The following is a 144,179-nucleotide window of genomic DNA, read 5'->3' as shown; positions in this document are numbered from 1 at the left end:
CTGGCCCCCAATTCACAGGGATTCCTGCACTACCACTCCTGGCTTTGTCATTTACTCTTTGGTATTCTTGGACCTCTTTTGATAGACTGTTGTAGTACTGCCTATTTATTCCCTGTGACTTCTTAGCTACATTTATCCTTCTGCTCAGAGCCCTGTATTTCTTCCAGGGTCCACTGTAAACCTGAATTAGCAGTCATAAATTCCCTAGATCTGTTTTTATCATGGAAGTTTTTTATTTCTATATCAATTGTAATAGATAGCTTTGCTGGATATAGTAGTCTGGGTCAACAGTTATGATCTTTCAGAACTTGGAATACATCTTTCTGGCTCTTCTAGCTTTAAACGTTTCCTTGTATGCATGCCTTTAATATCAGTACTTGGGAGGCAGAGTTGTGTGGATCTCTGTGAACTGAAAGCCAGCCTAGTCTACATACTGAGTTCCAGAATAGCGAGGTCTATGTAGAGAGACCCTGGCTTAAAACAAAACAAAATTTCCATTGTTTCTATTCTACCACAGTTTGTTTGTTTAAATAAACTGACCAGTGTAGAAATTGGAGACCCAATAAGAGTAAGCTGTCATACATAGGCAGGAAGAATTCTAACTCACCGATGACTTGTATCCTAAGGCATAACAGTGTATTGTCTGAACACAGATTTTGGCAGCATAAGAATAGTGTAGCTCTATGCCTTTAAGAGTCCATGGCTTAAATCCTTTCTTGGACCAAAGAGTGTCTCCTCCCTTCACTTGTTCATCACACATATGCAAATACATGTCAGTGCCTTTGTATAAAGACCTGGATCTATATGTATTGTGTGTTTTCTTGTGTATTATATATGTGTGTGTATGTACTCATATGTATAGCCTTTATGGACAAGTATGTTTACTTGAATGTATTATACGTGTAAGTATGAGTTTACTGACATCACACATTGAAGGATGTGTTGTATACTTGCATGTGTCACATATAGAAGTGTGTGCATGTGTATTCATGTGTATCACACATGGAATGAGGTATTGTGCTATGATAACATATATGTGCTCATGCATATATGTTTTGTGGAGAACAGATTTTACTCTGATTATTAATGAGCTGAGGAGGATCATTGTAGCCCACTGTAGATCTATCCTAGCTGGCTCCCCTGTATCATTGTACAAAACCATCTCTGAGTACTCCATGAGTACCAGTCTCAAGGTACCCATTCACTGAAAGTACCCAGACTGGCCCAGGCCTCCCCACAGCAGGCTGCAGACTTGTGTTCTGGCTCAGTCTAATGGGATCCTCTCTCTTGTTCCCCCAGTGTTCTTCTGGAGAATGGGAAGGCCACAGTGCCCCTTCTGGCAGAGAGACTGACCTCAGAGCTCATCTCACACATCTGTGTAAGACTGGTTGGCTGTGTCTTCATAAAGCTGAACCTGGACTCGGAGGGTCCTGGGCACATGAACTGGTCAAGATCTCTTTGCACAGATATGTGGTATTTGGGAATGTGTAACTCCAGCATGAGAAGGAATTTGCTGGTTCTTGCTGCTGTCAACCCTTAGGTTCTAGGTGGCATAGCTGTGAGCTCCTCATTCTGGAGCTGATTTCAAAACCTTGAGTTCAAACAGGTTCTTCAGATAGAAGCCATGTTCACTTTTCTCTGACCTGGTGTCTCAAATCACCTTAGTGATCTGGGGTGTTGATTATACTCAGCAAGGTGGATTTAGTGTGTAGAATTGCTTGAGAACTGGCTATGGAAAGATACTCAGCAGTGATCTTCCCCTGAGCTGTTCCTGTTTTCAAGGTATTCCTGCAGCTCCAGGATATAGGTGGAGATCAGGGCATTGGCAGGACACCATGATCTTGTGTGACCCTCTATGGGCCTCCTTGATGCTGACAGATCAGGCCTATTCTTGCTGAGTTCAGTGCCTTGAGATGCCTGAGGACAGCAAAGTTATAGGAACCTTCCTTTGAAACAGCAGTACCTGGCAGCTTTTAATCTGTTGAAAACAACACAAAAGTTTATGAGTCTTGTATTGTTATAATTTCCTCTATTTCAGAAGCTACTAGAAGGTGCTTTGTGACATTTCCCTGAAGAGAGTCCATGTCCCTGATACAGAGGGATGTATCTCTGGGTGGCTCTTTTAGGACACATCCATGATCAGTGGACAGGGTTGCATAACAGAGGCAGGCATGGGCAAACGTGTTTATAAAGGGATGTTTCTCAAGTGCTGCTCTGCACCAGGGAAATAATATCAGGACTTCAGAATGCTTCCCATGTGTCATGGTGACTCTGTAGAGCAGGCTTGGGGCCTGGTTTGCATTCCCAGTCTATATTTCTATGTCCCATTCACCTCTTTCCATTGCAGAAAACTCTGCCTTTGTTAGAAAATCAAATAAAGAAGTGTCACCAGACAGCAAGTGAGGAGCTGCAGAAGTATGGTGCAGACATACCAGAGGATGACAATGAGAAAACTTTCTTTCTGATTGAAGTGAGCATTGTCCATAGTTCTGGGCATGATGACTGCATCACCATCTACACAGGAATCTCTTTCTGGTGCTCTTCAGATCTCATGACTCCAAGGCTGATAGAGATGCTTCCTGTCCATTTAGTGTTAAGAAGGGAGTCAGGATAAAGAGTATGGTTGAGTGTAAGGTGGAGCTTGTAGGGGGCATTTTCTTTTCATCCACACTGACAGAGAGTTCTCCCTAAGGATCCCAAAGGAAGAGGAAGAAGGGAGGTATTTCCTGCTCCCAAAGTCCCTCCCTTAATACTGTTCTGCTGGGCCCATGAGGAGGAGGTGGCTCACCCACCTTCAGGGCACACATGTCCTTTTACTACCTTGACCCCATGCTTGAAAGATCTCTGCTGATCCTGATATTTTTCTTCTTGACAGAAAATCAACACTTTTAACCAGGACATCACTGCCATAGTACAAGGGGAGGAAAATGTGGAGGAGGGAGAATGTCGCCTGTTCAACAGGATCCGAAACGAGTTCTTATTGTGGAGTAAGGACATTGAAAAAAATTTCCAAAATGGTAAGCATCTTGTCCAATCTGGGTTGCCATTCTTAACAATCATACACTCCATTGTTATAGACAATAGGAGACCATCACTCACACTTTGTGGTGCTAAGAAGTCTCAGGACAAGGCACCAGAAAATGAGGTAACTAGTGAGGTTTCCATCTCTGCTCCCAAGATGACACCATCTATCCTGGTTCTCATGTGTAGTGGATGAGAGACAGTTTTCTCTGGCATCTGTTATGAGGACACACACACCCTCTGTGAGGATGGAGCTATCATGTCCTACTAACTTCTTAAATGCCAACCTTTCAGTGCCAGTACACTAGGAATGAAGTTCAACTTACAAACTTCAGTAAGACACCAGATAGGGAACTGTCAACAAACCAAAGTGCAGGTGCCAGCAAAGATCAACTTGGTGAACCAATGAGTTTTCTTGGGTTGATTTCCAGGAATATGGGTGAGGAGTTACTTACAGGCATAAAAATGACTCAAAGACAGCTGTAATCTCAGAGCCCACTCCAGCATGAAATCTAGAGCACAGGGCACAGACTGCAAGCAGCCTAACTGGTTGGAGAGGTAGTTCTGGGTAGTTCAATTGATCTGAGCCTCTGCCAAACAGCTTGATTGTTCTCTGCTTCTTCCTGGGATCTCGGCTTATCTAAGAGTGAGTCTCAGCAGTCCCTATTGTTTATACACACTTGGGGAGAAGGCTTGGTGAATCTAGTCAGTTTCAGGGACTTTCTGGAGTCACTGAGTTGTTGACTTCCTGAGTTTAAGGAGCTTCCCAGGAGGATATATTTGTTTTCATCTCCTTTCTAACTTCCTGTGCCTTCAGGAGCATCCCTCCAAAATGGAAAGTTTTAATCTTGAAGGAAACTGCTACCTGTCCAGGGACATAATCCTGGGGCATCATAATATGTTTCATTATGCCAATGAGAAAATAATACAAGTGCAGGCAGCACCCCACCTCATCTTCATAGCTTCAAAACCTGAAACAGGGAGAAAGTACAAGAAATCAGTTCCTTGATTATGTTTGTGCTGAGAAAGCTGCCATAGTGGAGGGGACTTTGTCTTCCCTAAAGGGGCTTCATGAAAACACTGAATTGACTTAAACCAATCAGAAGTTTTAACAAACAGCTTCCCTTGGCTGTGCATGACAGCCTTGATGACAGGATACTGAGTGAAAGCCAGCAGAACAGTCACAGTGGCCTGTAGTATGTGATTACCCAGAATACATACATGGTGTAGACAGAAGCAGAGCAGAGGCTGCAGGGTTGGAGAGAGTGCAGAAAGGGAGGCACTGACTGCTGGTGAGTGCAGCAGATCCTTGAGGTAACAGAAACTTCACAGAATCAAGGGTTAAACTGTGGAGCTTAGCACAAAACTCAGAATATATTTATAATCTTGTTTAATGAGCTAAATTTTCTTTTAATAAAAATGTTCTTTGGAGCACTGGAGTGATGGCTTAGCGGTTAGGAGTACTGTCTGTTCTCCCAGAGGATCTAGGTTTGATCCACAGCACCCACATGGTGACTCATAACCATCTGTAACTCCAATCCCATGGGATCTGATTCTTTCTCTGGGACCTGGAGGCATGGTATGCACATTGTTCACAGACAAAAATGCAGCAAAACACACATACACACAAAATGATAAAATAAAAAAGTATAAATGGCCCATTTATCACAGGGGAAGCTGGGGCATCTGAGTCTGCTGCCCACTTCCAGTAGTGGGGAGAGGGACTAAGTGTTTTGTGTCATGAACAGAGAGATCAAGTCATACTGGGGCCATCCAGGTGCCCACTAGCCCTGTCATCTCTTACTGAGGGACACCCTCCTCCCATTCAGCTCTTGATGCCATCTAGAGGCCACAGGGCCTGTGAGCCATGTGCTCTGTCTCTTCTTTGGTCAAATCCAGCTGGATTCACTAACCCACATACTCAAAGTCTTTTTGAGGCCATGTCTTCTCCTGGTTTCCACCTGTTGGATTCTGCTGTGGTCTGTGGCTCTGAGCTTGCCTTTTGCCTCATCTGAGGGAAGTGGCCTTGAGATTTCATTCTTCTCTGTAACCCCAAATATTTTCCAATTTGCAGATATTTGTTTGCCTTGTTTTACCTCAGTAAATTCAGTATGATCAGAATGGATTTGTTTAGGAAAATTTGCAAGATGGTATTTTAAAAAAAACAACAATCACCTCTTATTGTAGGTTATGATATATTATATAATGAAGTCTGGAAATTTGAAAAGCAATATCGAGGCCGAGAGCTGCCAGGGTTTGTGAACTACAAAACATTTGAGACCATCATAAGAAACCAAATCAAAGTCCTGGAAGAGCCAGCTGTAGACATGCTGCACAGGGTCACTGGTGAGTGCTGTGCAGGGTCACCAAGAAATGCTTCTGTTGCTCTCAGCCATTTTATTTCTGGGACAAGGGACAAAGATAATGCTGAACCCAGAACTGTCCTCTAGGGCTGGTTCTAGGTAGGCATTCTGTGCTCTAGATGCCACTGTGGTGTTCAAGAATTCAGTCCATTTTCACCCCATGGGCACAGGGATTTGCTGTCAGAGGGCAGAGTCACCTAACCTTTTTGGCCCTTATCAAATCTTGTAAGGAGCACAATCAGAGTCCTTCATATAAAGTGATGACCATGCTTAGCCTACAGCTATATTTATATTAAAGAAAGTTCTCTAGAAGCCTGGTATTCATCCCTCTTCATTGGGGAGACAGGAAGAAAATAAGGGAGGGAGGAGGAGAGCACCCAACTCCCTCATCCCTGCCCTGGTTTGCATCTACACAGAGTGAACACATCTTAACCACTTACTGTGTTAAACTTTTTTCTCTCTTCAATCAGAAATAGTACGAGTTGCCTTTTCCAGTGTTTCTGAAAAAAATTTTGCTGAGTATTTTAACCTCCACAGAACTACCAAGGTAAAACCAAGTGTGTATAATTTTTAAAGCATAATGACAGGAGTTCATTATGGTAGAGAACAAGTGTTTTGGTTTGAGACTATTTCTCCTTTCCTGTGCTTGTTTGGAAGAGGCTTAGGCTCATGCTTGAATCTTGTTGATGAGGGCACTGGTGCTGTCTTGCTAAAGCAGGAGCAGGGAGAAGGGGGGAGGAACAGAGATGAATGCTGAAATCCACAGTACTCTGTCAGGGAGGCTCACAGGCCCATGTATAGTACGACACTCCTGACATTGAGTGAAAGTTGTCAGATGTGAGGCTCAGTGGTGACATTGAGATGGATTGCGGGAAGTAAGACATTTATTAGAATAGTTGTTAGTGTCACAGGCAGACAGACAGACAAACAGTCTACCAGTGACTCTGAAGAAAGTCAAGCCCCAGAACCAGAGACAATCTGGCATGGGTCTGAAGAGAAATCAGGCCTACAGAACAGACACAAGCTCCCTTCTTATAAGTCTCTGAGGAAAGGGGAAGGTTTTACAACACTACAGTCAGGCTCTCTGATATCCCAACAGGCAGAAGGGAAAGGAGGGGGGGATGTGGCCACTGGTAATCACCAGATGATATCCAAAAGGAGCCTTTTGATGTCCTCTGATGTGTGTGATGTGTCTCAGAAAATTTATTTCCCAAGACAAGAAATGTATCCAGGTATCTGGGTTCCTGTTTGCTTAGTAGGATAGCTGACACTCTGTGAGGCTGACAAAAGGTAGGGCTGCTGGAGTCTCAGGGCCAGGGTAGCAGTCTGGGCCGGTTTCTAACAGTTAGGATGCTGAGTATGAAATTGTCTGTTTAGAGGGACACAGCAGAAAAGAGGAAATGCCTCTACCTCCATAGGGTCTGACATGGCCAAGAAACTCAGCCCCTGTCCAAGCAGACAGGACCTGTGCAGGTGGCCACTGGCTCTGACATTCTTCAGCCTGGGACACAGTTGGGATGTATCATGGGCCTGTGATCCCAAAGTGGAAGCAGTGAGGCCTCCCTGGAAGGTATGGGAAATGGGAGTAGCAGCTGCAGACACACTCAGCACCAAGCTTTGCATGTCTTATCCCTGCAACGGTCAGGTCAGGATCCTCTCTAGGCAAAGCCTGTCCTCCATGGCTGACCTGAAATCCCAGGACACGAGACACATAGGAGGTGACTGACCTAGACTGAGCCTTCTTATCTTTGCACACTCTCTGGTGGAAGCCATCTCCTTAATGTACATGTTAAAGTGCCTAAAAGAGCAGGGAGAGTGGTTGTGTCATGGCTGATAATCCATACAGGTCCCTCGCCTAGGTTTTTCCTTATGTCTCCTCTTATTGTGACCAAATATCTGGTAAGAACAACTAATGAGTGTTACTTGGGCTCTTGGTTTGAGGGGAAACAGTCCATTGTTGCTGGGAAGGAGTAGGAACATGAGGCAGCTAGTCACATTGCCCTGTTCAGAAAACCGATGAGTGCAGTGTTCAGAAGCCCAAACTATATAGGATAGCATTGCCCACATTAGCTTGAGTCTGCCCTTCACTTAAACATCTCTGGAAATACCCTTACAGACATGCTCAGAGACAAGTCTCCTGAGGGATTCTAACCCTAGTCAAGGAGCTGGAGCAAAGGCTCAGTGGTTAAGAATGCTTACAGCTCTAAGAGGACATCAGTTCAATTCCCAACACCCACATCAGGTGGCTCCAATCATTTGTAACCCCAGGTCCAGGGGATCCAGTACTTTCTTCTGGCCTCTGTAGGCACTTGCAGGAATATGGTACACACAAATGCACGCAACACACACATACACATACATACATAAAATGAATAAAGAAATCTTTAAAAATAAATCCACTCAAGTTGACACTGAAGGTTGACCTCTAAATAAGGAGCTACTCACACCTGGCTTAGGCTTCCTCTGGTGTCCACCCTCAGTTCTGGGTATAACATAGATGAACTGAGCAAGAGGGTACAGGGAATACTCCTGGGTAATGACTACATTTTTCTGCTGGTTGACCAGATGCTTGTCGACCTGGTGAGTGTCCCGTGTTCTTACTCCATGGCGAGCATTTCTTGATGACTGGTGGCTTACATTTCTCTTTCCTTGCAGTCCAAACTTGAAGACATCAGATTAGAACAAGAAAAGGAAGCAGAGAAGATGATCCGACTTCACTTTCAGATAGAGCAGATCATCTATTGCCAGGACAAAGTTTACAGAGGAGCCTTGCAAAAGGTCAGGGAGAAGGAAACTGAGGAGGAGAAGAATAAGACAAAGTCGAGTGCCTTCACTTCCTCTCAGTCTCAAGCTTCACAGAACTCATCCATGGCTGAGATCTTTCAGCATCTAGACGCATACCGCCAGGTAAATGTGTGAACCCCTTGGAACTGGGTTTTAGGCCATTTCTTTCCTTTGTTTCTGTGTCTCTCTGTGTGTAGGATATGGATCTGCAAGGAGGATTCAGGACAGCTCAGTCCTGCAGTTCTGGGAAGGGATTATATTTCATTCAGATAAACAGGTAGCCTAGAACCACATACATCTGCCTTTTATGGTCCTTGTTACCCTGACAGTGTGAATTAGACTCTCAGAACATCAGCTTTCTTCTCTGTAAGATGTTGTTTCAGCATCCCAAGCACCTGTGATGGAGTGTTTGGCCTTAGGCACAGTGTTGGGATGCTATGCACTCATCAAGTGGAAGCCAGGTCCTGCCATCTGTTTGGAGGGACACACATCATGTAATCCAGGTACAGCAGGTCCTACTCAGCCAAAGCCACAGGGACCTGGAAGCTACCACACAGGGAAAGTCGTGGTGACCTTCTAATGTACAGACTTCTGTCACAGGCTCCTAGAATGCCAGGCTTGTCATGTGGCTAAACATAGGACTCCTGGGTGTTATGACCAAGCACGTGTAGATATTAGATTTGCTCTCTGATTCTAGGACTCTGACAACCCCGGGAACCTCAGCAAGTGAGACATTACAGATTTTTGTTCTTCCTCCCTGGCTTGTTATTCTGACCATAATGCCCTCAATTTCCCTACATGTCGTAGTATGAATCAGGGCTTTTTTTATATCTGTAGACATCATCCTTTCCTTTTAGTCAAGGCCCTATTCCCATCCTAGGCACAAACATCTGGATATCTGGGGTCTCTATGCCTTCTTTTACCCACAGCTCTGAATCTCACTCCTTCCCATTGGCATTTGGAGACAGGCCTCACCCAGGTCGTCTGTGGTTAGAGAACACATAGCCTATTTCCTGCCATGACTCAGGGTTGTGCCTAAGCTGTGACTAGCTGCTCATCACTTGCCAGGCATCTTCTAACTCTGATGTCTTGTGACGCATCTGCTTAATCATCCCCAGAGGGCTGTAGTTGTGGTAATCCTGTATCCTAAAGAAGGAAAATGAGAACCAGAGAGGCTCCAACCTTGGGAAACCACCAGCACGTGTCATCTAACTGAGAGAGCAACCTGTCTGAGGGGAATGGGGCTGACAGCTGAGAGAGAGGAGGGAGCAGGTGAAGTCTGACTTCCTTCAGGCAGCTCATTTAGGACTCTGACTGCTCTGCTTCCCTGCTGCCAAGAAGCCTGGGTCTTAAGGACAGGCAAGCAATGTTCTCAGCCAAGAGATCAGCCATTTGGAAATGGAGGTGGGGTGTCTCTGTGGACCACATTCCAGTACATATTACTCTTTTCCATTGAAACTCATTTGATTGATGGTCAGGGAAACTGGTGGGATCCAGAGTCTAGCAGACACCTTGGACCTGCTCTGCCAGGACACTGAGGGGGATGAGGCCTGTACCTGCCAGGATCTCACTACTCAGAGATGACCTGGTATCAGGTTCCCTGTGCCTCTCCCTCAAGCCTTCTGTTTCTCCCTCTTCCAGAAAGCTCACAACCGCATCTCCAGCCACATTCCTTTGATCATCCAGTATTTCATTCTGAAAATGTTTGCTGAGCAGCTGCAGAAGGGCATGCTCCAGCTCCTGCAGGACAAGGACTCTTGTGGCTGGCTCCTGAAGGAACACAATGACACCAGCGAGAAGAGGAAGTTCCTGAAGGAGAGGCTGTCAAGGCTGGCCCAGGCTCGCCGCCAGCTAGCCAAATTCCCTGGTTAAGCTGGCCCTGCCCTTCTCTGTGTATCTTGGATAGTGCGTCAGAGAAAGAAGGGCTCCTGCCTTTTCTGGTAGCTATTCCACCACCCTTTAGCCTCTGACCTGGTATTGTTGTTAGCAATCAGAAGCAAAGGGAAACTCTCTGCTCACTCTGAGATCAGGAAGGAAAAAAGGCTCTAAAACACAGGATATAGATGGATAGAGGATGCTACTTTTCTGATATGACAATGGCTTCACCCTAAGAACCTTTCCCACCTTGGCCTCTACCTTCTCAGCACCCTGTTTTAGTGCATCCTTCCAGGAGGGAGCTACCTATTACATTCATTCCTAATAAACCACTTTTGACACTTCTCTGACTCACTTTGGATTGGTGGAAGGGGTTTTACAGGACTTCAGAAGGTAGAAGGCAAGTGGTAAATATGTGGGCCACTAAAGCCAACTCCCCTCAGGAATTGGGTACCAAAGAGACTGTACTTCCTAGGAACTACAGCAAATGGAGACAAGCTGAAAAGACAAATAGTTGAACATATGCATTCTTTTTGCACAGGCACTGGCTGCAGGGAATATAAAGCAGTCTCAATGTGAGCAGAGGCTGTAGGAAGCTCTGCACACCCACCCAGGGTAGGACTGCAGAGTTCCTCCATGACTGGAAAATGAGTAGACACAAGCCTCACCCTCAAACCTCCTCTCCTAGAACTCAGCTCCAAATCCACACTGTACTTCCTGCCTTCAAGGTTAGGAAGCCTTGGATGGAGTCCCAATACTTGCCAGGGACAGATGCCCAGTTGAGGCCCTGACACTAGGTCCATCAGGAATGCCAGAACTAGAAAGGAGAAGACAAGCATGGCAGGTAGGGGGAGGAGCAAGGAGCTGAGGGTCATTCTCCAGTAAACAGGATAAAGGACATGGGGAGCAGAGTCCTTTTCATAGACTTCCAGAAATACTACTTTAAGAACTGCCTGCTCCCTGGGAGTGCTTCAGAGCAGCTGCATAGTCACCCTATACCCTCCCAATACACCCCACCCTACATGTCTTCTGACCCTTGAACCTCTATCATCTCTGACTTGGGAGGTTCTAGAATATGCTTACAAGAGGGATGCTAGGAAGACAACGGCCACTTCCCAGTTCCAAGGTCTGGGATGAATGACATCAAATGGCCTCACCAGGGCTGACTGACTACTTACCATTGCCATGGTCACTGGAGTTTCCAGAGGCTGCCCATTAACCTGAGCATGAAGTACTTGAGCCTCCCATCACAGAGGATTCTGGGAAAGTAAGGCAGGCAGGCAGTTTAAACATCTCTGGCTCAAGTGTGGTTTCCTCGATATATAGAGAGAATGAGGGGCAGGCAAGAGTCTAGAGTTTATGAGGAGGTAGCCTGCTGGGTGTGATTCTCCCAAAGCATCAGGAGGATGTTCCTTTTGGCCCATAAAGAACAAGTGTCTGGGCTCTATCCCTGTGATCAGAACCCAGAATATGAACTCTAGGACACCTCTATGAGATTCTAGCACTGGGAGAGGCCAGGCTCAGGCCACAGTTCATCAGTGACCCCAGGATGACAGCTATGTCCCAACTATTGTCTCCTGCTATGTGACACTTGTCTGGCATACTCCTCTCAATAATGCTAGAACTTGCAGTTTATCTTCTCCAGGACCCTCACTCTAGGAAGGGTGAATATTATAGACTGGGCCTTGGTGACTATTATAAAGTGGGGATGTTTAATGAAGTATGGGGAGGCCTAGACAGATGAGAACAGGCTACAGTAGAATGCCTCAGTTTTTCAGAAAGCTAGGGATGATATGCTGCAGCATCTGAATCCATGTTGTGTGATGGGAAATCATATGAACCTTATTTGGAGGGCCTTGTGGACATGATGTTGTCAATGACGAGAGCCTTCTGCTTTCTATAAATCCTCTTTAAGTGGAACAGATACTTGGCACCAGCCAGGCTGCAGACCCCCACAGCAAGCATGGTCTCAAGGAGAAAAGCTGATGTGAGTGTAACCCAATAACAGTGACAATGAGCCTGGGAAGAACACAGCTGTGGCACTTATCAGATCCTTTATTCTTCTCCCAGGGAACCTGCCCTGGTATCCAGGTCAGGCTGTGTTCCAGCTTGTGCCTCAAGGACCACCACTGCAAGCTAATGCACTTGGTATGAACCAGTAGCTCCCTGGGGGACTTCTAAGTCTTCTTTCCAAGTACAAAAATTAAAGCCCTTGTCAAACACTGTACCCACACAAGTGAACCTGGTCTACATCACACCATATAGCCAATCCTCTGCATGGTGATTGGACAGAGTTACACCAGGCAGGTATGCCTCTGGAACCACAGCCTTGGCCTGAATGGAATATAGCTTGGAAATCAGGGACCCATATCTGGGGAGAACCCCAGGAACATGATTTCAAATCAGGACTGTCACCCCCAAACTCAGTCAACCAGTGATCATTTCAAGGCTGGTTCAGCTAGTTGCCCAGCCATGAGAAGCTGCCAATGTTGATTTTTTCACTCTAATGAAATGCTGGGTTAAGTTATGCTCAGAAAGTCAATAGTGTTTAACTACACCAACATCAATGTTTCCCTCATCTGGTTGCTTTTAACTTTATCTTTCAAGTGAAGTCAGCATCGTTCACAAATGTAACCAGCCTAAGATGAAATTTTCTAACATAGAAGAGGAAATATCCCAGCTCTGAATGGACATCCCCAATGAAGGCCAGCAGCTGGTGCTTTGCTGTCCCAGCACACACTGAGGCCCTAAATTGGCTTTTAGTGTGTTTGCACTTTCATAATTTTGCTGTCTTACAGCCCTAAACAGTGTTGCGTATCTGTGGTGCATCCTCAGCCCAAGAAGGCAGAAGCATCTAATGGGAACATGTTTGGGAAGGTTTGTTCAGGCTGAGCAATGAGGCTGGTGCTAGAGGAGTTGGTCACAGTTCAGATTGCAAGCCTCTTCCCACTCTACACTCAGGCAATTGCATGACATATACAGCAACAAAGTTGGATTAGCTGAAGTTACCTCTGCCCCAAACAGAGACTTATATTGATGAGCAAAGTATGGAGTAGGAAGATGAAAAAAGAATGAGATGTCAGGACCTCCCTCTCTTAGAAAAGTTAGCGCATACAAAGTCACTGTGATGTCTCATGACCAAAGAACAACAGAATGACAGGATTAGACTTATAAACAAATTCTACAAACATATAAAACATAAATATTGTATTATGACAGAATTTAAATGATAATGGTAGCAGCTTTGGCCTAAGGATTTTTCTTGGGCACTCTGACCATTAAGAGTTAATGGTTGCCAGGAGGTGGTGGCACACGCCTTTAATCCCAGCACTCAGGAGGCAGAGGCAGGCGGATCTCTGTGAGTTTAAGGCCAGCCTGGTCTCCAAAGCGAGTTCCAGGAAAGGCGCAAAGCTACACAGAGAAACCCTGTCTCAAAAAAGCAAAAAATAAATAAAATAAATAAAAAAAAATAAGAGTTAATGGTTTACTGCCTAGTATATGACAATATGCTAGGGCTGCTTTTAAGATTTTGTTTTGGTCTAGTACACTTGAAGCAAACAAAGCTACCAGCCTGAGAACAAGCTGACAGATGCCTCTAGATTCTTAAAAATTGTGTTATGGGTTAATGAATAAAAATGATTTCTCTGTTCATCAATGATGTCAAAACTTGAGGGAAAATTATTAGAAATTATAACTCTCTTCTGACATAGTTCTTTAATGATGACTAAAAGATGAGCAAGAAAAAATGAAACACATGTCCAGAAACAAAAATGATATGATCTGTATTTTGAAACATCATGAATCTATCCCTGCTTACCAAATTTTGTATAAATAAAAAAGCACTCTGCCTGCTAGTGAGCCAGGGTTGCAAGGTTCTCCTGATAATCATGTATGGCTGGTTCCTTCCCCTGACAACTCCTTACATCATCTGGTGTGAACTGTCTACCACCAGTGATAGTTCCTGGCAATCACAGTCTTGCCAAAATATCCAGGCAAGTCCTGGAATTGTGGGGTAGTCAATTATCATTCTGTGTCTCGGATTCACTCTCTAAAATATATTATTCATCAAGGCTTCAGAATGGTGTCTTGCACCTAGCATCATATGAGCCTTAGTTATGAGAGATAAGGCACAGCCCTGTACCATTTAATATGTTTAAGGAATGTGACATTCTGCTTAGATGGCTGGCTAGGGATTTTTAAATTCTGACAGAAATAACAGATAGATAGGAGCCATTTCCATAAACACTGACACCCTGGGTTCCAGCAGCTCACTAGCTGAGCATCTAAACCTAAAGGCCTCAGATTCTCAGCCTGGAGACTAGTAGTCTATGGCTTTCAGACATGGAGGCCTATTGCTTCAGGAAATAATGTCAGGGGTTCACTATCTTGGGATCTCATGGCAGATATTTATTGTTGTGTGTGCAAAACAGGGCTTAATCTGTGGGCCTAGAGGCACACAGGGGCCAGTACTGCAGCTCCTGAGCCCCAGTGTGGGAACTTTCAGCTCATTAATCCTTGGTGGCTCTTGAGATCTTCTAGTGCAGGCACCTGCAATCCTTTTAGCCTAGTCTTGTGCTTTATCTCTCTAAAGCCACTTGTCCTCCATAGTCAACAACTGTCATAGTCTGAGTAGCTCAACCTGGAGAGTGTGCTTCCAGGACTCTGAAGTTTTCAACTGCTCCTTAGATTTGCCACTCAGAGCTTCAGTTTTGGGGCCCTCAGCTCAAGATGACTCTAGAACACTTAGCTACCTCTTCATCTTAGGACTTAGGGTAGCAGACCCTTGGGCTCTGGTGACTTTGGGACTCTTTGGGCATTGCCTTGCTGTAAAGGCCTCTGCTGGGCTGGCAACCCCAGTGTCTTGCTAACTGTTCATGCAAGCAGCCTAGGTATCTTTATAAAGACCAAATGTTGGTAAAGAGAGCATCTCAAAGAAGGCTTTCGTTGGTTCTAATGTTTCTGGTGTGCAGTACACAAGAAAGTTTTCCTGGCTAACAAAAATGAGTGCCAGTCTGTTGAGCCCTGGCCCTCATTCCTTGGGTAACTGCTGCCTTGCTTGCTGACCTTAATCAGATATCCTCCCTATGTTAATTTCCTGTCGACTTCCTTCCTCAAACACAGCTAACGGAAAACAACTACCCGCAGGTTCCTTGTTTTGTGTACCCTGTATAGTGGTGTAAATAGCTAGGGTGTGAGATAGTGAAACTTTTATAGCAAACTTCTGCCCTCCCAGGGTTCTCCCACTGTGCTGTTAGTCTGTATTTAAGTCCCCTTTTTCCCTTCAATAAACGGCATTCTCCTGAGACAAATAACCCGCTGTCCTTCTCTATTTAATCCTCAGCCCCTTGCTCAGACATGGTGAATGGGCTGTAGTGCGGGCCCTACAAGTGGAGGTCCCACCGAGATCTGAGAAAGAAGGGACATGCTAAAGGAACACGCAAAGAAAGGCTGGCCAGCATTTTAAAAGAAGGTAAGAGCCATTGAATTGTTATGGGTTTAGCTAGTTCGCAGTCACTCCTGTAGGAACAGTTAATTGGGCTGCTGAAACAACAGGGCACTGCCATTAAGAGCAGGACAGCTAAAGATTTCATTCAGATCCTCCAGAATGTTAGTCCTTGGTTTCTGGTCTCCAGGGGACTTAATATACCAGATTGGGAACAGGTTACGATTGACTTACAAAAATGCTTGCATAAAGAAGGGCCTGATTCCATACCCATAGCTACTTTTTCTTTGTAGCGCTTGGTTAAAGATGCATTGCTTAGTAATAATGTCAAAGTTCAAGAACAATTAACTGAAGCTAAAACTATGTTTAAAGAGGCTCAAGGAGAGGAGGCTTTCAGATCCCTTCAAACTTCTGATGTTTCTGACTCTGCAGAATCGTCTTAGGAGGGTATGATAAAAATGTCAGATTAAAAAAGAATATTGAATGCTTAAAATGTGGATAACAAAAGATTTCTTACAAAGAATCCATCACCCTGACTTTTGCAGTACGGAGGTCCTCCCTTCTGCACCCTTAGAGGGGCTAGCGGAGAGGGGGTTGATCAAGGACAGAGGCAAGGGGAATGCAATCTCCTAGATTTTAAAAGCATCAAACAGCTTAAGGAAGCTGTAATGTCATATGGGCCCCATGCATGCTCCTTTTACCACAACTATACTTGAATCCTTTTCTGCCTTGAATTGTACCCCTAGTGATTGGATGCAGTTATGTCATGCTGCTCTTTGGGGGGGGGGGATTATTTAATTTGGAGGAGTGAGTTTCAAGAACATTGTCAAACTACAGCTAATAGAAATGCAGCTTCAGGCTTTCTGGCTCGCAATCTTGAGATGCTCACGGGTACAGGGCAGTATGCCACTTTACAAACAGATTTTGTATGATCCCATAGTTTATGCACAGATTAGCATAGCCACTACCAGAGCATGGAAAGGGCTGCCTGTGATGGTATTGTGTTCTCCAAAATATTGTGCACCCTAATAAACTTATCTGAGGTCAGAGAATGGAACAGCCACTAGATACAGAGGCTAGAAAATGGTGGCACTCACACCTTTAATCCTAGCCTTCTGGAGGCATGGATCTCTGTGAGTTCAAGGCCACATTGGAAACAGCCAGGCATAGTGACTCACGCCTTTAATCCCAGAAAGTGAGCCTTTAATCCCAGGGAGTGATGGCAGAAAGCAAAAAGATATATAAGGCGTGAAGATCAGAAACTAGCAGCATTTGGCTGGTTAAGCTTTTGACTGGTTAAGCTTTTAGGCTTCTAGCAGCACAGTTCAGCTGAGAGGCATCCAGTCTGAGGAAACAGGATCAGCTGAGGAACTGGCAAGGTGAGGTAGATGTGGCTTATTCTGCTTCTCTGATCTTCCAGCATTCACCCCAATAACTGGCCTCAGGTTTGATTTTATTAATAAGACTCTTTAAGATTCGTGCTACAGCTGCCTAATAAAGCTGCTGGTGAACAACTATCTAAAGTCACTCAGGGGCCATCAGAATCATTTGGAGAATTTGTAGATTAACAGGTTTTTGCTTCAATTAACAGGTAGAATATTTGGAGATGCTGATCAGGCCATGCCTATAGTAAAGCAACTGGCCTTTAAAAATGCCAATAAGCATTACAAGGAGGCCATTAGACCCTATAAAAATAAGACTTCAAATGATTATCTTAAGGTATGTAGAGATATAGATGGACATCACATCATGGGACAGGTAATAGCTTCAGCCATGAAGGGGAATAATTCTGGAGGAGCCTGCCCAAAAACATGTTTTGGATGTAGCCAGCAAGGTCATTTTAAGAAAAATTGTTCTTGAGCCAAGCAGTGGCAAGGACACCGGGACTTTGCCTCCTATGTCAAAAGGGCCATCACTGGAGCAATGAGTGCCAATCTAAGGTTGATGCTCAGAGAAATCTGTTACCACCTTCAGAAAATGGGCAGCGGGGGGTCTGCTCTGGACCCCCCACAGCCAGTTGTATGGAGCCCTGGATACACCTGTCCCAGCCCACTTCCCACTATCCTTTCCAGTTCGTTCCTCACAGAAATCCCTTTGTGTCCAAGACCTTAACAGAGGCATCCCTGGAAGCACAGGATTGGACCTCTGCACCTCTGCCAGTGCAGTATTAATGCCTCAGATGGACCCTCAGGCTCTCAGTACTGGAGTCATGGGTCCACTACCTGCAGGATCTTTAGGACTGATTCTGGGCAGGAGCAGTACTCTTATGCATGGTATTAGAGTAATTCCAGGGGTGATAGATGAAGACTTTAAAGGGGAAATAAGAATTATGGTTGAGGCTGGTAAAGGCATGACAGTTGTCTCCGAGTGTGCTTCCATAGCACAATTGCTTTTGATGCCCCACTTGCAAACTAATAATCCTTTTCTTAAATCACATAGAGATGAGGGTGGGTTTGGCTCTATGAGCCCGCTGGCCTGCTGGGTTTCTACCTTAGAACAAAGACCCACGCGAATTTAAAAGTTAATGATAGCAAGTTTCAAGATCTTTTAGATACTGGTGCTGATACTTCAGTTATTTCTATAAAACATTGGCCCAAAGCATGGCCCCTTAAAGATTCCACCTCTAACCTACAGGGTATCGGCATAGCTCAGATGCCATTATAGAGCAGGCTACCCCTACAACAGAAGGACAAGAAAGGCCATGCAGGAACTTTTCAACCCTTTGTGCTACCTAACATTCCAGTGAACTTATGGGGCCGGGATATGTTAGAAGGTATAGGAGCAGTGCTTACTACACAGCCTGTACAACAGATGCCAAAGAGCCAGGGCTACTGCCCGGACAGAAGCTTAGAGAAAATGCTACAAGGAGACCCACTCCCTGTGGCAGACAAAAGCTGTGTTACTAGATGTTCTGGGGATACTAGAGGATTAGGGTTTTTTCCATAGGGGTCACTGCACAGCAGCCTCTGATAATACAACCGATAAAAATTACTTGAAAAAGTGATGACCCTGTATGGGTGGAGCAATGGCCCCTTACTAAAGAAAAGTTGGAGGCTGCAAATGCATCAGTTAAGGAATAGTTAGATGCTGGACATATCATTCCTTCCTGTTCACCCTGGAACTCACATATATTTGTTATTAAAAAGAAGTCAGGAAAATGGAGGCTATTACAGGATCTTAGAGCTGTAAATAAAACCATGCTTCTCATGGTAGCAACACAGCCTGGCTTGTCTGCCCCTGTGGCAATTCTTAAACATTGGCATTTAATTGTGATTGACTTGAGGGATTGTTTCTTTACTATTCCTTTACATCCCAAGGACAGTTCTCACTTTGCTTTTTGTGTTCCATCGGAAAATCTCAAAACAAAAAAAAACAACAAAAAAAAAAACCTCATCAGAGATATCAATGGGCGGTTTTGCCCCAAGGAATGGCCAATAGCCCTACTATGTGTCAAGTTTATGTGTCCTTGGCCATAGCTCCAGTTCAAAAAGCCTTTCCAACATGAATTGTGAACCAGTTCGTGGTACAATTAGTGCAGCACTTTGATTTTCTACCTCTAGACCATTGTTAAAGGAGTGTAGACACTCATACAATTCCCTTTGGAAGGAACTCAGAGACAAATAAAGAAGCTGTGGGCTTCCCCTGACTTCTCACTGGGAAAGCAGACAGCTCCTTGTTCTCTGAACTGAAGCTGCATATAAACCCCAGGAAAATCACCAAAGAACATTTTGCCTGCATGCAAGAGGACTTCAGTGTCAGAGGACAACTTGCAGAAGTCAATTCTCTTCTACTGTATGGGTTTCAGGTATCAAAACCTGAAGCCCCCTTCTGGAGCACAGGTTCCCTTCTAACCCCAACGGGAAGGATCCCTTTCTCCAAGACCCCTGGCAGACCCTGCAATCTCCACGCTCTGCCCCCACACCCATCCGCCAGAGCCCCTAGCCTCTTTCTGAGACTTAGAGTCCGGCCCCCAGCTCCCATCTTGCCCTGGACTTCCTTTCTGGAGCACAGGTTCACTTCTAGCCCCACCGGGAAGGATCTTCTTCTCCAAGACCCCTGGCAGACCCTGCAATCTCCACGCCCTGCCCCCACGCCCATCCGCCAGAGCCCCCAGCCTCTTCCTGAGACTTAGAGGCCGGCCCCCAGCTCCCATCCTGCCCTGAACTTCCCTTCTGGAGCACAGGTGAGTGCCCTAGCTGGGCCCTGACCCCATCCCTGGGCACCAGCCACTCTGGGGAAGACCTGCCCAACTTAGCCCCAGGTTCTGGCCACCAGGCAGGTTCCCTTCTAGCCCCACTGGGAAGGATCCCCTTCTCCAAGACCCCTGGCAGACCCTGCAATCTCCACGCCCTGCCCCCACGCCCATCCGCCTGAGACCCCAGGCTCTTCCTGAGACTTAGAGGCCGGCCCCCAGCTCCCATCCTGCCCTGGACTTCCCTTCTGGAGCACACACACACACACACACACAGAGAGAGAGAGAGAGACAGAGACAGAGACAGAGACAGAGACAGAGAGAGAGAGAGAAGAGCTCCCATCCTGCCCCGGACATCCAATTTGGACAAGAGAACTCCCATCTAGACAAGAGAGAGAGACTTCCTGAATCTGTCAACTCTGTCTGAACTGAGTGTGTGGATAAGACCAAGAACGAACCACAAGGAGATGGGCAGACGTCAAGGCAGAAACACATACAACAAAATGAATAGCAATACAGCATCACCAGGACCTAGCCCTCCTCCAACACCTAGACCTGAACATCAGAAACTGGAAGAAGCAGAAGAAAACAGCCTTATGAATGACATCATGAAGAAGCTAGAGGCTTGTATAGAGGAAAAGACAAAAAAATGGGAAGAATGCTGTAAACAACTAGAGGAAAAGGCAAACAAATTAGAAGAAATCAATAAAGTCCTGGAAGAAAACAATAAAGTACTGAAAGAAAATCAAGAAAAATCAATGAAACAAATGAAGGAAACAGTCCAAGACCTGAAAAGGGAAATAGGAAAAATGAAAAAGACACAAACAGAGGGAATGCTGGAAATAGAAAATCTGAGTAAATGATTGGGAACTTCAGATGCAAGTAATCAACAGACTGCAAGAGATGGAAGAGAGGATCTCTGGCGTTGAAGATACAGTAGAAGAAATAGATTCATTAGTCAAAGAAAACACTAAAGCCAACAAAGTCATGAACCAAAATGTCCAAGAAATTTGGAACACCACGAAAAGACCAAACCTACAAATAATAGGGGTAGAAGAGGAGAAGAATACCAACTCAAGGGCACAAAATATATTCAACAAGATCATAGAAGAAAACTTTCCCAACTTAAAGAAGGAAATGCCTATGAAGATACAAGAAGCCTATAGAACACCAAACAGACTAGACCCCCAAAAAAGTCCCCTCGCCACATAATAATTAAACAACTAAATGTACAGAATAAAGAAAGAATATTAAGAGCAGCAAAGGAAAAAGGCCAAGTGACGTATAAAGGCAAACCCATCAGAATAACACCTGATTTCTCAATGGAGACTTTGAAAGTCAGAAGGACCTGGACAGATGTAATGCAGACACTAAGAGACCATGGATGCCAGCCTAGACTAATATACCCAGCAAAACTTTCAATCATCATAGATGGAGTGAACAAGACATTCCATGACAAAGCCAGATTTAAACAATACTTATCCACAAACCCAGCCCTACAGAAAGCACTAGAAGAAAAATTCCAACCTAAGGAAGTCAGATACAACCTCGAAAACACAGGCAATAGATAAAGCCACAGCAGTAAACCCCAACGAAGAGAAGTACACACACATCACCACCAAAAAATAAAAGGAATGAACAATCACTGGTCATTAATATCCCTCAATATCAATGGACTTAATTCACCTATGAAAAGACATAGGCTTACAGAATGGATACGAAAGCAGGACCCATCTTTCTGCTGCATACAAGAAACACATCTCAAATTCAAAGATAGACACTACCTAAAAATAAAAGGCTGGGAAAAGACTTTCCAATCAAACAGTCTTAAACAAGCGGGTGTAGCCATCCTGATATCCAGCAAAATAAACTTCAAACTAAAATCAATCAAAAGATATCAAGAAGGGCATTACATACTCATCACAGGAAAGATCCACCAAGATGAAGTCTCAATTCTGAACATTTATGCCCCAAACACAAGGGCACCCACATATGTAAAAGAAACATTACTAAAGCTTAAATCACAAAAAAACCCCACATATTAATAGTGGGAGACCTCAACACCCCACTTTCACCACTGGACAGATCTCCCAAATCAAAACTTAACAGAGAAATAAAGGACTTAACTGATGTCATGACTCAAATGGACTTAATCGATATCTACAGAACATTCCATCCTAACAAAAAAGAATATACTTTCTTCTCAGCACCCCATGGAACCTTCTCTAAAATAGACCATATACTTGGCCACAAAACAAATCTAAACAGATACAAAACAATTGGAATAACCTCCTGTGTTCTATCAGACCACCATGGTCTAAAGTTGGATTTCAACAACAACAAAAACAACAGAAAACCTACAGTCTCATGGAAACTGAATAATACCCAACTGAATCACCAATGGGTTAAGAAAGAAATAAAGAAAGAAATTAAAGACTTCCTAAAGATCAACGGAAATGAAGACACCACATATTCAAACCTATGGGACACTATGAAAGCAGTGCTAAGAGGGAAATTCATAGCACTAAATGCCCACATAAAGAAGTTGGAGAAATCTCACACTAGTGACTTAACAGCACACCTGAAAGCTCTAGAACAAGAAGAAGCAAAGTCTCCCAGGAAAAATAGATGCCAGAAAATTATCAAAGTGAGAGCTGAAATCAATAAAATAGAAACAAAGAGAACAATACAAAAAATTAATGAAACAAAGAGTTGATTCTTTGAGAAAATCAACAAGATAGACAAGCCCTTATCCAAACTAACCAAAAGACAGAGAGCATCCAAATCAACAAAATCAGAAATGAAAAGGGGAACATAACAACAGACATTGAGGAAATCCAGAGAATCATCAGGTCATACTTCAAAAACCTCTATTCCACAAAACTGGAAAACCTAAAAGAAATGGATAACTTTCTGTATAGGTACCACATACCTAAGTTAAATCAAGACCAGATAAACTATTTAAATAGTCCAATAACCCCTAACGAAATAGAAACAGTCATTAAAATTCTCCCGACCAAAAAAAGCCCAGGACCAGATGGTTTCAGTGCAGAATTCTACCAGATATTCAAAGAAGAGTTAATACCAATACTCTCTAAATTTTTCCACACAATAGAAACAGAAGGAACATTACCAAACTCCTTCTATGAGGCTACAATTACCCTGATTCCTAAACTAAACAAGGATACAACAAAGAAAGAGAACTACAGACCGATCTCTCACATGAACATTGATGCAAAAATACTCAATAAAATACTGGCAAACAAGCCGGGCGGTGGTGGCGCACGCCTTTAATCCCAGCACTCGGGAGGCAGAGCCAGGCGGATCTCTGTGAGTTCGAGGCCAGCCTGGGCTACCAAGTGAGTTCCAGGAAAGGCGCAAAGCTACACAGAGAAACCCTGTCTCGAAAAACCAAAAAAAAAAAAAAAAAAAAAAAAAAATACTGGCAAACAGACTCCAAGAACACATCAAAACAATTATCCACCATGATCAAGTAGGCTTCATTCCAGGGATGCAAGGGTGGTTCAACATACGAAAGCCCGTCAATGTAATACACCATATAAACAAACTCAAAGAAAAAAAACACATGATCATCTCACTAGATGCAGTAAAGGCATTTGACAAAATCCAACACCCCTTCATGATAAAGGTCTTGGAGCAATCAGGAATACAGGGAACATACCTAAACATAATAAAGGCAATTTACAGCAAGCCAACAGCCAACATCAAATTAAATGGAGAGAAACTCAAAGCAATTCCACTAAAATCAGGAATGAGGCAAGGCTGTCTGCTCTCCCCATACTTATTCAATATAGTACTTGAAGGTCTAGCCAGAGCAATAAGACAACATAAGGAGATTAAGGGGATACAAATTGGAAAGGAATAAGTCAAGCTTTCCCTATTTGCAGATGACATGATAGTATACTTGAGTGACCCCAAAGATTCCACCAAGGAACTGATACAGCTTATAAACACCTTCAGCAACATAGCAGGATACAAGATCAACTCAAAAAAATCAGTAGCCCTCCTATATACAATAGACAAAGAAGCGGATAAGGAAATCAGAGATACATCACCCTTTACTATAGCCACAAATGACATAAAATACCTTGGGGTAACACTAACCAAGCAAGTGAAGGACCTATATGACAAGAACTTTAAGTCCCTGAAAAAAGAAATTGAAGAAGATGTCAGAATGGAAAGATCTCCCATGCTCATGGATAGGCAGGACTAACATAGTAAAAATGACAATCTTACCAAAAGCAATCTACAGAGTCAATGCAATCCCCATCAAAATACTAACACAATTCTTCACAGACCTGGAAAGAATAATACTCAACTTCATATGGAAAAACAAAAAACCTAGGATAGCCAAAAGAATCCTGTACAATAACACAACCTCTGGAGGCATCACGATCCCTGACTTCAAGCTCTACTATAGAGCTACAGTAATAAAAACAGCTTGGTACTGGCATAAAAACTGACATGTGGACCAATGGAATCGAATTGAAGACCCTGACATTAATCCACACACCTATGAACATATAATTTTTGACAAAGAAGCCAAAAGTGCACAATGGAAAAAAGAAAGCATCTTCAACAAATGGTGCTGGCATAACTGGATATCAACATGTAGAAGGCTGCAAATAGATCCATATCTATCACCGTGCACAAAACTTAAGTCCAAGTGGATCAAGGACCTCAACATAAATCCAGCTACTCTGAACCTGCTAGAAAAGAAAGTAGGAAGTAGTCTTGAACGCATTGGCATAGGAGACCACTTCCTAAATAGAACACCAGTAGAACAGACACTGAAAGAAACAATCAATCAATGGGACCTCTTGAAACTGAGAAGCTTTTGTAGAGCAAAGGATACGGTCAACAAGGCAAAGCGACAGCCTACAGAATGGGAAAAGATCTTCACCAACCCCACATCTGACAGAGGACTGATATCCAGAATATATAAGGAACTCAAGAAATTAGACATCAAAATGCCTAACAGTCCAATTAAGAAATGGGCTATAGAACTAAACAAAGAATTCTCAACAGAGGAAACTCAAATGGCTGAAAGACATTTAAGGAATTGCTCAACATCCCTAATCATCAGGGAAATGCAAATCAAAACAACTCTGAGATACCACCTTATGCCTGTCAGAATGGCTAAGATCAAAAACACTGAAGACACCTTATGCTGGAGAGGATGTGGAGCTAGGGGAACTCTCCTCCACTGCTGGTGGGAATGCAAGCTTGTACAACCACTTTGGAAATCAATATGGTGCTTTCTTAGAAAATTGGGAATCCATCTCCCCCAAGATCCAGCTATACCACTCTTGGGCATATACCCAAGGAATGCTCAACCACACCACAAGAGCACTTGTTCAGCTATGTTCATATCAGCATTGTTTGTAATAGCCAGAACATGGAAACAACCTAGATGCCCTTCAACTGAAGAATGGATAAACAAAATGTGGTACATATACACAATGGAATACTACTGAGCAGAGAAAAACAATGACATCCTGAGGTTTGCAGACAAATGGATGGATCTAGAAAAAAATCATCCTGAGTGAGGTAACCCAGACTCAGAAAGACAAACATGGTATGTACTCACTCATAGCAGGATACTAGATGTGGAACAATGATGACTGGACTGCTACTCACATCACCAGGGAGGCTACCTGGAAAACAGGACCCCAAGAAAGACACGGGGATCACCCAATGACAGAGAAATGGAATGAGATCTACATGAACAGCCTGGACATGAGTGGGGGTAGTGAAGGGCGAGGGTTGAGGGAAAGAGAGCTTGGGGGAGTGGGAGATCCCAGCTGGATCAACAACAGAGAGGGAGAACAAGGAATAGGAGACCATGGTAAATGAAGACCACATGAGAATAGGAAGAAGCAAAGTGCTAGAGAGGTCCACAGAAATCCACAAAGATACCCCCACAACAGACTGCTGGCAATGGTCGAGATACAGCCTGAACTGACCTACTCTGGTGATGGGATGGCCAAACACCCTAATTGTCGTGCTAGAAACCCCATCCAATGACTGAGGGATCTGGATGCAGAGATCCATGGCTAGGCCCCGGGTAGATCTCTGGGAGTCCAGTTAGTGAGAATGAGGAGGGTTTATATGAGCGAGAATTGTTGAGACCAAGGTTGGATAAAGCACAGGGACAAATAGTCAAACGAATGGAAACACATGAACTATGAACCAATGGCTGAGGGGTCACCAACTGGATCAGGCCCTCTGAATGGGTGAGACAGTTGATTGGCTTGATCTGTTTGGGAGGCATCCAGGCAGTGGGACCGGGTCCTGTGCTCATTGCATGAGTTGGCTGTTTGAAACCTGGGGCCTATGCAGGATCGCTTGGCTCGGCCTGGGAGAGGGGACTGGACCTACCTGGACTGAGTCTACCAGGTTGATCTCAGTCCGCGGGGAAGGCTTTGCCCTGGAGGAGGTGGGAATAGGAGGTGGGCTGGGGGGAAGGTGAGGGGGGCGGGAGGGGGGAGAACAAGGGAATCCGTGGCTGATATGTAGAACTGAATTGTATTGCAAAATAAAAATTAAAAAAAATAAAAAAAAACAAAAAGCCTTTCCAGATGTTTACATAATTCATTATATGGATGATATTTTATTGGCAGCTAAAGGTAAAAAACTTGTTTTTGATGCCTTTTCTAAATTATAAGAAGTTCTTAGCCTGGCTAATTTATAAATAGCCCCAGAAAAGGTACCGGTATCCTTTCCCTATCATTATTTAGGTCATAAATTGTTACGCACAGGCATACATCCACAAAAGATTACTCTGTGTAAGGACACATCCTTAATGATTTCCAAGCCTTTCTGGGAGATATTCAATGGCTTTGGCCCACTTTAAAGATTCCAACAGGTCAACTTCGTCCTTTGTATGATGTCTTAAAGGGCGGCCCTGATCCCTTATCCCCCATAAATTAACAGCAGAAGGGCATACAGCCCTAAAACATGTACAAGAGGCCCCAGAACAGGCTCACGTGCAATATATAGATCTTTCCTCTCCCTTATTGTATTTGATATTTTGTTTTTCTCATTCACCTACTGGAGCGTTTTGGCAAACAGATCCTATTCTATGGGTACATTCCTCCAGCTTCCCCAGCAAAAAACATTGCTCCTTATCCTCAGGCTGTTGCTCAGATTATATTTAAGGGGATCAAGATTAGTGTTCAAATTTTTGGTAAGGAGCCTGATGTTGTGGTGACCCCATACACCCAGTCTCGAATAGCATGGTTACAAGCTAATGATAATGATTGGACCATATTGACATGCTCTATGCAGGGTCAGTTTGATACTCACTACCCCTCCAATGATGTATGTCAATTTTTTAAATTGCATCCTGTTATATTTCCCAAGATAGTGCAGATGGCTCCTATTCCTCAGGCCCATGTGGTATTTACTGATGGCACTTTGTGTGGCTTTGATGCAGTAGTTTCTGAAAACATAATTTAAAAAATGAAAGTCCAGGGCACTTCTGCCCAGATGGCAGAGGTGCAGGCACTGTTGCTTGCTTTGCAAATGTTTTCTTTCTTTCTTTTTTTTTTTTTCCGAGACAGGGTTTCTCTGTGTAGCTTTGCGCCTTTCCTAGAACTCACTTGGTAGCCCAAGCTGGCCTCAAACTCACAGAGATTCGCCTGGCTCTGCCTCCCAAGTGCTAGGATTAAAGGCGTGTGCCACCACCGCCAGGCATGCAGATGTTTTCTGATGAGCTTGTAAATATTTATACTGATAGCCAATATGTGGCACATACCATTGTGCCTTTGGAGACAACAGCCTATATACCATCCATCTCTCCTGTTCATGAATATTTATTGCAAGTGCAAGGACTTATTTGGTCCTGCTCATATAGCCTTTATATGGACCATCTAAGAGCTTATACTCAATTACCTGGACCTCTGAGCAAATGTAATCAGAGGGCTAATGCCGTTACTTGTATGGCTGTCACATTAATTTGTTCTGCCTTTTAAAAGGCTACTCAGTTACACCAACGTCATCTCAATGCTGGATCTCTCTGTATTCATGTGGGCATAACCCAAGAACAAGCCATCCAGATAATTAAATCATGTCCTATTTATATTAAATTTTTACCTGTTCCTCATTTGGGAGTTAATCCCCCGAAGACTTTTACCTAATCATGTATGGCAAATGGATTTGGGAAATTACAATATGTCCATGTATTGATACATATTCCTCTCTAATTTTTGCCTCTGCCCATTCAGGTGAGAAGGTAAAGGATGTGAAGAATCATTGTCTTCATGCTTTTGCTTATATGGGAGTGCCAAAATGCATAAAGACTGATAATGGTCCTGCCTACAGCAGTACAGGGTTTTTAAAATTCTGTCAAGATTTTTCTATAGTTAATAAGATTGGTATTCCCTATAATCCTCAAGGACAGGCTATAGTAGAACGCTGCCATCATACTTTAAAAAATGTATTTTACTAAAGTGAAAAGGGGGAAGCTAGGGGCTCATCTTTCCTCTCCACATTCTATTCTTTCCCTTGTTTTATATATTTTAAATTTTTTAACGGTGGATTCTACTGGAACATCCACTGCAGATAAGCACTGGAGGGCTCCTGTTGCAAGTCATCCTCTGGTGTGATGAGAGGATCTTTCTACAGGCACTTGGAAGGGACCTGATCTGGTGCTGGTGTGGGCCTGGGGGTCTATTTGTGTCTTTCCACAGGACAATGAGGTTCCTCTTTGGGTTCCTGAGTACTGTGTGTGCCCTGTGGCTGCTGCCGAATCCCAACATGGCAGAGACTTATTGGGCCTTCATGAAAAACCCTCCCCTTATGATGCCAGTGGGAATTGACAGCCCGATATGGCAGGCTTTGGCCAGCACTAATGTAAGCCCAGGAGCCATAGCCATGCGGTTGAATTCTTCAGAAGGTAATATTACATCAACCTTTGTCTTGAATGGGACCCTATGTTTCACCTATGTTGGTAATCAATCTATGATAAATGGTAGCAGCTTTTTTCAAGAATGTTTGAGAATGTGTCAACAAGGCACCTTGGAGATTAGAGGGCAACCCTGACATTTGGTGGTATGCTCACCAACCTCCATTTGTTAACAGTACCATGCCAGCAAAGCCTTTTCATTTTCGCAGTCCTCTTCAAGCTGGTGTAGCACCTACCTTTTCAGGGATGGCTCTGTGCAACATTTATGGCCTCCTGGAATATATCCAGCCCCTTTGAAGATACCTTAAAATTTGTGAGCCTGAATTATAGCTGTAATGAGACCATTAGTTCTGCTCCTGTGTGCTGTCTCCACTTTTCTTTGTGGTTCTTAGTTATTCTTTGCAGAGCCACAAGCTTAAGTTGTGCTGGGATCAAGAGAAATAGGCCTTGGTGGTTCATATTCCTGGAGTTGTACCCATGCCAGTGGACCATAGTGGGAGGACACAGATGGTGCTCACATGCTCCAAAAGAGATTTTGACATCACTGCAGCTGTTGTTGCTACTATAGCAGTGGCAGCCATCGCTGCCACTGTTTCTGGAACTGCTATTTCACAGTCAGTTGCTACAGCTAGTACAGTGGATAGATACCCTAGTAGTGAAAGTAGCTACTGCCCTTAATATTCAAAGTCAACTTAACTCCCTCATTCCATTGGGTATGTTAAATTTAAGTCAACAAAATTATACATTTCAATTGGCTATGAAAGTTATAAAAAATTAATAAAACTCAAATTCCACTTACTTTTGGGGATACCATCTTACAAGGACTCGAACTTGCAAGAAGGCTTGTTAAGGAATGAAATGGTTCAATTGTCCTTAGCCTACTGGCTATAGGTGGGTTAGGACTTCTGTTGGTCTTGTCTGTGTCGAATGCACAGATTGCAAGCCCAGTGCCATTTTAAGATCTATGGCAACAGATAATCCTACAGCTGACACATGGTTGAGCCTGTATGGTAAATGAGTATTCAATGATGGGTAATGACTGGGAGGCACCCAACGACCTAAGACAGGGAGCCTGCATGGCCTGGGCAGGTACTCCCTATGATAGGTAAGGTGATGTGCTGATGTCCCATGCAGCCTAAGACAGGAGCTCATTTTCTTTTTAGTAAGGAGGGAATCTGTTGGGCCCTGGCCCCCATTCCTTGGGTAACTGTTGCCTTGCTTGCTGACCTTCATCAGATGTCTTCCCTATGTTGATTTCCTGCTGGCTTCCTTCCTCGAAAACAGCTATCCGCAGGTTCCTTGTTTCATGTACCCTGCATAGTGGAGTAAACAGCTAGGGTGTGAGATAGTGAAACTTTTGTAGCGAATTTAGGCCCTCCCGGGGTTCTCCCACTGTGCTGTTAGTCTGTATTTAAGGCCCCTTCTTCCCTTCAATAAACGGCATTCTCCTGAGATGAATGACCCACTGTTCTGTCTCTATTTAATCCTCAGCCCCTTGTTTGAACATGGTAAATGGGTTGTAGCTACTAGCTCATGGCAGCACCCCTAATCTCTTTCAAAGAAGATGATAGGCCAAAGAGGAACTATACCTGGATTTTTTTTTAAATGTAGCAAAGCTCACCATTGGGTACAAAACTGCCTTCACCTCGCCTGGAGCCTGGATCTTATCAAAACTGTAGACAAACAGGAGACTGGAGAGTTGATTGCCTTGCTTTGTCTAGACAAGGTAGGCCAATCTCCCCAGGTTTCTACTCCACAGGAAAGTCTGTTGGATCTTCTAGCTGACAGCTGAAGACCAATGTTGTCTGAGGACCTCTGGCCTCAATGACCACAGAGGAACCTGGGGTGATTGTCCAGGTAGCCAGTAAGTCTATCGTTTTTAATAGATTTTGAAGCTGCATGGTCTTTTTTTCCTGCTTACTCTGGTGAAATTTATCCTTCTCAGATCTCTAATGGTGTTGACAAGTAGGCTAATGGTAGTTTTATTAGTTTAACAGCAGCACCCAAGGCTTCAGCTGCCTCCTCTGTTCTCTTCATGTGTTCCTTGCCACATACCCTTCCTAGGCCTCCTCCTGCCAGCACTGCCCACTGACCCCACAGCTGCCCCTCCTCCAGGTATTGTCTCCTCCCTGAGGCACCTTCCACTCACCCAGATTCCCTCCAGCTTTCTCCTGGACCTGAGCCCTGAATCAAGTATCTGTTTCTCTGCACAGACTGAAATAATTTCCCAAGACCCAGAGAAATGAAACTGAAACTAAGTCTGACCTGACAGAGAAATGGAACAGGGAGGGGGGAGGAGGAGGGAGGAGGAAAGAGAAACTGGAGGTAGTAAGGGAATAGGAAGGAAGGGAGCAAAACAAAGCTGAGCACAGGGTGACATTATCTGAGGTCACTGAATCTGCTGTCCCCATCACTGATAAGTTTTCTTGCACCCTGAAGGCCTCTTGGCCAATGAAGCAATCCAAATCAGACCAAATTAGGATAAGGCCCAGTTTAATGGATAAAGTGTTCCTGGGTGATTCCCTGGCCCCGCAGAGAGGAGACTGGGACAAGAGGCCGGAAAAACCATGTGTCTGTTTTCTGGGATGCAGCTTATATACTCTGTAGGGGTGGTCTTGAGCCTCTCTGGTGGAGGAGCTGTGTTTGGTGGGCTTTGAAGGGGTGGGTTTAAGGAAAGAGATGGGGGAGGGGAGTTGAGGTGGACCTTCCACCAGAATATTCCAGACTCTTTGGGTATAGGGATGCCAGGGTGTCAGGGGTTGAGGTGGAGCTCCCATCCAAACATTCCAGACTCTTTGGATGTAGAGATGCCAGGTCAAGTCTGACTACTTCCTGCAGGCATGGGGTGATATGGGGAAGAGGAGTTGGGAGTTGGTGAACTCACATTCAGCTGGAAGTGTGAGTGGAGGAGCATCTGGTTAATTGTCATCCTGGAGACCTCAGGTATCTGTTTCTTGAGGAAGCAGAGTAGGCAAGTTTCTAGAAAAAATAGCTTTTTAACATCTGTCCTAGCTGTACTGCAAAGATGAATGCATAGAGCAGAGGAACAGATAGGCCTTTCATTGGGACATCTTGGAAAATGGGAGGGTGCAGGTTCCCAGCTGCTTGCCAGACCATGTATCCTGAATAGGTGCCCACTTGAGCCTGGAGAGATGATACCAGCACGGACATCCCAGGAGCTTGGCAGCCAAGCAGATGGTGAGGATCATAGTATAAGGACCTGTCCATCGGGGCTCAAGAGACTTAGGGGCTAGCTGTTTGAGGAGTACTCTGTCCCCTGGGAAGCATTGGGCAGGCTCAGGCACAGTTGGGTCTGTTGGTGTGGGGGCAGGGAGATAGCTGTCAGCATGTGAACAGAGGAGGGACCTCAGAAGGGATAGGTAGAGGAGATACCTGGCCAGTCAGTGGGGGGAGTTTGGGCCAGGGGGTGGTGTTGAGGAGGAAGGGCCTTCTGTAAAGGAGCTCAAAAGGGCTCAGGCCTGTAGGACAGCATGGGGTGGGCTGGAGGCAAGTAAGGGCAATGGGGAGAAGGGAAGGCCAAGATAACTTGAGTTCAATGGAGAGCTTGGTGAGCTGTTGTTTGATGAGTCCACTGGCCTTCTCAACCTTTCCCGAGAATTGTGGGCAATAGGGAATGTGAAGCTTCCAGGAGATGTTGAGAGCACCCAACAGGAGCTCCATGACATTACCAACCCTCAGCGGGTTGATGTCCTCAAAGCTGGTGCAGAGGCTGACATATCTGGAGGGCCCCTGTGAATGGACTTGTGAAATACTCAGGAGAGAGTGGTGGCCAAGGTGAGTGTGGCCCCAAAGCAGCTGAGGATATTGTGACCAAGCAGAGGTGCAGAGCAAGCAGGTATGAACAGAAAAGAGTATGAGAAAAATTGCCCTGCAAGAATGCAGTGAAGTGTCAGGGTCTTAAGTGGGAAGGAAGGGATCCTGTCCACCTCCATGACAGAAATTGGTGAGGGAACTGTAGGACCTGAGTAAGATGTCAAAACAGAATAGTAGCTCCCGTGTCCAAAAGAAAGTTAATGGACTTACCCGTTACCTGCAGCATCCCCCTAGGCTGGGAGAGGGCAATGGGAGCCAGCAGGTCTAGGCTGTGTCAGTTGTCCGCCAGGCTTAGGCCGGAAGAGTCTCAGTTGCCAGTGTTGGTGAGGCTGGACCTTCGTGCCATGGCATAGGGAATGAGCCTGCATGGGGCATTTAGATCTCCAGTGTCCAGGCTGTTGGCAGATAGGGCATGGCCTCCTGGGCGGCTGCTGGCTGCATTTCTGGTAGAGTTGACTTGGGCTGAGCTCTGGTGGGATGGAGCCTTGTGGCTGACTCCCTTGTCCCCCTTATGGGGGCCCTGGTAGCCTCAGGGCAGCCTCTAAGGCTTGGCTTGGAGCATATTCTGTTGTAGCCTTGTCTGTCAGGATGACTCAGTTGTCTCTTTTGGAGCATTAAAAGTATTAAAAGCCACTTTCTCCAATTCTTGTAGGGGAATTTGGGGACCCCTCCTCAACCTTTTTTAATTTTTGTAATATCTGACACTGATCAAGAAACGAAATGGGTGTGAAGGCAAGAGTCTGGGGAGACTGAGTATGAGAAGAAACTGGGGAAGATTCAGGGGTATTAGGTCAGTGTGTAAACGGGAACCAGGATATAGGTTGAGGCATTGGGGATGGGGGGAGCTGTAGGGGGAGGGGAGAACAGGAAGGAGGGTAGGGAGGAGGAATTTGGTCTTTGATTTGTGACCCCAGAAGAGGGGATTGGGCAGGTAGACTTCAAGGAAAGTGGGTGAGGGGCCAGTGTCCCTGGCAGCACGGTCAGAATGGAATTTTTATGATCCCAGTTCCCAGATAGGCAGGAATCTGGAGGCACCATAACCCTAGCAACGAGACTGGTGCTGTGAGACATTGGCCTCTGTAGGGCAGGAACGAAGAACCCAAAAACTGAGGATGTAGGGGAATTCTGTCCAGTTGTATCAGACAGCCCCAATTTGAACAGATTTTGTAAAAGACCCCACAGGGGCATTTGGAGATCAGGCTTTGGATAGCGAGCGTCATTTCTCAAGTCTATGCTGGGGACCCAAAGTCTTGTACAGTGCATCCACTGTGGTAAGTCTTGGGTCAAAAAATGGGGGGCGTGGAAAATTCCCTTCAACAGAATGTCTTCTGCAGAAGGGTCCCACGGAACAAAGGCAGTCCTCTGCACAGGAATGGGTCAGGTGGAGCAAAGGCAGCCCTTTGCTCTGGAATGGGTCAGGGGCCTGGTGCACCCATGTCTTTAGCAGAATACCCCGAAAAACGAAGAGGTCCTGGGCCTCCTAGGCAATGACTTGGAAAAGAAACTTACCCAGCCAAGAGCCAGTCTTAGTCTGGCAGAGAGCAGGTATGGAAAAGAGGGGTGTTTTAACCCCATGCGGCCTGGGCCTGTGGGGGGAAAAATCAGCCCCCCCTCTCGGTGGAACCACCAGATGATAAGTTTTTTTGCACTCTGAAAGCCTCTCCACCAATGCAGCAATCCAAATCAGACCAAATTAGAAAAGGCCCAGTTTAATGGGTAATTTCCCCGGCCCTGCAGAGAGGAGACTGGGATGAGAGAATAGAAGAACCACTTGTCTGTTTTCTGGGATGCAGCTAACATACCCTATGGGAGTGGTCTTGAGCCTTTCTCCTGGAAGAGCTGTGTTGGGCAGGCTTTGAAGGAGAGGGTTTAGGGAAAGAGTTGGGGGGGGGGGTTGAGGTGGACCTTCCACTAGAACAATCACCATGTATTCTAGAGCCACATAAACATTGTACACCAGGAACCATGCTTGATCCCACCTATAAAAGCCAACAGCATGGAGTAGGTGCTGGCCACAGACCCTGCTCTCAGCCTGGAAACAGAGGTCAAGACCCTGTGGCAGGGCTCTGCTCCTTAGTGAACACAAAGGGAGTCTGGTGTCTGTCCTGCCAGTTCCTTGGGCAGGCAGCTCAGGGAAAGGCCTGCAGCATCAAGTCCCTGGGTTCTGAGGATCTCTCCTCCTCAGGGCCTTATTCCCTGAGCTGGGGGATGTTCTCTGCAGAGCAGGGCTCTGCTTTGAATACAGGGGAAAGATGCAGCAGGGCTCAGAGCCTGCCCCCTTTCTCCATAAAGACCAGCACCTGTCACCCTCACCAGTCCTGCAGGAGCAGTGTGCCCAGCCCTTAGAACCTGCTGTTATGAGAGAGGGTGGCAGGGCTCCTCAGTGATTGCTGGGATGGTTTATCTCTGCCCCTCCCTAGTACAGCTGGAATGGCCTAGTGAAAAGGGAAAGCTAGTCTAGGCTGTATTCAGATGACAGAAGGTCACACTGTTGGAGTAGAAGGTGCAGTGGAGAGCTGGGCTGGTCCTGAGGGAAAGCAGACAGCCATCTGAGCTGGTGTCCACATGGCAGGTCCTGGTGGGTTGAGTCCAAATATGCAATTTCTAGAACTTAGGACCCAGCCCAGGGCCTCTGAAGGTGAGTTTCGTTTCTGAGCTCAGTTTGTGGGTGGGGGGAGGGGTAGTGGGAGACCATTTCCTTAAGTTTCAATTCTCCCCTGGAAAGGGAGGAGCCAGCACTGTTTAAACAAGTCAGAGCCATGGCAAGTGCACAGTCTGTCACTGAGCAGAGCACAGGAGTGGTGAGTACAGCACAGGACTCTGTGCAGGGCTAGGGGATAACTCTGGGTTCCTTGTAGACCCTAGCTGGCACTGTAGATCATTTCTCAGTGCTATTAAAATAGGAGCATCAGTGACAGCACAGGCAGGGCTACTGGACTAGACACCATGGGTCCCAACCAGCTGCTGATATCAGGGGAGAGTCTGAAACAGCTTTCCAATACCTCTCTGCCAGGAGAGAGTGTGGTCCCTGGGATCTGAGGTCTTGGGCTAAGGCCTAGATGAGAGGTGTCAAATCCCCTGCTACATGGGCCAGGAGCCCATGGGAAAGCAGATGGAAGTCTCTTGTTAAGGGTGGGAGGAAGCCATGTGACCCAGGGACAGGCTTTGAAATGCAGACAGAAGACTCCTTTGGGGACCCTGCTGGAAGGGCTGACAGAGGATCTTTGTAGAGAAGTACATTCCCAGGGTCTTCCCAGTCCCCAGACAGAGATGTCCTGGGTGGTCTAAGCCCTACCTCTGCTCAGAGTGCAGGGTATCCCACAGACCTTCCATTTCAAAGGCTCCATTGCAGGGGGACATGGAGGGGGGCAGGAACCTAGGAGGAGGAAGAGATCTCTGTGGACACTTTAACACTCAGACAGGCCTGGGAAGGCTTCAGCTGTTATCATATCAGAGTTTTCCTGGATAGACAGGGTAGGGGGTAGTTAGGGGTTTTGAGTGTGAAAGGCAATGAATCCTATTTCCATGCTGCTCCTGTTTCCAAATGGGCTCAGGATGTTTTCCCAACAGGACAGAAACCTAGGGGAACCCTGCTAATGGGATCTTTGTCTATAATAGATTTTAAGGCACATGAGAGCCATTGGCAAATGCCCACTGCCTGCTCTAGAGTGAAAGTGTAGCCAATCACACCAAGGACAGCACAAATGGGCACAGGTATGCCTGGATAGGAATGCTTAGAGCCCACCACACTTGGTTACTTGTGTGGACCTGACCCTGAATTTCAGGTGAGGCAGGAGCCTGCATGAAATGTGATGGGGCTGCCCTGATGGTCTTGTGCAACGGGATCTGTAGTGTGAAAGAGTTAGGATGTGGGGAGACAGGAAGCAGGGTATCCTGTAGCTCCCCTGCAAATTAGGGTTGATCTAGTGCTGGGAGCAGCTTTTGCTTGAATGGACCAAGATCTAGATGGGCAGATGCACTCACCTCAGGTTGACCGTGCAGCTGGGTGCCCAGGGTACTGAATAAACAGAGGAGGGTGTGATCCTTGAGGTTGCTCTGCTCTTGAAATCCACCGTCTCAAAAGTGATCAGGAGAATTGCACTTGCTTGTGATTTGCAGACAGAACATAGGGCTTAAATACCAGAAAAGGAACAGACTCCATATATCCTGTTTTGACTGGTCACTAGGAGTCTTTGGTCATGGGACACAAGCCTGGGGACCAGTGATATGCCTTGATTGTGCAGTGAGACTACCCAAGAAAGCCATGGACCAATAGATGAGGGTCAATCTGAGAGTAAAGGGGTATTCATTCTGGAGCCTGGGACCCCTTGTAATATGAGGTCTTTCCAAAGCAGGGGAAGGAGAGCTGTGTCTGAAGAATGTTCTAGATTAACAGCCTCCATGAGTGCATTTAGAATTACTCCCCTTTCATGATCCCCTTCCCACATCAGAAATAAACACCTGCCTCTACAAGGTGAGATGATGGGGTGATGTTGATGGGAATCATAGACTCCTGGGGCGTGTAGAGAAGGAATGGCAGTTGTAATACTGTTGTCTCTGGTGTGTGTAAATCTTAACCAAGGTCTGGATAATTAGTTTCCAGACCTTTCTAATTTATAATCTTCATTTCCAACAGAATACCCAACAGGAAGTAGAATTCAAAGATGGTTCTCAGTACAGAAGAAATCGAAAGCCCCACTTCAGTCGCCTCATCCAGTGACCCATTGCCCAACGGAGAGACTGACCTAGGAGAGAAAAACCAGGTATGACCCATGTCCATCTGAGGGCTGCTGCTTTATGTCACATCCCCTGCAGATGGTGGCTTCCTTGACCTTCCTGGGGCAGGATGTTGATATGGGTCTACTGTTCACTTTGCTTGGGCCAAGGTGAGATCAATGAACCTCCTTTGTCCTTCATGGAATGCCATCTTGTTCTGGGAAAGATGGTATCATTAGGGTCTGGCAGAGCCCTGGTCAGAACTATGCTGTCCCCTGCCCATACCACGGCTTAGTTTTCAGCTACACTGTCAGGACTCACTGACACTATCTCCTGGGAGAAGCCACTTGGGGTCTGTTTTCATAGAGCTGTAATCCAGTGTTGCTGGTAAACAAATGTGCTCTCTGGAAGTAGGCCTGTCAGCCTGGTCTCAGCCTGACCCAGTCAGCTCTCTGACCTTGGAGGGTCTTCCTCCCTTCAGCAGTGGGTTTTCCATCTCCACAGTGGGATCTTCAGCGTGGCTGTTGAGAGAAGTCAGTGCAGCTCTTTCTGGTACATAGAACTGTGTTCTACTCCCTGTTTGAGACGTTGGGCCACCTGGCTGCCTGTTTCAGGCTCTCTCCATTGTCTAAGTAAAGATCAACACTTTAAATATAGTATTAACAACAGTGTCAAAGGTCACAGGCAATGAGAAGGGCCACTGTCTCTCTGTCTCCCTAAATCTCTGTTTGTATTTCCTTCTTGAAAGAATATAACCCTCAGGATGAGGGGCAGAATGAACTCAACCCCATGTACCTGTCAGCTCTCCATTGCTGTGACCAAGTTCCTGAAAGAATCAGCTTAGGAAGAGGAAAGGTTATCTGGCTCACAGCTTGAGAAATTACATCCCATGCCCACTATGTGCCATTGTTCTAGGTCTGTGATGCATAGCATGATGGAACAAAGCTGGTGTCCAATGACTGGGGAAAAGTAGAGGTAGAGCAAGGACCAGGGTCCAAGTTCATTTCAAGGTCATGCTGCCAATGATCTGTACCCTCCCAGAGGTCCCCAACTCTTCCAATCCCACCAATTTCCAAGAACAGCTGGGGACCACACCTTCACCAGGAGGTCTTTGGAGCATGTATCAGAACTAAACTTATATACTCTCACACTCACATGCTTTGGGAGCAACTGGCCTTTTCTCTCCAGGTGACAGGCTATCTATGGTCCCTCAGCACAATTTTACGCAGATAGAGACTGAGTTTATGGTTTGGGTACTTTAAGCCCACAGTAGCAGCACAGCCTCCTCTGTACCCTCAGGTATGAGAAGAGACCTAGGGCTGGAGACATCTGATCCAACAGGCACAGGTGTGCTCTGTTGGAGAAGCAGTTGAGACTCTTTCACCTCTTAGGAATGCAGTTGTCAGCAACAAAGCCCCAGAGGACCTGATTCTGGAGTGCTGGGATCAAGGCCTGCATATAGAATGCTATTGCAAAAATCCTTTCCCTGGGGGAAACAGCATATATGCCCCTCCTTCTAAGGTCCCAAGGACAAACCAAGGAGCAATTCCACCAACATTCACTAGGGAACCAATGATTTTATTAGGTTTCCTTGCAGAGCAAAGGGAAAGAGGTTACAGCAGGAATGTGGGTGGCCTTAAAGCAACCACACTGGAAGGTCTGCATCCAGCAGGGACAATGGCTCCCCAAGGCTGTGTAGAGGTCCTCTCCTGTCCCTACTTCTAGCTCTCCCATAGACCCAAGGCCATGTGCAATTAGAGCAGAATTACACACAACTGGGAAGAATGTCTGGGTATTCATCGGGGATCCCATGATCCTCTCCATCTTCCTCCTGTGAGGGAAGATCAACAGAAGATCTACAAAGCTGCAAAGGAAATGGCTATGTGTCTGTGTAGAAAGCTTTAGCTTAGGCAACAGCACAAGGAGCAGCTTGGCGAGACGTAGGCAAATGATACTGGAAAGCAGGACTATGGTTGCCAAGAGCCTGCGGCAGAGGGACCTGCTGGCGCGAAGAGTGATGAGAGAGAGGTGAGGTGTGGGTGGAGTGTCCTGGTCCTGGCAGAAGTTGTTTCCTTCATGGGAGTTGGGGGTGAGAAGCCAGTGCCTTAGCTTATTGCTCTTTCTATTTTATCAACTGTTGTCAATGGATGATACAAGGGCACAAAAACAGAATGTTGTCAGGACTCTGACTCCTAAACTGTCACATTTCAACCAGGGTGAACTCAACTCTCCAGGGTGATCTTAACTCTCCAAGTCTTCGTTTTCCACTTAAATTATGGGATCTAGTGATAAAGAGCACTTGTGTAATTTCTTTACTGTAGGGATGGGAAAGATATGTGAAAAGTGTTCAGTGACCTATCCAACACTTACCACTAAGCCAAACTCTCATCTCCCTTTCTAATGGAGTTGTAATTTAATTAACAGTTCTTAAGAATACTTAAGTAACAAACACTTCCAGCATCAATTGGACCAATGGGTGAGTAATTGTTCTCCCAGCTGGACAGGCCAGTCTCTAGGCCCTAGACCCCAAGGCACACCCCATGCCTCTCCACCCCCACCTATCACAGTCCCAGTAGCAGGCCAGCAGGCAAGGTTCCTACAGGCAGGCCTTTCCACCACTCCCAACATTGGACCCTGTAATCTACAAGTCTCACTCCACCCCCCAAACCCACCCCACCATCATGACCTATGGGGCTCCCTGAGACACAGACACTGTCTGCACTGATTGGACCAAGAACAGCTCCCTGAGACAAGGATACTGCCTTGTATCAATTACATGAAGAGTGGCCCCAATAGGATGAAGAGTGGCCCCTGGAGGAACACTAACCGCCTATACTGATTGGAGGAAAAGATGAGTAGACTCCATTGCACGCATATATTCAACAACATAAAGAGCAATATGGCACCACCAGAACAGCAGTTCTACAACAGGAAGACCTGAACATCCCAACATAAAAGAAGCAGAAGAAAATGACCTTAAAAATGACTTTATGAGGATGATAGAGGTCTTTAAAGAGGAAATGAAAAATTCTCTTAGAGAAATTGAGAAAAAATCAAACAAAAATTGGAAGAAATCAATAAATCCCTTAAAGAAAGCTGAGAAACCAAGAAAAAGGAATAAAACATGTGAAAGAAACAGTTCAAGACTTCTAAATTGAAATAGAGGCAACAAAGAGAACACAAACAGAGGGAATTCTGGAAGTGGAAAATCTGGATAAATGAACAGGAACTACAGATACAAGTATAACCAACAGAATGGAAGAAATGGAAGAGAGAATCTCTGGCTTTGAGGATATGATAGAGGAAATAGATTCATCTTTCAAAGAAAATATTAAAGCCAACAAAGTCATAACACAGGAAGTCTAGGAAATTTGAGACACCATGAAAAGACCAAACCTAAGAATAATAGGGATAGAAGAAGGAGAAGAATGCCAGCTCAAATGCACAGAAAATACGTTAAACAAAATCATAGAAGAAAACTCTCCAAACCTAAAGAAGGAAATGCCTATGAAGATACAGGAAGCTTACAGAACACCAAATAGACTAGACCCCTCCAAAAAATTCACTTAACCACATAATAATCAAACCACTAAACATACAGAATAAAGAAAGCATATTAAGAGCTGCAAAAGAAAAGGGCCAAGTAACATATAAAGGCTGACCTATCAGAATAACATCCAACTTCTCAATGGAGACTCTGAAAGACAGAAGGTCCTGGACAGACAGTATGCAGACACTAAGAGACCTTGGATACCAGACTAGACTACTATACCCAGGAAAACTTTCAATCACCATAGATAGAGAAAACAAGATATTCCATGACAAAACCAGATTTTTTTAAAAGATTTATTTATTTATTGTGTATACAGTGTTCTGCCTGCCAGAAGAGGGCACCAGATCTCATTACAAATGGTTGTGAGTCACTATGTGGTTGCTGGGAATTGAACTCAGGACCTCTGGAAGAACAGCCAGTGTTCTTAACAAATGAGCCATCTCTCCAGCCCAACAAAACCATATTTAAACAATACCTATCCACAAATCCAGCCCTACAGAAATCACTAGAAGGAAAACTCCAACCTAAGGAAGTTAGAGACACCCATGAAAACACAGGCAATAGATAATTCCCCACCAACAAATCCCAAAGAAGGGAAACACACACACACACACACACACACACACACACACACACACACACTACCACCAAAAAATAACAGGAATTAACAATCACTGGCCATTAATATCCCTTAGTATCAATGGACTCAATTTGCTTCTAAAAAGGCATAAGCTAAAAGAATGGATATGAAAACAGGATCCATCCTTCTGCTACATACAAGAAATATACCTCAACTTCAAAGACAGATACTACCTAAAATTAAAAGGTTGGGAAAAGACTTTCCAATCAAAAGGAATTAAGAAACAAACTGGTATAGCTATACTAATATCTAACAAAATTGACGTAAAACTAAAATTAATCAAAAGAGATGGAGGCCGGGCAGTGGTGGCGCACGCCTATAATCCCAGCACTTGGGAGGCAGAGGCTGACAGATCTCTGTGAGTTCGAGGCCAGCCTGGGCTACCAAGTGAGTTCTAGGAAAGGCACAAAGCTACACAGAGAAACCCTGTCTCAAAAAACCAAAAAAAAAAAAAAAAGAGAGAGATATAGAAGGGCATTACATATTCATCACAGGAAAAATCCATCAAAATAAAGTCTCATTTCTGAACATTTATTCCCCAAATACAAGGGCACCCACATATATAAAAGAAACATTACTAAAGCTTAAATCACACATCAAACCCCACACACTAATAGAGGGAGACTTTAACACACCATTTTTACCAATGGACAGGTCTTCCAGACAGAAACTTAACAAAGAAATAAGGGAACTAACAGATGTTATGACTCAAATGAGCTTAACAGACATTTACAGAACATCCCATGCAAACACAGGAGAATATACCTTCTTCTCAGCACCACATGGCACCTTCTTTAAAACTGACCACACACTGGGTCACAAAGCAAATCTCAACAGATACAAAAAACAAAACAAAAAACCCCTGTATGTTATCATAGCACAATGGTTTAAAGTTAGAATTCAACAACAACACAAATATCAGAAAGCCTGCAAACCCATGGAAACTGAATAATGCTTGACTGAATCACTACTGGGTCAGGGAAAAAATAAAGAAAGAAATTAAAGACTTCCTAGAATTCAATGAAAATGAATGTACAACATACCTAAACTTATGGGACACCATGAAAGCAGTACTAAGAGGAAAATTCATAGCAGTAAATGCCTACATAAAAAAGTTGGTGAAATCTAACACTAGCAATTTAACAGCAATTTAACCTGAGAACTCTAGAACAAAAAGAAGCAAACTCAACAAGGAGGAACAGACACCAGGAAATAATCAAATTGAGGACTGAAATCAATAAAATAGAAACAGAGAACAATACAAAGAATCAATGAAACAAAGAGTTGGCTCTTTGAGAAAATCAACAAGATAGACAAACCCTTATCAAACTAACAAAAAGGCAGAGAGAGAATACCCAAATAACAAAATCAGAAACAAAAAGGGGGACATAACAACAGACAATGAGGAAATATAGAGAATCATCAGGTCATACTTCAAAAACCCACAAAATTGGAAAAATCTAAAAGAAATGGATAACTTTCTGGATAGGTATGCATACCCAAATTAAGACAAGGACCAGATAAACAATTTAAATAGACCTATAACCCATAAGGAAATAGAAACAGTCATTAAAAGTCTTCCAACAACAACAACAACAAAAAAAAAAAAAAACACCGCAGGATCAGATGGTTTCAGTGCAGAATTCTGCCAGAATTTCAAAGAAGAGTTAGTACCAATACTCTTCAAATTGTTTCACACAATAGAAACAGAAAGAACATTGCCAAACTCCTTTTATGAGGCTACAGTTACCATGATACTCAAACCACACAAAGATCAATAAAGAAAGAGAATTACAGACCAATCTCCCTCATGAACATTAATGCAAAAATACTCAATAAAATACTGGCAAATTGAATCCAAGAACATATCAAAAAAAATCATCCAACATGATCATATAGGTTTCATCCCAGAGGTGCAGGGATGGTTCAACATACATATAAAAATCTGTCAATGTAATCCACCATATAAAGAAACTAAAAGAAAAAAAACCACATGATCATCTCATTAGATGCTGAAAAAGCCTTTGACAAAATCCAACACCCCTTCATGATAAAGGTTCTAAAGAAATCAGGAATACAAGAAACATACCTAAACATAATAAAGGCAATTTACACCAAGCCAACAGCCAACTCAAATTAAATGGAAAGAAACTCAAAGTGATTCCACTAAAATTGAACAAGACAAGGCTGTCCACTCTCTCCATATCTATTAAATATAGTACTTGAAGTTCTAGCTAGAGCAATAAGACAGCAAAAGGAGATCAAAGGGATACAAATTGGAAAGGAAGAAGTCAAACTTTCACTATTTGCAGATGATATGATAGTGTACATAAGTGATCTCAAAAATGCTACCAGGGAACTCCTACAACTGATATACACCTTAAGTAATGCAGCAGGATACAAGAATAACTCAAAAACATCAGTAGCCCTCCTATATAAAAATGATAAATGGGCCAAGAAAGAAATCAGAGAAACATCATCATTAATAACAGCCACAAATAATATAAAATACCTTGGGGTAATTCTAACTAAACAAATGAAAGACCTGTATGACAAAAACTTTAAGTCTTTGAAGAAAGAAATTGAAGAACATATCAGAAAATGGAAAGATCGCCCATGCTCATGGATAGGTAGGATCAACATAATAAAAATGGCAATCTTAACAAAAGCAATCTACAGATTCAATGCAATCACCATCAAAATCCCAACACAATCCTTCACAGACCTCAAAAGAACAATACTCAACTTTATATGGAAAAACAAAAAAACCTAGGATAGCTAAACATTCCTATACAATGAAGTAACTTCTAGAGGGATCACCCATCCCTGACCTCAAGCTCTACTATAGAGCTATAGTACTAAATACAGCTTGGTATTGACATAAAAACAGACATGTGGACCAATGGAATCAAATTAAAGACCCTGATATTAATCCACATACCTGTGAAAACCTGATTTTTGACAAAGAAGCCCAAACTGTCCAATAGAACAAAGAAAGCATCTTCAACAAATGGTGCTGGCATAACTGGATATCAACATGTAGAAGATTGCAAATAGAGCCATATCTATTGCCATGCACAAAACTCAAGTAAAAGATCAAAGATCTCAACATAAATCCAGTTACATTAACCTGATAGACGAGAAAGTAGGAAGTAGCCTTGAACACGCTGGCACAGGAGACCACTTCTTAAATTTAACACCAATAGCACAGACAGTAAGAGCAACAATCAATAAATGGGGCCTCCCAAAACTGAAAAGCTTTTCTAAGGCAAAGGACACAGAAAATAAGACAAAACAAAAGCCTACAGATGGGAAAAGAACTTCACCAACCCCACATCTGACCAAGGGCAGATCTTCAAAATACATATAGATCTCAAGAAGCTAGACATCAAAATACCAAACAATGCATTTGGGCATTGAGAAGAGGGATGGGAGGCAGAACAGTTGTTGGTATGATAAAAGAATAAAAAAAAAATTTTAAACTATAAAATAAATGGCCAAACACCCTAATTGTCGTGCTAGAAACCTCATCCAACTACTGATGGATCTGGAGGCAGAGATCCATGACTAGGCCCCAGGTGGATCTCTGGGAGTCCAATTAGCGAGAATGAGGAGGGTTTATATGAGAGAGAATTGTTGAGACCAAGGTCGGATAAAGCACAGAGACAAATAGCCAAACAAACGGAAACACATGAAATATGAACCAATGGCTGAGGGGTCACCAACTGGATCAGGCCCTCTGAGTGGGTGAGACAGTTGATTGGCCTGATCTGTTTGGGAGGCATCCAGGCAGTGGGACCGGGTCCTGTGCTCATTGCATGAGTTGGCTGTTTGAAACCTGGGGCCTATGCAGGGTCCCTTGGCTCAGCATGGGAGGAGGGGACTGGACCTACCTGGACTGAGTCCACCAGGTTGATCTCAGTCTGTGGGGAAGGCTTTGCCCTGGAGGAGATTGGAATGGGGGGCGGGCTGGGGGGAAGGTGAGGGGGGCGGGAGGGGGGAGAACAAGGGAATCTGTGGCTGATATGTAGAACTGAATTGTATTGCAAAATAAAAATTAAAAAAAAAAAAAAAAGAAGTTGCTCTAGGGCAAGAAAAAAAAATACTTAAGTAAATAAATAAACAAACCTCTCTGCTTCTTGCAACTTGGGAAATAAAGGCCACATTGCTGGCCAAAGATATACTAATTCCCAGCCATCCAGTGTTCACTTCCAGTTCTCCATGGTGAAGTAGCTTCAAACTCGCCTTCATTTCAAAAAGGTATTTTTCCTAGGGATAGAAGTCTAGGTTCATGGCATTTTTTGTCAACAATGTAAACACTTTCCAAAATGGAGATGTAACCCAATTGTCAAGATGTTTTGTCAAGTGCCACCCCACTATCTTCAAACTTCCATTCTTTCTGATAAGAAATTGGCTGTCAAGCTTCTGTTTGTCTCTCTGTATGTAAGGTGTCATATTCTGACTACTTCTAATGCCTCCTGTTTATAACTAGTTTTGAATCATTTGGGCCTTGGTATTGGCATAAAAACAGACATGTGGACCAATGGAATCAAATTAAAGACCCTGATATTAATCCACACACCTATGAACACCTATGGCAATCAATGGACCTTAATGTCATTTCTTTTGTGTATCCTGCACCTGAAGTTTGTTGACTGTCATCAACCTTTGGGTTATGGTATCATTAAGGAGGCAGTAAGGTGGTAAAGAGGCAGTAGGCAGAAAGGGGAAAATGGCCCAGGGTGACAACTGCAAGCTGCCCACACATGTCACACTGAAAAAAGAGGCTGTGGTTAAAAGAGAGATTAAGGATTAAAAGGATGGTGTCTAAAGACTGTGGAAGATGCTGTGGAAGGGCTTGGAGTTAACTATGAGATAAACATGCCAAACAGATAGGAGAAGGAGCAGGGCTCCAGTGACACATGCCAGCAGGCTCACAGGAAGCCCTTGAGGACATATATATGTAGGGCATGACTGACCTTCTTGTATTCTGGCTTCTAAAGAGGCCAACTGTAGCACAGTAAACTGTACATAAGGATGGCTTCTAACAAGAAGTTTGCACTTGGGAGACCATCTCTGACCACCCCACAGAGAAGTCAAGTATGAGGTGACCAAGAAAGACTGCAGTGACATCTTGATGGCAGTGATAGAGTTCTCTGCTGTGGTAAAGTTACAAGCTGACCAATGTCAGAAGAAAGAGATTTCAGTATAATAAACACAACTATAACACCTGCAAGGTGTGTGTGTGTGTGTGTGTGTGTGTGTGTGTGTGTGTGTGTGTGTGTGTGTGTCAGAGGCTGGTAATAAAACTGGAAGAAAATCAATAGCTATGGGATTGTCAGAATCAAAGATGGAGTCAGAAGTGGATAGAACGGGGCTTCAACTACTTCTAACTAGGCAGGCAGAGCATGCACAATGCATGATCATCTCCCTGGGTGGGCCAGAGGACATGCACAGAGTGTTTGGCCTGCCATTGGCTCAGCCCATAACAGTCCAGAGAATTAATGTTTACTCTCCACAGAGATTACTTCAGCCTTTGTCCAGTTTTTGCCATAGCCCTATAAAAACGGTGAACAAGGGAAATTGAACGGCTTTACTTCCTCCTTGAAAACCCATGTCACTTCTCTTCTCTGGCAACAGTGAACTTGAGGTCACCTTTGCAGGTCCAGCTCTGATAATCAGGAGTATGTGGCATCCAGGAGTATGTGGCATCTTAGGTTCATGGGCCATGCACAACAACACTGGATCCTGTCATTTTGATCATCGATACAAAAATCAATATTTTTTATTTCCTCCAATTTACCCATTTCTCACTCTTGGAGATTCTAAAAACATGCATACTGTCCTTGAATCAGCAGTCTTTGCAAGAGCACTTCCATGGAGCATAAACTCACTCTTGCTTTGCCCTCATCTAGGAGCCTATGAACAACCTTTGCAGGCAGTATGAGGAGAAGGTGCGGCCCTGCATTGACCTCATCGACTCCCTGCGGGCCCTGGGCGTGGAGCAGGACCTAGCCCTGCCTGCCATTGCAGTCATTGGGGACCAGAGCTCAGGGAAGAGCTCTGTGCTGGAAGCACTGTCAGGAGTGGCCCTCCCCAGAGGCATTGGTGAGAGCTCATGCTTATTGCCTTGCTAGGCTGTGGACCTGGGGCTCATAGATAGAAACAGATCCCTCCCAGTTTGGACACACTGCAGAATGAAGGACAAGGTGGTCTTCCTCCTTGACTGTGGGTAGCCTTTCTCCTGAGCAGCCCTGCAGGTTCTTCCTCCTCTCACAAGGGCACCAGTCTCAGTGGTTAGGGCTCCACCCATGTAGCTTCTCAAGTTACCTCCTTTCAGGCTCTGTATCCAACAGTCACTGTAGGTGTTGGGGCTGAGCACAAGTACTGGGGGTGGGGGCAGCTTTAGTCCATTGCACTGTTCCATTGTCCATTTCAAGAGTCACTTGAAACCTGCAGGTTGCAGAAACTGTCACTAAGTAGTCAGGTACCAGCCCCTTCCTTTGAGGTGACCATTCCTTTTGGAGAAGAGACTGGTGTCCAGGTTAGTGCTTCTGCTTAAACTCCATGGCTAGGGTGGTCATTGAGTGCTTAGGAAGAGGTCAGAGCCAATGTGTTCCAGGGACCCAGTGAAATGCCTTGGATAAGGCAGGAGTTGGAAGGAGATCACAACAGGGGGTGTGATGAAGCGACTTGAGGGACAGTGACCAGGATTGTGGGGGCTGGTGGGAGATGTCTGGTACATTAAAGGTTCCACCAAGGTCCCCACAGAGCTGAGGGTGCCACAGTAGGAGGAAGCAGCCTGAAGTGGTTGGTGGCTTTCACCCCAAATGGATAAACATGACTTGGGTTCCTATTCCCAAAATATAGGCCTGGGGTGACACTAGACAGGCAACATTCGAGTGAGGCCAGATTTTCCATTCCCAGAGTCTCTGCAGATGAGTGTGTCAAAGTGTGTTAATCTAAGGCTGGATCCTGGGCTGTGCTCACCAGAGCACTGGGCTAACATGGACCTCATCTCCTAGGCATTGTAACCAGATTCCCTGTGGTGCTGAAATTGAAGAAACTGGAGGAGGGAGAGGAATGGAGAGGCAAGGTCACCTACGATGGCATTGAAGTGGAACTCTCTGATCCCTCACAGGTGGAAGATGCCATCAACAAAGGTTGGTGTCCTGTTGTCTCTTATCCTCTGACTGCCTGTCAACACTGCCTGGAGTCAGAGGAGAAGTGTTGAGTTATTTTGTCAGGACCTTGTTCTAGCACAGAAAATGAAACCTCTTCAAATCTACTGCCACCTGGACCCCAGGACAGAAGAGGCTTTGCATTCCTTCTCAGTAGCTATGGCACAGTACCTGGCAGAATGCCTTACAAGAAGACATACTTTCTCTCTTGGATTCAGAAGGGTTTTTGTCTATGGTCACCTTTTCCTATGATCCTGGAAGAAACATTTTTGTTACAGGAACAAGTGGTGACAGAGAGGAAGCAGAGTGCCACAGGAAAGGACCAGAAATAAGACATATAGACCTGCCCCCAAGTGACCTACTTCTGTAGCTGGAGAGTTTTCTCTGGGTCCCACCAAGCCTCGGCAGTCCGACAGCCCTCGTAAAATAAACACACAGACATGTATATTATTTAAACTGCTTGGCCATTAGCTCAGGCCTATCATTGTCTAGCTCTTACTCTTATATTTAGCCCATTTCTATTAATCTATACTTTGCCACATGGGTCCTGGCTTACTGGTACCTTACATCTTCCTTGTCCTGGCGGTGGCTTCAGGCAGTCTCCTCCTTCCCTTCCTGTTCCCTTAATTTTCCTCCCTGTTAGTCTCACCTATACTTGCTGTCTGGCTACTGGCCAATCAGTGTCTTATTTATTAACATATTAGCCATACAGAACACCCCACAGCACTTCCCCTTTTCTTTTTTTTTTTTTAAAAAGGAAGGTTTGCTGGGCGGTGGTGGCTCACGCCTTTAATCCCAGCACTCAGGAGGCAGAGCCAGGCGGATCTCTGTGAGTTTGAGGCCAGCCTGGGCTACCAAGTGAGTTCCAGGAAAGGCGCAAAGCTACACAGAGAAACCCTGTCTCGAAAAACCAAAAAAAAAAAAAGGAAGGTTTTAACTTTTACATAGTAAAATTACAGATAGCAAAACAATTATCAAGCAAGAATTACAGTTATAATATCTAGTCTATTTATAATAATTAGGCAAAATTAAAGAAGATATCCTATCTTATATTTGTGAGTCTAAGGTTTTATATCTAACTTATCTTTAATCATAACTAAGGAAAATTGTAACTATCTAGCTTCCTCTAACCTGCTTCCATAGACCTCCCCAAGTGTCTATAAGCTCAAAATATGACCAGTTGGGGACCAACTCAACTTTTCTATAGAGGAACCCCTTGGGTCACTGCATAGCAAAGGCATGCTTTCCCAGAGTTCCCTGAAATAATATCCCCTCCATCTGCCCTCTAGTCTCCCTATCCCACCCCACCAAGCTTGATCTCACTTACTTTTTCCTCTTCTTCAGGTCAGAACTTCATTGCTGGGTTAAAGTTGGAGATCAGTGATAAGCTCATTAGCCTATATGTCAGTTCCCCAAATGTCCCAGATCTGACCCTGATTGATCTGCCTGGAATCAGCCGGGTGGATGTGGGCAATCAATCTGCAGACATTGGACAGCAGGTAAGACTCTAGACTTCATTCTGAGCTACACTGGGATGCAAGGGGTACTGAAGTATGACCAGGGCTATGTCTAAGAGGGACCTTGAGGAAGTGGGAGTGAGACTGGATGGCCTGAATTTACTACAGAGGGTGGCAGTCCATGGAAGACAGGGCCTGAAGCAAGTGGATGGTCACAACCATATCACTCTCAATCCTGTTTTCAAAACTAGGAGTCACCATTTCATTTCTTACAGATCAAGAGACTCATCAAGACATACATCCAAAACCAGGAGACAATCAACCTGGTGGTGGTCCCCTGTAATGTGGACTTTGCCACCACGGAGGCACTGAGCATGGCTCAGGAGGTGGACCCTGAAGGGGACAGGACCATAGGTGAGGAGAGTGGGAGATAACAGTGGTGTGTGTATGCCAGTGACGACACATCCCCTGGATCCAGATGGACCAAGCTCAGTTCACACCCAGGATCCCACTGAGGTGGGAAGAAGTGACACCTTCATCTCATCTCCCTGGTAGGAAAGGCATGAGGAGTCAGAGGTGGTCAAGCATGGGGAGGAAATCATATTTGCTGAGACTCACTGTCATAGGAGTCATGGTAACGTCCACAGTGTGTGAGGATGAACAGTTGTTGTCTTTCTGGATAGTGGCCATGGAGAGGTGCCAGGAAGGAGCCTGCGGCTGATCGAGGGACTTTGTTGTTTTCACAAGGCCACCTACACATGTCTCTGTGGGCAGGCTTCCACCCTGCATGGTTTCTGTGGGCTTCATCTAAGGATGGGATCCTGTTGACCAGTGAGAGGTACACTTCCTGCTCTCTTGGTGTGTTTCCTCTGATTTCAGTGTCTGTCCTGCAGGGATCTTGACCAAGCCTGATCTTGTGGACAGAGGTACTGAAGACAAGGTCATTGATGTGGTGCGGAACCTGGTGTACCACCTGAAGAAGGGCTACATGATAGTCAAGTGCAGGGATCAGCAGGACATTCAGGAAAAGCTGAGCCTGACTGAGGCCCTTGAGAAGGAGCAAGCCTTCTTCAAGGAGCACCCTCACTTCAGGTACCTCTGCCATACTGTGCCATGCAGTGAAAATTGCTTGTCAAGAAGACCTGACATGAGTTATGTGTGTGCAACAGCCTGAGGATGATTGCACCTTTGGAACAACTGTAAAACTTTCCTGAAGGAAAGCAAATGCACAACGTAGTTCTTAAAGAGTAATAAATAGTAAATAAAGAGGAGGGGACTTGTCAAAGTACCACAATCAAGTGGTTTAGGAACCAGAGTCACAAGTAGAACAGAGCAGAGGAAAAGCAGGAGACCCAGAACCTCACCATACCTTTGATATGGCATAAAAGCAACACTCAGCCATGCTAGGTGTTACTTTAGCAGTCCATGACATAAGCAACTGTTCAGTGCCTGCAGTAATCTATGGCAGGCTCTTGCTCGACACATTACAGTAAAACATATGTCAGAAGACAATAGACATAAGTGATAAGATCTGAGCTTCCAAACACACTTGCTGACGATGGCTTAAATCCCACCAAGACCTTTACTGCAAGAGCATACTGTTTTAAAAGGCTATCCTAATCTTAGTGGGAACTACTTGATTTTTTTCCATTTAGTATGATGTTGGCTATAGGTTTTTTGTATATAGCCATTATTAGGTTGAGGCAAGTTCCCTCCATCCCTAGCTACACCATTTTTGTCCTGAAGAAACACTGGATGTTGTCAAAGGCTTTTTCTGTGTCCAGTTAGATGATGATATGATTTATCCTTGAGTATATTGTGTGATGATAACACGAATTGATTTACTTATGTTGAACTATCCCTACATCTTTGGAATGACACCAACTTGGTTGTAATGAATAATATTGTTTGTATGCATAGAAATTCAGTTTGCCAGTGTTTTATTGAAAACTTTTGCATGTTTCTTTACCTGGAAGTTGGTCTGTAATTTTTGTTTGTTTGTTTTGTCTTGATCTGGTTTTGGTGTCAGGTAATACTGGCTTCATAGACAAACGTTTGGGAGCTGTCCTTCATTTTCTATTTCAGGAAGAATTAGAGCAATGCTGGTGTGAATTTCTTTAAAGTCTAGTAGAATTCTGCAGGGAATCTATCTGGTCCTGGGCCTTTTAAAGTATGGGAGGGTTTTTATTTCTGGTTCAATCTTATTCCTGGTCATGGATCTGTCTAAACTTTTTATTTCATCTTGATTTAATTTTGTTATGCTGTATGCATCTAAGATTTCATATATGTCTTTTAGGCTTTTCAGTTTCATGGAATACAGGTCTTTAAAGTATGTCCTTCTGAGTGTCTGTACTCAGTCCACTTGGATCTATTGCAATCTCACTCTCTCTGTGTTAATTTGGCCAAGGATTTGTCAATCTTGTTTATCTTTCTGAAGACCCAACTGCTCATTTTATTGATTCTTTGTAATTTTTTTAATTCTATTTTTTATTATATCATTCAATCTATAATTTGGAGGTGTTGTTTGCTCTTGATTTTCCAAGGCTTTCAAGTGCATCATTAAGTTGTTAATTGGTGATATCTCAAACATTTGATACACTTGTGCTGCAAACATTTTTCTTAGGACTGCCTTCACTGTGTCCTGTAGATTTTTACATGTTATGTTTTCATTTCCATTCAATTCTTAGATTTTCTTTCTTTCTTTTTTTCCTTATCTCTTCTCTCTCTCTCTCTCTCTCTCTCTCTCTCTCTCTCTCCCCTCTGTTTTTGTTTTTTGAGACAAGTTTTCTGTGTGGAGCCCAGGCCATTCTGAAACTCTGTAGACCAGGCTGGCCTTGAACTCAGAAATCCACCTCTCTCCTCTTCCCAAGTGCTGGTACTAAAGGCATGTGCTGCCACCAACCAAAACATTCGTGAAACTTTTTAATTTCCATATTTCTTCCTAATGATAATCACCATTCAGTGGTGTGTTCTTTAGTGTCCTTAAGTCTGTGTACTGTCTATAGTTTTTTTGCTACTGATATATTGCTTAATTCTGTTGTGGTCAGATAGAATGCAGGATGGTATTTAAATTGTCCTGTGTCTGTTGACACTTGATTCTGTTGACATTTGTGTTCTAATGGGTGATACATTTTTGAGAAAGCCCCATGGTCTGCAAAGAAGAATGTGTATATATGTATTCTTTAGAGTGTGGGTAGAATGTTCTATAGATGTCTGTTAGGTCCACTTGATTTCTTTTTTCTTTTCCTTTTTGTCTTTTTGTTTGAAAAAAGGTCTCTCTACCAAACTTTGGCTGCCCTGGAACTCACTATGTAGAGAAAGCTGTCCTCAAACTCACAGAGATCTGCCTTCCTCTGTGTGGGATTAAAGGCGTGCACCACTAGGCCAAATCTATTTGATTTCTGACATCATTTAACTGCCATGTTTCTCTGCTCAGATCTTGTCTACATAGCCTACCTATTGGTGTGAGTTGGGTATTGAAGTCACACCCTATGGGTGTGTTAGTCAATCTGTGATTTTACATTTAATAGCATTTTTAAATGAAATGAGTGGTTCTGTGATTAGTGTCTGTATGTTTAAGATTGCAGTATCCTCTTAGTGGATTGTTCCTTTGGTAAGTATAAAGTATCTCTCCTTATCTGTTTGACAATTTTATGTTGAAGTCTACTTTATTAGAGATTAGAATATCTAACCTGTTTGTATCCTAGATTCATTTGCTTTTGCACCCTTACCCTTAGGTCATGTCTTATCATTGATAGTAAGCTGTGTTTTCTGGAGGCAGGAAAAAGATGGATTCTATTTTCAGATCCAATCTGCTAGTCTCTCTTTGTTGGGGACTTAATATTCAGAGTTATTACCGACAAATATATGCTAATTCCTGTCATTGCTTTTTGTTTTGTTTTGCTTGTTTTTGATTTTGTATTTTGAGACAGGGTTTCACCATGTAGTTCTGGCTGTCCTAGAACCCACTATGTAGACCGGGCCCCCAATTCACAGGGATTCCTGCACTACCACTCCTGGCTTTGTCATTTACTTTGTGGTATTCTTGGACCTCTTCTGATAGACTGTTGTAGTACTGCCTATTTATTCCCTGTGACTTCTTAGCTATGTTTATCCTTCTGCTCAGAGCCCTGTATTTCTCCCAGGGTCCACTGTAAAGCTGAATTAGCAGTCATAAATTCCCTAGATCTGTTTTTATCATGGAAGTTTTTTATTTCTATATCAATTGTAATAGATAGCTTTGCTGGATATAATAGTCTGGGTCAACAGTTATGATCTTTCAGAACTTGGAATACATCTTTCCAGGCCCTTCTGGCTTTAAAAGTTTCCATTGTTTGCATGCTTTTAATCAAAGCACTTGGGAGGCAGAGTTGTGTGGATCTCTATGAGCTGAAAGCCAGTCTAGTCTACATAGTGCGTTTCAGGACATCCAGGGCTATGTAAAGAGACCCTGGCTCAAAACAAAACAAAATTTCCATTGTTTCTATTCTACCACAGTTTGTTTGTTTAAATAAACTGACCATGTAGAAATTGGAGCCCCAATAAGAGTAAGCTATCACTCACAGGCAGGAAGAGTTCTAACTTCCTGATGACTTCCTGATGACTTGATGACAGTGTATTGTCTGAACACAGATTTTGGCATCATGGGAATAGTGTAGCTGTTATGATATGGTGAGAGAGAGACCTTGGCAGGCTTGAGCCAGAGTGCCCCACAGTGGGTAAGAGACAGAGATGCCATGCAGACAGCACTCAGTGAAGTTTTATTTGCTGGAGGGAATGGAGAGGGGAGGGGGAAAGAGAGAGGGAAAGAAAGAGGGGAAGGAGGGAGGGGGAGAGAGGTGAGGGGAGAGGTACTTGCTACTTTGTGGTGGGGTGGGTGGAGAGAGAGAGCAAAGGGAGAGGAGTTCTTTCTTAAAGGAAACAGGATAGCATTGGGATGCTGGGCAGGAGAGAGTATTATCTGCTTATTGGCCAGGATTCCTTGAATGCTAACTTTCTTCCATTTTGATTATTATAAGAAGGTGAATTATGAATAGCAAGTTGGGGAGAGGGAATGAGGGTGCCGAATTCTAGAGACTGCTTCCTGCTGATTTGAAACAAAGCAGGAAGGGAGAAGTTGGAAGTCAGGGTTACACACAGTGGGAGGTGTAAGTGAAGAAGCATTCAGTTAGCTATCATCCTGGAGACCCCTTGAGGGAGCTGAGGAGGCAGGTTGCTAGGAAAGAAATAGATTATTGTCATTAGTCTCATGAGCAGGGCTAGCCATGGGAAGAGTGATAACTGCCAGAAAGAATGGGTCAGAGAAGTGCCCTGGTTGTACAGAAGAGGCAAGGGTGGATGAGCCAGATGAACAAGCAGACATGCCCTAGAGTCTGGAGTGGTGGTACCAGCAGTGATGTTCCAGGAGCCTGGGGAAATGGCATGCCAAATCAGGAATACAGGAGCCATCATATCTGCTGTTTCTCTGGAGGTGGGAAACGGCCCCATCCATCCTGTAAAAGTGTCAATGAATTAGGAGATAACAGGGTTTTTATAAGTGGGCGTGTGGGTGAAGCCAATCTACCAATATTCACCTGGTTGGTGTCTTCAGTTGGTGCAGTGGCTGTTGGTATATTTGGAGGGCCTTTGAGGGTCTGGCCTTGGCATGAATCTGACAGAGGAGTAGATCTGTGTAGGAACCTGTGAGTGCTTGTAAACCACTGAAACAGATTTATATCTTGCTGTTATAGCAAAACTATAGCTCTGGGTTAAAAGGTATGAACGTTTTTCCAGGGCCTGGTTTCAGCCCAATGGAACACATCTTTAAATCTATAACCAGGGGAAACTTACTGAATGAAAGTGGTTGAGTGAGTGAAGGAGGAGGAGTGAGGCTTCCATACCCTCTCTAATGCCAACTTGTTTCTAAAAGCTGGGACCAATAAAATACACAGAAACCTTGGAGTTGGGGAGAGAGCTGTGAAACTGGCAAACACCATCAATCTGAAAAGTATGTATAAGTGAACAGAAGTGAGACACCTTTCCTATCTTTAGATAAACAAATCTTAAATCTGTTTCTTTTTATCTAATTTGCCAGGAGACACTAAGAGCAGTATTAGCTCTAAGAGAATGAGGCCTTTGAATTTTACATAGAGAACTGGGAAGGCAGCTGAAGCAAAGCCTGGTCATCAAATTGGATCAGAGATCTGAGAAGAATAAATTATACCTAAGTGCAGACCAAGCAGCTTCTGAATCTATTGAAAATGACGGGGACTGATCCATACCCAATTAGCCATACCCAGGTCTCCACATTGTTGGAGGCAGAAGTATCAGAGCAGCATCAATCTTCAGCCACCAGGCCCCATAAAGTGAGTTGTGTTTTTTTTTTTTTTTTTTGGTTTTTTGGTTTTTTGCTATGGAAGAGGGACATAGGGAAGACTGATCTTGCTTTGTGTAGGCAAAAGGGATGCAATCAATTCTCCGATGTCCTGCTGCTTGTCCACAGACTGGGCCAGCTCCTGGCAGCATGTGTCAAATTGGGGCATCTCGCCCAGAGGTCAGCATTGCCATAATCCAGGTGGAGACATCGTGGTGACTCATAATCTTCTTTGGAGACCTTGGGTCACTGCTAGGATCTGGGAGTCTCTGTCTGATATAACAAGCTTTTTTAAAAAATTAACATTTTAAATGCCATATTCTGCAGATCTCTGAACATTTGAAGACTGTCTGTCTATTAGGTATGAATGACTATCAACTTGTGTTCCCTAACAATTAGCGTCTTTTTTTTTTGTTTTTTTTTTTTTTGTTTTTTTTTTCGAGACAGGGCTTCTCTGTGTAGTTTTGCGCCTTTCCTGGAACTCACTCGGTAGCCCAGGCTGGCCTCAAACTCACAGAGATCCGCCTGGCTCTGCCTCCCAAGTGCTGGGATTAAAGGCGTGAGCCACCACTGCCCAGCTTCTTAGCATCTTTTATAAGACTAGGACTTACTGTCTCCTGTGAAGGCAAAGAAGCATGACAACAGAGGTCAGGGGAACAAAATCAAATGTTATTTAGGCTTAATTTTGAGAGCATATATGGATCCACTTTTTCAGCAAGGCCATGGAGTTTCTAATGACCCCTAAGCAGTTCACATAAAAACACTGCTCTCTTGAGATCTTTCATAGGTCCCCTGTTAAAGGAATGATAACAAGGGGGATAAACTGAGCAAATTTTAGCTCAAGGTCCCTTCTATTCTGAAGAACTATTTTAGCTAGAGAGGAGAGCAATTCCTCTAAATGTGTAATGGATTTTTCTAGGGAAGTGATATCTGTATCCACTGCCATTTTCAAGGCCCTGTAGTTTTGATCTGATCTTTGAGTACAGCCAGATTATAATCCTGAATGACTTATGATTTATATAGAAATAATAATTGTTTAAAGCCATATAATACTTCTTTGGTCCTGTATAAAGAAGGTCAAGTGTCTTATTGTAGAACCATCTTAGTTAAAAAAAATCTATCAATTGACAACTCTGGGTCTAGTTTCTTTGTATATTAATGAACATTAGGTAGCCATTTTGTCCCCTATGCCAGAGGGTTTCCCTTCAGCTTAGCCTTTTAGCCTGTTTTGGGAGCAGGGACAATGTACTCTCTTCTATAGCTGCTTCAAGCTGAAATAGGACACAGATGGTCAGAGCCCAGGGAGGCTGAGAGGCTAGTCAAAAGTAAGGAGGGAATTTAGGAAATGGGGTATTTATCAGAAGAATGTGGTCATGTGACCTAGCTGTAGAGACAGGGAACAAATAACATAGGCTGGTCCCTGGCTCACAGTTTGAAGTTAGCAGCTGATGCCTGGATGTGTCAATCAGCCAAATGGAAACCTGCTGAGACAAGTTTAAACTAGGAACAGAAGTTAGAATTTATGAACTTATTTGGAACTTTTAGTCCCACAGCCTTAGTAAAACTTGGGAAAGGAAGCTTGAAAACTCAAGCTGTATGGCTGTACTTATCTGGAGTCCTTTTGACCTCTGTGAAGTGGATCCAATGACTTCTTTTGATCCTCTGAGGCTTATATGAATTATTATTTTACAAAAGGACATAAAAGTTTTAGATATATTAGTATTACCAATCAGTATTGAAATCCATATATAGAAAAGCATGTAATGGGTATCTGTAAAACAGAAGGAGTAGACTCATATTTTTGAGTCTTAGCAAAATTACAGATATGTGCCAGGCGGTGGTGGCGCACGCCTTTAATCCCAGCACTCGGGAGGCAGAGCCAGGTGGATCTCTGTGAGTTCAAGGCCAGCCTGGGCTACCAAGTGAGTTCCAGGAAAGGCACAAAGCTACACAGAGAAACCCTGTCTCAAAAAACCAAAAAAAAAAAAATTACAGATATGTATTAAAAATATGTCCATTTTTTGTTTAGAGAGAGCCAGGTACAGATTGGATGGAGGTGTCTTTGGCTTGATAAGAAGGTTAAGTTAATATTTAAAAGACAACAAAAGAAAATCGAAAACTTTGAGCTTGTAACCCAAATAGTATCAGAATTCTATTAATGTTAGACCCTAAACTTTTGAAATCTTAATATAACAATATTATAGAAGGGGAAAGTAATCTAAAGTATTTAAATCATCTATTTATGTCTTTATAACTGTTATTTATATCCTGAATCATTTTTTGAGACCCTCAAAGTTTGTATGGACTTTAATATCTTAGAACATTTTTATCAAGAGATACCTAATAGCTTTAGAAAAAGTGAGGCTTGACTTTTATATATAAAATGAGCTGACAAGTTGGTCATAGCCTTATAAATTTCAAAGTCTTAAAACTTTTTAAGAAAAGGTTTAAAATCCCTCAAATGTCTTTCTGTAATATTAAAAATAAAGTACCCTCTTTTATTTTAAGAGGGAAAAAACATGGCATAACCATAATCTAGCTACAACAATATAAACAATCTAAAGTTTGTTATCTGGGATTTTGTTCATAATCCTCTTGGATCACTTCTTTGATCCCATCCTTGGTGGCAGATACATAGCCTGCCTTCCAGATCTCAGCCTGTTCCATTTTACTGTGGCTTCTGGAGGATATCACCTGGCAAAACTGCTAAAGTCCACCTAGGTCTAGCTAAGGAAGAGCCATAATCCAACCCTAGAGCCAGCTTTTCAATGAAGAACAGCATAAAACAATTTTAACATTATTTATATCAAAAAGACATTTGAACTTGTGCTAACCCAAATCTAGTAATCATAACTCAGAGACAAATTCTGAGCAAGCTCTGCCCACCAGCATGGGAGCGGATCCTTGCGACCCAAACAGTCATAAAAACAAGTTTCTATGGCCACAGGAGCATGCTGCCCGGCCCACAGGGAACTGCAAGCCTGGTACTGCCATTCTCCCGCAGCTGCCTGGGGCCCCTTCCCTGGTTGGTAAGAACTTGATTGGGCAGGAGGGATGGGTGGAGGCTGAAGCAACACACACCCTGCCCATGCTTGAGCCACAGACAGGATGTGGCTTCTCACTGCCCTTACTAAAGGTGGTAGTGGGGTCACATGACCTGTCTGTCTGTGACCTTAGTCAAGATGGTGCCCTGACCATGTGACTGTCCTCTGGCACCTAACCTCGTGGTCACATGTTTTATTTTTTTATTACAAGAAATACAGAATGTATATGGAACAAATTCAAGCATTTAAAAGGCAGTCAGCATTTGAAAGGCCACATCCATGTGGCTACATCAACCACACATTTCCATCTGTACATAAGAAATAAACTTTTTTAACAGAATGAGGAACAAAACTCCAAGAAACTGTCAGCTGACCAACTTAAAAAGCCAGGGATAAGAATTTACAGTATAAAGAATGAGCTATAGGACTGTAGGTATAGACTGAGAGGCAGTAGGATAGGAGAAAACAAGGAAGAAGCAGAAGACAAGAGAGGCATCCTGACAAGTGGCAACAGAGGAGGCTGGGGGGGGGGGGGCTATGCTCTGTGCAGCTCACCCCAATGCCATGGGTGGCAGCAGCGGCCAGGAGCTGGGAGGGAAGGAATACAGACGGAACAGGACAAGACATTTTCAGTGAAAGCGTGAAAACTGATGTATAAGGGGTGTGAGGCCAAGACTAACTGTCAGCCATTAGAGATATGGTGACAGGCACATTTTGTACAAGTGAGGTAGAGAAATATGAGATCTAATGGCTTTAAAATCTTGGGCATCCCAAAGATTGAGGGAGACAAGATCCTCACCCATGGAAAATGGCCAGAAGGGAGGGGGCTTACCAATTATGGAATGAATGTTGAAGGTTCTCAGGTTCTGAATGATGTTTCAGACAGCCAGCAGCCAGAAGAAAGTGCTGGTAGGGCCTGCCGAGTGATGGCACCAATGTTAGATACTGCAAGAGAGAGACATTGGCAGGATTGAGACAGGGTACCCCACAGCGGGTAAGAGACAGAGATGCCATGCAGACAGTGCTCAGTGGAGACTTCTATTTGGTGGGGGAATGAGAGAGGGGAGAGGAAAAGAGAGATAGAGAGATGGAAGAGATGAGAGGAAGAGAAAAGAGAGAAGGAACGTGCTACCTCATGGTGAGGGGGGAGAGAGAGTGTGAAGGGGGTTGGAGTCCTTTCTTAAAGAAATGTAGGATGGCATCAAGATACTGGGCAGGCCAGGGCATTATCTGCTTATTGGCCAGGATTCCAGGAGGTGGGTCTGAATACTACAGTAGCTTCATGCCTAGTTGGTTCCCCTGTATCATTGTACAAAACCATGAGTACCAGTCTCAAGATACCCATTCATTGAAAGTACCCAGACTGACCCTGGCCCCCCAACAGCAGGCTGCAGACTTGTGTTTTGGCCAAGTCTAATGGGATCCTCTCTCCTGTTCCCTCAGTGTTCTTCTGGAGGATGGGAAGGCCACTGTGCCCCTTCTGGCAGAGAGACTGACCACGGAGCTCATCTCACACATCTATGTAAGCCTGGGTGGCTGTGTCTGCATCAAGCTGAACTGGGACTGGGATGATCCTGGGAACATAAACTGGTCAAGATCTCTTTGCACAGACATGTTGTTTGTGAATTTGTAACTCCAGCATCAGAAGGATTTTGCTGGTTTTTGCTGCCGTCACCCTTAGGTTCTGAGGCATGGCTGTGAACCCTCATTCTGGAGCTTATCTTGAGAGCTTGAGTTCAAACGGGTTCTTCAGATAGAAGACATGTTCACTTTTCTCTGACTTGGTGGAGTCTGCATCTCAAACCACCTTAGTTCTCCACCTAGAGTGTTGAGAATACTCAGCACATGTGGATTTAATGTCTAGATCTGTATGAGAACTGGCTGTGGAAAAAAACTCAGCAGTGATCTTCCCCTGGGCTCCTCCTGTGTTCAAGGTCTTTCTGTAGTCCCCAGGACGCAGGTGGAGATCCAGGCATCTGAGGACACCATGATCTTGAGTGACTCCCTCTGGGACTCTTAGATGCAGACAGAAGCAGGTCTGTTCTTGCTGAACTCTATGCCTTGAGACACCTGGGGATAGCCTCTTCCTTGGAAACAAGAATCCTCAGCAGCTTTTGACCTGGTGAAAGAAACACAGAAGTTTAGGAGTCTTTTGTTGTTATAGGAGTCTTGTATTGTTATAACTTCCCCTGTTTCAGAAGCTATTAGAAGGCACTTTGTGACATTTCTCTGAAGAGAGTTCATGTCAATGTTTAAAGAAGGAGGTTCCTCTGGGTGGCTCTTTTAGGAAGCAACCATGATCAGTGGACAGGGTTGCATTCCAGATGCAGGCATGGGCAAACCTGTTTATAAATGGATGCTTCTCAAGTGCTGCTCTGCACCAGGGAAGTAATATCAGGACTTCAGAATGCTTCCCATGTGTCATGGTGACTCTGTAGAGCAGGCTTGGGACACTCCCAGTCTATATTTCTATGTCCCATTCACCTCTTTCCATTTCAGAAAACTCTGCCTTTGTTAGAAAATCAAATAAAGAAGTGTCACCAGACTGCAAGTGAGGAGCTGCAGAAGTATGGTGCAGACATACCAGAGGATGACAATGAGAAAACTTTCTTCCTGATTGAAGTGAGCATTGTCCATAATTCTGGGCATGATGACTGCATCACTGTCTACACAGGAATCTCTTTCTGGTGCTCTTCAGATCTCATGCTTCCAAGGCTGATGGAGATGAATCCTGTCCATTTAGTGTTAAGAAGGGAGTCAGGATAAAGAGTATGGTTGAGTGCAGGGTGGAGATTGTAGGGGGCATTTTCATTTCATTCACACTGACAGAAGAGTTCTCCCTAAGGATACCAAAGGAAGAGGAAGAAGGGAGGTATTTCCTGTTGCAAATGTCCCTCCTTAATACCGTTCTGCTGGGCCCAGGAGAGGAGGTGGCTCACCCACCTTCAGGGCACACATGTCCTTTTACTACCTTGACCCCATGCTTGAAAGATCTCTGCTGATCCTGATGTTTTTCTTCTTGACAGAAAATCAACACTTTTAACCAGGACATCACTGCCATAGTACAAGGGGAGGAAAATGTGGAGGAGGGAGAATGTTGCCTGTTCACCAGGATCCTAGATGAGTTCTTATTGTGGAATAAGGAGATCGAAAATATTTCCCAAAACAGTGAGTATCTTGTTCAATCTGGGTTGTCATCCTTAACAATCTTACACTCCATTGTTATAGACAATAGGAGACCATCACTCACAGTTCTGGTTCCTAGGAGGTCCCAGGTCAAGGCACCAGAAGTTGTGACTGGTGAGGTCTCCATCTCTGCTCCCAAGATAATATCTATCCTGATCCTCATGTGTGGAGGATGAGAGCCAGTTTTCTCTGGCCTCTGTTATGAGGACACACACACCCTCTGTGAGAATGGAACTCTCATGTCCTACTAACTTCTCAAATGCCGGCCTTTCAGTGCCAGTACGCTAGGAATGAAGTTCAACTTACAAAATTCAGTAAGACACCAGATAGGGAACTGTCAACAAACCAAAGTGCAGGTGCCAGCAAAGATCAAGTTGGTGAACCAATGAGTTTTCTTGGGTTGATTTCCAGGAATATGGATGAGGAGTTACTTACAGGCATAAAAATGACTCAAAGACAGCTGTAATCTCAGAGCCCACTCCAGCATGGGTGATGGCTCAGGAAATCTGGAGCACAGGGCACAGACTGTAGGCAGCCTAACAGTTTAGCGAGGAAGTTCAGGGTTGTTCAATTTTTCTGAGGCTATGCCAGGCAGTTTAACTAGTCTCTGCTTCTTCCAGGCAGCTCAGCCTATCTGAGAGTGAGTCTCAGAAGTCCCTATTGTTTATACACACTTGGGGAGAAGGCTTGGTGAATCTAGTCAGTTCCAGGGACTTTCTGAAGTCATTGAGTTGTTGAGTTCCTGAGTTTAAGGAGCTTCCCAGGAGGATGTAGTTGTTTTCACCTCCTTTCTAACTTCCTGTGCCTTCAGGAGCATCCCTCCAAAATGGAAAGTTTTAATCTTAGATGAAACTGCTGCCTGTCCAGGGACTTAATCCTGGGGCATCTTACTATGTTTCTTTATGGCAATGAGAAGATAATACAAGTGCAGGTAGCACCCCACCTCATCTTCATAGCTTCAAAATCTGAAGCAGAGAGAAAGTACTACAAATCTGTTCATTGATCACAGATCTGTGCTGAGAAAGCTGCCATGGTGGAGGGGAATTCCAACGGACTTTGCCTTCCCTAAAGGGCCTTGATGAAAACATAGAATTGGTTTTAACCAACCAGAGGTTTTGACAAAAAGCTTCCCTTGGCTGTGAGTGACAGATGTACAAAGTGGAGTATTCTATCTCCTGCAGGCTACATGTAGAATCCATTAGCCCCTAATGGAGGGTATGTCAGGTGGTCAGGTTGGGTAGCAATATGCCTTTGTAGAGAGCCTTATGAGACACTTACTTAAAGGCTGTGACTCCCCATGTCTCCACAGTGCCCACCATTTCTGCCTTACTCACCACTACTAAGTCCAGACAGCTGAGGCTGACACTATAAGCCCTGCAGTGTGTCCTAACTCCAGGGAAGAGTCAATGTCCTGTTCCAAAACTTAGAAGTGCCTGCCATTATATCTGATAGAGGGGGGGCTAGAGACTAGAATATGAAGCAGCTTTACAACTCTAAGGTACAAGAACAAGATCCAATTAGAAAACAGTCAAAACACTATAAAGATGTTTTTCTAAAAAGAAGATATACAAATGACTAACAGGGGTTGGGGATTTAGCTCAGTGGTAGAGCGCTTGCATAGCAAGCACAAGGCCCTGGGTTCAGGTCTCAGCTCTGAAAAAAAAATGACTAACAAAACACTCAAAGTCTGCATGGCCCATGGGCATCAGAAATGCAAATGAAAACACAGGGATAATTCCTGTCCCAGCCCCGAGGGAAGTTAGAATCAGAAAGGCAGACACCAGCAGGTGTTGGAGAAGAGGCAGGGAAAAGGAAGCCGTGTTCACTGCTGGGGAACGTGAAATGGTACAGTTGCTGTGGGTTACAACAGTGAGCCCTCAGAGAGGCAAACACAGGATGCCCACTTCCACTCCTTTTCCTCTCCAATAAGAAAAAAAGTCAAACATGCAAGTCCTCTTACCCTGAACCTGGCATCTTCTCCCCATGTCTTCACAAGTCCTTTACTCTGGATATTTATGTGTCCTTGTCAGCCTCTGTAAGGACACAAGACACAGTGGATTAGAGACCACCCTAAGAGACTCCTTTCTACTTAGTAATTTCTTTTAAAAACCTTCTCTGCAAGTAGTCCCCTCCTGAGGTGCTGAGTGGTTAGGACCACAGAACAAGCATTATCAGGGAAGCAATTCAGCTCTTAGCATCTCTCAGTGGAGTATATTAACCCAAGAAAGGCACAGAAGGAGTGCAGATACAAGGTATAAGGCTGGTGAGCCTTGATGACAGGATACTGAGTGAAAGCCAGCAGGACAGTCACAGTGGCCTGTAGTATGTGATTACTCAGAATACATACATGGTGTAGACAGACGCAGAGCAGAGGCTGCAGGGTTGGAGAGAGGGCAGAAAGGGAGGCACTGACTGCTGGTGAGAGCAGCAGATCCTGGAGGTGACAGAAACTTCACAGAATCAAGGGTTAAACTGTGGAGCTTGGCTCACAACTCTGAATATATTTATAGTCTTGTTTAATTGTAGATGAATTTCTAAATGGCCTTATTAAATAAAAAACACAGAGCCAAATATAGGGGTGAAAGCCTTAGAGAAAGAAAATAGGGAAAGCCACAGCTAACCTTACCTCACCAACTCCGCAGCTTCCAAATGTAAGTTACTTCCTGTCTTATCTGCGCCTTTATTGCCTTGATGTTCTGCCATCTCATTGGCTGTCTTAGCCCAGGTACCTCACTTCCTCTTCCTACACAGTTCTGTCACTTAATGTAGGTTTGTATAGACCTCCAGGTCTCTATGGCTGGTATTGAGATTAAAGGCGTGTGTCATCACGTATAGCTCTGTTCTCTGGTGTGGCCTTGAACACACAGAGATCCTGCCTGCTAAGGGATAGGATTAAGGGTGTGTGCTACTACTGCCTGACTTCTTTGTTTACTTAAAATGGCTTGCTATTTCATCTGATCTCCAGGCAAATATTATTAAAACACAAATAACATATCACCACATTTCAGCACAAATAAAATATCACCACATTTAATCAGCTGGTTTTCTTTTAGGTAAAAATATTCTGATGAGCTGGAGTGATGGATCAGTGGTTAAGAGCACTGGCTGTTCTTCCAGAGGATCTAGGTTTGATCCCCAGGACCTACATGGGGACTCATAACCATCTGTAACTCCAAACCCAGGGGATCTGAGGCTCTCTGTGACCACTGGAGGCATAGTATGCACACTGTGCACAGACATACATGCAGACCAAACCATACATATAAAATGTAACAATAAAAAAAAATATATAAAAAAAACCAGTTCATCACAGGGGAAGCTGGGGCCATCTGAGTCTGCTCCCCATTTCCAGTAGTAGGGAGAAGGACTAAGTGTTTTGTGTCATGAACAGGGAGGTCAAGTCACACTGGGGCCATCCAGGTGCTCACTAGCCCTGTCCTTTCCTGCTGAGGGACACCCTCCTCCCACTCAGCTCTTGATGCCATCTAAAGGCCACAGGGCCTGTGAGTCATATGCTCTGTCTCTTCCTCTTTGGTCAAATCCAGCTGGATTCAAAAACCCACATACTCAAGGTCTTTTTGAGGCCATGTCTTCCCCTGGTTTCCACCCGTTGGATTCTGCTGTAGTCTCTGGCTCTGAACTTGCCTTTTGCCTCAACTGAGGGAAGTGGCTTTGATATTTCATTCTTCTCTGTAACCCCAAATATTTTCCAATTTGCAGATATTTATTAGCTTCACTTTATCTCAGTAAATTCAATAAGAGCAGAATGGGTTCATTTAGAACAATCTGCAAGATGGTTTTTTATAAAACAACTGATGGTCACCTCCTATTGTAGATTATGATGTTTTCTGTAAAGAAGTCCAGAAATTTGAAAAACAGTATCGAGGACGAGACATGCCAGGGTTTGTGAACTACAAAAAATTTGAGAACATCATAAGAAGTCAAATCAAAGTCCTGGAAAAGCCAGCTGTAGACATGCTACACAGGGTCACTGGTGAGTGCTGTACAGGGTCACTAAGAAATGCTTCTGTTGCTCTCAGCCATTTTTTTCTGGAACAGAGGACAAAGGCAATGCTGACCCCAGAGCTGTCCTCTAGGGCTGGGTCTAGGTAGGTGGCAGGGTTTCTGTGCTCTAGATGCCACTGTGGTGCTCAAGAATTCAGTCCATTCTCACCCTGTGGGCACAGGGATTTGTTGTCAGAGGGTAGAGTCACCTAACCTCCTAGGTCCTTAGCTGGAACCTGTAAGAAGCACAGCCAGAGTTCTTCATGTAAAGTGATGACTACCCTTAGCCTACAGCTATATTTATATTAAAGAAAGTTCTCTAGAAGCCTGAGTGTACCTCCCTCATCATTGGTGAGACAGGAAAGAAAGAAGGGAGGGAGGAGGAGAGCACCCACCTCCCTCACCTCTACCCTGGTTTTGCGTCTACACAGAGTGAACACATCTTAACCACTTACTGTGTTAAACTATTTTTTCTCTCTTCAATCAGAAATGGTACGAGTCGCCTTTTCCAGGGTTTCTGAAAAAAATTTTGCTGGGTTTTTTAACCTCCACAGAACTACCAAGGTAAAACCAAGTGTGTATTATTTTTAAAGCATAATGAACAGGTGTTCATTATGGTAGAGAACAAGTGTTTTGGACTGAGACTATTTCTCCTTTCCTGTGCTTGTTTGAAAGAGGCTTAAGCTCATGCTTGAATCTTGTTGATGAGGCTACTGCTGCCCTCTGGCTAAAGTGTGGGCAGGGAGAGGAAGGAGAAGGGGGGAGGAACAGAGATGAATGCTGAAATCCACAGTACTCTGTCAGGGAGGCTCACAGGACCATGTACAGGACGACACTCCTGACATTGAGTTAAAGTTGTCAGATGTGGGGCACAGGGGTGACATTGAGATGGACTGTGGGAAGTAAGACATTTATTAGAATAGTTGTTAGTGTCACAGGCAGACAGACAGACAAACAGTCTACCAGTGACTCTCAATCTGGCATGGGTCTGAAGAGAAATCAGGCCTACAGAACAGACTCAAGCTCCCTTCTTGTAAGTCTCTGAGGAAGGGGGAAGGTTTCACAACACTACAGTCAGGCTCTCTGATATCCCAACAGGCAGAAGGGAAAGGAGGGGGGATGTGGCCACTGGTAATCACCAGATGATACCCATCAGGAGCCTTTTGATGTCCTCTGATGTGTGTGATGTGTCTCAGAAAACTTATTTCCCAAGACAAGAAATGAATCCAGGAATCTGGGATCCTGTTTGCTTAGTAGGATAGCTGACACTCTGTGAGGCTGAGGAAAGGGAAGGGTTAGTGGAGTCCCAGGGCCAGGGTAGCAGTCTGGGCCGGTTTCTAACAGTTAGGATGCTGAGTATGAAATTGTCTGTTTAGAGGGACACAGCAGAAAAGAGGAAATGCCTCTACCTCCATAGGGTCTGACATGGCCAAGAAACTCAGCCCCTGTCCAAGCAGACAGGGCCTGTGCAGGTGGCCATTGTCTCTGCCATTCTCCTGCCTAGGCCACAGCTAGGATATATCATAGGCCTGTGATCCCAAAGTGGAAGCAGTGAGGCCTCCCTGGAAGGTATGGGAAATGGGAGTAGCAGCTGCAGACACACTCAGCACCAAGCTTTGCATGTCTTATCCCTGCAACGGTCAGGTCAGGATCCTCTCTAGGCAAAGCCTGTCCTCCATGGCTGACCTGAAATCCCAGGACACGAGACACATAGGAGGTGACTGACCTAGACTGAGCCTTCTTATCTTTGCACACTCTCTGGTGGAAGCCATCTCCTTAATGTACATGTTAAAGTGCCTAAAAGAGCAGGGAGAGTGGTTGTGTCATGGCTGATAATCCATACAGGTCCCTCGCCTAGGTTTTTCCTTATGTCTCCTCTTATTGTGACCAAATATCTGGTAAGAACAACTAATGAGTGTTACTTGGGCTCCTGTTTTGAGGGGATATAGTCCATTGTGACTGGGAAGGCAGGGCAGTAGGAACATGAGGCAGCTAGTCACATTGCCCTGTTCAGAAAACAGATGAGTGCAGTGTTCAGAAGCCCAAACTATATAGGATAGCATTGCCCACATTAGCTTGAGTCTGCCCTCTCACCTAAACATCTCTGGAAATACCCTTACAGACATGCTCAGAGACAAGTCTCCTGAGGGATTCTAAACCTAGACAAGGAGCCTGAGAGAAGGCTCAGTGGTTAAGAATGCTTACAGCTCTAAGAGGACATGAGTTCAATTCCCAACACCCACATCAGGTGGCTTCAATCATTTGTAACCCCAGGTCCAGGGAATCCAGTACTTTCTTCTGGCCTCTGTAGGCACTTTCAGGAATATGGTACACACAAATGCACGTGACACACACATACACATACATACATAAAATGAATAAAGAAATCTTTAAAAATAAATCCACTCAAGTTGACACTGAAGGTTGACCTTTAAATAAGGAGCTACTCACACCTGGCTTAAGCTTCCTCTGGTGTCCACCCTCAGTTCTGGGTGTAGCATAGATGAACTGAGCAAGAGGGTACAGGGAATACTCACAGGTAATGACTACATTTGTTTCTGCTGGTTGATCAGATGCTTGTCGACCTGTTGGGTGTCCTGTGTTCTTACTCCATGGCGAGCATTTCTTGATGACTGGTGGCTTACATTTCTCTTTCTTTGCAGTCCAAACTTCAAGACATCAGATTAGAACAAGAAAAGGAAGCAGAGAAGATGATCCGACTTCACTTTCAGATGGAGCAGATTATCTACTGCCAGGACCAAGTTTACAATGGAGCCTTGCAGAAGGTCAGAGAGAAGGAAACTGAGGAGGAGAAGAATAAGACAAAGTCGAGTGCCTTCACTTCCTCTCAGTCTCAAGCTTCACAGAACTCATCCATGGCTGAGATCTTTCAGCATCTAGATGCATACCGCCAGGTAAATATGTGAACCCCTTGGAACTGGGTTTTAGGCCATTTGTTTCCTTTGTTTCTGTGTCTTTCTGTGTAGAATATGAATCTGCAAGGAGGATTCAGGACAGCTCAGTCCGGCAGTTCTGGGTGATCCTCTAAGAAGGGAATTATAATTCATTCAGATGAACAGGTAGCCTAGAACCACATACATCTGATTTTTATGGTCCTTGTGATCCTGACTGTGTAATTTAGACTCCCAGAGCATCAGTTTTCTTTTCTATAAGATATATTTTCAGCATCCCAAGCATCTGTGATGGAGTGTAGGGCCCTTATCACAGTGTTGGAATGCCATGCACTCATCAAGTGGAAGCCAGGTCCTGCCATCTGTTTGGTGGGGCACACATTACGTAATCCAGGTACAGCAGGTCCTACTCAGCCAAAGCCACAGGGACCTGGAAGCTACCACACAGGGAAAGTTGTGGTGACCTTCTAATGTACAGACTTCTGTCACTGGCTGCTAGAAGACCAGCTTTGTCATATGGCCAAGCACAGGGCTCCTGGGTGTTATGGCTATGCATCTGTAGATATTAAGTTTGCTCTCTGTCTCTGGGACTTTGATGATTCTGGGGAACCTCACTAAGTGGGATGGTAGAGTTTTTATTCTTCCGGCCTTACTTGTTTCTCAGAGCATAATGTCCTTAATGTCCCTACATGTCATAGCATGAATCAGGGCTTTTTTGTCTGCAGATATGATCTTTCCTTTTAGTCAAGGCCCTATTCCCATCCAAGGCACAAACATCTGGATCTCTGGGGTCTCTATACCTTCTATTATCCCCCATATGTGAACCTCAGGCCTTCCCATTGGCCTTTGGAGACAGGCCTCACCCAGGTTGTCTGTGGTTAGAGAACACATAGCCTGTTTCCTGCCATGACTCAGGGTTGTGCCTAAGCTGTGACTAGCTGCTCATCACTTGCTAGGCATCTTCTAACTCTGGTGTCTTGTGACACATCTGCTTAACCATCCCCAGAGGGCTGTGGTTGTGGTAATCCTGTATCCTAAAGAAGGAAAATGAGAACCAGAGAGGCTCTAACCTTGGGAAACCACCAGCACGTGTCATCTAACTGAGAGAGCAACCTGTCTGAGGGGAATGGGGCTGACAGCTGAGAGAGAGGGTGGAGCAGGTGAAGTCTGACTTCCTTCAGGCAGCTCATTTAGGACTCTGACTGCTCTGCTTCCCTGCTGCCAAGAAGCCTGGGTCTTAAGGACAGGCAAGCAATGTTCTCAGCCAAGAGATCAGCCATTTGGAAATGGAGGTGGGGTGTCTCTGTGGACCACATTCCAGTACATATTACTCTTTTCCATTGAAACTCATTTGATTGATGGTCAGGGAAACTGGTGGGATCCAGAGTCTAGCAGACACCTTGGACCTGCTCTGCCAGGACACTGAGGGGGATGAGGCCTGTACCTGCCAGGATCTCACTACTCAGAGATGACCTGGTATCAGGTTCCCTGTGCCTCTCCCTCAAGCCTTCTGTTTCTCCCTCTTCCAGGAAGCTTACAACCGCATCTCCAGTCACATTCCTTTGATCATCCAGTATTTCATCCTGAAAATGTTTGCTGAGCAGCTGCAGAAGGGCATGCTCCAGCTCCTGCAGGACAAGGACTCCTGTGGCTGGCTCCTGAAGGAACGCAATGACACCAGCGAGAAGAGGAAGTTCCTGAAGGAGAGGCTGTCAAGGCTGGCCCAGGCTAGCCACTGGCTAGTCAAATTCCCTGGTTAAGCTGGCCCTGCCCTTCTTTGTGTATCATGGGCAATGAGTCCGTGACAACAGGTATCCTTGCCTTTCCTGGTAGCTAGCTATACTACCACTCTTTAGCCTCTGACCTGGTATTGGGTAGAGGATGCCACTTTTCTGATATGACAATGGCTTCAAGCTCAGATCCTTTCCCACCTTGGCCTCCACCTTCTTAGCAACCTGTTTCTATGCACCCTGCCAGGAACAACTTTTGATGAATAAATGGTCCATGATCTTGGGAGCTGCTTATTGCAGTCCTAATAAACCACTCTTGACACTTGTTTGACTCACTTTTAATTGGGGGAAGGGTTTGCACAGGACTGCAGGGAATAGAGGGCAATGTGGGAGTCCAGCTCTAACCTGCTCCCACCTATTGAAGGGTCTTGGGTGGTGGAGAGAGGAATGAGAAAATATCAGATAGAAAGATAGACCTAGATGATGAGGAGAAAGACAGAGACACAGGATAGCTTCGGGAGGAGCTGGGTCAAAACCCAACAGAACAGAGGTTTATTCCAAAGGGTTTTTTATAATATGCCAAAGGGAGAGGCAAAAGACCTCCCCCTTGCAAGATCAAAGCACACCATACAGACAAACACCTGGTAAACATGCCTGTGGCAAAACATCTCCTTATGTAGCCCTGCTGTGTAAAGCAAGCTGAGACTCTCTGACCTTGAGCAAGGCCTTAACAGAGAGCCTCTCTGGTTCCCCACAGGGCAAGTAGTAAATATGTGGACCACTAAAGCCAACTCCCTCCAGAATTGGGGACCACGGAGGGTTTACTTCCTAGGAACTACAGCAATTGGAGACAAACTGGAAAGACAAACTGTTAAACACTTGCATTCTTTATGCACTGGGCACTGGCCTGCAGGGAATATAAAGCAGTTCCAATGTGAGGAGAGGCTGTAGGAAGCTCTGCACACCCAGCTCTGGTGGAGAAACCACCCAGGGTAGGACCAGGTCAGCTGAGGGAAAATATCCTCCCTACAGGAGAACTGCAGAGTCCCTTTGTGACTGGGAGATGATTGGACACAAGCCTCACCCTCAGATTGACTCTCCTAGAACTCAGCTCCAAATCCACACTGTACTTCCTGCCTTCAAGGTTAGGAAGCCTTGGGTGCAGTCACAACACTAGCCGGGGATGGATGCCCAATTGAGGTCCTGACACCAGGTCCATTGAAGGAGCACTAAACCATCAGGAATGCCAGAACTAGAAATAGATCCCACCCTAAATGTCTCCTGACCCTTGAACCTCTATCATCTCTGACTTGGGAGGTTCTAGAATATGCTTACAAGAGGGATGCTAGGAAGACAATGGCCACTTCCCAGTTCCAAGGTCTGGGATGAATGACATCAATAGGCCTCGCCAGTGACTTACTAATTACTATTGCCATGGTCACTGGAGTTTCCAGAGGCTGTCCATTAACCTGAGCATGAAGTACTTGAGCCTCCCATCACAGAGGATTCTGGGAAAGTGAAGTGGGCAGGCAGTTTAAACATCTCTGGCTCAAGCTGTGTTCCTCCAGTTGACACAGTCTTGACATCTTGCTCTGGAGAGTAGCCCAGTGCCTAGTGCCTGAGGCCATGATCATGATTTATGCCCAGATCCCTCCCCTGTATAGTCCCTACCTAGCTCCATCTTCCAGGCATATTAGATTCTGATGGACCAGAAACTGTCAGAGGCATCCAAGTATCAGATGTACTTTGCCTGGCTGCACTAGTTTCCTGGATATATATAGAGAGTGAATGGCAGGCAAGAGTCTATGCTACAAAGAAGGGAGTTTATAGGGAGGTAGCCTGCTGGGTGTGATTCTCCCAAAGGGCCAGGAGGATGTTCCTTTTGTGCCATGAAAAACAAGTGTCTGGGCCCTATCCCTGTGGTCAGAACCCAGAATATGAACTCTAGGACACCTCTATGAGATTCTAGCACTGGGAGAGGCCAGGCTCAGACCAAAGCTCATCAGTGCCTGTAGGATGACAGCTATGTCCCAGCTATTGTCACCTGCTATGTGACACCTGCCTGGCATACTCCTCTCAATGATGATAGAACTTGCAGTTTATCTTTTCCTGGACCTTCACTCTAGGAAGGGTGAATATTATAGACTGGGCCTTGGTGACTATTATGAAGTGGGGATGTTTAATGCAGTAAGGGGAGGTCTAGACAGATCAGAACAGGTGTGGTGATATTTTATTTGTGCTGAAATGTGGTGATATTTTGTTTGTATGTTAATAAATAAAGTTTGCCTGGAGATCAGAGGAAATAGCAAGCCATTTTAAGTAAGCACAAAAGTCAGGCAGTGGTAGCACACGCCCTTAATCCGATCAGTTGGCAAGCAGGGTCTCTGTGTGTTCAAGGCCACACTAAGGAACAGAGCCAAGCTTGGTGACACACACCTTTAATCAATCCCAGTACCAACTATAGAGACCTGGAGGTCTGTACACACAGGCATTGACAAGGAAGTGATAGCTGGGCTTAGAGCCAATGAGAAGGCAGAATAGCAAGGCAATAAAGGTGTGGGTAGACAGGAAGTAGCTCACTTTGGAAGCTGCGGCATGGTGAGGTAAGGTTAGCTGGTGGCTATTCCTATTTCTTTGATCTCTAAGGCTTTCACCCATATATTTGACTCCATGTTTTTTATTTAATAAGACCGCTTAGAAATTTGTCTACAAACAGGCTGCAGTAGAATGCCTCAGTTTTTCAGAACACTAGGGACAGTATGCTGCAGGAGCTGAACTCATGTTGTGTGATGGGAATCCATATGAACCTTGTTTTGAAGGCCTTGTGGACATGATCTCAATGCTGCTGCTTTCTAAATCCTCTTCAAGTGGAACAGACACTTGTCACCAGCCAGGCAGCAGACCCCCACAGAAAGCCAGGTCTCAAGGAGGTAAGTTGATGTGAGTGTAACCCAGTAACAGGTGACAATGAGCCCAAGAAGGACACAGCTGTGGTGCTGGCTTATCAGATCCTTTATTCTCTTCCCAGGGAACCTGCCCTGGTATCCAGGTCAGGCTGTGTTCCAGCTTGTGCCTCAAGTACCACCATTGCAGGCTGATGCACTTGGAATGAACCAGCAGGTCCCTGGGGGACTTCTAAGCCTTCTTTCCAAGTACAAAAATTAAAGCCCTTGTCAAACACTGTACCCACCCAAGTGAACCTGGGCCACATCACACCATATAGCCAATCCTCTGCACGGTGATTGGACAGAGTTACACCAGGCAGGTATGCCTCTGGAGCCACAGCCTTGGTTGGAAAATAGCTTTGAAATCAGGGGCCCATATCTGGAGAGAACCCCAGGATCATGAGCTCAGGGCAGGACTGTCACCCCAAACTCAGCCAACCACTGATCATTTCAAGTGTGGATTCGAGTCTGGATTCATCTCCTTGCCCAGCTATGAGAAGCTGCCAATGTGGATTTTCACTCTAATGAAATGCTGGGTTAATTGATACTCAGAAACTCAATAGTGTTTAACTACACCAACATCAGTGTTTCCCTCATCTGGTTGCTTTTAACTTAATCTTTCAAGTAAAGTCATCATCATTCACAAATGAAAATGACCTAAGATGAAATTTTCCAACATGGCTAAAGCAAACATCCCAGCTTCTTTCCCCAGGGTAACACATTAAACCAGCATCATTCGTCAATGTCTCCAATGTCTGGTTTGTGAATTTCTCTTGCAATGTCAAGCCAGAAATCTGCAGCTCTGAATGGGCATCCCCAGTGGAGGCCAGCAGCTGGCGCTTTGCTGTTTCAGCACACTGACGCCCTAAATTGGCTTTTTGTGTGTTTGTATTTTCATCATAATTTCGCTGCTGCACAGCCCTGAACAGTGCTGCATATCTGTGATACATCCTCAGCCCAAGAGGCAGAAACATCTAATGGGATCATGTTTGGGAACGTTTGTTTGGGCTGAGCTGTGCAGCTGATGGCTGCAGGTTCAATGTGCTTGCCCAACATCTGGTAAGTTCTGGGTTCCATCCCCAATACCACATAAAACCAGGTGTGGTGATGCATGCCTGTGATTCTAGCCCTCTGGAGGTAGAGGGAAGAAGGTAGGAAGGTCAAAGTGATCATCAGCTATATCAAGTTTGAGGCTTCCCTGGTATACAATAAGACCCTGGTGGAGGGGAGACAAGAATGGGGAAGAGAAAAGAAAAGAAATGGCGTCAAGGCAGAAACACACATGTGCTAAGAATGTCAAGCAGAGTGGCTGTTAGCTCTTGTGTAGGAGACTATATCCAACTTTCTCCTGCCGTAGTCCCAAATGCAGGGAAGAGGAGTAAACAACGTATGAGGCGGCATCTGTGTCACCATGAACCTTCTGAGGTTTGGGGAAGAAACCACAGGGTACAGATGCTGGACTCAGTCTGAGTCAGGTTGCCTGAGAATGTGGAAGCTTGGAGCTGTGTCTCCAGAGCTAAGGGCATCCACGTAACAGCTGGCATAAATAGGCTTTACCAGGTGCCTGCTCTGCTCCTTTACAGGGCTCCAGGGCCAAGGGGCTGTGAGGGACTGGGGTGGAGATGTGGTAATGGTGGCTCCTGGAGTCTGGCTTTGGGGGTGCTATATTGGAGAGCTGGTAAAGCTCTTGCAGGAGTCACTGGAAGATATTGGAAGAGTCTAAGCACAGGATCCAACCAGAGCCTGCCAGTGCTAGGCTGGTGTACTGACAGCGTCACTCTCCAACCCAGCAGCAGCACTGGCATCCTTCCCAAACTATCGCAGCCTGGCCCTGCTCCTGGGGCATGACTACAGAGTCAATGAATAATGGAAAAAATTATAAACTTTATTCATATATTTCACAGTGGAAACTCAGAACAGACACAAAGCAGGAAACAACCAACCAAGAGCACAGACAGGGAGAGCTGGGGAGGGGACATGTTCTCACACTTCAAGGCGCTTGCACATTTATTCAGGCATTGCATCTGAAAAGGTCCCTAGGTGCTGCTCCCAGAGGAAGCATCACAGAGTGCATGACCCTCCCCTGGATGGGAGTCCCTTCCCAGAAAAGATGGAGTTCCAGCTATGACCCATCCACTCCCTTCTGGAGAACCAGGCAGAGGGAAGAAGGCAGAGCCTCACCATAGGTAAGACATTCATACTTCATACTTGGTAATTCTGGCACGGTCTTCCTGGTGTAAACCCAGGGCCAGAAGAGAACATAGAACAATGACTTCCTCTTTTTCATCTTTGTCCCAAACTAAGAACTTCTACAGAACAACCTCACCACCTGGAAGAGGTCTAATATCTGAGGCACAATCACACAGTCCAAATGCAGGTGAACACTAGACATCCATCCAGACTAGTGCTCCAGGAGCAGTGAGGTAGTAAGAGAAGAAACATGATCCAGAAGCAACATTACTGGAATCACATGTCCCTGATTCTGATGGACCTCATCCTTCAGGGGACTAGCTGAACTATACAGGATCCATCAGGTACCAGGTACTGAGTACCGGTACTCCGTACCAGGTACTGAGGTGAGTCTCAGGCTCTGAGAGGCTGAGAAAACAGTGTGGGGAGCCAAGAACCAGACTGAATGACACCATGTAGAGTTCACCCAAGGGACAAGTGGGCAAGGGGAACATGTTGACATTAGCTTCTTGCTCTGAGGGCTCTGCCTAGGCTCTCAGCCTGGCAAAAGCTCTGTTATGCTTAGAAGTGGCTGTTATGTCAACATGCAGGAGAGAGAGCCCTTTGCTCCCAGCCATGTTCACCCTGGTTGCTAATGGAGTCATTATAATATGACCAACCCAGACTATACACAGAGTCAGGCCACAGGCTATAGTAGCTCTCTTAAGATGTCTGTCCCAGGGCCCAAGGCCCTGCCTGGCTTCCCTACTCTTTGTTAGGCCATCAGGCTATTCAGAGGTCACAGTCTTTATTCATCCAAAAGAGGCCTGAGCATGAACCAAAAAGGAGAATGAGCATGACAGTGCCATCCTCCTCTGCATTTGGCCCTATGTGCCCAAACCCAGCAGGATCATCATCCCTTCTGGATGGGAGCCACAGAAGTGGCCTGGGGTGGGGCACTGAAGCCCTCACAGGACCAGGGAGCGCAGTCAGACAAGTCACTGTTTAATAAAGTGAAAGGCCCTTTGAATCATCTCAAAAGGTACATTGTGCACAGGAGTTAAAAATCAGCCCCTTGGTGTTCTTGCAGAAGGGTGTCGAAGACAAAAGAAGTCAGAGCCAAAGGCCACGTGGATTAGCTGTTCGTCTGTGCAAACAGGAAGAGGAGATAAGGTTACTCGCCTAAGACAGACAAAGCTGTCTATTTCCCCTGGTGATGTGAGAGACCCAGAGTCTGAGCACAGGCCTCACAGACTTCTGCAGGTTGAGCTCAGGTCACAGGTGCAGGAAGCACATGGGCCTCTGCCCAGAAGCTTGCTTGACTCAGGACACACTCTACCTAGAGATGTCACTTATGGGGTCTTCCTTTCTTACCTGTGGTGTCCCCTTCCTCGGGGCCATGCTGAGTGGCCTTTAGGCTTAAATAGACCTGCTGGTCAGCTCCCTCCATTCTGCCCCCTTCTCTAGCCTCATCTTTGTGTCCCTCAGCATAGTCTGGCTTTTCTGTTCCCACTTCTGCCTCTGCCAGGAGAAGACTTCCATGGAATGATGTGACACCCTGAGCCCAGGTGTCACTTGCGTTGACGTGGTCAGGCCTCATGACTTGGTCTTAGTCCTCCTTTATCAGACAGATACTGGGATATATGCTCTTTCTCTAGGAACCCCTCCTATGAGCGCGTGTCTAAGCAAACCAATATTCTGATCCCTGGGACGGAATGGGCTGGGGCTCCAACAGGTTGTGTAGATGACCCAGGAAGGCCGGCTCACAGGAACCCCGTCTTCTTCCTTGCTGTGCAACCTCCCCTGGACCCAAGTTGGGGACTTGAGATCTCTAGCCGCCCCTTTCTCTCTGCATGAAGGCTGCCCTAATGACCCTCAAGAGACCTCTGTGAGGAAGAGTGCCATTCTGACTATTCCCTCACCCAACTATGTGAGTGGATGAAGGCTGGATGGGTGCCTGGCTCTGCTGACCCTTCACTAGAATGGGGAGCCAGGAAGGTTCTATGAGTCCAGTTCTGCCATCAGCACTAGCAGGGAAGCCAGTGATGTTGATGTGTGCTACTGCCAGAGGTGTTCAGGCATCATAGGCTCAGGGGTATAAAGGGATTGGGAAACCAAAGGGATGGGAAGGGGGACTCTGGAGCAGAGGGGTGAAAGGTGATCCAGGAGCAGTTCAGGCCTTGAAAGTGTCTGTTTCCTGCCATGGTGCATTCCTCCCAGACCTGTGGCTTGAGCTCAAGGAGATAGATAACCCAGGAATTAGGAAAGTTACCCTCATTTGCTGGTAGATCCAGTCTGTAAATACTGTCACGTTCCCGTACACTCCAGGTCTGAATGCCTTGGCACAGCCAGAGCCCCAGCTTGTGTCCCCAATCAGCCACCAGATGCCATTCTTCAAAGTAACCAGTGGCCCTCCACTGTCTCCCTGGAGAACATAGCAAGTTACTGAGAAGAGAAAGGTACACTACAGCACACTGCCACCAGCACCATGCACCAGAGAGACACAGTATCTGGATATGAAAGGGGGTGTGGGTCTGTCTCCCCAGCAGGAGGCAATGGTCATAGAGACATATTCCAAAAGATGAAGTTGGTCCATGCCAGCTAGCTGTTTGCAAGTGCATGACAGACCACACTTGTGCCAAACAAAAGCATCTCTGGAGACCATAGTGTGATTAGCACTGGCTTCTGCCATAGGCATAAATGCTGCTAGTGACCATCCCTCCCCACTCCACTCCCAACTGGCCCTGTGTCCCTGGGAGGTATCTCTGATCCCATCAGAGCCTCGTGTCTCATAGGGGTTCAATGGGAACTACACACTCCAAGGTTGAATGAAAATTCACAATTACCTGGCAAGAGTCCACAGTGCCCTGCAGGAAGCCGGCACAGATCATGGCTGGTGTGATAAGGTTGTTGTATATGTATTTACTATTACATCTGGAGGGCTCGATCAAGGGTACCATGGCAGCATTCAGCACATCCGAGGTCTTCCCTAACAACAGAGGCATCAGCTAGCAGCTCTTGTGGACATCTTCCTCAAGAAGCCCACACTCTATATAGATAATCTCATACCTCTCTTCCATTCTCCCTCCCTCCCTCTAATGGTTAACATTGATTGACAGGATCTAGAAGAACCCAGGAGACAAACCTCTGAGCATGTCTACAAGGGAGTTTTTAGAGTCAGTAAATTGAGGAGGGAAAATGCCCTAAAGATGAGTGGCACCATTGTATGGGCTGGGTCCCAGGCTGAATAAAATGAGAAAGTGGGCTAAGCCTCAGCATTCATCTCTCTCTTTCCCCATCTTGATAATATAATATGTGTGTGTGTGTGTGTGTGTGTGTGTGTGTGTGTGAGAGAGAGAGAGAGAGAGAGAGAGAGAGAGAGAGAGAGAGAGAGAGAGAAATTCAATGCCTTGAGGTCCTGAGAGAGAGAGAGAGAGAGAGAGAGAGAGAGAGAGAGAGAGAGAGAGAGAGAGAGAGAAATTCAATGCCTTGAGGTCCTGATGCCATGTCTTCCCCTCAGTGATGGACTGCATCTTCAAACTGTGAACAATAAACCCTTCTTTCCTTGAGCTACTTTTGTCAAGAATTTTGTCACAGGAATGAAGAAGTACATTCCTTCAGACCATCACAATACCAAGCCCTTTCCCTATGTACTAGGCAGGGCTGATTCAATGTTTTCTGTTAATCAAATGGGGAAAGCAAGGCACATAGCTTAGGTAAATTGTCCAAAGTCATTAGCCACTGAATAACAGAACTGGGATTCAGATGAAGAGGTCCCACTGTGGAAATCAGCATCTCATCCTGTGTGGCCCAAAGCCTTACCTTTCTCATAGGTGGCCCCCCACCCTGAAATCCAGCATTCCTGGGCTAGGTCCAGCATCATGCCTGGGTTTGGCAGACACACTGGCTTCACGTCATCTATTTAAAGAAGAACAAAGGGTGAGTTATCCAGGCCTACAGGGCCTCTGTGAGAGTCTCCCCTGGTTGCCCAATGCCCTGCTCTTTCCAGAAACCCAGGTTCCTGTGGGTCCTGGACCCCTTGTTCCCATCCTGACAGGCCTGCTTCCTGACAGTTCCTCTGGACATTTGCTACTCATATCTAGAATTAAGTGCTGGCTCTGCTTCTAAAACACAGCACACAAGCTGGGCAGTGGTGGCGCACACTTTTAATTCCAGCACTCAGGTGGCAGAGCCAGGTGGATCTCTGTGAGTTCAAGGCCAGCCTGGTCTACAGGCTCCAAAGCTACACAGAGAAACACTGTCTCAAAAAACAAAAAATAGATAGATGATAGATAGATAGATAGGTAGGTAGGTAGATAGATAGATAAACAAAACACAGCACACTGGCCTCTGAGTGACAGGGGAGGAAAGGACTGGTAACGGCCATTGCTCAGAAGCTGATGGCTCCAGCTTATCCCAAAGCCACACCATCTCTCAAGGATCTGCTATTTTTTGTGTGCATTGGTCCCCCAGCTTGAATACAAGCACTTCAGAAGAGAAGTCTGTTGTCATCTGTAGATTCTAGAACATTCCATGCTCTTGCATAGACTAGAAAAGGGATAATAAGAACCTAAGGAAGGGACTAGGGATGTAGCCCAGTTGGCAAAGTACCTGCCTAGCATGCACAAAGCCCTGGATTTCATGCCCAGCACCTCATAAAACCAGGTGTGGTGGCACATGCCTGTAATCCCTGCACTCAGGAGATAGAAGCAGGAGGACCAGGAACTCAAGGTTGCACATGGCTACATAGAAGGACCCACTTAAGCTACACAAGACCCTCCCTCACCAAATAAAAATATATTGTATACATTATCAAAATCTCAAAGAATGAATTTAAAAGTATATACTTAAAAAATGAAATAGAGCCTGGCAGTGGTGGCGCACGCCTTTAATCTCAGCACTCAGAAGGCAGAGGCAGATGGATCTTTGTGAGTTTGAGGCCAGCCTGTTCTACAGAGTGAGTTCTAAGACAGCCAGGGCTACACAGAGAAACAAAGTCTCGAAAAAACAAAAATAAATAAATAAAAAAGAAAATAGTTTACAGACTACTTTTTAATGAAAAAGCTTATTAAATTTCTTTTTAAAAGCCATTATTACCATTTCTGTGATTCTTAAATGTTTACAAAATATTGGAGAAAACACATTTTAAAAAAGCTAAGGGTCTACATTTCAATTTTAAAGTATCCTGCTTTCAGAACATATTTGTTTAAAAAAGAAAGAACCATTGTCTTGAGAGAGATGACTCAGTGGGTCCTTCCAGAGGACCCATGACTGATTTCCAGCACTTACATGGAGGCTCACAACTGTCCCAGGGAATGTAACACCCACTCTGGTCTCTGTAGGCACCAGGCACACAAGTGGTACACAGACATACATACAGGCAAAACACCCATCACATAAAAGTTAAAAATAATTTAAATATTTTTAAAAGCAGTAATCTTTACAAATTATCAACCAGATGGCCTCAGCTGGAGAGGATATTGTCCCACAGTGATAGTAAGCAGTATTTGAAGCTGACCCAGACAACTAGAGGGAGTTACCGCCCTCTAGTGGAAAGAGCCTCACATACCGTTAAAAGTCAGAGGCGTCTGCAGCTTCATGAGGGCGATGTCGTTATTCTTGGTCTTAGAGTCGTAATTTGGATGGGAAATCACTTTTTCTACCTGGTGTCTTCTTCCATAGAACATGAGAGACTGTTTCAAAATCCCTGTGAATGCCGTCCAGTACCTCGGGTTGCTGAGGGGTCTGGGAGACAGAGAGACAGCATATGGAAACTCAGGACCACAGATACAAGGTGTTCCCTCCAATCTTTAAAACACATATGCTGAGGGCTGGAGTGAGATGAGTACCCCAAGCCACAGAGTAAAACTGTGGGACAGGGGCTCCCCACTTCCCTCCCACCTCCCCACAGCTCCCTGCTGCTGAATAGCTTTCTGAGGATTCGGTTTCTTCTCCTATCCTCTGCACCAGCCCACAAATAGGGCTGGCACCCTTCTAAGAGACTTAAAATCACATTTCTGACAAGACCGTCTCACTAATCTTTATATGCCAGAGCATTTATGGACACACAGTGGGTGCTTAATAAATGCATACTTGGTGTTTGATACCAGCCACACTCTTCCTTTCATCAAAGAACTTCAACTACCAAAGGGACCTCAGAATCTGGGATGCAAAAGGAAGAAAGGGACAGTCCCAAGTAAGGTAGCTCCCTAACTTCCTAGCAGTGCCTGGGAAGAGGAGGAGGGCACTCCTGTGTGACAGATGGTATCACCAGGCTGAGAGAGACACTGAGTCAGTCATCTTTCCAAGACCACACAGCCAGAGAATGGCTGAGCCAGGATCTGAGCCTCACTTAAGGCAGCAAGTGCCCAAAACCTGTCTAATAAAAAAAATCTGTGATGCTGGAATTGGGGTATATCCCTGCACTCAGGAGGCTGAGGCAAGAGAATTATCCATTTGAGGTCAGCCTGAGCTACCTAGGAAAATTCTTGGGAAGGAAGGAAGGAAAGGAAAGAGATGGAAGGAAGAGATGAGGAAGGATGGAAGAATAGGAGAGAGGGAGGGAGAGGGGAAAAAGGAAGAAGGAAAACAAAATGGGAACAGTGTCTTTGGCAAGAGCTGACACTACTCAGTATGGCTGTCCTTATCCTTCTTGCCCATCTTGAGTGCAATGCCAAGACCAAGAGTATATATACAGGCTTCCAGAGAACCTACTAGGGCAGTGTGAGGTTGTCAGAGTGGATATATCCAGGAGAAATGAGACTGATAGAGCAGGGGCTCTCAAAACTTATAGACAGAGCTAAGAAGATGGCAACTGGAACACACTCAGTCACAGTGTCAACAATCATTCTTATCCTAGGCTGGTATGCAGCAGCAGGCAAGAGAGACCACATAAACATTTGTCTAATGAGTGGATGACACTGTGCACCTGCAGTGCATATATCCACCACCCAGCAGCACTCACCCCATTACACACAGGACATAGGAGCTGCCATACAGCTTGCTGTGGGTCATATGGTGGCAGAGCCACACTCCAAACCCAGGAGTCTTGGCCATGTGACTCCACCCTACTACCCCAGACCTCATAGGATATAGACATACTCTTCCACACAGTGAGCAGCTGTCACAATCCACTCAGGGGTGATGATGGAGCCTCCACAGACATGGACGCCTTGGACATGCAGGCTGACCTGCCAGGGCCAATCTCCTAGTGAGGCACTCGATCCACCCACAATCCTGTTCTGACGTCTCACTGAGCGGACTCCACACTCTGAGGGTGATAAGCACATGTTAGGTGTCAGTCAACAGTCAATAGGAGACATCAGAGTCGGCACAAAGCTAACCATTATGTGCTCAACTCAGCTGCCTTTTTCTGGTGGTGCAACTGTTGCCACCTCTCTTTCCCTATTATTAGGAGTCTAAATAAGCAAGTTGGGGGTAGATACTCTCCTAGGTCCCCAAAGATCCAGGCTGGAGCACTGACTAATTCTTATTGGTACCCAATTTCACCGGATCTGTGGTAGGCATGATTGGGAAGGTCCTGGGTAACAGGCTCCTTAAGGAGACTGATACAGTCAGCACTCTGCACCCAGGACTTCTGGGCAAAGAAAAGGGAGGTAGATAAGGCTGAGAGTGAGTGAGGAGGCAAGTGAGAGCTTCAGCAGGTGCTGAAAAGGTGAGATGAGAGGATGTGAGGTCATATGAGGGGCTGAGTGAGGAGGTAAGTGAAGGGGTTGGTGAAGTCTGAGTAACCCTCAGGAAATAAGAAACAGGTTCTTTGCTGACCAGTTGACTGAGAGAGGAGAGCTTTCTACTCCAGAGTCAGCAGCCTCTTACTCTAGAAACTTCACAAGTGTTGAGCAAGTTCTCAGTTGAGAGAAATCAAGGTAATACGAGAAGTAGATGTTGGAAACTACCCAATGTGCTGGAAGGTCCCCATGCCAGTGGCTGCTATGGGGTACTAGCTGAGCAGGCCTGGTGCATCTTGGCACAGTGTGGGGCAGGACTTCTGGAAGCATCCTCCAAGTGTCACCTGAACTTCTTTGTGAGTGACTTTGAGTACCTGTGAGGCACATGTGGCAAAGGGTGAACAGCAGTGCTCTCCTAGTTGTGCAATGCCTACAGAGGATCTTAAGGAGACTCAGAGCTCCTTTGCCAAAAGGTGAGCTTCAAGTCCCAGGCCTAAGCTGGGCATCTATATTTACCCCATGTGGGGCCCATGAGTAGTTCACACACACACAGAGGGGGACCCCAGTGAGCTACCATACAAGCTACTGAGGGAAGGAAAAAGGGCAGGCTTGGTGTTAGGCTTTCTCCTTAGGAGTCCCAGTGGAAAACTGCATGACACTGCTCTGACTTTGCCCTAGCCCAGGTCACTGCTGCAAAGTCTCCAGGATCACAAACATCTCATCCCTCCACTTCATGGAGAAGGAGCCACCAGGGCTCCCCTCTCACGATGGCACGTAAAAACAAGGCCTGCCAGAGTCCAGCCATCACCTGCCCTCAGTAGATACTACAGTGCAGCAAAATTCCAAAATAGAGATCCGGGTATAAGCAAGAGACCTCCAAGCACATCTCTGCTGTCTCCTGGAGGCCTTCCCTTATCAAATCCCAAGAAAGCCACAGGCTGGCTCCTAAGCATAGAAAATCACCATTGGGAAGTACTCACCTATACAGCGCAAAGAAACCACCATTCGGGATGAACAGGAGTCACTGGAAAGAAGAAGGGACTCTGGTTACCACAGGCAGGGATAAGACACTGAAGTCTTCTCCTAGTGTTGCCTCCTGTCCATCATTAATGACCCTACTGATGTGACTAGACCTACGTGGGGATAGTGGCAAAGAATCGACACAGTCAGAGTACCAGGCTCAAATCCCAGCTATGCACCTTTGGGCATGATGTTAACTCTCTTCTGCCTCTTCCCAACAGGTAGAATAAGATTGCAATTCAAAGCTGGGCATGGTGGTGCACACCTTTAATTCTAGCACTTGGGAGACAGAGACAAGCGGATCTCTGAGTTTAAGGGTCAGCCTGGTCTACAGAATGAGTTCCATGACAGCCAAGGTTACCCAGAGAAATCCTGTCTCATAAAAAAGAAAGAAAGAAAGAAAGAAAGAAAGAAAGAAAGAAAGAAAGAAAGAAAGAAAGAAAGAAAGAGAAAGAAAAAGAGAGAGAAAGAAAGAAAAAGATAACAATTCAAGTTGATCCCTGATCTGCAATGTGCCAAAATCTTAAAACTTTGGAACCCCAACGCCATACAAGTGGAAAATTTCACACCTAACCATACATGAAGGGTCACAGTCAAATGATAGTGATGCTAGGATGTTAACAACCTTCAGTCTATGCATATAGGGTATACACAAGGGCCAGTGAGATGGCTCAGCAGTTAAGGGTACTTGCCTCCAAGTCTGACAATCTGAGTTCAAAACCTGGAATTCACATGGAGAGGACTGATTCCTCTGACTTTCACATGTGTGCCATAGCAGTACCCCCATATAAACAGACTAAATACATTTAAGTAAAGGAACACATGAAACAAATCACTTCTGTTCTTACATGCATCCTAGCCCCAAAATGTCCCATACATGAGTATTTTAAAAATCTGAACGAACTCTGAAAGTCTTCCTGCCCCCAACATTTCAATAAAAGGATGACCTATGATACTACTTGGATGGTGACTTGGGGGTGAGGGCACAGTTACATCAGTTTTTACTTCTGTCCTTGTATAATTTAAAATCATCCTCTAGTCTGGGTATCAAGGCAAACACTTGAAATTTCAGTGCTAGAGAGTCTGAGTGAGGCAGGAGAATCACCAGTCCAAAGCCAGCATGGGTTACATAGCAAGACCCTGTTACCAATGAATGAGCAGCCATCCCCTAGTGTCATCAGGAAGCGGTCTGGAAAATGACTTCCCTGGATCGCTTTACATGTAAACCACAGATGAAAACAAAACCAATACTTTGCCAAGGACAAACAAACAAAAGCATAAACAAAAAACAGTGCTCGGTTGGGAGTCAAATTTCCCATGCTGTGTATGAGAAAGAAACAATCAGTGCATTCCATCCGATAGACCCCTGGTATACTGAAGATGCCACAGTCCCGATGCCCTGGTGACATCAACTGTCAGCTGTAGTTCTGTAGGGAACAGTTGAGGTCTTAAACATCAATGTCCTACTAGGCCACTGGGACAGATAGAGCCTCACATGTACCAGCCCACTCCACTGTCACCCATGTACACACTGAATGGGGATCTTTCCAAACCCCCAAATAAAGAGCTACCATCACCTGTCCTGGCTAGCTTGTGCCCCTACCAGGATACTGGGTGGGTAGCCTCAAGAAGGGAACATTGGAAAGAGGGCATTTCTACATCATATGACTTCACTGAAACCTTGACTCTGAACACACACCATGGGCACTTTATACTGCACACACAGTCAGGCCATATGCACCAGCAAACGCCTCTGCAAATGCCTCTCTGCAGGGTCTAGACTTCTGTATGTAATGAGCTATAGAATGTTACTGCAATGCCCCATTTCTGTGTATAAAATATACAGGTTTAATTACAGAATGCAGGGACTTTTAATATTTTCCTACCATTACTCCTGTGTATGCAAGTAAATTTGCATCTTTTTAGGTTATATTGTGCCACACAAACTCATCCATCTCATTAGGATACAAATTTGCTTTAATCTTTAATAAGTAGTAAAATCACATATATATATGTATATATATATATACGTATATATATATATATATGTATATATATATATATACACACATAGAGGTGTTGTTTGAAGATAGTTTTACTTATGATTTATTACAGCAAACATTTGATTTGTATATCTATATTATAGTCCTATATGCCTGGCTGGGGTCGCATAAAATTTTCTTGGGTGGACAGGTGTCACAATTTAAGAAACCCAATACTGGACAATAACTTTCCTGCCAGTCACCTCTGGAGTTGTGAAGGCCCTCACCTAGGATGGTGGCCTGAGCCTACCCCTCCCTCCTGTGCTCCCTTCTGTACCAGCAGCCTACACCTCCTCTCTCCTCCCTTCTGCACTTGCCAACTAAGCATAATCCTGAGCCTGAGTCCTTGTGGAAGACAAAGAGCCATTCAACTCACATAAAACACCTGCCACCTATGCTAAGCCCTACTGTCTAGATGGAACACCTAGCCGGGCACTGCTCTCCAGCCCAGCCAGCCCTGCCACATTCTCAGGGACAGCCAGCCTAAGGCAGGACACCCTGGCTGGTAGTCACCGGAAAGGCAAGCCACTCAGTAGAGGTGGAGTGAGTGATTAGTTCTCCAGCCCTGACATGCAGTTCCTGACAGCTGGCCCTGGAGGCACCTGAGCCACCTGGAGAAAAGCAATGAGGCCCTGGGAAGTCTCTGCACAAAAAAGACATCGTGGATCCCCAACATCAAAAGCACCTGGAGAAGAGCAATGGCCCTGTAAACTCATACCCAAATGATGGCTGTCTATGTCCCCCTCCAAACTCCCAGCAATCCAATCATCAGCCCTAGGATCTGTGGTTTGGGTACAACAAATGCTTATTGAACTAGCCACTTGCACCAGGGCCCAGAACATTACCCCATGGTGTCCTCTCACTGCCAGTCATGGGCCAGAAAATCTCTTGGACTCCTGGTGCTCAATTCTACAGTGTCATATAGTTTGTCCCTCTGAGCTCATGCCAGAGAATAAGCCCCAGCGTCTATGTTCATGGTACTGACAGAGCAGAGACTTGATGCAACTGTGATGCTTGAAGGTGAGGCTCTGTGAAATTAAGTCATGGGATGGGGAGTCTCTGTGACAGAATCCTGGTGGCCTCATAAGGACAAAGAGAGAGGCCACACAGGGCTTAGTGTTCTTGCCACAGTGAGATGACCCTGCTAGAGTCATGCCATGCTATAAGGAACTCGAATCTCTAAAAGCATCAGTCAACAAAACAAAAACAAAAACAAAACCCTTTTCTCTATAAAGCAGCCTGCCTTAGGCATTTTGTTATAGAAACAAAAAGCTAACTAGCATACACTCTAGCACAGTAGACATACTTCCCAGTATCTGGAGAATAAAAAACAAACAAATAACAACAAAAGTCTTGCCAGACAGTAGAGATTGAAACCAAAGTGGCAAAATGGCATGTAGTCTCAGATAGTTGCTAAGAATGAAGCCAAGGTTGCTGCAGGTCCTGTCTCTAACCCCCAGCAGTGTGAAGCTCATCCCCCATCACTCCCAGAATACAGAGAAATCAACTCAGGATGGCAGCATCTGTTGGATCGTCTCATCCTCCTCAAATTATGCAAATCAAAGGAGCCCTCCATACCTGTGATAGAGCTTTTTATAGAGGTCTATGTTGCCTGCGCTTACGTTCAGCTTCATGAAGCTTGTTGCTCCGGTGCTGTCTGGTATTCCTTGGCTAGAATAAAAATTGTTCCTAGAAATGACAGAAAATCTTACTGAAAATAATGTTTCAGGCATATGAACTCACAAGTCACACCCCATATCACAAAGCGCCTTTGGATGATGGCTGTAACAGAAGGGACACCTTAGAAAACAAAACCTAAGTTCAAATTCAGCCATGCTGTGTGAAAGCTATTATCCAATCCAGAAACCTTGACTTGTAAGTTTAGAATCTTCCATTAGCTGTGTTTCAGACTGAGTGAGCTAGGACAATGTGGTGCTGAGGGTGCCCAACTATACATTGTCTAATAAAATGTACAGTTCTTAGTCTAGCTGTTATAAAATTCCCACTGGTTCTGGACCCAGGGGTGTCTCTGTATACCCAAAACTCTGAGTCACAAGATATTTGTGTATGTGGAGACTGAACGTCAACACTGAGCATCTTCCTCAATTGTTCTCCATCTTACATTTTATTTTATATGTGTGTGTCTGCCTGCATGGATGTCTATTCATCAAACATAAGCCTAGTGCTCTCAGAGGCAAGATGAGTGTGCTGGACCCCCTAGAACTAGAGCTACAGGTGGATGTTAGCCACTGTGTGGGTGCTGGGGACTGAACTTGAATTCTCTGGAAGAGGAATCAGTGCTCTTAACTGCTGAACCATCTCTCTAGCCTCCTCTACCTTGTGTTTTGAATCTGAATCTCCTACTGAACCTGGATCTCATCAATTCAGCTAGGCTGGATGGCCAGCAAGCCCCAAAGATCCTCCCATCTCTGCCTCCCCATCACTGAGATTACAGTTTGCCTCCATGGCTAGCTTTCACATGGGTGCTGGGGATCAAACTGAAGTCCACATGCATTTGTGGCACATACTTTGCCCACTGCGCCATCTCCCCAACCCCATAGGGTGGCATTTTGGAGTGTCCCAATAGCTGAGATGCCAACATTCACATCAAATAACAGTTCAGCTTTGAGAACTGGCAAATAAAATGTCTTAGTGTGCATAGGATCTCACAACTACCCCATGGAAGAGAAATCCTCATTAAAATCATAATTTTCTTCCCAGGCCTGAGAAGTCTTCATGAGAACCAAAGTTTGGATATGGTTTACCTGCTTCAAATCCACACTGAGAGGGCTCTGATGCAGCAGTGTTGAGAGGCAATAGGAACTTAAGTTACATCTGTGCCACAGCAACTCCACTCTCACAAAGGGATTAATGCTGTTCTAAGGGGTTGACTTAAATCTCACCAAAGCAGGTTGTTTCACAGCAGATCCAGCCCCCTCAACCTCACCCACTACATGTACTCATCAGCTCTCCCACTTTTCTACCATGAGATGAAACAGTACAAGGCCTTCACCAGAAGCCAACACATGATCTTTGATTTCCCCCAGAATAGTGGGCTAAAATAAACCTCCATTCCATACAAAGAACCCAGCCTCAAGTGTTTTGTTATAGCAGAAGACACTGGGCAATGCTGGAGCCCCTGGCCAGGAAGTGATGGCAGGAGTTATTCTTTCTCAACCTTGGTTCCTGCACACAGGAAGGATTTCTTTCTTTCTTTCTTTCTTTTTTTTCTTTTTCTTTTTTTTTTTTTTTTTTTTTTTTGGTTATTTGAGACAGGATTTCACTGTGCAGCCCTGGCTGTCCTAGAACTCACTCTGTAGATCAGGCTGGGCTTGAACTCAGAGGTCTACCTGTCTCTGCTTCCTGAGTGCTGGGATTAAAGTCATGTGTCATTACCACCTAGCAGAAAGGAATTCCTAAGTGTGATTCTGCTCAGGTCTCTTCCATTCCCAAAGCCTCAGTGGCTCCTGCCTACAGTGAACAGAGCAAAGGCTCAGCTCATCTGAAAAGTTCCAAGGACAGAAAGTGACCATTGTCCTTGTTTTATACCCCTCTTACTGTCACACCAGCACTGCATGGGCGTTCCCAAGTAGCCAGGAAAGATGCAGGACAAGTGGCAGTGAGCCTAGATTGACAGTGTTGGGGTGATGAGATTGCCCTCTGGTTGTAGGATCAGCTTTTGCAAGGTAACTGCAGCATCCAGTGCCTGGCACATACAGAGAGCTAGAGAGATGGTCTGTGTCGTCAGTGTCATTGTGATGGCACTGTGTCCCTCCTGAGGGCACATACTCACTTGTATCCCATGTCTTTACATGCTGCTCTATCGTAGCTCTCATTCCAGTCATCCTGGCATACGGGATACCAAGCTTTCCTCTGAGATGAGTAAACCTGGAGGGTGAAGCTTGGTCCATAGAGGCGAACTGCTCAAAGAGAAAGATGACCCATGAATCCTTGACTCTTAATCCATGTCTTCCAGATGTTGCCCTAGCCTCACACTGCCCATGCACACTACCGCAGCTTCTTCCTAGGGCCAACTCCTAGGAAACATGAACTCCTGTTTTCCTGATAAAAAGCATTCTAAAAGAATTTCAAAAGGATATTTAAACATAAATTCTTCACAATGGCCTACAGCCTGTGAGTGACCATCATTGGATGCCACAGCCAAACAGCATGATGGAAAGTCATTCAGCTGTCAATGGGAATGAAGCTCTGATGGGAGCCACTAAATGAAAGGGTCTTTAAGGTGTGACACAAAGTGACAGAGTCACAGCAGCCCACAGATTGGGCAATCCCAAGCATATGAAAAGTCTAGACTAGAAAACCTAAGAAAGGGCTGGAGAGATGACAGCCGTTAAGAGCACATACTGCCCTTGTAGAGGACCCAAGTTCAACACCCAAGTTCGGCAGCTCAGAACAGCCTGTAACTGCAATTCCAGAAGATCTGATGCCTTTATTCTAGCCTTCTGTGATATTACAATCATGTGGCATACACACACTGAGAAACACACACACACACACACACACACACACACACACACACACACACACACACATTTATTTATTTATTTATTTATTTATTTATTTATTTATTTATTTATTTATTTTAAAAGAAAATCTAAAAAAGAAGGGATATTAGTAATTTCTTGGGACCAGAGCAAGACGGGCAGAAGAGCCTTATCAAGGAGATGGGATATTCCTCAACTGCCTATGATCAGGGGCTACACATGTTCAAATATATAAAAACCACAGCTCAGACATTCATCAAGGACAGGTTATGAGATATAAATGATAGCTCATTGGTTTGAAAAAAAGAATAAAATTCAGAGCAAAAACAAAAATCCCCATCAAGCTCTCATTTTGTACAAATAGATCTCACATCCAGATCTCAGACACTGGCAGAGTACCCAAGGCCCTGACAAGCACCCCAGAATTAGTACCTAAATACTGAACTGTTCATTTGCCTTTTGCTTAAAAAGATATCAGATCTTTCATTTAAAGAACCAGCACATTTCAATGCAGTTAGTTTCTTCCTTACTCAGCTCTGGTCTCCAGAGAGAACTGCATAGCCCATCATTCAAAGGACTTGTCACCTGACAGAATGATGAGAATGGCCAACTCAGAGCAGACTTCTAACTGGTGGGTGACCCAGGGGGTACGGAGTTTACAAGAAGAATCTTGTAAACAGTGCCACACCACAGACAGTCAGCAGCCAAGAGACACATTCTGCACCTCACAACTGTAGAGTTTAAAAGCACATCAACAGGACTACGTGATCAGGGGAAGACAATAGGATCTGGTCAAGCCTTGACTCACTTCTCACCACCATCCTGAACCTAACTCATTGGACAAATAGCCTGACACCTTAGAGTCACCTTCTCAGAGAGTGACCACTCTAGGGCCTGACTGTCTTCTCTGGGGATAAGCACGAAGCCACATAGCATGTATGGCCTAGCCATGTGTTTCGTGGGTGGATAAAACTCTGTTACAAGCTGGGCAATGGGATGTCACTCATTACCCAAGAGAAACCACAAAGCTGTGAAAATCCCAACCACATATTGCAAAAAGAATGACGCCAATCTGAAAGGTATGCAACTTGCAGAACACCCACTACAGAACATTCTAGAAAAGCTAAGCTATGGAGATAGTCAAAGATCTGAGGCTGGTAGAGGATACTGCAGGAAGAGGAATGTGCAGAGCACAGTAGGCTTGGGCAGGGCACTCCAGGGGTAGGTACACAGCCAGTGCTGTGTCTTTGTCAAACCCATAAGGTCACACCAGGGGAAGATAAAATTCAACACAAACTCGTGGCTCTGGCTCCCGGGGACAAGGTCCAGTGATCAGTGTGTGGTAATGCCTGGGTGATTGCTGGAGGCAAGGTGGCCTCTTTCTGCAGGCCTAACAGTGCTTTCAAAATTAAAGTGCTTAAATATAGCTGAGATTGTATGCTTCCAGTTAGTGATGGAAGTGGTAGGGACAGTGATGTAAGGGGTAGCTGTCCTGCCTCATGTCTGTCCTCCAATACTGATGGGGAGGCAACATGATGGGAACATGCTCCCAGAGAGAATTTTTTTTAATAAGTGTTAGTATTTTTTCCTAATTTTTTCAGAGCTATAAATGATAAGGGCAAGTATATGTTTGTAGTGCCCAAGGTGATGATTTGGTAAGTGTCCATCATGAAATATCGCCACTACCAATTGAGTACGCTCACCTCCTTTCCTCATACTAGGTTCTTTCCCTTGTCTGTGGTGAGAACACTTAGGATTGGCTGTCAATGACCCTCAAGCACTTAGCACAGGTGGGCTGCTCAACCATGAACCCTGTGGACAAGGGAGCTGGGCTCAGATCTCCATGAAAAATGAAATGGCATCTTTGTAAAAAGAATCTTGAAGCAGCCACCCAAGGAGGTGTGGCAAACAGGTGGAAACATTGCAGTTTGTGTGTATGTGTGTGAGTGTGTATGTGTGTGTGTGCCTAATGTGTATACACATATGTGTATGTGTGGTAGTGGGGATTAGATCTGCCTGCCTCTGCCTCCCAAGTGCTGGGACTAAAGGCATGTGCACCATCAGACCTGGCTAGAACCAAGATTTTTTTTTTCCTACTGTAGACCCTTTGTTCTTCCTAGATTTTGATCTATGCTGTGAGTACATTAACTGCTAAAATATCTAGTACAACTTAAACATGGAGAGAGACCTTCTGGATTCCAGAACATGGGGGCACACTCATGAAATCCAGCCCCTAGAAGATGGAGACAGAAGGATCATGAGTTGAGACCAGCCTGGGTAACTCAGTGAGACTCTGCCTCAAGAAAAGTGGGTATGCATGGGCATGTAGGGTAGTAATAGAATGCCTGCCTTACATGTGTATGGTCTTGGCTTCCACCCAGTGTTGAAATGAAATGAAATTAAAACCTCTCTAACAGAAGTTTATTGCTCATGCACACACAGGAGCAGGAATGCATTGATGTTTACTGCACATAACATCTTAGCCACTCTCAACTCAAACCCTTTACCTAAGACATTTGCTGTCACTCAAAGAAAGGAAAAGAGCTGTCTTAAGCTGTAGACACTGTATCTTCCAGGTACATATATGCTGAAGGACCAGGAGTCACAGAACAGGTATCAGTCCACTCAAGTGGGCTGACAGCTGGGCCAAAGGAGGCCATTGATCTTCCCTGGGAAATTCTCTGAGCTAGGACCAATGCTACAGAATCTAATTTACACAGGAGCATGGAGGTGAGGATGCAGCAGAAAACAGCCCTACCCAAAGGCAGCCCAGAATAAACAAAACCCACCTCGGACAACTAGGTCTATAGGTTTTTTTACCCCAAACTCCAAGAGGACTAGAGACTACTTGGTGGAGACAGCAAAGCCTGGGAGACTCCTGGAGAGACTGACTGTGACATTTAGGAGAATGTCTCCTGGGCTTGGAGTCAGGGACAGTGCACAGAGCCACTGCTGACCTCAGCCCCTGGGCATCGGCAGTGCTTAGGGAATGAGTTCCAAGAGAGGCAGAAAAGCAGGACAGGACAGTTGTTCCAGGGGGCAAGACAGCAGCTCACTGTCAACTGCAGAGCCAGGGAAGCACAGGGTCTGTGTCATCTCATCACCCCTCATCACTGAGCAAATGCCAGCAGGCTCCGCCTAGAGTGCCAGGATGTCAAGAGGCCCAACTTCAGACTCTGAGTGGAACATGATTGGCACAACCCTGTTCCTCAGGCATCTTTCTTGGGTCCAGCCTCTTGACTACCTTGAAGTCACCTTCAAAAATTAACAGCATAAGAGAAACAAATGCAGGGCCATGGAGATTATTCGGTGGGTTAAGAAGTCTGTTACCAAGCCCAAGAACCTGAGTTTGATCTCCCAGGATCCTCATTGTGAACAGAGAGACCCGATTCCCAAAAGTTGTCCTCCACCTCCACACATGCATCATGGATGGCATCATCTTCCCTGCCATACACAAAGTAAGTAATTTCTTTATCTTAAAAATTAAAACTTCAAAGGGATATTGCTTTGTACCTGTTATTAGAATGGGTGTCATTAAAAAGTTGAACATAACAAGTGCTGGTGAAGATGAAGAGAGAAGGGAGCCTATGAATTTGGGAGTGGGAATGTAATATGTCCAGCCAGTAATGAAAAACAATATGGAGGCTCCTTGAAACCACTAAAACAGAATTATCACATTATCAAGCAATCCCACTTCTAGAAACGAAACTAAGAATCCACCATCTGGTGTATGGGTGAAGAAATGTGGTCCATGTACACAACAGACTAGGATCCAGCCATAAAAAGGATGGAATCCTGCCACTTGGGGCAATACAGATGACCCTGGAGGACTCTGTACTAAGGAAATAAGCCAGTTCAGAGAGGCAAGCATCACAAGCTCACATACACACACACAGGGAATCTAAAAGTCAAACTCACTGGAGCTGAGATGACAGTGTTGGTCACCAGAGGCTTTGAGGAAGTGGTTAGGGACAGCTTGTCAAAATACACAATTTTTAATTACATAGGAAGAATGAATTTAAGAGATCCATAGTGCAATACAGTAATAGATGTTAACAGCACACTGCCCATTTGAAAACAGTCCACCATACATGTAAGAGCACAGGGGGTGTATGTTAAGTAGTGTGATTACTCCATCCATGGGGGTACACATAGAGAGACATCACACTGTACCTGACAAGCATGACAGAAGCTTGTCAGTTATTATGTAAACAGTTGAAAGAAACAAAGCAAATTCATTGTTCACTGCTGTCCCAGTGGACATGACCTTAAAGGCAGCTCTTTTTAAAACCAGCATAGTGCACTCCAGCTTCATGTTTTCAACAGCCTGCTTATTTTAACTGCCATCCTGACTGAGTCCTTCCTGCTTTATCACCTCCCCATCACGCTGGGTGGTGCAGGGCCAGGAACATAACCCTGAGTGTAGGAGAGCTAATACATGCATCAGTGGACTGGGCAGAAACCTCCTGACTGTCCCCCAGCTGCTACTTCATGGCAGACATACTGAGCCCAGTGCTTGCTGGGCCAACTCACCACACCGGTTCTCATCTTCCCCGTTGGGGCAGTGTGATATCCCGTCACACCAGAGAGAAGAGCTGATGCAGGTGCCGGAAGACCCACACTCCATCTCAGAGGTAGAGCACTTGCTATCCCCTGGCACTGGATTGGGAGAAAGGGAGAGAGACTCATCAGCCTGAGCATCCAAGAAACTGCAGAGCCCATAGGAAGCATGTCATCCACCCTCAAGCCCAGTGAGTAGAAGAAATTGCCTCTTCATAAGGAGGGGACATGTCATTGCCACCTACATACACATGGAGCTAGGACTGGGCTGTCTTCTGCAGAGCCAATGGGAAGGGTGCTTGGGTAAGGGAAGCCCTCACACCTCCTCTTTGCCATCCAGTGGGCCTCAGGGGTCCACCAGGTGCCCATGAGTCTGCATCATCCCAGGCCACTTACAGAGACTTTAGTTACAAGATGTGGCATAGGGAGGGGACTGCCAGACAAGGATACCATAGTTGTGCAGTGATATACAAGGGTCAGACTATGGCTATGCTTCCTTAAACATCCCCATCTCATTTGATCTTAGATGCTCAGCAGGATACAGCAGGGTTGGCACTTGGATGGGAGAACTAGTTTAGGATTTTCACAAGCCACAGGTTAGGGGAAGGAAAGCACAGACTCACGGGTGCATGGAGAAAAGGGAGGAAAGGGCAGCCTTGCCCAGAAGGGAAAACCTAATTGGAAGGCATCAGGTGGCTCCTCCAGCCTGGGGAGCAAGGGTCACAGTCATAGCCATGCACACAGTGGCAGCACCCAGCCCAAAACTTACAGAACCTCCAAAGCAAGACAGCAGCCACAACAGCACCCACAAGGACAGTGCCCAGGGCGAGGGCGACACACAAGGATTTCTTGGTCTCTGCAGAAGACAGGGATGCTCAGGTCAGTGCTGTGAGAAAGCAGTCCTTCCACCATGCGTTATTGATGCTCTTCAATATCCCACAGTTACCACAGAGTTACTCAATTTGAAAATATCACAAGTCAAAATGGGCATAATTGCACATGCCTGCCTATAATCCTAGTACTCAGGGGTGAGGAGGGAGTTGAGAAGGACAGGGACAAGAGTTTAAAGCGAGCCTAAAATGCATGAGCTCCTATCTCAAAATACTGAAAGGGAGGAGGAGAAGCAGGAGGGGGAAGAGATCAGAAGTCCAAGTCCAAAGTGCACTTGCTACACATAGCCAACAGTCAGCCTAACCTGGGCACCTTTCAACTTGTTTAGAATTCTTGCATTACCTATAGCTGGGGAAACCACCCAGCTAGATGTCTGTTCATAACAAGGTGGTGGATTCTGCATGCACCTCATTGAATACCACACTGAAACTGAAAAGTAGAATGGTTTTATGAGTACACTTTCACACCATCATGAAGTCAAAAGTCCTAGTTTAGCTACTGTATGTGGGGCCATTTAGATACATTAGAGAAGAATAAACACTGATTTATTCATTTGTTTTTGTGCCGCTAAGGATAAAACCCAGGGTTTCACTTATGTTAGGCAAGTGCTCTACCACTGAGCTACACCCCTACCCTAAGAAACAGTGTTGCCTACACTCTTACAAATGTCAGTTTGAACATTAAGGGCACCACTTGGGGTCTTGATGCTTCTGTAGTGTGAAACACATGCTTAGGGAAATGGAAAATGAAGTTACAATTTGAAATGAAATCCAGCAAAACTAAGCTCTTAAAATGCCAAGACACCTCAGAAAGGGTCTGAAAATAGGCCAATGTTCACCTAAAAAACAGCTCAAGAAGGAGAGCTGCTTCATTTTAGCAACTGCAAGTTTGAGTCACATAATGCCGTCCCCCAAAGCATCCTGGGGCTGCTAGGGGATGCCCTAGGCAGAACACCTATCCTTCCCACAACTGCTGGAAGAACCCAGTGGAATTTGACAACCACTAGCCACTTACTGCTACTGATACCCTCAGTAATTACAGCTAAGTGGAATTAAACTAAAGTGTATAAATTGAAGCATTCAGTTGCCACAAGGGGGCTGGCAAGATGGCTTGGCAGGTAAAGGCTCTTGCTTAGAACTTACATAGCAAAAGGAGAGGGCTGAATCCAACAGGCTACTCTGACCTCTACACACTCTGTGGTAACTCACCACACACACAAAAAAATAAATGTTAAAAACAAACAGATAAACAAAAACAACAAAGCAAGGAACTGGAGAGATGTCTTAGTAGCTAAGAGCAGCTTTCAAAGAGTTCCTGGGGACTGGTCCTTATCCCTATCACCAGGGACTGTGCTTCTGTGGTAAAGTGGGCAATCTGCACTCCCAGAAGCCTCACAGCAGCGGCCCAGGTCTGAAAACTTCACAAGGCAGCCTGTGATTTTTATCAAAATGCAGTGAGGGGTGACTGTGCCTTCAGGCGCCAGGGTGGAGCCACCAAGAAACCCACAGGAGAAATTCTTGATGGCTCACCTGATGAATTGCCAAGCACATTTTTCTCTTTGGGCAACTTATCTGCATGCCATTGCATCTAAGATAAAATAACTTGCTTAAAGCTGGCCATGTGGCTCAGAGGTAAACACTTGCCTAGCATGTTCAGGAGCCTAGCTCAGCGGAAAAAAACAAACACGAAATCAGTAACTTGGCTCATAAGTAAGGGAGATTAAATCAGGTGTCCTTTAGCTCTGGCTGGGGCATGTGCAGAGTCACAATCTGGCTGGTTTGCTCAGGACCACGTCTGCAGCAAGAAGCCCCCATTTCACCTCTGGACAGGCCTTTGTCACCAGCTTCAGTCAGCATAGCACAGATTTGCAGGGTTTAGTCTTGGACTACTGCTCATTTACATCCATCTTTACCAGCACAGCCTGTTGACTCAGCCCTGTGGTATCTCTGCATCACAGGACTGTTGACTTTGAATTTTTCAAAGGCTCTTGCAGGTGCATGCACTGCCATTCAAATGGGAATGTTCCATGGCACTTGCTAGAGCAAACAGATAAATCCAAAGTAGAATGTCCTTACACGCCTGACATAATGTGGGACACCAGTTCAGAGCCCAAGATCATTCTGGCAAAAATGTAGACTTTTTGATGTCTAATATGTCAACAACATGTTCTTTCTTTTTCATTCTTCTTTTTGGTGTGTTTATGTGTGTGTGTGCACAGATGCCCTCAGAGGCCAGAAGATGGCATTGGATCCTTTCCAATGGAGGGGTTGTAGAACTCAGGTGCTCTGTGAGAACAGCTAGAATGTTCTTTACTGTGAAGCCATTACTCCAGCCCCAGTAACATGATTTTAAAAACAATGTCAATAATAATAATAAATAAAAATAATAAAAAATAATAAAAATAAAATTACTAAATTACTTTCCAGTTCATGAGACATGGGCATCAGTCTGTACTTCTGTCAGACTAATGGTGAGAAGTCCAAGACTCCTGTCTGAAAGCCTGATCATCAAATAGTGATTTTCTCAAAGCATAGCCACCAGTTTTACAATGCAGTTTTATAGTGGAAAATCACACCCTAGGGTGTATCCTTCCTATATATAGGCCATTGGCAGAAAGCCAACATGTTCCTTTCCCCTATCTTTCACTTCCTGATTACTCCCTTGGAATGTGGAAGTATTCAGTGAGGTGCACTGGGACCCTTCTGCCTTCTGAGTTGACCGCTGAGAGCCGGGCAGTCTTTTTAGAGGTACAACCTTACACAGGCCCTTCCTCACCCTGGCTTTCTTCCAGCCATCATGGTGGTTGAAGACCAAGCATTCTGCTCTGCAGAATTCAGCTGACTCTGGCTGGACTAAGATGAAAGGGGTTGATGGAGACAGGGAAGAGAGCAAGACAATAGAGCAAAGGACAGAAGAGCCACACAGAGGGCCCACTTGTGATAATACATTGTGTACCCTAATAAATTTGCCTGAAGATCAGAGAGACAAAGGAACAAGCCACATCTTGCTTCTAGGACTCCTCAGCCTGAAAAGGCTTCCTCAGCCACTTTAGTTCCTGTCTCCTCACACCTTTTATACCTTTCTCCTCCCACCCATATCATTTCCTGTCTCAACTTTCTTGGTGCTGAGATTAAAGGTGTGTGACTCCCAAGTACTGGGATTAAAGGTGTGTACCACCACTGCCTTGACTGAGTCAATCTCATGTAGCCCAGGGTGGCTTTGACCTCATAGAGATCCAGACGGATTCCTGGAGTGCTAGGATTAAAGGTGTGTGCCACCACTGCCTGGCTTCTATGTTTAATCTAGTTAGTGGCTTGTTCTGTTCTCTGATCTTCAGGCAAATTTATTAGGATACACAATATATCGCCACATCAAGTAGTGGAACAGAAATAGGAGAGGGACAGCAGGAGAGCCAGAAAGGTCTAAATAGGACAGACAGATCCTTGAGGCCTAAGGTCTATCATTTGATTGCTGATGAAGCGATGGGTGGCCCACAGAATTCACTTCCTTATCAATCTTGAACTGTACATGACACACACAGACAGGTGCTCATTTCATAAAACAGAAACCATCCATTAAAAAGCTTGTGTGGAGCTGGAGAGATGTTAGGAACAGCTATTGCTCTTCCAAAGGAACCAAGTTCAGTTCCCAGTACTCATGTTGAGTGGTTTACAACCACCCACAATACCTGTAACTCCAGCTCCAGATGATCCAACACCTTCTCTGGCCTTCATAGGCACCTGCACACATGTAACATACACATGCTCTTATAATACATAAATAAAAAATAAATCTGAAAAAATAGCTTATCAGTAGAGCCAATACCATCCTTTACACCAGACAGACAACACTGGAAACAGCCTGAATTAAAAAGTAGAGGGACGTAGGGGTAAGGAATCTGGAGAGAGAGCGTAACCCATTGAGTGAAAGGGCCAAAGGAGAGGGCAAAGACATTCAGATTTCGTACTCAACCTTCAGCACTGTTCTGGGGTTGCATAGGGATTGGGGGACTAGGGAGGTAAAACGATACATCTCATTTCTGTGCTATTCCCAGAGTATCTGCTGAAAATAGAAAGGTGACAGAGAGTGGGAGAGTAGTCATGCCAGGGAAGGGGTACCTAATTCCCCTAGAAAGGATATAGGCAGACCCTAAAAGGAGAAACCCCTTCGTGGAGGACATCCTTTTTTCTGGGGGCAAGCACCGGCAGAGGGGAGAGAGTGGTAACAGGTCTCTGGCTAGCCACAGGAGATATCTTAACCTTGAATCTTCTACATTCTGAGGACATCAATAACATGTAAGACTCCCAACCTTGAGTGCTCACTATTGACAACACACCCATAATCACAGAGGCAAGAATGAGAAACCACGCCCCCAAAGACTAGCTGAGCTGGGCAAGCACACAGTGGTGCTGCACCAAAAGTCAAGGGAAGAGGAAGGTCTCTCCCTGCCAAAGAGAGTGAGGCTAGTACCACGGTTCTGACCAGCCACAGAGTGGAAGGCAGGCAGGAGAGACTGGCCCTGCTGCCAGTGCAGAGCTGCTGACAGCACAGGAGGAATAAGAGACCACAAGAGAAGCCTGACCCAGAAACTGCAGTCCCTTGTGTTACAATGAAGAGTCTTACGTGAGGTTGAGGTGCACAGTGTCCCTAAGGACTTGGGCTGTGTGCGGATGACAGGTGTTGAGGCCTGCGTTGTAACCCTCGGGGCATATTGAGGCACTGGAGATGGGTAGTACTGAGCTGGATACAGGTTGTAGCCATTGGAAGCCACAGGTGGCCTCGGGGGATAGATGTGCTCAGACTGATACCCATGGTTCTCATAGTAAGGTCCAATTCCTGGAGGTGACCCCTAAATGATAGGAAAAGAGATAAATCAGTTACAGCTCTCATTCACCCTAAAAGCTTGGAAAGTTAATATCACGTTATGTTCCCATAAGAGTGGGAGAGCCAGCATATTCACCAAGCATCATGGCATTACAACAACTCGCTTAGAATGACTAGACTCTGTTTCTGAATTAACTTAACAATGTGTTTCTTTGGCTTTGGTTTCCTAGTTCACTTGTTTCAATTATTTACTCTTTGAAATAAAGAAAAGGTGACTGATAATTGAGATCCCATAGGAAAAAAAATAAAGAAAAAAACGAATACAAGTTTGGGGTCAAAAGTCACTGAGCTGGAATCCCATTGCTCTGGTTCCTCCTCCAGGTTACCCCCTGAGCACTGGGGTGTGAAATTATGAGCCAGGCTGATTCAAAACAGCTCATGCCTGAGAACTCACCTGCTAAAGAGACCACATTCAGCTCCTATGTACAGCCTCCGGTGTGGTAAATGCACACTTTTCAGCTGAGCTGAGAATCTGCTAGAAGGAACTCAAGATGCAGGTTCCTCTGGCCATTCTCTCCCAGGGCCCCTTCTCTCATGCAGCTGTAGTTGGCAGTCATTTACCCACCAGCTCTCATCAGGGGGTTGCTAGCTCAGAGTAAGTAACCCTATACAGTGTGTACATCTTGGTGCAGTGGGTTCAGGTGCCCTTTCAGGGGAACGTGGGGGTCAAAGCATGTGCTGTGTAAATGTGAAAAAGACAGGATCCTTTGCTGGGGTGTCGATCCTTTCACTTAGCCCATTTTACATGACCTTCCTCAAGCTGCATTCCCACCCCTAGCAGTCCCTAGGACTTCATAGCTTTAGCATTCTTATTTCCAATCTCCTCATTTTCAGTGGCTGGACCTCTCCTGGAGGTTCCAGTTATCTTCATCCTTGTCTAATGGTTCTTACCTAAAACTCTCCAGCTCCCTTTCTGCTCAGTCTCTCTCATTGGCCTCAGGATTAATAAGACATTATCCTCTGGAAGCAGGTATCCTCAGTAGGGGCCACTAATGCTCAGATTTTTAAAAACTAATTTATGGATTATGTATGTTGCACATGTGTGAAAACAGGGATCAAAGAACAACTTGTGAGAGTCAGTTGTCTCCTTCCACCCTACCAGTCCCAAAGATTGAATGCAGGTCATCTCTTACCTTATAGAGCTGTCTTGCTGGCCTAGAGGTTGAGAATTTTAAACGTGACAACATGAACACTCCAAGGTTAACAATCTGTGTTTAATAACTCAGCACTCTTCTTCAAAAGTCCAAAGATTATGACTTGAAGCCGAGTGGTGGGACAGTGAAAGCCATCCCTCATCTAAACAGACCACTCCAGATTCAGAAATCAGGTGAGTGTCTGGCCCAGATCCCTCTCAGGAGGAAAGGCCAAGATATACCAAGCACTTTGTCCAGGATGGCGCTCTTAAAATTATAAAGAGATCCAGTAAAAACAAAAAACAAAAAACAACTAAGTACCAGACTCATAAAATGGAGCACTGGCATGTTTCCCTGAAGATCCTAGAAAAATATTCTTATTAGCCAATAAGTATTTATAAATGTGGAAGATGTAAGGTGCACTGGTCAGGCTTAAGGATGACAAAAACTGCTGCTTTTATTGCTCTAGGGAGTGGGCTCCCAGTAGGAATGAACTACCCAAAGCCTCACCCAAGTGTGGCTGTTCCCCAGTTACTAATAGGCAGACACTCGACAGCATCGTCACAGACTCTCCTCCCTAAACTGATGCTCTCTGCCCCGTCCTGCCTCTCCTGTATGCATATCTATTGCCCTTGAAGGAGGAAGAGAACACACAGTGTACCAATCCCAGCTTCTGCCCAGTGGTGGCTTTCCAGACACTCTGTGCCATATTGGGCTCCATCCCTGCCCTCACCCTTTCCAACATAACTGTGGTGGTTTGAATAAGAATGCCCTCATAGGCTCATATATTGAATGCTTAGTCACTAGTGAATAGAACTCTTTGAAAGGATTAGAAGAATTAGGAGGTGTGGCCTTGGTGTATCACTGGGGGTAGGCTTTGAGGTTTCAAAAGTCCATGCTACCTGTAGATCAGGATATAGAACTCTTAGCTACCACTCCAGAAACTACCTACATACCACCATACTCCCTACAAAGATGATAATGGACTAAACTTCTGAAACTGTAAGCAAGCCCCCAATCAAATGCTTTCTCCTGTAGGAGTTGCCTTAGTCATGGTGTCTCTTCACAGTGATAAAACAGTGACTAATTCAGCAATAGAACAGTGACTAATTTAAACACTTTGAACAACGTCCAAAGGGCCACCTGCTCCTACACACAGCTCTTAAAATTACTGATGGATACCTGTGGAAGATAACAGAGGGATGAAGGAACAAGGAAAAGGCGAGAGATGTTAACAATTAACCACTTACTGAGTTCAAAGCCATCCTGGCTGTGTCAGCAACATGAGGAGGTGAGTATCTGGCTTCTTCCAGGTGCCCTAATGGAAAGAAGCACACATGATAATATTTCAATACAGTTTAGTTTTGGAAGACTCCAAAATTGTACTAGAGTAAGCTGCAGTTCTGCTCCTGGCTTGGAGCCTTCCCTTCACCTACATCTTCCCAGGTCTCCTCATTCCTGGTGTGTTTGTGCCGTGCAAACTAATGTCCTCCTTCCTTTGGGGTTCAGAGAAACTCATGAGTGAGACTGGGATACAAGTTGAACTACTGTGACCAGAAGAGTCTGGCCTTGAAGAAGTGGGGACAGGCAGAAGGCCCTGCCTCCAGGCGAGTACCCAAGGCTGAGCCTGGTATTCCAAGCCCTTCTACACTTATACGGTTCTCAGCAAGGGAAATGGCTCCTCCCACTTACATTCACCAAAAGGAAGATTCATGGGAGAAAAACACAAGAACCATGAGAAACATCAAAACCTCATCCCATTCCATAGAAGGCAACGGCAGGCCTACAAGGCAAAGACTTGAGGCTGTGCACCTTCCTGGAAGCATCCTTAGCCAGGTAACTGAATGAGCCTGACTTCACAAAGTGGACACCATGGCTGACACATTGTTAAGATGGGGTTCACTGCAAATATGCATGGAAAGGGGTCTTCAGGGAGCAGAAGAGCAGAGGAGCAGCTGTCAGAATTAGACACACCCTTTTTAGAACTCCACAGGCGTGTTCCTGCAGACACCTGCCATGGAACTGGTGGCCTGCAACTGAACACTAGAGACAGGTTGTACTGGACTCCTCTACATAAGCTCACAGGGTTACCCAAGCTTTAGTAAATAATATGTTTTAAAATTTCTTATAACACATTGTTATAGCTCGAATGTAAAATAGCACTCCAGTTAGTGGTGCTGTTTTGGAACAGCATGAGCCTTTTGGAGCATGGGACTTGAGGCCTACAGGCCAGCTCTACTCCCTGGCTCTGCTTCTGGCTAGAGGTCCTGCTTCCTGATGTACTAGGATGACAGCAAGCAGCTTCATGCTCCCACTGATGCAGACAGGAGGTGGTCCTGGGCCATATCTTCCCAGCCATGAGGGATGTATTTCCTGAACAGAGATCCATAATAAATCCTTCCAGTTTGGCCAGTTATCTAGCACAAGGAAAAAAGGTACATGACAAACAGATCCACCCCCAATCTGTTTACCACCCCAAACACTAACAGAAAACAGTGCCGACCTAATTACTTTGACCGACTCAGTGATGTATGGTTATGAGAAGTCCCTGGGTCATTTCATATGTAGCCACATGTGAAAAGTCGATAGCAACCAGAAATGCCAACAAGCATCAAGTCCCTTACTTAAGCAAACCATCTTTCCCAGCATCGTCCTCCACTAACAGACTTTCTTCAAGCTTCTGAACCTTTGTGCACTCCCTCATGAAAATCTAGTTTAATGAAACCTTGCTTAATCAGTTTACTGAGAATCCCCATTTTCAATAGATTCCTAGTCCTCTTATCAACCTCAAAGGATACCTGGTGAGCTTGACCTGCGTTCAGCAGGAACCCTGTCAAGTCAGGCTAGCCAGATCCCTCTCACTCATATCTTACCAATTTCCCATCCACAGACACTCTGCTCCACAGCTGTAGGTTACCATTCTCTCTTGCTGCATTGAGAATCAGAGCGTCTCTTCCCTACCACAAAGCTTCCTGCCTGGTCACTCCACCTGCTGAGATGCTCCTGAATCCATTGATCCTCGCCTTGCCTTAACGGGAGTTGTTGCATTTTTTTCCCATTGATATCCTCTCTATGAGGGCTTTGCTTCACACCTCCCAACTAGACTTGAAATGATCTAAGACTATTCTAAGAAACCATCTTCGGGGAGGGGAGTGTTTAGCTATCCACCAGATAATCTGACAAGGAAGTCTGGGAGGAGTTCAGAAGCCAGGAGGAGCCCTTTTCATCTACAAGGACCAGGCGCTTGGGTCCTGGGAAGATGATCAACGGGTAAAGGGCTTGCTAAGCAAGCATGAGGATCTGATTTTGGATCCCAGAACCCCCATAAAAATTTGGGCATGGAGGTGCCCACCTGTAATCCTAGTGCTAGGGAGGCAGAGCCAAGAGGATCCCTAGGACATGAATGGACACTCTTGCCCATTCTGTGAGTTCCAGGCTCAAATACCCTGTCTCAAAAAATTAAAGAGGAAAGAGGGAGAGGAAAACACCCAGCATCTACTCTGGATCTTCACATATGCACACATGTGTATGCACACCTACACACACACACACACACACACACACACACACACACACACACACACACGAACACATAAACATGCATACACTACACTACACACCTACATGCCTGATGCTTAGGTACACAGAAAGTAGTAGGCAGCACTACATAGCTAGATGCTATGAAATTAGGGACTAGGCTTCAGGCAGGACTTGAGTCCCAACCTAGATTCAGTCTCTCACTAGCTGTGACCTGGGAAGGTCCTATGCCTCAGTTCTCTTTCAAGATACACAGAGATTATACTAATCTCAGGAGCTTGAATAAGTTAACAATAATGCAATTGGTGTTGGTACACAGTGTTACCTTAGTCTTAGTTAAATAAAAACTAATTTTACCTGGGGATGTAGCAAGGTAGAGTGCTGGCCAATCACTCAAGGGACCTTGGGTTTGATCCCAAACACCACTGAAGAAGCAATTCTAAAAGCTGCTGGTCAGGGTTGAGGGTAGCCTCTCCTTCAACACTTGTAGATTGGTACTGGTATTCTTCTAAGCTGTGAGAAGTTCACCTGCTCTCAAAGCTCAGTGTCTCTGAATGGAGCAGCAGAGGCCACCTGTTCATCTCCTAAGCAAAGTTACAGTACTTGGATCACTAAATAATAGAAGCTCCCCCACAAGCCAACAACCTTCAATGAAGAAAGATGATAACGGCTTTGATGCACCAGGTGCACCAGGCCATTCATTTCTTCACTTGTAGATCAAACAAATAGAAGAACCAGGCCAAACTAGATATTTCTAAGATTAAAGTCAACAGCTTTCTGGGTATGGGGAAGGAAAGTGAACAACATAAAGGTGAGAGGAGTCACTATTTAAAATGTGTGGGAAACACCTAAACCTGTTAAAATGGCGCCATTGTCACCCAATGGTGTCTTTTCTACGATCACTTTGTAAATAACAGACTCTAAGCTTGGACGTCTACCTGGTGCATCCTGATTTCTTCCCATAAGCATGGCTAGCCAGGCCACCCTCCCAGTTCCCTTCCAGAAGAACCCAGCTGCACTGGCTCTCACTCCTTTGAGGTCCTGCTAGCTCGTTGATCTGTCACACCAATTATGGGTTTGGTTGAAGTTTCAGGAAATGAAAATCTGATCCACTGGCAGCTTTCCCAGCTTGGGAGCCCTCTGAAAGGAGCAATGACTTGGTGATTGAAATTCATTCAAGGAGGAAGCCAGGAGCCCAGCAGGTGAATTGTCAAGGGAAAACCATCAGAGGAAGCCGGCGGAGACTCCTAATCTGTCCAGAGAGCCCCTGACCCACACACGGAAACCAGAAATATGAAGAAGGCCCAGCTCAGCTACCACGGACTTTGGAAGAGGAGAGGGTAGCCTGAACTTCCCAAAAAACGATGAAAGGAGTGATGCCCACACTAAGTGGGATCCACAAAGGTGTGTCAAAAAGAGCCAAGGAATCACATTCAGTCCTGGCCATCTCCTAAACAGGGATTTCTACAGACCCATGTGACTGTGACACCTATGCACTGACTTCTGAAAGGAGCAAGACATAACCAGACAAGGGATCGACCCTGTCATTTAAAGAACCCTAATGCTTGCCTTTGACCCTGGAAAGCCAGCCATAAGGAAACCTTTTGGGGAACTGTCCTTTAAGGGGCAGGAAAACAAATGAGGACAAGGTTTCTAAGGGTCCCTGAATGGCAGCCTTGTCTACTCCATCTCATTGGAACATAGTGACCTGGTGCTGTCTAGTGTGAGCCCATAAATCACCTGTTCAGCTGTCACACAATGGGACAAAGCTGTCAAGTCCAGTCTCAGCCCATAAAATTTAAAAAAACCCACTTTCTCCAATAACAACTGCCTTGTAATCCTTTCTTCTCTGCAAATGAGGACAGACTCATTGATACTAACTTACATTCAAGAATGTGGGATGGCCCAAATAACTGAAGTCCACTGATGTCATCACACACCACTTCACACTGGTTCCTTCATGAGTCCCCCGGAGAGCCAGGTACTGTTCAAGCTGCCAGAGGTGGGAGGGGATCCCCAGAATCTGTGTCTTTTTTCCACATCTATCAGCACACTGCCACCATCATCAGATACTGTGCAGCCAATAAACACACTGAAGAAAACCATGGCTCAAATCATATCATAAGATACTCTCTCCTTAGGGACACAGAGCACTGTTAGGAGGAGGCTACTCAACAGTATAGGGAAAAGGTTTGAGACAGTTAGCATAAACAAGTACCTGACATGGGGATCCTGCCCTAGCAGGGGAGAGGTATTTAAAGAGAGACACTTGTGCCATCAGACTACCAAAACAGTGGGCCTGAAAGAATTAAGACTTCCTCAGAAACCCCAAAGAAGGAAAAGGCTGAAGTTGGTGCCAACCAGAGGAACTTACTTCCCGGAAAGAGATTTCACACAGTTCTGACAGCTTATACAGCCACCTTGTAAGAGAGACCCAGGCTGATCCAGTGATGGATCAGATAACGTGGAACCATACCTTGAGCGGGACTGCTTAGCTATGCTCACTTCCTGTCTACTATTTAAACATAGATCTCATGTAAGGACCTCCAAAATGGACTTAGGGTCACTAGACCCCTTTATTTGTTCCTTTTCCCAGTGTGGCCAAATAATAAATCTCCTTTCTCTGCTCTTCACTATGGCTTGTCTCTAACTGGTGTATTGGAGATGGGTGGCTGGGCCAGGCTTCTTGGGAGTGCCAGCTCTGGTAACTAGAGGAAGAGAAAGAAAGAAAAACAAATCACCTCATAAGAGGCGAGTCCACGCCATCTGAGTTTCTTTCCCTATGAATGCCTCCTTGTCCCAAGGATATTACAAACTTTTTAGGAATTAAGTCTTGTTCCTTTCTTTTTTTTCTTTAATCTATCTTTGTACCATACAAAAAATGTATCAGTGTGTGTGTGTGTGTGTGTGTGTGTGTGTGTATTTATGTGTGTCTCTGTGTGTGCTTGTACTGCTTAATTTTTTGTCAGCTTGACACAAGCTAGGGTCATCTGGGAAGAGGCACCCTCGGTTGAGAAAATGCCTCCATCAGACTGTCCTGTAAGAAAGTCTAGGGGCTGATGATTGAAGTGGGAGGACCCAGGCCACCATGGGCAGTGTCACCCGGGGAAAGTAGACAAAGCAGGTTGAGCAAGCCACGTGGAACAAGCCAGAAAGCAAAGTTCCTCAATGGCTCTGCTACAGTTCCTGCCTCCAGATTCTTGACCTAAGTTCCCTGGATGATGGACTGTAAACTATAAGCTGAATATATATATAAACCCTTTTCTCCAGGAGTTGTTTGAGTCATGGTATTTTTTGTTTGTTTAATCACAGTAATAGAGAAGTAAACTAGGAATAAACACACAGAGACACACATGCTCACACACATACATGTACACATAAATAGACACACATACACATATGCACACATATATACAAACGCACATACACACAGAGACATGCACACACACACTTGCACATACACACATACAGACCACAGAGACTCACAGATAGACACACACACACACACACACACACACACATACATACGCACACGCACATTTTTTGTTTTTGGTTTGGCTTGGTTTTTCTTTTAGTTTCAGAGGCTATATGAGTAAGATAAAACTGAACAGCCGGGGATGAGAAGCCCACACCAGGACATTACCAGCTTCACAAGTTGGACGCTGTGGGAGACCCCAAAGACTGCAGGTACACAGAGCTAAGTGTATATCTAACAGAGACAGGCAGAAAGGCCCTAGGTCATGGCAGGGAACTCCTCAACACACATCCAGGCCCCTGGCCTTGCCCAGACTACTCTGTTTAATGAGGATACTTGGTAATACATGGGATGTCATAAAGACTGAGTGACAGCATGCTCTCCAGCTCTGAGCTCAATGTGACAGCAAACAGGCTTTGCCTTCCAGCATTTATGCTGCTGCTATGTGGAGAAGAGACCCGATTCAGGCCATGTGAACCCAGAGGCTGGCCTCGGGATTGAGGATCGTCGGAATCAGCCAGAAGGCAGGCTTTGACTGAGCCTTCTCAGGGAAACCAAGTTTCCCAAATATTCAAAAGTGCAGCAGAGGATGGAAGGTACTAGGAAAGTGCGGATTCCTCAAAGCATAAGACCTAGGATGGGAAGGTAGGATTTCCAGGGCATTCTAGAACGCAAATGACTAAGCATTAGCTACAAGGCCAGATGTGGTGACCTTTAAAGTCACTGCCGATTCACTATAATGTATTGTCGACAGCGAACTTGAACACTTTTCAGAGCTGTTTAGAGGGACCTCCAAATTTGTGGTCCCTAGAAATCATCTCCTGTGTCCTGGAGCTCAGATTATTCAGATCCCATACGAGCTCAGATAAGAGTTCAGAGCCACCTGCCTGGACACCCCTTGGAAAGCAAGGGCCGTAAATTAAAGGGAAATTGACTCTCTGTGTTGTACCTTGGGTAAACAAGCAATAACAAAGCCAGACTTGTTTCATCTGCCAATTCAGCTCACCTGAAAATCCTACTGTGTCCCCGTCCCACTCCTCAGTCACAGCATGGAGGCTGAGCCATCTGTCTACCCATTGTCATTGCGTAAATTTCTACAGCCACAAGCCTTTGCTGGTCTTCACACACTAGGTGCCTTGTTATCATACCCTGCCCCTTGAGCCCAAGCCCCTGTGCCTGATAGCTCACCTGTGTACACAAGGAAGACTTCCTCCCTTCCCCCACTGTCTACACTGAGAACAGAAGAGTCTCTTGGCCACCTCACCTCTTCAAAGTCCATCCCATGAACAATGTAGGACACTGACAATATACATGCCCTCCAGTTGCCCACATGGTTTCTCCTCCCAAGATGTCCCTATGCATTACTGTTTCTTTCTCCTGTTGATCACCTGCTGGAAGAAGCAAGCTCCAGGTCTAGCTCTACTTCCTTCCAGAATTCCAGGCCTACTCCCGGGGGCATCCTTTAGGATGGCCACTGTGATCAGATGGGACTCTAATGACCATGTTCCTCCCTGAGAACCCACAGGCAGGTTTAGACCATAGTTGCCCCTGGCATGAGGTTACACATGAACCACCCTCCTTCATAACCAGGTCCACTACACTTAGGGCTAAACATAAAGGCTCCCCAAGTCGGCCTTTGTAGGTCTCAAGTCTTAGGATCATGATGCTCCTGAACTCTGATCCTCAAAGGCCCCTGAGCTAGTCCTAGGGACAGCATGGGATGGCCCCTAGGGAGGAGGAACCAACAAACAAGGCTTAGCAACTTCAGCCTTAAGGACAGCTAGGGAAACAATTAGGTGAGAACAGTGGATGGGAAAGCCTCCCCATAAGCTGTGTGGCTCCCTGGGAGCTCTCCTGCCCACTCCAGATGCTTCCTTTGCCCTCCCCACCAGCAGGGCCAGTTTCCAGTCTTTCAGGAACCCAAACTGGCCAGTCACTTGACTGACTAGACACCTTTCCTCGCTTCCTTAATGCCCAGTGCTTGGGCTGACCAGAAGTTCCCAGACACAGAACCTCCTGCAGAGCTTACAAAAAAATTCCTGGTTCCCACTTTCAAGGTTTGATGAGTACTCAACCTGAGCAATGACCTCTTATTAAGGAACCCCTACCCCTATCCCTCACTTTCCTAAGCTCCCTCAATACTTAAATGCAATGAGTGATGTAGTCAACTAGGTTCTTGATTTCTAGTTCATGGTAGCTCCTGGCCCCAGGCTGGGCTCATTGCTTGAGAGCAGTCCACTCAGACAATAAAGAAGTTGGTACTGGAATTCCATACTTCACATATCCAGGCTTCATCACCTGCAGGATAGTTGCACAAGTGTCTGTCACTCAGTGACCCTATAACCCAGGGATTCAGCCTTCTGGCCCATTTAGTAATGCCCAGGCCCTGGCCACTGTGGAGCTGCAGAAAGAGATGGATGGGCCTATGAGGTTAGGAAGCATGGCAGCCTGGCCCCAGAGCACCTGAGGTGTCCAGATTCCCTAGACTTCAATCTCAGTTTTCCTTTCCACTTCTCTCGACTTGCTGCCACACTGTGATCTCAGCACTAAGGGGAGGAAAAAGAATTGAAACTCTTTGCAGATGGTCAACATCTCTGCCTAAGACTCCAATGTTTATAGTGTTGACCTACTGAGGCAGCCCCCTTGTGCTATGCCCTGATTCTGCCCTTTTAGTCCCATGGGGCACCAGACTAGCTACCTAACCTTTGCATCAGCCTCCCTATAGCTGAAGTGAGGCAAACAGATTATAAAGTACTCACTATGTCGTCCCTCTACAAAGTGTCACACCACTGTATGCAGCTATTGTACCAGTGTGGCCAAACTGCCTCCTCCAACGACTTCAGTGCCACAGGCAAACAAACTCAGGGCTCTGCACTTGACTCCAAAACCTTGCTGCTGGAAAGCCGACAAAGGTGTGTGTGTGTGTGTGTGTGTGTGTGTGTGTGTGTGTGTGTATACAAGCATATTTAGGACCAATGCTGGGAATGAGCTGAGAACATAGGCCAGAGATGCCTAAAAAGACCAGACTAAGATATGAGTCCCAGCTTCCATACAAGGTCCCCAGCTCTTGAGAACACCCCTTAATTGAGAACTTGGTCTCCTGCCTTGGTGATACTCCAGTCGTGTGTCGTCGTCGTCCCCCCCCCCCCCGTCCCCCGTCCCCCGTCCCCATCCCCACCCCCCCCACCCCACCCCCAGCGCTTCCTTCCTTCTGTCTTTAGACAGGGTCTCACTGGGTAACCCTTGATGGCCTTGGACTCACAGAGTGCCAGATGTGCCTGCCTCTACTTCCCAAGTTCTGGAATTAAAGATAATTCTCACCACACCTGGCTTCTGAGTTTTCATTCTAACATCATATGAAGGTCACTGGAAGAAGTCCCCCAAGCACCTCTTCAGTAGAAGCACAGGAAAGGTGAGGAGTAGGTAACCTTGCTTACCTGGAGGTCCTTCACCACCCACCACTGCAGCTGCTTAGCAGCCTGGGATCTTTTAGTCCCGGCAAAACTGCCCAGCCCTCCCTAGGCCTTCCTGACAGGAAGGAAGCTGTTGTTACCCTCACTTACAGAAGAACCTCTCCCCTCCTCCCAAGCCAGGTAAACAACCCCCACCTCACTTTGGATTTTCAGAACTCCTTGTTAAGTGGCCTGCCCTTTGAAACTTTCCACAGTGCCTGGCTCTAGCTGGCTAGAAGCTGAAGGAGTCAGCACTGGATGGCTTGTTTTTAGCCCCAGGACTAAGGTAAGTATTTGCATGCAAGATCTTCAAGCCCAACCAGCCCTTGTAGAGTCTCCTGCTTTCCAGGCCCACCTAGGGGTGCAAAGCTTGACCTATGCGCTCAGGGCTGAATTAAGGGCCATCAGGAAGGGCCTGGGCTCTCAGCAAGCAAAAGCCCAGCTACAAGCCACCCACACCCTCTGGGGCACGGACACACAAATTTTCAGGTCGTGGGACAGTTCATTTCTTCAGCTGGGCTCGCGGGTCCTCACACACCGCGCCCGTTGCCTAGCTGGCACATTGGGTCATGCTGCTACCATTCCAAGTCCCGCCAGATAAGATGCATGTGCTCGGGTGGTCAGCCTTCACCTGAATGGGCAGTTCGCGCCTGGCAGCTGGGCCGGCTTCTCCAGTGCCAGCTCCTCCAGAGCCCACTCCAGTGAGTGCCCAGGGCCAAGGCGGCCTGGCCTGCACCATCGACGCGGGTCACCGCACCGGACCGCTGGAGCACTCCCTACCCCCAATTGGCGGGCAGTTCGCATCTTGACAGGGTCCCCAGGGCCCCACAGCGCCGCCTGTATCGGTCCTCGGCATCTCAGCCAGTTTCCAGTTTCTCTCCACCTCAGTAGGGACCAAGGAGCGGAAGGAGTTCAGGTAACCTGCCGGACCGCTGAGATTTTCCCGAAACAAAGAGAACTGCGAACGAATCTCTGCATCTGCGTCCTAGTAAGTGACTGTATACAGTAGGTGATACGACCCAGGAGCCTGCTCCACCGAAGGACCCCACACCCAGGGACCCTCTGCTCCAAGCCCTTAGCCAGGGGACGGCAGGACCACAAGCCAAGCCGCTAATCTATGGCGTCGGCCTGGGGTCTCAGTCACGGGATCCGGGTCTCCAGGCGCTCTCCCAGTCCCCAGAATGTGTTCCCGGTCCGCTCAGTCCCGAGATGGTCGCACCTGTCGCGCCCTGGCCTCGCCTAACCCGCTGTACCCTAGACGCCCCTGCCCGGCACCACCGGGCGGACCCGGGTCACCCCCATTTCCCCTCCCAGACCGGGACCCAGTGCGGAGACCACGAGTTTGTCCCGCCTGCCGCTCACCTGCTGCGCTCCCCGCCCCTCTCCGCCTGTGCCCAAGCTTCTGGCTTCCTTGTCCGTCCCAAGTCCCTGACCTCTCGCTTAAATCTCCGGAGGCGGCGTCCCAGGAGCCAGGGCAACACCCCTAAACGCAGGTGCCGGGTCACCTCGGCCAGGAGGAGGGGACGGCCCGGAGCGGCTGTCCGGGGAAAGGAGGAGGAGTTTCCCCGAGGGAAGCCCAGGGCGCGCTCCTCCCCCACATGGCCGGACTAGAAGGGACCCAAGGCATTCCCGGGCAGCGACCCGCCTCCTGAGCAGCGCACCCTCGAGGCCCAGGCCCATAGGACCGCTAGGGTCCCGGCGCGATACCGTCTTTAGACTGCAGTGTGAATGAAAGGGGAAGACCTAAGGGAGCGCTACTCTGGTCCCTTGCCAGCCCGGGAGCCACTAGTACCCAGCCCCGGCAGGCTCTCGTCTGGAGACACCAAGAAGGCATCTAAGCAGGGCCCAGTTGGCAACATCACCTCTCAGCTCCTGGGCTAAAGACTCTCCCCAGTGTGCCCAGGCTTTCCTCCCGAAGAAAATCCCCCCAGCTCCCAAAGTCCCCTGGGAAGTTTCCAGAGGGGTGGGAAGTTATTTGTACCGAGGGTGGGGCAGAAGTGAGGCGGGGGATGCGTTCTGTGCCTTCTGTAAGACCCAGTCTTCTACTACTTCAGGTGACCGGCACAGTCTCCTAAGCAACTCTCCCTCTGACACACGGAGCAGCGAGCTGGTGATTTTGCGAAACTGAGGAAGATGCTGGAGGAGCCCGGAAAAAGCGGCCCCTTTTGTACGGTGCAGTTCACAATCACAAAAAACGGCCTCTTTGTACAGGTGTCTGTACCAAGAAGAGAGCTGCTCTATGGCAACTTTTATCCGCCCAGTCTTTCTCTCCAGGCTTACCCCCAGCCCATCCCCATTTGCCTCAACAGATCCCCATAGTTTGCCTCCACAACCCACCCGTGAAGCAAACCTCTTTTTCTCTGTAGCACCTGGTGGAGTATATAAGGTTAGGCCTTGGACAATCTCACAATCACAGGTTGATTTTTGTATTTTGAGACAAGGTCTCACTTAGCCCTGGCTGTCCTGGAACTTGCTATATAGGCCAGGCTGGCCTATCTCTGCCTCCCATGTGCTAGAATCAAAGGTGTGCACAGCGAGAAGGGCATTGGAGGTTGAAATTTTTATGGAGTTTTACAGGACTCTCTTCCATGTCCACATAAATTGAAATGATTTTTCTCCTGTTGATCTGTTGTGCCAATTTAAAGAATAAATGCCCCTCCAAAAAAAAATGGTATGAAAGCATTTTCTCACTTTAGTAACAGGCACTCATGAAGTATTTCTGTTCTAAAACTCTGGTTACATCCACATAGCACACAAGTATAGCTAGAGATTTTCTCTCTGGGTCCCGCCAACCTTAGCCCACTTATAAAATAAACATACAGATGCTTATAGTATTTAAACTGCTTGGCCATTAGCTCAGGCCTACCATTGTCTAGTTCTTACTCTTATACTCAGCCCATTTCTGTTAATCTATATGTTGCCACGTGTTCCATGGCTTTACCTGTGTTCCATGGCTTTACCTGCTGCCTCTACATGATGCTCCCTGGACGGCAGGCTGGTGTCTCCTCCTCTCTGCCTTCCTGTTCTCTCAATTCTCTCTGCTAGTCCTGCCTATACTTCCTGTCTGGCTACTGGCCAATCAGTGTTTTATTTATCACTCAATCATCCACAGCACACAAGTAAACATAAAATGCTTTAACTCAAAATACAGGCAGAAGACATTAGAACCATGCCTACCATGGCTGCCGGGCCCTGTGAGCCCTTCCTGCTTCCCTGGTACTCTTTCCCACTCCTCCGTGGTCCTTCCTGGAAAGGTGCATAAAGTTTCCTAAGGTTATATATGTCTGGAAGAGATCAGCCCTAAACCTGGTGAACTTGAAGCAGGATAGAAAGAGAGGGAAGAAGAGAAGGTTAAGAGGCCCCTTCCTCTAGGTATGATGGATTGAGACCTCTCCCTAGCCGGTCAAGAATTTCAGCACTCTTGGCCTCTGCTGTGGGTATTGCCAGGGTACAGTTGATGTGCCTTTTATAGGCAGGAATGTCAAATAAGAATGTGAAAATAGCAATGGACCATACTTAAGGCCTGAACATGAGTTACCTTATTCCTCTCCCAGATGTAATCTGATCTTTCTTTCTGGGATCCTCACAAACAGGCCGATAAACTTTTGTTTTCTGGTTAAAACGTCTTGGCTTCTGTGCATCTTTGTGACCTGGAGTTTTACCCTGTGGGTTGCAGTCCTGACCTAACCTCAGAAGTCACCTTATCTCACTTGACCCTTTGAGTGGAACTCCAGAAGTCACTAAAAGTGTCTATATGGCTGTTGTAAAAAAAAAGCCTGACTCTCTCTGAGAAGCCACACCCATTCCTGAGTGCTTTATTGGCCTTTCTTTAGGTGCTCTTCCCCAGCGCCTCAGATACGGTCTCCAGACTAACCTTGAGCTTTTTTGTTGCTGCTTTGGGTTTTGTTTGTTTGTTTGTTTGTTTGTTTTTGGTTTTTTCAAGACAGGGTTTCTCTGTGTAGCTTTGCGCCTTTCCTGGAACTGCTTTGGAGACCAAGCTGGCCTCGAACTCACAGAGATCCGCCTGCCTCTGCCTCCCAAGTGCTGGGATTAAAGGCGTGTGCCACCACCGCCCAGCCTGCTTTGGTTTTTTCAAGACAAGATTTCGCCGGGCGGTGGTGGCGCACGCCTTTAATCCCAGCACTCGGGAGGCAGAGGCAGGCGGATCTCTGTGAGTTCGAGGCCAGCCTGGGCTACCAAGGGAGTTCCAGGAAAGGCGCAAAGCGACACAGAGAAACCCTGTCTCGAAAAAACAAGCAAAAAAAAAAAAAAAAAAAAAAAAGACAAGATTTCTCTGTACTGCCCAGGCTGTCCTGGAACTCCTGTAGACCAGGCTGGCCTCAAACTCAGAGATACCTCTGCCTCCCATGTGCTAGGATTAAATGCATGTGCTACTATGCCCAGCTGTGATATTGAACTTATTATCCTTCCTCCTGCCTCTATCTTCCTAGTGCTGGGATTGCAGGTGTGTACCTCCACCTTGCCCCATTTTTTGAATGTGATGCTGGAGATTAAACTCAGAGCTTTACACTTACCAGGCAAGTGAGTCTCCCTTACCACCTGCACTATAGCCCCAGCCCCAAAGAAGTCTCTTCATTAAAAAAAACTTCAACTTTACTTCATACAGGCTCATCCTGAAAGTCTTTTCAATGGCAAAGTCAAGACTGCTCGCTTCAACTGAGTCTCTGAAAAGAATTTCTCAGTGGGGGCTGGAAAATGGCTAAGTACTTGCTGCCAAGACTGAGGCCTGAAGCTTGATTCCTGGAAGCCACATGATAGAAGGAGAGAACTGACTCCTTAAAGTGGTCCTCTGACTACCACATGCACACTACAACACACACACACACACACACACACACACACACACACACGCACATGCACACAGGAACACACACACACAAATAATAATAATAATAATAATAATAATAATAATAATAATAATAAAATCAGGTGCTGTAGATGACAGCATGGAGTTACGTAACTGGTCTGAACCACACTGGCACTAACAAACTAAATAAAACAGATGGCCTTCCTCAATGCCATCAAATCTGGAGGGGATTTTCCCAGATGTGTCACTGCTGTCCAAGTGGACTCCAGTGAGCTCATTCTCCTGAACATAGGTCAAGTCTTTGGTGACAACTCACTTCTGTTCCTTGTAGAAGCAGCACTGTGTGGAATGCTGTGATGGTGGGCAAGACACTTTATTAGTCCCAAGACAGCAATTCCAGCAGAAGTGTTGCATGGAAGGCAATCTGTAGCCAGAATGTCTGTTCTGATAAGAACAAAGCACTGGCCCTTCCATGGTGGAAATGGTCCAGTATACTTAAACTGCCACCAGGTCACTGGCTGACCTCCCTGGGGAATAATGTTACATCAATGAATCTGCTGCTGGCATATTGGGTACCCAGAGGTGGCTGTGGCCAGGTCAGCTTGTGTCACTGAGTCCAGGCATAAACTTAAGCTCTGCTGCCATGGCCCATTAAGTAGCTGGGGGAAGAAGCTGGTTGGTGTTCACAGGATAGTGCTGTGGATATCGTTCTGTATAAATAAAACACTGATTGGCCAGTGGCCAGACAGAAAGTATAGGCGGGACGAGGAGAGAGGAGAATTCTGGGAAGTGGAAGGCTGAGTGGGAGAGACACTGCCAGCCACCACCATGACAAGCAGCATGTGAAGATGCCGGTAAGCCACGAGCCACGTGGCAAGGTATAGATTATAGAAATGGATTAATTTAAGTTATAAGAATAGTTAACAAGAAGCCTGGCACGGCCATACAGTTTGTAAGCAATATAAGTCTCTGTGTTTACTTGGTTGGGTCTGAGAGGCTGTGGGACTGGCGGGTGAGAGAGATTTGTCCTGACTGTGGGCCAGGCAGGAAAACTCTAGCTACAGGATAGACCATTCTAATCTTGGTTATGAAACTCTTTCTCTTCTGAGGTCACCTTTGGTGAGTATTCCATGTATTATGTTTTGGCTTTTTTTTTTTTTTGCCACTTTATAGAGTTCTAGTCACAAACCTGTTCCCAAAATTTCCTTGTCACTCATCTTTTAGTTATATGCTTTACCATTATCAAAACATCGGCTGCAGGCCATGAATTAGTATGCAATTAGATCTGGCTATTTCTTCATCCTCCTCCTTTTCCTCATGTGCCTTATGTGTGGTGAGGAAGCATGTGTGTATGTGTGCTTACAGATGTACGGGTGTACATATGTGTGCAGTGCATATTATATGTACACACATGCATATAGAGGTTGGCCTTGACAATCCTTCTCAGAGCTCTTCCAACTTATTCATTGAGCCAGGGTCTCTCAGTTAAACCCAGAGCTCATCCATTTGGCCAGCCTCAAGAGCCAGCTGGCTTCAGCTTCTACTTTCCAAGGCTGGAATTACAGGTGGGGCTGCCATGCCTGTCTGGCATTTACATGAATTCTGAGGATCCAATTCCAGTCTTCTTGCACATACAGCAAACACTTAAACCCTGGAGCCATTGAAGGCCTGCCCTATCTGACCGTGTCTAAGAGAAGAGGGAGTACTGTTCAGAGTTCTGCCAGTGGAAGCTTTCTCTTCATCTTCTCTTCCTCTGTCAGTGAATGGTAAGGAACCTTTCATAAGGTCACAGGCACACGCTAGGATAGAACTGGTGGCATAGCAGGGCCAGAGTCCTGGGCATTAGGGCCACTTCTATATAACTTATGCCAACAGGACCTCTCTCCCCTGACCACATGTACCCTCCTTCCATGTGATGATAAATTGCTCCTGAGTACCAAGCTTTCCTGCTTCACGAGTCAGGGAAGACCCAGTTCATGAAGGACAGGGCAGGTCACAGGTGGAAATGTGGTGACACATAGTCAAATGCTCAGTTTCCACTAAGGCCTAGCAGCAGGCCAAGAGCTATGTTTCAGAAGGACAAGAGTTATCCTGGGATCTGCTTCAGATTCTAAGGGTATTGCTGTGGGCCAATCAAGAGGACCTGTGGGAGGTTCCACACAGCACCTTATCTGCTGCTGATATCTCTAGCTCCAGAATGTGTTGGGAGAGCAGCCTACACAGCAGCCTGGATCTGTTGTAGACCCTCCTGGCGTAATTCCACTCAAATTTGAAAGCTTTGTGGGTGACTCAATAAGTGGGCCAGAGTAACACACCTAAATGAGGAATTTATTACCTCCAGAATCCAGGTAAGCCTACTAGGACCATATCTCTGTTTTACTCGAATAGAGGACCTATTATTGCAACTTTAAAAGGGGTATCTCAGCATCCCCATACCACTGAACTCCTAGACATTTCACTGAGGTTATAGGCTACTGAAGGATTTTGTTTGTTTGCTTGCTTTTTTTTTTTAAATTTATCTTCCAGCCTTGAACTCAGAGCTTCTCTGGCCTCAGTCTTCCAAGTGTTGGGATTAAGATATTCACCACCACATCCAGCTAGCTAATTTATTTTAGAACGTGCATACCCCAGAAGAAGTTCCTTGGTGAGGATAATGTGATCACTCATGGTATGTCAATAGTAAAACATCCTCTGAGGAATTGCTCAATTAGGTTTTCCCCTGCTGTGATAAAACACCATGACCAAAAGCAACTCTGGGAGGAAAGGGTTTATTTCAGCTAACAGTTTATCGTCTCCTGTCCAGAGAAGTCAAGGCAGGAACTCAGTGCGTGAACCTGAAGGCAGGATCTGATGCAGAGTCTGTGAAGGAATGCTATTGGCTTGCTCTCCATGGAACTCAGCCTGCTTTCTTATAGCACCCAGGATCACCAACTCAGGAATGGAACCACTCACGGTGGGCAGGGCCTTCCCACCTCAATCACTAACTAAGAAAATGTCCCATAGACTTGCCTACAAACCAATCTTATGGAGGTGTTTCAATTGTGGTTCCCTTTTCACAGATAACTCTAGCTTGTGCCAAGTTGACAAAGTAACTAACCAGTACTCAGTGGATACTCCTCTTGCAGAGGATTGAATTTCCAACACCCAGGTCAGATGGCTCATAACCATCTGTAACTCCAGTTCCAGGGACTCTAACACTGTCTTCTGGCCTCCATGGACACTGCACAAGCCTATACACAGACACCCATGTATATACATAATTAAAAATAAAAATCTTAAAAAGTATATTTGGCCTAACATTGCTAAGATGGAAAGTTTTGCACTTTGGTTTTGATATTAAGCAGCTCCTGAATTCCCACAGTGCTCATGATCATGCAAGAGAGTTGAGATCTGGGAAATATCAGAAGCTACTCCTAGACATAATGGTTCCAGTAGAGCATTTTGCATGTCTTAAGAAAAATATGGAGGTAACTTCTGGTATGCAGAGGTCTTCATCTCCAAAGGATGGGTGAGGTCCCAAATATATACAGTATTGCTCAGGTAAATGAAGATTCATACAAGCCTTTATGCCCTAGAAGTTTAAAAAAGAGAAGTTTTAATATTAGTATTTGTTGTTCTGTGATTAAAGCCAGCCGTAAGTCCATTGCCAAGGCTCCGTGTGTTCACTGTAAAAATAATTACCTTTTATTGAACATCCACTCTGCCAGTTAGCACATTGAAGTTTACATTACCCCATGGTGAGATAGGTGTATTGACTTCCTTATTTCCCATCAAGGACGTTGGAGTTTAGAGAAGGCACAGAACTTGATTATGTCACACAGTTAGATTTGTACCAGATGGAATCAAGACCACAGCTGGGACTACCAGCTAGGAGCCATCAGCTAGGAGCCAGGGGCTGGGATTCCTGGCTCCAGGACATGAGAAGGGTCCTTTGTTGATATGTTTGTTCTGTTCCTAGGGACCTTAAGTCTTCCAGATTCCTTCTGCTCCAGAGTCCAAAAGGAAACAAGCACAGAGGGAAAGGGTGTTTGTGAGGCCACAGGCAGTAATAGTGACAATGAAAGAGAAAGCCCAGGCCACACTCACTGTCCTCCAGAGTCCCCCTTAATCTCAGCTGCTCATGGTGCAGTCCTTTCACTGGGGAAGGGCTCTTCCAGGCTGGCTGTAGGTGTGACTAAGAACTTTTTCCAACACAGGTTCAAAGTTGGAGGGAAAATACGTTCACTGCAATGAAGATCTACTGGGCAAGGGGAGACAATATATAACATTGGTCATCATCCCTGCCCTGCTGTCCTGAGCAGTACCAGTGAACATTTGTCCCCAACTCTGCTCTCAAGCTATTCCCTTTGTCTAGTGCTCAGGACTTTCCTCCTTACATGACACCTTCTTCCTGTTGCCTGGCAAGCATCTGGGATTGGCCTTCAAGTGGGGGTGCAGACTTTCCTGGTTAGATGATGCTGATGTGGCAGTGAAGGCTCCTTGGATCCCTGTCTGGCTCCCCGCAGACTGAGTTACTAGGGCCAGAGTTCTGGTCAGACAAGTTCCTTGCACAGGGAGGATGTGGAGTGGATGCTAGGGCCTGGCTGGTGCTTCCCAGCTGATGTGTCATAGTGAGGGCAGAACCTGTTGCAGACCCTTTTAGAGGAGCAGGACCTCCCTCAATGACCTCCCACCCCACCCCCTGTGGGAGCCCGTTCTCGGGTTCCTCGTGGCTTTCCCCAGCAGGTCCGCATAGAGGATGATTAGACCACGGGCCTAAGTGCAGGTGTCTGGGATGGTCTGCACTTGGCTGTGCTGGGGGAGGAGGTCTTTTGCTCCACCCCTTGGCGTCTCTATAAAAACCCTGGGGCAGAGACAGTCAGGGCCCGTTGGAATAGGTTCCAGGCCCTCTCGAGGCTATCCTTTATTTTCTATCTGTTTATCTCCGCGATATTCTCCGCAATAAATCCTTCTAATATTTCCTGCTGCTCGCACTCAAGAAAACTCTGGGGAACTGTGGGGGTGGTTGGGTAAACGCCCCACAGAATGGCGCCATGAACAGGGACTAAAGAAAAAAGGAAAAAAAAAGGGACTAAAGACAAAAGAAAAAAAAAGGGACTAAAGAAAAAAAAAAGGAGGGACTAAAAAAAGGGGGACTAAAGACAAATGAACAGGGACTAAAGACAAAGTAATAGGGACTAAAGATAAAGGAAAATAATAGTTTTATTACAGAGTTTTTGGCGAAAGTGCTGAGTTCAGCCCTGCCAGTGGATGAGGCATGCCGGTGTTATGGAAAATATATATTTTTTATATATATTTTTGAGAGGCAGGGGTTTTATCCTCGAGAGAAAAGGAAAGCGGACTGGAAGGATGTCCGATGCTGCAGCGAAATTCTCTTCTGTCAAAATTTTCTATCTTCTATCCCTTTCTCAATTTCTATCTGTGAAAAATAAGTATAAGGCATAGGGTAGTAATATAGTTTAGGAAAAACTTAGAAGTGTAAGATTGTGTAGAAAAAAATAAGGCAACTAGACAGGGAAAAACTCTACAATTTTCTAACTTTGGGGGATATAAACGTAAACTGGGAAAAAAAATCTTTCTTTGGGCTTTTTGGGTAGTAAAAAAGCTCTTCTTCGAGCTTATGGGGAAGAATAAGTTTCCTATGGAAGCTTTTGACCTGGGGCAGCTAAAATGCTAAGTCCAAGTGGCAGGAGAAAGTGATTTCTCCCTGAGGCAAAAATGGGGATGTAAAAAGTCAAAGTTTAAAGTTGGGAAGTTTTGGGAAAAGTTGCTCTTTCTCTTGGGGGGAAAAAAACTTTCTCAAAGCTTTTCTTGGAAAATTTGGGGGAAAAAACTCTAAAAAGCCTTCATCTTTCTCAAAAGCTCTCAAACTTAAAAACTAAAGCCTTTAACTTTCTCTCAGAAGGACAAAAATTAGAATCACCTGAAGATATTAGTATGGGGACCACCTGTGATTAGCTCTAAGGGAAAAACAACAAACCTCTTAAGACAGCAAAACCTCTAAGTTCTGTTTTTCAAGCCTTAAAAATTGTCCCTGCAATGCAGGAGGCAGGGACAAGTTCCTAAAAACCTCTTCTAAGCTCTGTCTCTTCAAGCTAGTAAAAGACAGTGGGTCAGAGTACCCTGAGGGAAACGCTTGGGAGAGTGTGGGTAAAGAGCTACAGAGAGCCCAAAAGGGCAGGAAACTTTACCTGAGAAAAGAAAAAAAGCCAAGCTTTTCAGTTACAGCCGAGCTGAGGCATCAAGGGTTTTGTTTCTGAGTGAGCGTCTTTGAAAAGGTGCTCCTAATTGTCCTAACGCAAAGATCCCCTGAAGCATTGTATCCTCACTTCTGACCAAAAACCCAGAGGCGACTGGCCAGCGTCTCTGAGTTGGGGTGCATTTCGGGGATACTAGGGTTCCTGCAGTGGTAAACTTCCTGGAGCACAGAGCTGAGGCAGGAAGGTGCAGGACCCAGGGGAAGATTGCCAATGAACAAAACTAAAGCCAGTGGGAACAGCACAGTTGTCTGCTTTCCTACAAGTCCCAGGTTGGTAGGTCCACTGCTGCAAAAAGACATCTGAAAAAAGCTTTCCTATCAGTAAGGACCTTTCTGGGAAAACAGTAAAGCTGAACTGTGTCTGAAGCAGTTGTGCTGCTGAGTCAGAACGCTGTCTGGGGAAAGAGTCCAGCCAGGGCAGAACAGAACTAGTAAAGCTTTCTTTTCTGTCAGAGAAAGCATCTCTTTGAGAAAAGCTTTGTTTCAACTAACTCCCAATCAGATGAGGGAGTGTAGCCCTAAGGGGTGATTGCCTCTGGCATAAGCTCTGTCCTTGAGCACTCAGACAGACAAACACAACCCACTGGGGGACTGGGCCAGGTGAAGGCCTAATGAAACAAAATGCCTGTCCTAATGGGAGTTTAGAAATGGCAAAAACCTCCCTTGTTAGATTTTCAGTCTGTACGCAAACCACACAGACCCAGAAAACAAACGGACAAAAAGCCCCTACCTTCAGTAGCAGGGAAAGCCGCCACTGTAGTGTCGGAAACTGTTTCTGGGGTAGAGGGGATAAACTGAGACCAAACTGGGAACTGTCTGGGAGAAAGACTCTAAAGAAACAGAAGGGACCGATTCCTCCCCAGAAAAATATGACCTGAAAAAGCTGCTAGAATTTGAGGCAGATTCGGGGGGGAGAAAAAAAAGCCCCTACTTCCAAGGGCAGCTAGCAGAGGTACAGAGCCGCAGATACTTGAAGCTCTGCATCTGGGGAAGGAAGGAACAAGCAAAATGAGATCAGTGGGAGAAAAGCTCTCTGAAAGAGCTATGAAAAAACTGTTGTGAATGTTTTTCACTGACTGGCTAAGACAAACACAAGCCCCGAGGAAAGTTGCTATCAGAAATAGCGCGCATTGAGGTGGGCAAACGAGGCAGGTGCAGTTCTGATTTGGGGGCCAGTGTCAATTAAAGGAGAGACACCTGTTAAAGCCAGCTGAGGAGAGACCAGAAACCTCCCAATGTCCCATAATTGAAAATGTAAAATGCTTGTTCAAATCTCCCGTTGCAAAAGCAAAAAACTTTGTTCAAACCTCCCGGGCAAGAATTTGTAAGCAAGTCTGGTAAAGAACTTAAAAGTTGACTCTCAGACCCAAAAAGAACTATGGGAAATGACTGATATAAGGGAAATGATATAAAGGACTGATTTAAGGGACTGATACTATTATGGACTGATATAAGGGAAATGCATTCTGGGAAAGGTAGTTTTTCTGCTAAAGATGGCGACATTGCCCTGAAACACTTTTGTCAGCTCGAAAATACATTTATGGTAAACTTTAAAATACAGCTTTTAAAAGAATAAGGAGGAAAATCATCTAAGAGTTTTAAGTGTCAGTTCCAATGAAACATTGAAAGGATATGGAACTAGGCACTTCGCGGTTTGGGGGTTGGTAAAATGACTTATTTACCCTAATAGCTGTGCAAAGTTTTAACGGTAGTTGGATGACAGAAAGCTACCTATAAGATCAAACAAGCCACTTTAAAATCCTTAAAGCAAGAGAGCAGTTTATACACTGAACGTTGTCTTAGATATGAAGGAAACTTATGCCATCTACAAAAGAAAGCTGCCATGCTTTGTGGGCCATATTAGAGTTCACTCCAATCTTCCTGGTCCTTTAGCTGAGGGTAATGCGAAATGGAAAGATCCCTGCTCGGGATTGTGGAAGGGTCCCGATCCTGTGTTAATATGGGGTCGAGGACATGTTTGTGTTTTTTCACAAGAGGAGAACGAAGCTCGGTGATTACCGGAGCGTTTCGTAAGGAGCTTGGAACTAAGAAAGGTCAGCTCCAATGATGTTCCTACAATGGAACCAGAATGAAAGTGGCTCAATTAGTGTTTCTGAGGTTTTGTCACTGGTTAATGCAAAAGTGAGGAAATAGAGTTCGGAGCTGTGCCGCTTTTGTCTTTACTAGCTCCTTTGGCAAAGAGCTTACAGCAGCTAAATACGGTAATTTCACCATCAGCGTGAAGGGAAGTTTTTCGGTAGAACAAACCAAGAGTACTGCTGTAATAGAAACATTTGTCTGAATTGAAGCACTTAGGGGAACTATTATGAATTTGGGTGAAGGGACAGCCTCTAGTTAAACACCGTCTACCGCTGACAGTGCATCTCTGCTGGGTCCGGAACGGCTGAGAGAACTGGCAACTTTGGAGTGTGGCATCATCCTGGGAAGGTTACAGTCCCCTAGCAACAACTATCACAATTCTATAATAACACTCACTAAATCCCAGTGTTTTATAACAAAGCTGACTATAAACTCTAAACGTTAGCAATGATGTACGTACTTCCTGTCTAGTTAAGAATCTTTCTAATAGAGATAGTGATAATAATTAAGAGTAAGAAATAGAAAAAGAAATCTTTCTAATAGAGATAGTGATAATAATTAAGAGTAAGAAAAAAAAAGTTTATAAAAATTCTCTTGTTAGATCTGTGTTAAAAAATCTTTAGGTGTTTGCTAAGTTAAATATATGCTAATGGTAGCCCTATATAAGTTTGTAAAATAGATCTATAGATCCTTTAAGAATATAAGCTTGCAAGAAGTATCTAAGGTAGCCTTAAGACATGTAGTGATAAGCTTGTAAGAAGTAAAGATGTTAGCTGTAAATGTAAGTTTAAATAAGAATAAGATGGAATGAATATAAGAAATATATAAGTAATAAGAAATATATTTGCTAAAGTAGTTCTATAGTTTCCTTAAGGAGTATAAATAAGTAGATGTTAATACGTTATATGTGAGTTTGTAAAATGTAGATGTTGAATGTGAGTCTAAATGCTTTGCAAGGCAAAAGGTTATATGTGAGTTTGTAAAGTGTAAATGTTAAGTGTGAGTCTATTCTTAATGTATATGGTGAAAGAACCTGAGACATACAGAAGTTAGTGTCCTAACAGACTGCAAAGTAGGCAGTCTGAGCGGTTTTTCAAAAGCTCCAGAAGCCGCTAAGAAGCTAAGAATGGCGGACACCAGAACTAGCACAAGGCATCCGCAGCTGAGATTCATGGAAAATCAACGCAACACAGAAAAACCTGAGCTAACATAAAAAACGGTGCGGTTTAGAATACTACTGTACCTAAAAAGGTCTCTGTCTGTGAGAACAAAAGTTGCAGAGACGCTTGTTTGAAGTAAAATTGTTAACGGCAAAAAGTTTTGGTTGAAAACCATCTCTTCATATTTGGAAGTGAAAGCCTGATACTAGAATTTATTTCTTGTTTGAACTTTTTGAACTTAAAATGAGATAAAACTACAAAGATTTTGGTTATGGATTTCTTCATATTTGGAAGGCTCGTACCAGAATTTATCATGTGAATTTTGGGACTTAAGAAATGAAATGAACAGTAGAGATTTCATTGCAATGGGACAATTTTGAGTTTACTTATAGTAATGACCTAGAACTGTTTGCTGGAATTGGGTTAAAAATGGAACTGTTTAAATGAAGAAATTTATTTCTACCTAGAATCAAGATGCAGTTTTGTGTATGCATATATGCTTTATTAACTGGTGATTCATGAATTGTTTTGTGGAACTGTTTATGTAAAATGGAATTACTTATGGAACTGGTTTGTGTTACAAACGGAACTGTTTAAACAGAAGTTTGGGCTTTCTAACTAGGCTTGAGATTTTGCTTAAATTATAAAGAAAGGGGGAAGAGTTAATATTCCTTAGTCTAATTTCAAAAGTTGTTTGAGGGATTAATGTCATGTTTTTGTTAGTAAGAAATGCAAATGGGGTATATTAAGAGACTACTTTTAAAGTGTAAAGAGTTTTATTAAGAAACTGCTTTTGGATGTTTTGCTAAGTTTTCAAAGTGTTAATGGTTAGATTAAGAAGATTGCTTTTCAATATGGGTTTGTAGGAATTGTATGAGTTTGAGTTCTTCTAACTAGGTTTTAGATTTTGTTTAAAAAATTATAAAGAAAAGGAGTTATGAGGTTGAATTATGTTTGCAGAAATTATATTTACCCTATTGATATTAATGCACCCTGGTTTTGTGGAGTTAAGGAAATATTTAAGTTTGATGTGAATACATCGAAGTTTTTCCTATGTTCTGTTAACAAGAAAATTCAAATGATTGAGTTAAAGTTGTAAGACGGAGAAAATTGTTAACTATATATAGCACCATATATGCTAATCCAAATGGTTCTGTTAAGAGTTTGCTTTGAGTTGTAAGACTGAGAATTGTGGCTATGTATAGCAATATTTATGTTAACCTGTTAATGGTAATGATGAAGCTAAGGGATTCTTTAAGTTTGTAGTTGCCTTAAGAGTTTTTGGCTTAGAAAGGGCTTGAGGCAGCTAAGACTGGACCTAATTCAAAAGAGAAATGCCATCTATATCATCCTCTACTCCCATACTGGGAGGTGCAACAGCTATGGAGATTGCTGTAAGCTATTAATAGTTATTTTTTTATATATATTAAGAAAGGGGGACCTGTGGGAGCCTGTTCTCGGGTTCCTCGTGGCTTTCCCCAGCAGGTCCGCATAGAGGATGATTAGACCACGGGCCTAAGTGCAGGTGTCTGGGATGGTCTGCACTTGGCTGTGCTGGGGGAGGAGGTCTTTTGCTCCACCCCTTGGCGTCTCTATAAAAACCCTGGGGCAGAGATAGTCGGGGCCCGTTGGAATAGGTTCCAGGCCCTCTCGAGGCTATCCTTTATTTTCTATCTGTTTATCTCCGCGATATTCTCCGCAATAAATCCTTCTATCTAATATTTCCTGCTGCTCGCACTCAAGAAAACTCTGGGGAACTGTGGGGGTGGTTGGGTAAACGCCCCACAACCCCCCAGACCAAGGTAGATTCATGGGCCACCCTTGGCTTTTCACCTGTCTTTAACAGGCTCTTCTGATGTTTTTCTTCTATTCAGTTGAGTTCCTGAGCTAGCAGGCTTCTCTCTCTGTGAGCCTCTGACCCTTGTGGCAGGGATAGAATGGGGAGTGAGATAGCCCAATTCTCCCAAGTATACAGGCTCTCTCTGTGTGTTGGTCAGCTTCTGGTCATGATCCAGAGCCAAAGTAATGGATCCTGTGATGTATCACCACCACGGCTCCTCAACACAAAGACATTCCATGTAGGTTCTCAGCACATCTCCTTCCTCCTTCGTCTTCCATCCTCTGCACAAAACCACCATTGCTCCAGAAAAAGCCCACCCACCCAACCCTACCCTTTCCATGATCTCCACCCCTTTCTGGGAGCTATATCCAATGTTTGGTTTATCAGAGCCAACCCTCCAACTGGGACATCTCCAAGGGCAGGCCAGGGTGACCACACAACCTCTGAGCATAGTGAAAACCTGGGACCAAAAGCGGGATTTCAGATACACTGACCAAAACAGGATTTTCCACAGCAGCATGTAGTATTTAGGAAGGGTCAGGGCATGGTACAGTTTGGTCACACAGCAAGCGCTTGCCATCATCTTTCCACTTGGGGACTTGCCATAGAAGATGGTGGTGACAAACCATCTAGTTTGACAAACAAACTAGAATGGCTGTGTGTAAATAGACAATGACATTTGCACACTGTTATTATTGGCCAATAAAACTAATAAAGAAAATAAAATAGTGCTTTTGTTTCCAGCTATGAACATCTTTGGTCCTGAGTGGAAACTGTCTTTTAAAACACAGAATGGCAGTTCTGCTCTAAAGGAGAAGAGGTAAAAGTAAAAGCTGCTCCCTCCCTTTGTCCATGTGTCCTTCAGCAGTCACTTGTGACTCCTTAGGAAAAATATCTGTGTGAAAGTCAGTGTTAGAATATCTGGGACCCTTGCGAAAATGCATCCAGTGAGCTACAGGGTGTGTATTATACTAAAGGACTTGCAGAGAGTTGACAAGCATGTGCACCTAATGAGCAGCCCTGATGGTAGTGTAAGAGCTTGAGGGCTCCAAGACCACCTCAGTGAAGCTGTATGCAGCTTGGGGTGATGGTGGGTACCTTGCAGAAAGAGCACTCCCTCCAGGGCATCCCAGCCTTGTAGTGTCCTGAGAAGAGTAGAGCTGACACCTGGAAGCTCTGGGCAGGGGTGAGGACACCACCTCCCAAAGGATGCAGAGGAAGATGTTGGGGACATATCAGTAGTGCATCTCTGAGCTCCAGGCACTTCTTAGGCCAGAGCACTGAGGAATGCTTCTGGTGCTTGCTCTATAGGCAAGTTGGAGACAGTGACTTCCTGTAGCCACAACACTGGCACAGTAGGATGTGCATCTGGACAGAGGAATGAATGAACCTGTGATGAAGGAGAAACTTGCAAACCCCACAGGGCTAAGCACATTCAAGGCATATTTCCCAAAGAACAGGAAATTCAAACAGGTGAGTGCTATAGGGCTGTGTTTGACATGGTGGGTGGAATAGGTTGTGTACTGTACAACCAGAAGAAGCATTGTTCGCATTTGTTGTCATGAGAGGTGTGCACACTCAATGTAACAGTTCCCAGCTGATGTCATAAGATATCTTGTGCAAATGGTGATTTGTTCTAGGTCATATGAAAGTCTCAGGAAAACATGGGTGAAGTTCTGTGTCTATGCCGGCCTCTAGCCCAGAGAATTTGAACATTACAGCTCTGCTCTCTTCAATCTAGATTATAATATTGGATCAGCTCTTTTGTTTGCTGTGCTTTACCTTGTTAGACAGGGTCTCAATATGTAACTCAGGCTGTCTTTGAACTCACAGTCTTCCTGCCTCAGCCTCCTGAGTGCTGGGATTATAGGGTTTTGTTTCAGTTTTTTGTTTGCTTGTTTTTTTGGTTTTTGGTTTTTTTCTTCAGGGGAGGGAAACGGGGTTTCTCTGTGTAACAGCTCTAGCTCTCCTGGAACTTGCTTTATAGACTAGGCTGTCCTTGAACTCACAGAGATCTACCTGCCTCTGCCTCCAGAGCTCTGGGAATAAAGGTGTGCACCACCACTGCCTCACTTTTTTTTGGGGGGGATGGGTGTTTGTTTGTTTTTAATCTTACTTTTTCTTTGGCTTAAGTACATGACTGTAGGGCAGAAATGAAAGTATCAGTTTTCAGAAACACCCTAGTCAAGCTGGGTGTGGTGGCTCATGCCTACAATCCTATCACTCAGGAGGCTGAGGTTAGAGAATCTAGAGTTAGAGGCCAGCCTGAGCTAAATACAAAGCTCTTGTTGCAACAAACCAAAATTGAGGGGCAGAGATACAGCTCTGTGGCACAGTCCTTGCATATATTGCATGAAACCCTAGGATCAAGCCCCAGTACCACCAGAAACAAAAAAGAAAGTAGAATATAAACAAATAATAATAAAAGAATCAACTTCACATTTATGTATTATGGGTGTACATATATATAGTTACAGTATTAAACATGGACCCCAGGGTACTGTACATGCTAGGCCAGTGTTCTACCTTTGAACCAAAGCCACTCCATCAGTCACCTTGAGATTGATCTAGACCCAAGTTGGTTATAGTGGGCAAAATGACGTACATGTTTTGCTGAAACCAGGCATTTTAAAAACAGTTGAGTTATCTGCTTAAAACCAGGGGATTTCACACTAAACTCAGGTCCCCATATGCTCTCAACAGCTAGCAGAAGTATTCCAGGGGAGGGCAGAGACAGTTAGCTTCCTTTAGGCACAAGGTGCCAGGTCTGCCTGGAGCTAGAACACCACTATGTCCTGAGCTGTCCCCAAAGGTGCCAGGGCCCAGCCAAAGCCTGATGCTCTGCATCAAGGTCCAGGTGGCCTGTGTCTTCCACAGATGGACTGTGAAACTCAGAAGTCACTGCCAGGAAAGTGAGACATCTCTGCTTTCCTGGGGTACCTCCTGATTTCCTTAGCCTGGAGTCCTTGAGAAGATGATGGCAGGGACCCCACTTCCCCACAGTCCACCTGTGCCAATTTCAGAGAGGGAAGAACACCTCCTTTCTCCTACTGCAATAGAGATGGAAAAAACAAACAATAATCATGTGATCAGACAGTGTTATATGTTGAAGAACAAAAGAATCCCAGGCTAGGTATAGGCCAGGAGAAGCAACAGGTGCCCATCAGGAAAAGAATTTCCCCATAGGAGTGGGGAGAACCATAAAGATACCAGGAATAGTTTGCTTTGTGTTGAGTTGGACGAGAACAGAGAAATCCCATAACCTGGGGGATTCTGTCTTGTAGGAATGAACTGGAGGTGGGGGAGGGGGGGCCTGGCAAGATGGTTTAGTGGGTAAAAGTGTTTTCTGCCAAGCCTGATGACCTGAGGTCAATCCTAAGGACTTACATGATGGAAGGAGAGAACAAATTTCTGCAAGTCATCCTCTGACTGGACACAAGCATGTGCACATGCACGTAAACATACACACAATAAATAAATGGATTTTTTAATTTAAAAAAATGAATTGTAGGGAACAGGAGAGACCCAGGCATACACTTTCCTCACTTCCTCACTTCCTCACTTCCTAGAGCATCCAAACAGGAATGGAGCATGTGGGGGTTGAGGTTGGACTGCTATGGGCACACAGATAAGTATACTGAAAAACCCCAGTTGTGGGTTTCTCTATTGATGCAATAAGCCAAATCAAACTGAATTAAAAGTCCAGATTTAATGAGCAAAGCATCCCTGGGTGATCTAAGGAGAAGAGAAACCACATGGAAGGTCTATGGACTGGACCTTAAATACCCTGTAAGCGTGGTCTTGAGGAGCGCCGGGGGAGGAGCTGCCGCTTGGCATGTTTTCTGAGGGCAGGGTTTGGAATGGGAGGAGTGGAGTCGAGTTCCCAGCAGAACATCTGGGTGAGGTTTGGAATAGGGCCCAAGCTGGAGATTCCCAACACACACTGTGGCTAAGAGGAAAGGGGAGATTAAAGTCTTGGGAGATTTTAGGTTGCACAGCTGGAGGATGGGATTTTCTGTTGACTGCATAAATTGTATCAACCATTCTTGTCATTCCATCTGAAAGGAGGTAGGTTGGGGAAAGGGGGTCCCACAGAGACAAATGCTCAGGTCACCAATGATCATTCCAGGAACTGTCCCCAGGTTAATCTGACGAAGCAACCTGCTTTATCTGTAAGGCTGTTTCCCTCTGAGCACCTGTCCATGGAGCTGTTAGCTAGCATGTGGACTCCACACATGTCTGATTCCATAGAGCTGTGGGGTGGTCTGCAGACTCTGTACATGTGCTTATGCTCATCAGTAAGAACCCAAAAGCTCCTCAAAACACTTGCCAATGAAATGAATGTTGAGGCCTGCAACACTGTCCTTCATTCCCAAATGAATGCTCTTCCCATTAGGCATTGTGCTGGCTAGTATTATGTCAACTTGACACAAGCTAGAGTCATTGGAGAAGAAGAAGCCTCAATTGAGAAAAAGCCTCAATAAGACTGGGCTGTAAACAGGCCTGCAGGATTTTTCTTCATTGTTGATTGATGGAGGAGAGTCCAGGCCATTGTGGGTGGTGCCATCCTTGGACTGGTGGTCCTGGGTTCACTAAGAAAGCAGGCTGAGCAGGCCATGAGGAGCAAGCCAGTAAGCAGCACTCCTCCATGGCCTCTGCATCAGCTCCTGCCTCAAGGTTCCAGCCCTGTTTGAGTTCCTGTCCTGACTTCCTTCAATAATGAGCAGTGATATGGAAATGTAAGCCAAACAAACCCTTTCTTCCCAAACTTTCTTTTTGGTCACGGTATTTCATCACAGCATGATGAAGACACCCATCTTGTCTCTGCATCTTTGTTTGACTTTGACAAGACAGATGGAAACACAGATGAAGAAAGAGATCAGGCCCTCATCTTGAACATGTTAAATTTGCTGTGCCATGGGGGTTTCTGGACTTGAGTGGAGTTCAAGAATGGATAGAGGGGCTGGGAGTTATCAACAGAGAGTATGCTTAAGCCAGGCCTTGAATAAGCCACCAGGGAAGGGTGCAGCCATGGATAGAGCTCAGACAGGCCTGTGAGGGAAGATTGGCAGAAACCTCCAGGACAGGCTAACAGAAATGGCTCATTGATGCAGAAGAGGCCCTGGGCAGCAGTGCTCCTGAAAGATGGGTGAGGAAAGAGAAGAGGGTTTAAAGGTGCCCAATAAAGCCAGAGGGACCAGAGACTACCTGGAATCCCTAGGGTGAAAACGAGCTGATGACACTGTCCATGACAGCAACCTTCACAAGTGCTAAGCACAGAAGCCTGACTGTTGGGGAGTCCAAAGAGAAAAGAAAAACAGGAGGTGACCCCTGCCTCCCCTCTGGAGATACCAGTATCCAAGAGTGGAGGGTTTTCTCATATGTTTCATCTACGAAAGGCACACTGGCTTAGTTGGGCCTCTGCTAATGTGGCTGCAGAGTGGGGGCTGAAGACTGAAACTTGGGACTAACATGTGAACAACGCTGGCTTGCAGAGAAAGACTGATGCCCATCCTGACTGTACTTCATGTAACAAACAGAGGAAAGTATCTCTTCTTCTCAAGACCCCATTCCACTCAAAGTTTCATACAGGTTTGGATATGTGTGTGTATGAAAGCATGTATGTAGGTGGTGTGCTGTGTTTATATGCATGCATGCAAACTCCTGAGTGTGAGTCAAATGCCTCCAGTCAGTCTCAATCACTTCAATGTAAACAGAGAGGAACTAAATCCCAGGTGCAATGCTGGAGATGCACGCCTCCCAGCCTTGCTTCAGATCCAGAGTGCCTGCAGTCAGGGACATATTTTCTCCCAAAATACCTGTCAAAAAATGTGAAGCTGTATTCAGAATGTATCTGGAGAAACCCCTCTGTGGCCTTTTGCACAGAGAAAGGCAAAGTCTCCTGGGAGTTCTGAATGGGGCATGTGCATATATGTGCATGTGAGAGGGATGTGTGTATATGCATATGTGTGTGCACATGTATTTGTATACATGCATGTGGAAATGTGTGCATGAATATATATATATATATGTATACATACATATGAATGTAGAAGAGGTAGGTGTATGCATACATGCATGTGGAACTGTGTGCATGAATATATATATATGTATACATACATATGAATGTAGAAGGAGTGTAAATGTATATGTAGATGCATGTGAGAGGGTATGTATATATGTATATGTACATGTAGGTAGGAACTGTGTATGTATATGCATGTGTGTAAGTATGCACATAAGAAGTGTAATATGTTCAGTAGTTATTTCTAATATTCCACACTATATTGGGGTCACCTAGAAGTCCAGATTAGAAATTTGCAAATCTCTTGGTTTTGCCTCCAGAGACTGTGTTGCTCTGGGCCTGGGAGAAGCCGAGGCTATTGGCCCTGAGTACACCTGCGTACTCTCTCAGTGGTGTCCTGAATGAGAGGAGTCCCCAAGGAACATCTGTTTCCATGTGGGCTGAGAAGTCAGCTCTCGGCCTGGAAGGTAAGGGCCAACTCAGCATTGTGACTCCCCCAGTGTAGCCCCTGTCTTCCATGGGAATACCAGGGTGCCTGCACAAGCTATACCATATATTCCTTGTCCTGTTGTCTTGACATGTGGGTTACCTAATGTGGAGATGGCCATGTGGGCCACTGACACTGGGCCTTTGTCTTCCATGATAATCATTGTTAAACACTGCTATGTGTGTGCTGATACTGAAGAAGAGTTCCTGTGGTGCCATTTTTCTTCTTGAACTGCTTGAGTTAGACTACCATAAAAGTCACCTGTGGGCTGTGGAAGTGACACAGTGCAGCACTGATAACCTGAGCTTAGATCCACAAACTCCATACAAAGTCAAATATGGCAGTACATATCTGTAAACCCATCACTCCTATCCTGAGATGGGGAATGGAGACTGGAGAATATCTGGAAGCTCACCAGCTAGCCAGCATGGTGTACAAAGTATAACAAGATACCCAGTCTCAGATAAGGTAGAAAGCAAGACCAACATGTAGATTGTCCTCTGGTCTCCACATAAACATTATGGCACATGTACACTTGTACCACACAAACACACACACACACACACACACACACACACAAAGCGATGGTTAGTTTGTCAACTTGACACAAACTAGAGTCTCTAGAAGAGAGTCTCAATAAGGGGTTGCCTAGATCAGGGTGACCTGTGGTCACGTCTGTGGGGATTATCTTGATTATGTTAATTGAGGTGGTAAAACCCACCCATTATGGATAGCAACATTGTGTAGGCAAGGAGTCCAGAACTATGTAAGAGTAGAGAAGTTTGGGCTAGAGAGATATCTCAGCAGTTAAGAGAAGTTGTTTCTCTTACAGAAGACCTGAGCTGGAGTCCCAACACCCACATGGTGGCTTGTAAGCATCTATAACTCCAGTTTCTGGGAATCCTATGCTCTCTTCTGACTTCTCTGTGCACCAGGGTTCCATTTGGTGCACAGACATACATGCAAGCAAAACATTGTTGTGGGAATTCATTCTGCCAATGGCTTTGTGGGTAGAAACCCTAGGGTGTGGCTTTCTGTCTGCATACATGACCCCTTAAAAGCAGAGGGAGTCGAGTGGAGTAGTCTCTTGGGTAGTGAAGACCAGGTCAGGTGATATGAAGCAGCAAGCAACATGTGATTGGTCCCCAGCTTTCCAAGGACTATGAAACTGGCTTTACCATATCCTGTATTTGTGAATAAATTTCTCACTTCATATCTTAATAAATCCCTGATACTCCTTAAATAGACTCTCGTGGATTTTACTTGCAAAACACTCTTACACATTAAAAAAAAAGGCCAGGTGTGGTGGTGCACACCTTCAATACTAGCACTTGGGAGGCAGAAGCAGATGGATCTCTGTAAATTTGAGGCCAATCAAAACGACTGTCTATAGAGAGACCCTGTCTCAAGAAAATTAATTAATTAATTAATTAAAAAAAATCAAGCCGAGTATGAGCATACATTCATTCTGTCTCTCTGCTCTTGACCATAGATGTGACTAGCTGCTTCAAGTTCCTAATACTTTCTCTTATAGGTTGCCTTGGCTGTATTGGTTTTTGTTGTTGTTGTTTTAGTTTTGGTTTTTTGAGACAGGGTTTCTCTGTGTAGTTTTGGTGCCTGTCCTGGATCTCGCTCTGTAGACCAGGCTGGCCTCACAGAGATCCACCTGGCTCTGCCTCCCAAGTGCTGGGATTGAAGGCGTGCCACCACCACCCGGCTTGGCCATACTATTTTGTCACAGCAATAGAACAGTAGCTGAGACAGCAGGCTAAGGCAATTTCCTCAAGAATACTAGCTAAGCTCCATTTTACCAGGGTGGAGTTTGGAGGACAAATGAATGTCATCAGGCCATGCTGGTTCCTTCAGCTCAATACACAAAGGATAACCAAAGCAACAGGAAAATGGAATTAGAAGGGGGAGTTGATGGTATGTGTATTGTTCAGATGGAAGCTCCACCTCAGCCTCCCCCCATCTCTTTGTCTCCAAACCTTGCCCCATTTCAGAAAACCAGCCAAACGGTGGCTCCTCCCCCAGAGATGCTCAAGACCACACCTACAAGGTATTTAAACTGCCCTCTAGAGAACAGCCATGTGGTTTTTCCAGTCTCTTCTCCCCGTCTCCTTTCTGGGGGCTGAAAAATAATCCAGGAGTGTTTTACTCATGAAACCTGTACTTTTATTCTTAATTTGGTTTGATTTGGATTACTGTGTTGGCAGAAAGCCTTAATATCAGGGTACAGAAACCTTTCATCTGGTAGATTGGCTGCCTAGGGGTTGATTTTCTCCCATTGGCCCTCAGCCACGTGGTGGGAAAACACTCCTCTCCTCACACCTGCTCTCCACCAGACTAGATCAGCTTTTGGCCCAATAAGTTGCCTGTTCCAAGTCATTGCCTTAGAGTCCCAGGACCTCTTTTGACTTTCAGGGCACCCTGACAAAGACATGGCTGTGACAGGACCCCTTGATGGTTATGATAGGGCCACAGTCACAACCAGCAGAGTTACAAAGAGCTTTATTAGAAAGAAGGAGGGGATAGGAGGGAGAAGAGCCAGGCCTGGAGAGAAAGAAAGATGGCGGGAGCAGCGGGAACAGAGAGAGAGCACAGAGAGAGGGTGGGGGTCCACGTCCAGCTTTTTAAGGCGTGTACGTAGCCATCAGCACCCCCTGATAACGCAAGACCCCCAGCTGCGAGTGTGCCCAAGTGAGGGCAGGATCCTAACATCCCTGACCCATTACTGGAGCAAAGACCAGCTTTGTTCCATGGCACCTCTTTTGCTCAAAGGCACATCCCACACACACCCTTTTTTCCCCCAAAACCTATCACAGTGGATGTATTGCTTTAGACTTCAAGTTCTGGCACAGGCTTGTTATATGGGCAGCTGCAGGTCTAGGCCAGATCCCCAAACACCTTTGGGGTGCCTTTTACAAAATCTGTTTAGATTGAGTCTATCTGATAGCATATGTCCTGAACACCTGATTTCTCTGTGCACTAAGGCCTGGCCACAATATGCTCTTGATAACCAATCAAGAGAGCCACTGGAAGGAACTTTTGAATTTACCATCCTCCATGATCTTGAAAATTTTTGCTGGCATGGAGATAAGTGGTCAGAACTGCCCCATGTCCACAGATTTTGGGTTCTGTGTTCCCTTCCTTCAGCAGCCTGTGTCCCACAGCTCAGGTCTTGTTGGCTAGGATCATAGAGCCTCCAGATTCCTGCTCATCTGGGAACTGAGACCCTGAACATTCTGCCCTGACTATGCCACTGGAGACACTGACCCCCTCCCCCACTCCCCTGAACCCTGCCTATTCCCCCCCACGCTCCCCCCCATGCTGTCACATGTTCCATTCAGTGGCCAACATTCCTCACATTCCTCCCTCTATCCACCCCTCTCCTCTTCTTCCTCCTCTGGAACAAAGGTGATGATCAACTTCCTCCTCCTTACCCACGTGCCTCTCTTCCCCTCCATCCCACTGCCCCTCCCTGTCCTTCAATGCCACAACCTGGTCTCTTCTACACACTCCCCCCACACACACACCAAATCTCTCCATTATCTTCTCACACCTGGTCTTGGCAGACTCTTGCCCTCTTCTGCCCTCTCTGAGAGGAGGCTGGAACCAATTGAATTGTTGGAGTTCATTGTTGGAGCCCATTTTAGGTTTCCTAGTGGCTTTACCCAGCAGGTCTGCATAAAGAAGATGATTGGACCATGGGCCTGAGTGCAGGTGTCTGAGATGGTCTGCACTTGGCTGTACTAGGGGAAGGTCTTTTGCTCCACCCCTTGGCATTCCTTTAAATACCCTAGGCAGAGACAGTCGAGGCCCATGGATTAGGATCCAAGCCCTCTCAAGGCTATCCTGTATTTTCTATCTTTTTCTCTCCCCTCTGTCCCTCTAACTAACATTTCCTGCTGCTTCTACTCAAGAGTACTCTGGGGAAATGTGAAGGATGGCCCCCCACAGTTCATGCTCCCTTCTCCACTGGGTTCTTCTCTGCTAATCCTTCTGTTTATATCAAGGAGTCTTGTTATCTTTCCCAATCTGACCTGGCATGACCTCTATGTCATCCAGACCTCCACTCTCACTCTGGAGGATCGAGGTCAAGTTCAGGCAGCAGTGAGACAGTATGCAGACCAGACCCACCTAGAGGACAATATGGTCTTCATGGTGATGTGACGGCCCTACTGGGACTACCAACCAGGTCAGAATGGCCACCAGAGGAGGGACCTCATGATCCGCTGCCTCCTTCAGGGTATGGAGATGGTCTCGGACAAAGTTGTTAATTTTGATAAGCTCTTAGAGATTACACAATGAGCTGAAGAAAATTTGGCCATTTTTCTAAATTGATTACAAGAGACCTTAGTTCAGTATACTCGCCTTCACCCAGCCTCCCCAGTGGTTCTGCCTGCCAATTTCATTTCTCAGTCAGAGCCAGATATTAGAAAGAAATTAAAAAGGGCTTTGGAGGATCCCCAACCTCCTGTCTAACATTCCTCCTGCCACCTCCCACTTTACTGTCCTGGACCTGAAAGACGCCTTTTAAACTGTCCCTTTACACCCTGACTCATACTTCCTCTTTGCCTTCACTAGGAGGACCCTGACACTGGGTCCTCCAGACAGCTTACATGGACTGTTCTCCCTCAGGGTTTCCCAGACAGCCCTCATTTCTTTGGCCAAGCTTTGGCTCGGGATCTTTCTACCTTTGTAGATCTTTCTACTCCAGTCCTAGCACACTCCTCCACTACATAGATGACCTCCTTCTCTGTAGCCTATCCCTGCCCCCCACCAACAGACCCAACTGCCCCTGAACCTGCCCCACTCTCTCCAGGGGTGGAGGGGACCAAGTACTCCTCAAACAGCTAGCTCCTAAGTCTCTCGAGCCCCGATGGACAGGACCCCTTTGGCTGCCAAGCTCCTGGGACACCAATGATGGTACCATCTCTCCAGGCTTAAGCAGGCACCCATTCAGGATACATGGTCTGACCAGCAGCTGGGACCCTCCACCCTCCGGCTTTCCAAGATGAAGGGCCTATCTGCTCTTCTGCCTTGCACATTCATCTTTGCCAGTACAACCAGGGCACCTCTCCATTCCATTCTTGCTGACAGTCTCCACTCTTGCCATGGCTAGTCCTGTTCATAGACCTGATGATAATTATTTTTTCTCCTAGCAACTCAAGAAACAGATTTCCAAAATCTCCAGGATGGCAGCTAACTGAATGCTTCTTCACCCCTCCCGCTGAGCGTGAGCCCACTGACTCCCCGACTCCCCCTCCCCATTGTTATCCCATGCCTGAAGGAAGTGGCCAGACATGAACCCCCAAGGAGTCTGGGATGTTCAGGTGGAAGCTCCACCTCAGCACTCCCTCCCCATCTCCTTCTCCAAACCCTGCCCCCTCTCAGAAAACCAGCCAAATGGTAGCTCCTCCTCCAGAGATGCTCAAGACCACACCTACAGGGTATTTAAACTGTCCCCTAAAGAACAGCCATGTGATTTTTCGATCTCTTCTCTCCTTCTCCTCTCTGGGGACCAAAAAACCATCTTGGGGAGCATTTTACTCATTAAACCTGGACTTTTATTCTTAATTCGGTTTGATTTGGATTACTGTGTTGGCAGAAAGCCTTAATATCAGGGTACAGAAACCTTTCATGTATATTTGTATTTAGTTTGTTATTCTCAATGTATTTAAGATGTGTGCACATGGGTACACATCTCACAGCACATGTGTAAAACAACAGGGAACAATTCTGTGGAGTCAGTTTTCTTCTTCCACATCTATATGGGTTCTGGGATCAAACTCGGGTTCATCTGGTGAGCCATCTGCCACCGCCTCTCCTTTTTAAGACAGGTTTTCATGTAGTCCAGGCTGGCCTCAGACTTGCTGTCTAGCTGGGGATAACCTTGAACTCCTGATTCCCCTGCCTTCACCTCCCAAGTGCTGGGATTACATCTGTGTGCCATTGCACTTGGCTTATGTGCTACTGGGATGAAGCCCAAGGCATCACGCTTTCTAGGTAAACATTCTACCAACTGAGCCACATGCTCATTTCCCCAGTTAGGTTCTTGAAACAACAATGGTGGTAGATATTGGCATCACTGTGGTCCAGAGGAGGCCTGAGCTAAGTGTAGTATCAGAATAGCCCAGGGTCTTGATCAGCCTGTACCCACTGAATCTCCTGCAGTATAGTTAAACTGCACCAAGTGAACAGGGGACCATGTTGCCCAGGTGTGACTGTAGAGGCCAGGATGGCCCCTCCTTATATGGAGTTGGTCCAGCAGGCTGATGCCTGACTGGCACCCTCAAGGTGACCCCATGTCTCCAGATTACTCTGTTGGGACTCCACATCTTTTGACACTATTTCTAGACCCCAGAGAAAGTGCTAGCCAGGAGTAAATTTACCAGAAGATGACCTGCTTGCTCTATTTGGAACCTGGGAAGAAGGGCAGCTGGCATGAATAGGAGGTAATGGGGGTAGCAGGAAGGGGGTGGGGATGGGACAGTGAGTCCTGACTTCCTTGGGGCCCAGAGGCATCTGGGAGAGTATAAGGGAGGCTGTGAGGTGTGAGACTCCCTCCCCTCCTAGGGATCTTCCTGTCCTTCCACTCATTCAGGAATGCAGCGGGTCCACTCTGTTTATTGGGCTATCCAGCTTCTCTGCTTACTACCTGCACCTGGAGGCACTTTTTTGTCCAGTGGTTACCAAGACCCTGGCAGCAGCACTGGTTTTTCCAGTTGGACAGGGAACACCTTCAGAGCCAATAAACCTTGTGCCTGGGGAGAGAGAATGTTCCCTAGACACATCCTGGCTGTCTCTGGACTGTCAGGCTGCATTCCTCAGTGGCCATGTGTGTGCACCCCAGGACACTGGGATTCCTTTCCAACAAATGAGTGGCTGTTGCCACCTGAGCCTTGGCAATGGTCCTAGCCAGACAGAGTAGGGGTTCCAGTGGTACTTGGCCTCTTCAGGGCTCTGTTCCAATGGGCACAGGGAACCACGGAGATGATAAGAACAGTGCTTTGCCCCAAAGCAACTACAGAACAAAACACAAGGCCACAGTTCCAACAGGACAGGGATGACAGGGAGGGGGAGGAGGCAGCACCTGGTTTCTTAGGCATTGTCTCCTTTAAGCTCTTTCCTTATGGCCCACTGACCATCCACCCCCTCCTGGCTGGGCAGTTAGCATTACAAAATATCGCAAAATTAATAAAACAACTGTAATGGTTTTCTCAGCTTATGATATCGGTGGCTTGTTAGCTGGTTTGTTTGTTTGGGATGCATCATTACCTTGAACTCTTAATTCTCTCTGCCCAGTCTCTCAAGGACTAGGAGTAATTCCAGGCCAGTGCCACCACACATTACTTAAATTGCATTTATCTCAGAAGTGCAGAGGTCTAACTTATCATTTTAAAATTACCTAAAAATATAAACAATTCTTAGACGTGTCATCTATCAATACTTCTGGTAAATTCTGTACTGTGATTCTAGTCAACTGAATAATGAAAAGAAAGATAAGAAAAGAGAGATTCAGAAGGGGGAGAAAAAGAGGGAGAGGGGAGGGACAGAGGAAAGGAAGAAAAGAAGGAAGAAGGGAGAGGCAGAGAGAGGGAGGGAAAGGGGAGCAGGAAGGAATATTAGAAAGAAAAATAGACAGGATTCTAGAAAACTGCCTTTATATATGCAATAAGACTGTCCCCTGGGGAAAAATCTGAAGATAAAAACTACTAATTGTTTGCAATTGCAACAACATGGTTGGGTCCCCAGATCTAACAACAACAACACAAAGCTGTAAGAAAACTGTCAACTATAGATCTCACACTGACCAAGAAAGACCACACTGTGTCAATAAATTAGAAGACTGTCGAGGACATCATAATGCCAATTCCATTCTTGCCAACCTCATCTACAGATGGAACATCACTCTGAGTAAAACTCCTGAGGGCTTTCTAAGAGTTGCACCGAACTGAT

At 45.4% G+C, this 144,179-nt stretch overlaps 3 protein-coding genes across 3 annotated transcripts in view; 2 read left to right on the top strand and 1 right to left on the bottom strand.

Annotated features, from left to right (window-relative positions):
* Nucleotides 1-10,040, top strand: part of LOC131922204 (interferon-induced GTP-binding protein Mx2-like) — an 18,657-nt gene extending 8,617 nt beyond the window's left edge. The window contains exons 7-13 of the mRNA XM_059276965.1: nt 1,300-1,378; nt 2,348-2,470; nt 2,876-3,017; nt 5,209-5,367; nt 5,855-5,931; nt 8,040-8,291; nt 9,810-10,040. Of these exons, the coding sequence (XP_059132948.1) occupies nt 1,300-1,378; nt 2,348-2,470; nt 2,876-3,017; nt 5,209-5,367; nt 5,855-5,931; nt 8,040-8,291; nt 9,810-10,040 (1,063 nt within the window). The remainder of the gene's footprint in view (nt 1-1,299; nt 1,379-2,347; nt 2,471-2,875; nt 3,018-5,208; nt 5,368-5,854; nt 5,932-8,039; nt 8,292-9,809) is intronic.
* A 25,125-nt stretch (nt 10,041-35,165) lies between these two features.
* LOC131922722 (interferon-induced GTP-binding protein Mx2-like) lies at nt 35,166-71,542 on the top strand. The gene is made up of 14 exons (XM_059277563.1): nt 35,166-35,242; nt 37,078-37,204; nt 47,266-47,458; nt 48,376-48,513; nt 49,876-50,030; nt 50,264-50,402; nt 50,882-51,080; nt 60,828-60,906; nt 61,884-62,006; nt 62,411-62,552; nt 66,406-66,564; nt 67,063-67,139; nt 69,239-69,490; nt 71,017-71,542. The coding sequence occupies exons 2-14, from the start codon at nt 37,106-37,108 to the stop codon at nt 71,245-71,247; spliced, it is 1,986 nt and encodes a 661-aa protein (XP_059133546.1). The 5' UTR covers nt 35,166-35,242; nt 37,078-37,105; the 3' UTR covers nt 71,248-71,542.
* Nucleotides 71,543-76,095: 4,553 nt separating this feature from the next.
* Nucleotides 76,096-114,964, bottom strand: Tmprss2 (transmembrane serine protease 2). Its single transcript, XM_059277233.1, has 14 exons — nt 114,881-114,964; nt 104,305-104,372; nt 101,661-101,886; nt 96,916-97,002; nt 96,120-96,245; nt 90,875-91,001; nt 88,660-88,770; nt 85,000-85,043; nt 83,433-83,601; nt 81,901-82,076; nt 80,154-80,249; nt 79,178-79,320; nt 78,604-78,756; nt 76,096-77,478 (listed from the first exon to the last, which is right to left on the bottom strand). The coding sequence occupies exons 2-14, from the start codon at nt 104,317-104,319 to the stop codon at nt 77,467-77,469; spliced, it is 1,485 nt and encodes a 494-aa protein (XP_059133216.1). The 5' UTR covers nt 104,320-104,372; nt 114,881-114,964; the 3' UTR covers nt 76,096-77,466.
* Between the last annotated feature and the right edge of the window lie 29,215 nt (nt 114,965-144,179).

The sequence above is a fragment of the Peromyscus eremicus genome, chromosome 12 (genome assembly GCF_949786415.1).
Source record: "Peromyscus eremicus chromosome 12, PerEre_H2_v1, whole genome shotgun sequence".
In the NCBI taxonomy this organism is placed as follows: domain Eukaryota; kingdom Metazoa; phylum Chordata; class Mammalia; order Rodentia; family Cricetidae; genus Peromyscus; species Peromyscus eremicus.
The sequence above is the reverse complement of the archived record's forward strand: the minus strand, read 5'-3'. Positions and strand labels throughout refer to the sequence as shown.

Coding starts and splice junctions, on each gene's coding strand:
- LOC131922722 (XM_059277563.1), top strand. CDS start 37,106: ATGGTTCTCAGTACAGAAGAAATCGAAAGCCCCACTTCAGTCGCCTCA. Junction 47,459..48,375: donor GGCCCTCCCCAGAGGCATTG/GTGAGAGCTCAT, acceptor CTCATCTCCTAG/GCATTGTAACCAGATTCCCT. Junction 60,907..61,883: donor AGCTCATCTCACACATCTAT/GTAAGCCTGGGT, acceptor TTTCCATTTCAG/AAAACTCTGCCTTTGTTAGA.
- Tmprss2 (XM_059277233.1), bottom strand. Junction 85,044..88,659: donor TATAAAAAGCTCTATCACAG/GTATGGAGGGCT, acceptor TCTTCTTTCCAG/TGACTCCTGTTCATCCCGAA. Junction 79,321..80,153: donor GGGGGCCACCTATGAGAAAG/GTAAGGCTTTGG, acceptor CTCTGTTGTTAG/GGAAGACCTCGGATGTGCTG.